At 40.0% G+C, this 144,179-nt stretch overlaps 3 protein-coding genes and 1 long non-coding RNA gene across 7 annotated transcripts; 3 read left to right on the top strand and 1 right to left on the bottom strand.

Annotated features, from left to right (window-relative positions):
- Positions 1-19,042: 19,042 nt before the first annotated feature.
- zic1 (zic family member 1 (odd-paired homolog, Drosophila)) lies at positions 19,043-22,616 on the bottom strand. 2 transcript variants are annotated; one of them, XM_037757041.1, is made up of 3 exons: positions 21,129-22,616; positions 20,552-20,715; positions 19,043-20,148 (listed from the first exon to the last, which is right to left on the bottom strand). In XM_037757041.1, the coding sequence occupies exons 1-3, from the start codon at positions 22,087-22,089 to the stop codon at positions 19,948-19,950; spliced, it is 1,326 nt and encodes a 441-aa protein (XP_037612969.1). In that variant the 5' UTR covers positions 22,090-22,616; the 3' UTR covers positions 19,043-19,947. The 2 variants fall into 2 exon arrangements, with proteins under 2 accessions (XP_037612969.1, XP_037612970.1); XM_037757042.1 differs by having other exon boundaries at positions 19,043-20,145; positions 21,129-22,599.
- Positions 22,617-23,723: 1,107 nt separating this feature from the next.
- On the top strand, positions 23,724-32,586 carry zic4 (zic family member 4). Of its 3 annotated transcripts, none has more exons than XM_037757039.1 (3): positions 23,724-23,858; positions 27,139-27,759; positions 31,092-32,586. In XM_037757039.1, the coding sequence occupies exons 1-3, from the start codon at positions 23,819-23,821 to the stop codon at positions 31,535-31,537; spliced, it is 1,107 nt and encodes a 368-aa protein (XP_037612967.1). In that variant the 5' UTR covers positions 23,724-23,818; the 3' UTR covers positions 31,538-32,586. The 3 variants fall into 3 exon arrangements, with proteins under 3 accessions (XP_037612967.1, XP_037612966.1, XP_037612965.1); XM_037757038.1 differs by lacking the exon at positions 23,724-23,858 and adding an exon at positions 26,530-27,006; XM_037757037.1 differs by lacking the exon at positions 23,724-23,858 and having other exon boundaries at positions 26,530-27,759.
- Positions 32,587-63,878: 31,292 nt separating this feature from the next.
- LOC119480836 lies at positions 63,879-121,444 on the top strand. Its single transcript, XR_005205015.1, has 3 exons — positions 63,879-63,958; positions 74,076-74,143; positions 121,092-121,444. It is a non-coding gene; the product is annotated as an uncharacterized LOC119480836 (long non-coding RNA).
- Positions 121,445-128,708: 7,264 nt separating this feature from the next.
- si:ch73-206p6.1 (phospholipid scramblase 2) lies at positions 128,709-134,222 on the top strand. The gene is made up of 7 exons (XM_037757443.1): positions 128,709-128,872; positions 129,497-129,593; positions 131,177-131,219; positions 132,143-132,363; positions 132,532-132,693; positions 133,206-133,367; positions 133,865-134,222. The coding sequence occupies exons 2-7, from the start codon at positions 129,525-129,527 to the stop codon at positions 133,892-133,894; spliced, it is 687 nt and encodes a 228-aa protein (XP_037613371.1). The 5' UTR covers positions 128,709-128,872; positions 129,497-129,524; the 3' UTR covers positions 133,895-134,222.
- Positions 134,223-144,179: the final 9,957 nt, after the last annotated feature.

The following is a 144,179-nucleotide window of genomic DNA, read 5'->3' as shown; positions in this document are numbered from 1 at the left end:
CCAATTTATAATACTGCAAAGATATAGATACTGCAATACTTTCATGAGTGGGCCATAGGCTCAATCACTACTGTGTTACCTCCTTCAGCGATAGATAGCGACTTAACAGACATTTATCTAAATTAGAATGAAAAATGAGATTGCCACTTTAAAAAGAGTATCCTAACATGTGCTAGCATATTAGGTTAAAAAAAGTTGTAGGAAATCAACAAAACAAAGACAGAAACTGGAAGAATACAACAGGAAATGGATACTTCCCTTTGCCTAATTGATAATAATAACTGTAAAATGCTAAAGGCAATCTAAGCTTTGTGCCAATGATGCTCAGGAGAAGTGAAAGACATTGAAGTGGGAACATCCCAACAATTCAAAGCACGCCAGATGTTGGGAACCCCTCAAGGAATAAACCGACACATTAAACATAATATCACCTCATACACTGGAGCGCAATCACTGCTTCTCTCTGGGGAGCTATTACACTATGTGTTGCGGCCACAGTTTAAATCTCAAGAACTAGAAACTAATGCGCCGCAGACGAGGTTGGCCCACGCAAAGAGTACACTTGGGAGCTCCGGCTGGCTCGGGAGCTCCGCGTAGAGAGCAGAAACTGTGTTTCTATTTGTATCAAGTTCAAAAAACAACTCAGAGTAGCTGTATCTGATATCATCGGGGAGATAAATATCAAATTACATTATGTAAGCTTGCAGCCATTAGTGCGGTAGACAGTAAATCTGCCCTTAGAAGTCTTTCCTCCCATTCCCCGCTGACTGTTCTTTCTTAAATCACACATCTCAGCTGTGACGAGGCCAAATTATTCATACAATATTAATAATAAGACAGTCGATGCATCATTTACGTACAAGACAGGTGCCAAAATGTTTTAAAGATGATAAAACGAATGACTTCATTATTATTAAAAAAAAGACAGATAATCATAATTAGTAAAAGTAGCTTCAAAACATCATAAATGACATTATCAAAACAAACAGATGTAATACATATTTATCACCTTAATGATGAGATCAAGTAAAATGCAGCTTGGTAGTTTTAGTCACTGAACGTTACAAGTTTTTGTTGACGGTGTTGGATTTGTGTGATGAGGCTGTTAAGCTGAAAATGAAGAACAAATTACAATAATGGCATCTTTGTCATGGATTGTAATTACTGCAATTATTATACTGTAATTATTGTAAATACTGAATGTTTAGTATTCATGTGTGTGGAGGTATGATAATGAACTGTGTTGTGAAGAAGTCAACTTTTATTATTAATAAATTCTCTCAGATTGTGAATTGATGAGTTTGTGTAGTTAGTGATTTGACCATTCTGCTAACAAAGTACTGTTAATGCTGAATGTGTAACATACTGTAGATTTATAAAAGGGGACTGGATGCTGTGTTTCAAGATTGCAACCAATTCATCCAATGAAGGTTGCTCACCAGGCTAATGCTGAAAGTTCTTCATGTTTCTGGGCTTTTTTTTAGGCTTTTTTAAAGATTTTATTGGACATAATGGCTCAAAATAAGATAACATAAAGAGTATATTATCAGAGTGTTTGTGACGCTCAGAAAAATTGTTAGCATTTTACAGTTTGTTTGTTTTTTTATTTATTTTTATATAATTGTATATGGGCCAGTGGGCGTCATGTGACCTGCAATTCCAACTGTGGCCACCTCGCCAAAATCACCTCACACAACATACCAAATTATACAAACTTGTACTTTCTGCCACACACCTCTGTGACAACAAAGAATTCACCAAAAGCCTTATTTCAAAATATCTTTCTTAATCTCCAATACTTAAAAAGTAGTAACGAATCACAGATAAGCTGCAACTGACGGTCGGCCGTCGGACAGTTTTGGGCTTGTCGATGAGCGTCCGTCGGCCTAGTTTTTTCTGTGTCCTGCACCGCTGGCTGTATACCGCCCATGTTGGACTTTTTTTGTCCGATTCAGCATGATGAATCGGCGGCGGCGCCCGAGAGAAGTCACCCTGATTGGCTGTTCAGCTTAAACGGATCAGTGCACGAGAAGAGAAGCGGAAGTGAGGAAAGCAAGAGGAGAAACACAGAAGGCTCTTCTCATTTTTCATCTTCATCTCATCTGATCATTCCAATACATGGATATTTTTTCACAACGCCACAGCCGTCTGGAATGAAGCTAAGTGGAGAGTGAGAGTGGTGTGAAAATGGTCGACAGACGCCACTTTATTATATGTACGTATCATAATAACGGCTTGTATATCCGCAGTCCACGGTCTTCCGGTTTCCCTTTTTGAATGACTAATACAGACTACCGGGACCTGCTGGTAGGGAGGGTTATTTCCACTCACACAAGTTCACGTACGTATGTCGTAGTCGGCCGTCGGCTGTAGTCCTTGCAGTGTGTTCGAGTGCAACTTTTAGTTCTTTAATGTTGGCTTGGTGTATCCCCAGCATAAGTAGGTACTTTCAATTGTTAGCTGCCTCATTGAAATCCCTATTTGCTTGAATATATGCAAGTGATGCTACTGTATCAACCTTTATTAGTCTTCCTGCTCTTTACAGTAAATGCATGTAGAGTGATGCCAAAGAGGGTGAAGGAGCATAAGCAAGAACAACCTCTTTGCAGCAAGTGAAAGTGAAGTCTGTCAGTAACACTTGGCTGGCAGTTAACACCAGTTTATTAGTATAACATTATTATTATTGTAATAATGATACACTGATCTGTTAAAAAATTGTCTCTTTTGAATCCGTACAAAAGAGATCAAAGATGTGCAGCATGCGACACTGATAGTGATCTGATTAGTTACATTTGTGAATAAAATGAAGAAACTTCTAAAGAGACCACAGACGAGGCTAACAGGGGGAATATAACTACCTGGAGATTTTTTACATGTAATTGCTTACTTTGAATTTTGTAGTTGGAAATTAGCATCAGCTTTCTTGGATCTTCTGCCGGATTCATTTGTTTTATGATGGCACTAATGGCCATTCAAGCTCCACAGCTAGACTCTGGGGGACGAAAGGGGTCAATTTATTCCAACTTAAAAGAAAATATTGGTGTTTCTGAGCTTTTTGCTCGTCTCTGTCATTGTTAGCTCAAAGCCACTTAGACTGTCCGTGTAGTGTGTCATTAGACGAGCAACTCAATACCGCATTTATCGTCTACTGTTCACATCCTGGTTCGCCAACAAGTATCCTCAAGGATCATCTTCAACAATCTGATGGGATGATTGATCAAAACAAGATTGATTTCTATAAATTATAGTAGCTTGCTGTCAGGTTAGAGGACGAGCTCCTTTCCTTATGTTATTGCATCTTCTTTAACGCCCGTGTGAGGCTCGAAAACATGGAGAAGATTCACAGGATGGTTGTTTTTTTTCCTGCAGTAGAAGAAGACAGACCCATTAAGCATTTAATTCAGCCTGGCCCAGGTGTGTCTCTCGGTCCAGCTAAGCAATACAACAGTTACACCATTTATGGACTGTCCAGTGTGCAGGTGGCAGAGAAACTTTTGGGGGCACACCTGCCAGCTGATTCAACCATTAGACGACGCACCACACTGTCTATAGCCCCGGTCCCCTGAGGACGTCCCTCACCTTGCAGGTGCAGAGACGAAGAAACCCTGATGGATTACTCCAGATTTGCTTCCTCGAAAAACCTCTTTCATCGTCTGTGAATGAGACAACTACATGCATATTTTCCGTGCATTAGTGGGGGACACGTGTTTTCATGCAACAATAAATGGTTCTAGGAATGTTTTCAACTAGAAAGCATGCCTCCGAGTCAAATGAGGTGATGTTTTTACACCGGTCTGAAGCATTATTTCATTTTGAATTATGACTCCGACTCTTTGACGTTGTAAAAATAGTTGGAACGTGTACTAAGCTTTGCCTCCAGTTCAAAAAAATGTGAGCATGTCAAAAGAAAAATGCAAACTCTTGACTCCTCTGTCAACTTTCTTTGAGCTCCAAAACATGTCTCCCTCTGAAAACATTCAGCGACCACGAAGCTGCCACATTGCTTATAGGGCTTCACCCAGCAACCATTACACACCTAACCATACTCTGACCGCATTGCTTTAACAGCCTGCCAGGTCCAACCCAAAATAACACTCCCATGAAGATTCATAGAAACAGAATATAAAAGTCTTCCTCCACTGCAATCCATAAAACTGAATACAATAAGTGGTTTAAATCTGAAAATCTGATTTTAATTATCATTTTATTTCAAAGCTTTCCATAATACTTCATCCATATGGGATACAAACTGCAAGGTGGCCATTTTCACAGAGAAAAGTGTGATAAATTATGGTATTTTTCTGCACTTGGCAAGATTAAAAATTAAATTAAAAAATGAATGATAATCTTTTTTGCAATGGAACAATACTAATTTGTCACGGCCGAAAATGAATACCATAAACTTCACATACAGCTTCATGAAGGATTATAAATAGAGGGTACTCTATTAATATTCTTAGAGGAATGCTTAGGTCTGGCGTTATCTTCCACAAGATTCATCAATGCTAGTAGTTATTGTCCAGACCCCCCATGGTTGTAATTCTTTATCCTTGCCATCTCTGTAAACTGCATTATTTAGTTAAGAAGATGTAATTCTATTCCCCTCACACAACCGGCGAGACTCCAGGCCCGACCCAAAGCAGCCGCACATAAGTGAGTTTGCACATATAACGGCTTAGTGTGTTTAAGTTAGAGATTCAAAATCCAGATGAAAGGACTCCCCTGATCTTACACAAGAAATTTGGTTGCCCCCAAGAGTCTGATATATTACTATTACTACATGTTAATTCCTTAGATGATTGGGTATTTATGTAAATCCTTTGTTTATCATGTAACCATATGGCCAACTACAAAGATAACACATGTGCATTGTTTCGATACCAAACCAGATGTTGACTTATCTGAAGTGAATTTCCTTTAAAAAAAAAAACATGAGCATCAAAACATAAATCGACACAAAAGAAAAAAAAAGGCTTTAAATACTAAACAAAACCATTTGCATTTGATTTGGTTCACATGTAAATGATTCATTTAGCACTTTGAGGCGCTAGTGCACACTGCTGTATTGTTTGGTGTTGTGCGGCTTGATTTCACGCTCATCATCTCAGCAATTCAGAGTGGTGTATTTATCCGAGCCTCGTAAACAAAATAATCATTAACCAGCAATGCAAGGAAAGCGTTTTGTCTTGGTAAAATATGATACCAGGTGAGGCTGCGTGTCTTGACAGGTCGCCATTTTCCAGCCACTAATTTGCTCTCTTTGTGGCAGTGGCAACTCCCAGCACAGCGGCAGGACAATTATATCCAGGTGCAAGGATTTGATTCAACAAATTCTAGGTGGATCCTTCCAGCTTGCTCCGGGCCCCCACCCCCGCCCCCCTTCACTCCCTGTTTGCCGCGTTGTCTCTCTTCTGGGCCAGCTTGGAACAGATGCCCTTGAAAAATCTACGGCCCTCACATGTGACTGAGGACCTTGACAAAAAGCTGAAGCACTTCCAGAAACTTGAAAGTCATGAACCATGTTGTATATTACAATAATTGGAGTGGCAGCAACTGGAAACATTCCCCTGAATATTCCAGAAGATAATGGGACATGCTAATGAGCATGGAATCAAGCCAATCAAAAAATTAGAGAAGAGAAAGAGAGAGGGGTGGAGATGGGAAGGTGCCCAACAAATAAATAAATAAGTCGAGCATGTTGGGTGGGTGGGCTGCATGTATATGTGATGTATGTGTCTTCTTGGAGCAGCAGCACTGTTGAGTGTAGAATAGCACTGTACAGCCCACCTGTCAAAACTGTTGATGCACATTTGGGGGAAGTATGATTTGGGAGCTCGCACCTGGCAGATTGAGGGATTTCAGGCCGCGATGCCAAAGCGCTCAAGCAATGCCATGCTAAACTCAGAGCTTAATTCTCTGGTCGCCACACACAAAACATGACGGAGGGCCTATAAATATACACACTTTTACTAGTGCGGTTGTATAAAAAAAAGGAACAGCTGAGGAAATGTTGTAAACTAGAAAGAGTTTGGTCTAATTTACTGATTTATATGAGTGTATTGAAATGAGCAGGCTGTTCTCATAGACTAGATATACATAGGAAAAGTAATGCACTGTAATTCGTATATACAGTAGCATATATCCCAAGAAATTGATTCGTATGGAATCAACGTAATTATGAACCAGGAAATATAAAGAGCGATAAACGCCATGTAAGGAGGAGGTCGAGGTTGATGGGTGGATCAAAACACTTTCCACCAGGAGACCGGTGCTCGTATCCCGTGTGAAACCAGAAGTCAACGTTGATTTATTTGTCACGTAACTTCCGTACTTAAGTTACGCCACTTCCAGTGTTATTTTAACCCATACCACAATCTTTTCCTAACCCTAACTGAAAAGTTTTTGTCACGTAACTTCCGTACTAAAGTTAGGTGTTATTTTAACCCAAACCACGATCTTTTCCTAAACCTATGTAGTTTTTGTCATATAACTTCCGTACTAAAGTTACGCCACTTCTGGAGTTATTTCAACCCTAACCATGACCTTTTCCTAAACTTAACTAAGTAGGTTTGTTGCCTAAATCTAACCATGTTGATCTTTTCCTAGACCTAAATAAGTACTTTTGTTGCCTAAACCTAACCTAGTTGTTTCCTGTGAAGACGGATTTTTATTTTCAAAAGTCTGGAGCGGATATTGACACATGCGTCATGTGTTGCTGGACATTCGTAAGAAAACACACAAACAATGAGCAATACATTTTCATAAGATATCATATGTACCATTGTGTGATACGTGCCAGGCAATGGTGATGGAACTTAGAATATGAATTTATACCCAACTGTGTGTCAGTTTTGTCCTAGGGGAGCACATTATGTAAAATTCAACTAAAAGTATGTAACTACTTGATAATTTCTCAATGTACATTAAGTCTTAAAGCGTAATTCCCTTTTAAATGATAATTACTACTTTAGGAGGAGCTTATAGTGCGGTGTCTTATTAAAAATGCTGGACTGCATCTTCCCCGTTCAGCGAACTCTGTCATCAGTGACACACTACATCTCAATCCTGCGGACAGCTGATTGGATTTACACAAAACTTGGGCTGGAGAAAGTCTCACGCTGGGAGTAAAATTGACTTAGGCCTGTATTCACAGAGAAAGATGAAGGGCATCCAGTCTTATCACTCTCCATCCCATGTCTCCCTGCAGCCCCAATACTTTCCATGTGTTACTCCAATGTGCGCTTGAGAATTTTCTACATGCGATGTCAACATCAAGCCAAGACCCACGGCCAAGGGAGGTACAAGGGGTTGAATCAGAAGTGCTGCCAAACATTTTACGGCTTTGGAATCCGTGGCGAGATTGTTCGGTGGATGTAAGATCACTATAAGAGATAGATGCCAGAAAGCTGGTGGAACGGTATAAATAGAGACGTAGCTTGATGTTTGTGTGACAAAGTGGGGTAAGATTGGCGAGATTTGGGGAAGCATCTTCTGCTGATAATATTCATGAAATATTAATAACCAGAACGATTCATTTGAAAAGCCCCAGTTTGCTCACCATAATAGTTTTATTTACAATTACACCAACTTAATATTAAACTGCAATGATTTCCTAAATGCATTAAGATTCAAATTCATAAAGCAACCTGGTTCAGACGTTTTATTGCATGTTACATATGAGTTTTATTTGATCAACCGTAACAACGTTTCTGTAAGAGTAATGTATAAAAATGCAGACAGTGTAACCAGGGGGCTGCGTATAATTTCATTCCCACTGCATCCTCACTGGGGTGCTGGTTCCCAGACTCCAGCCAGAACACAAGCCTTTATTTGATTTAGGGAACTCCCCCTCTCATGTGCCTCCTCTGCTCATGAAGTGTCCCAGTATGGAATGTCTGCATTATTACACCGCTGACAGAGATTGATGCGTCTCCAAACCATCTGCACATGCAACAATCCTCAACTTGAATGAACTTAATTGCACAAGACGCGAAGAAAAAAAAGCACTTTTAAGAGTTGGAAAACACAAAGAACAACAGTTTGGGTGTTGCTGTTTGAAACATATGTTTGGAAGAGGGGGAAAACAGTTTTGTTGTAATGGATGTTTGATATTTTAGTCAAACACCATCAGGAAAAGTGTCAGGAATGAGTGATTTATTGAAACGCCGCACGTGGCGATGAGGTTGGGTTGTGGCAGAAGCAGCTGAACGCCAGTGAGTGATGTAACTTTGAAATTATTTACAACATATCATCAGTCACACGCTCAAATCTAGGCCTCCCAAAATAGGCATTCAAATAATCCTAAAAGGTCCTCTGCAGCATTCATATATCTTATTCTACAATGTGTATGTCAAAGCATTACACATTACGATTTTTAGGGAGAAGTCAAAAACAGCATCCCTATATATTAATATAACTCACATAAGCAGGTGTGTGAGCCGTCTACTCTTAAAGGCTCAGAGAACAAAGGCTGCGGTGCACTTGTGCAGCGAGTCGACCTGTAACCCAGTGGGATAAAGTGTTCAAACCTTACACTACGCCACCATTTTGTTTAACAAGGCTAGGGATCAAAACACTAATCCCCCCACACTCCCTTTGGTTATAATTAACTCGCAGTGCTTGATGCTAATACTATTTTAAAAGATATGTTTCTATGGACTCTAATCCTGATTCAATCTCTCGTTCTGAGTAAAGCAAAAAAAAGAAGAGGGTGGCTTCTTGTGTTCACTCTCTCTTTACTTCACGTGTATTATTAAGTCCATAATATCACAGGGTGTTATGACTTGAATACATTTATGAAAACAGAGAGGGAGGTTCAGTTTATGAAGCTCAGGCCGATGAGATGGTGTGACTAGAAGCAGCAAATGTTTTATTTTATTTAACTTATTATTACTATAAAAAATGAAATGAAGACTTTTTGCAAGCTACAAAACATTTAAATTTGGCATTTTACTCTGATTTAACACCTCAGTTAATCCATTGTTTTTTTTTTTTTTTACATAAAATAATCACATAAATCAAAACATAAACAAAGCCAGTTGCTTCTTGTGTTCACTCTCTCTATTATAAGTCCAATACCTACCTAATATCGCAGGGTTTTATGACTTGAATGCATTTAAAACAGAGAGGAAGGTTCAGTTTATGAAGCTCAGGCTGATGTCGTTGTGTGACTATAACCAGCAAATGTTTTTATTTCACCTAAAACCCAAATAATTATTATTATAAAATCCTAAATGAAGACTTCGCGCAAGCTGCAAACACATTTAAATCGGATGTTTGACTCTGATTTAACACCTCACATAAATCAAAACATAAACAAAGCCAGTGGCAGCGTTTCGACAGTGAGACTCCATTACAGATTATGGTTTTAAAGCATACACCAATTATTTCATGAAAAGAAAAATACAAACAACTGGAGGATGGATTTTTTAAAAGATATATTAAAACAGACATGGCTGCTTTCAAACAATCATCCCACTCGCCATTAGGTAGCAACATGCCGCCATTTATCTGCTTGATGATGGCGGCTGCAGATTTGTGTGAAGCGATGACAGGCGGATACTTACGTCGCATAAGTTTGGAAACAACCTCTAGCGTTTAGAAGTTCAGCTGGATGCTCTTTTTAAGGACTTATCAACACTTGTCCATTAGACACAAGCCACTGCTGCGCGTGGCTTTATACCAGATAGCTGAGTGTGGATGCAGTGCAGGGGGCTGTCATAGCTTCTAAAAAAAAACAAGTGGTTGCATACAAGTCATGTGACACTTAAAACATTAGCCCTGCTATTTGCTATGCGTAAACAGACAGATTGGATTGAAACCATAATTATATAATAATATATGATAGTTATAATGGCAGCATTAAGATAGTATCTTGCTATAGAAGATCAATCTCGCAGTGAATGCGCAGTTTCAACATTCATTTTTAAGTTGATGACAAGTTCCCAGTAAGACGTAAACCACCAGCGCAACATTAGTAGTAAAACATGAACATTGATGTTCTTATGTGGGTTTGCGTTCAGTCGTAAGAAACTTTCATCAAGATTTCAAGTCTCCATTCCTACAATTTGTGCCGATTTTAGATGTTACTTGTGGGTTAAAGCCTCGCTGTTTTTAAGAACTTGATCTTCTAGAGACTTGACCTTTTATGAGTGCGAACATTTCATTTGCCCTTTTAGTGGAGTACAGTGGTTTTACGAGACCTCAGCAAAGCAGAACTCTACATATTCAAGCGCTACTATTAGAAAATAAAAAGCATCTTATACTGAGTTAGATTACCTTAGGCAACAAACAACAAATACTTTCTGGCTTGTGACACACATTGTAATAAAAAAGTCTTTATTAATGCGACAATATTCAAACACTTTCCACTCTGACAATGAAGCGTTTCCATATGCAGACATTAAATACCATGTCATATATCCCACACAGTGATCTAACCTCAACCATAATCCCTTGACATGGCAAGCATTGAAATCAGCTCTGGTCATTACTTTCAAAATCCTCATAAACTTGACTATAAATTCATGCTGTACAAGTAGAAATGACACAACAAATACAGGCACTGTCTACATTAGGACTGCAATAATGATTATTTTCATTGTCTATTAATCTGTGGACTATTTCCTTGATTAATCAATTAGTTATTTGGTCTATAAAATGTTAGAAAATGGTGAAAAATGTCGATCAGTGTTTCCCAAAGCCCAAGATGACGTCTTCAATTTTTTCCACAACTCAAAGATATTCAGTTTACCGTCATAGTGGAGTAAAGAAACCATAAAATATTCACATTTAAGAAGCTGGAATCAGAGCGTTTTTACTCCTTTTTCTTAAAAAAAACACTCAAACTGATTAATCGATTATCAATTAAATTAATAGTTGACAACTAATCAATTAACCATTGCTGCTCTAGTTTAAATGCAGTCATGAAAATGTATTTTAGTTATTGGTATTTTCTTTTTCATTAAGCAAACATTTAATTCTGGCATTTTAACTATAAATATTTTCATACATTTTCCACAAAAAAAAGGCAGTGTGAGGTTTTTGGCCACAGTTGTGGTATAATTTCCATTGCAGGTGGAAACACCAATTAGTGATTAATTGAAGGGGGTGGAAAAATAATAAACGGCAAACACCTGGACCAAGCAAATTTAGGCCAATCATTATCCATCAAACCGTGAGTGAGCAACGAGCAATAGGAATTAATGGGATGCATGCACCTTATAATGCATATAAAACGCATTTTATTTAGGAATTATTATCAGCAAACAAATAGTTGAAACTGTCAAACGGTTCAGTTAGAATTGATGGATTTCTTGTCTGCCAGGATGTTTACATGAAGTGCTGTCCATGCTGGAAAAATGTAACTGAGCTGCACTGTTACAAACTGGAAAATGGTGCTTATTTTCCAGATCCCTTGCACCTTGAGTCATCAAAATGTAAGCAAACATAGCCCAAGGATGGTAAAAATGACCTTTTAGCTTGGAGTGTTTTATGTTTGACATTTTACAGAATAGCCCTTTACTCAACCTCCTCCTCACTTATTAGTATGTTGGCATATTGTGTATTATTACCCTGCGTGTTTACATGAAACCGAGCATTACCTCCCAGCGTCTCACCTCTCTGCACTTTCAACTTTAAAGCGCCGTGGCCTGAAATAATTTCCCTGGTATGTATTTAATGTTGTTAGAGAGGTGCTTTCACACACTTTCTTCACATGCCTGTCAGAGGAGCACAGAGGTCACTGCAGCTTCTGGAAGGGATGTGACCCTGTTACATCACAGATTTTCATCTATTCTCACCTAAAACCACGTCGAGTCACTCAGTTAACTGTGACATCGAGGAGTCAAAGACATCAAATCGAACCGAGAAATACTTACAGGAGCAGCTGCTGCACACAGGACTGGACCGTGTGTTGAGTAGGATTTTGATACATCTCTCCATTATTAAGTAAAACGTAACATTTAATTTTGACAGTCTACTGCTCATGTACCAAGTGAAGTTTCATGTTTTTTCTGTAATGAGTCATATTCTTCACAGACTCCTAAATCTATCCTCTGGCAACATTAGGTATCTAATATTCTTTGAACACACACAGACAGACACACATTCAGCTTCCAGATCTTTCTTGGCTGCCGTCACCAGGCAAGTTGCATTTCCACTGGTGTCCTGCTGATGCAGCTGGTGAAAAATACTCCATGCCAAGCGCACTGTTATGATGATACCTTACATACCACGTATTGTTTGCCAAATTTGACTTTAAATCCCTCTCTTTCTGAGATACCAGTGTAATTATAATTTATTGGGTATGGTTGCATCAGTCGGTGCATTTCAACAATGTTGATATGTTAAAATGCAACGATGAGGCTCGTAGGTCTGCTAAGGTCAGTGAGAGACGACGTGTCAGAGAGGAGACATGTTTCTATCCATCGACACGCTTCCTTTGAGGCGTAACATTTTACTACAGGATTTAGGGGTTTGGCTCGGTGACACAGTTTTATTCCATTCTTCACGCTTCAATAATGAGGAATGGAAAAATATCTACAAATGCACACACTAGTATGACAAACAGCCTTAGCCTTGGACTCTGCTGATGGATAGACGGACTAATGGCGTTCCATTATCTGAATCTACGAGCCAAATCAATTACAAAGCAACACGTGTGCAGAAAAGAAAATGTGGATATTAACTTATAGGATTGGAAGTAGATGCAATTCTGCATGCACGAGCCAGCTAACCAAGGGAATTATGATTCCAGTTTGTTTCAGTGCACACGTGTTTTTTTTTTTTTTTTCTAAAATGATTTACTCGCGAGGAAAGAAAAAAAATGAAATCCATTTCAAGTTAAAATATATGCACTCAGAACACAAGGCAAGCAAAACAACCTGTATTTATTGCCTCTTGTCTCTGAAGGTTTTGGGCAGTAGCCAAACAGGAAACAACAATGAATTTCAGGCAAACCAAAGATAAAGTGGTTGAGCAGAGGCTAGTGAGTTTGTTACATTTGCTGACATGGTGTACAAATACTGCTGGATGTTAAAATATTCAACCGCTGAACTGGGTTTAAGAATTCAATTTTTTATGTTTTTGACCGTGACTGCCGTTTGTAACAGCAGTTGTTCTACATCAAGTATTTAAAGAGATGCACTGTAAACTGTCAACCCTAACCTAGCACGAAACCACCCTGCACAGACTCGAGAGTTAAAGAAAATAAAATATATTAAAATTAGATGAAAACTGATGCTACAGGTTGATTGGGGTTTATTTTAGAAAACCACGCTTCCCTGACAAAGTCCCAATCAGAAACTAGTGTTTGTTTTTGTAGAATTGGTGATGACCGGTGACGTACACTTCTAAGATGTCCCGATTGCAAGCGGTACGAAATAATCTGGGTCTGCTACCAATTTAAAACACCATATGCCATGTACACACAACACTAGTAAATGGGTTAATTGGGACTCATTGTTAAATTTGAGGGGATACAAAGCATGCAACAGGCCGGAACCCAAAGAGTTTGCATCAGGCTTAATGTCTCTATAAACGAGGAGTTCATATGGTCCCGGCCATGTTTCCCTCAGGGCCGCCTCATGATGCACATTGACAAAAACATTGCAGTGACGGAATGGATCAGTAGCAATCTGTCAGTCATTATCTTTGTCCGGTCATCCTCGTTGCGAAATAAGAAGAAGTCATTATCAGACTCATCAGATAAGCAGATGTCGACAAGCTGCTCTGTAAGCGAGAAGACCTCTCCATTGAACAGCGTATTAATGCACCATATGTATCTCTGTTTTAACACATGAAAGAAAAATGTGGTCATTCCGGCTGATTAATTTATTAAAAAATGCTCTGATTTATGACTTTATAACAAATTGGCTGCACAGGCATGGTCTAAAAGTAAACAAAAGGTTGTGGCTCTATTAGCAAAACAAGATTGGGAACCAGGGATGCACTGATACCGGATCGACACCAGCCCGATATTGACTCAAATAGCTGGATCGGGTATCGGTGACAATGGGGCCGATCTATTCATTACAATTCTATGTTTACATACTATATACATTATAAACTACAATTTTAATTAGGTTTAAACTTGAATTGTGATTCTTGTTAATTTTAAAGATTTTTTTACCAAGTCGCTGGTGCACAATTTATTATTTTAATAATAAATAATAATAATTAAAATACTAAAAATGCATGTCTATATATTTATTTGTTACATTTTGTTTTGTTTTACAAAGTTAGAATAGCAATTTTTAAGTCAAGCCTTGATGTTGCCTTACACAAAAAAGAATGATCCCATCTCTTCCGCACAGTGAGTCATACAGCTTATTAATGAATCATTATTAACGCTGGTATCGGTACTCGGTATCGCCCGATATCCAAAACCCAGGTATCTGTATCGGGACTGAAAACGTTGCATCAGTGCATCCCTAACTGTTGTCACTCTTAATTTCATTGACAGGTTTCAAAACACACAAACTAACAGCTAAGTTATTAATGATTTCTGATGTGTGTAAACACAAATAAAATATGTATTTTAAATTAAGAGAAACTGAAAATATTAATATTTTACCAATAAGTTAATTGGTGCAGTAGACTGTATGAATACAGCTGTGATTTTAAATATTAATGATTAAAAAAAATAAAAAATATGGATTGTCTCTTTAACAGATTGGGAAGCTGGTTGCAAAAGTGTTAAATGAGCTTTTGGAACCGGAAGCTCGTCGGTTGCTGGTTCCATTTCCTGGATTTAAGGCTCGCTCTACCCTCACTTTTAGCCACTACCCTTGAGCAAACGTTGCATCGGTGCATCCCTATTGGGAACTGTTGTCACTCTTAATTTCACTGACAGGTTTCATAACACACAAACTAACAGCTAAGTTATTAATGATTTCTAATGTGTGTAAACACAAATAAAATATTTCAAATTAAGAGAAACAGAAAATATTAATATTTCACCAATAAGTTAATTGGTGCAGTAGACTGTATGAATACACTTTTGATTTTAAATATTAATAATAAAAAAATAATACAGATTGTCTCTTTAACAGATTGGGAAAGATGGTTGCAAAAGGGTTAAATAAACCAGCTTTTGGAACCGGAAGCTCGTCGGTTGCTGGTTCCATTTCCTGTATTTTAGCCACTACCCTTGAGCAAGACATTTCACCACCAAAACTACACAATAACAGCTCAGAGGTGAGTCACGCAGAATCACAGTGACTGTTTTCCTGCAGAGGTGTGCAGCAGCAGCAGCAGCAGCAGCAGCAGCAGCACCCTGTCGTCGCACAGAGCTAATTGGAGTGGCCTCATTTAGCGACACGTCAAAGGGGGACGCGACAACACCGTGTCAGCGCCTCCACAAATCTCCTGCACGGTCTAAAACTTAATAGCATGTCAGAGACCACAACTGATGCAACGGGGGTCACCGTGAGCCGATGTTTCACTATAACGAGCCCTCTCCAAAACCCGGAGCTGGCAAAGAGGAGATTAATGTCCCAATCAGTGATGTGGTTAAGTCAGAAAGAGCTGTGAACTATACGACGAGCTCCAGACAGCATTATCATAAGGAAATCATAAATGGAAAAAAATATCTGTTCACAATTTTTATTTCTAAAGATGAATAAACCTTTTTTTTTTTTTTTTTTTTGGACTACACATGTGACCAACTCACACTCCTACATGTAAGAGCTGTGGTTTGAAAAATAATAAAGATTTAAAGAGAGTTTATATAGTGGAACATAATTCAGGATTAGTCAGAAATCGTTGCAATCAAATTTTTAGGATTTAATTTAAATGCAATCTTACATTTTATGGTGGAATTGCACATATTTAAATTAAATACTATAATAATACTAATATAACCAATTGCATGCATTTGTTGTCTTTATTGTTCTTGCAAAGGACAAAATAAAAAAATCACGTTTCCAAACTTCCAAAGAACAACCAGTCCAATCTCTTATTATAAGATTATAAATCATTTTGTGTAAAAAAATCAATGTGTGAATTATCTTAGTATGCAAACTTGGTCGTTCACTGTGGGATGGATTGCTCCATTACCCTGAGTCTGGCAATTAAATCCTGCCATGGCTGCAAATACGACAGGGTTTCTTTGGAGGCGTTTTGAAACGTCTGCATGCCAATAAACTAAAGTGGCCTTGACTTGGATTTGACCTTCTTGCATTGGGACTCTTCAGCTCAGCAGATGGAGGCTGTAGGATGCCATTTTTTTGCAAGATATTTCATGACTTGCAACTTGGGGCGTTTTTAAACTTTGGAGCTGTTAAAAATAGATATCACATGTCTCTCTCTCACACTAGAAAAGGCCTGTAGGATCATTTTGCCAGAAACCTAATAGTTAAACCCAACTGTTGCAAATGTTTAACTTATCGATTTAGTGCTCACTGAGTGACTGCAGCTGGGCATGTAGATCAGAGTGCTGGCACAGACATGGGCACCTCATCCATCAAGGGGCATGGATTAGGCTATAGCTTTCTTCAAATCTTGCATTATAATCCGCATGTCAGTGACTGTAAAAGGTTTCCAGAAAAGTTGCATTTATCTGCACATATAATGTTTAAAAGACAGGAACAATGTGTCTCTAAGAAAAATGCCAAATGAGATCCAAAATGTCATTAAAATGAACCAGAATTTACAAAATAGAGCCACTATTGCATTAAAAACAAGCCTGCTATTATTTAAATTTAAACTTTTGCCATTAGAATATAGCCTGCATTGATTTACTGAATGCTATGTGAGGAAAAAACAAGACAATTCTGACTTTTAAACGCGTAAAAACAAGAGAAACATGCCAAATGAGATCAAAAAATGTCATTAAAAGGAACCACAACTTACAAATGGGAGCCACTATTGCATTAAAAGCAAACCTGCTATTATTTAAATTAAAACTTTTGCCATTATGGTATAGCCTGCATGCCACTATTGCATTAAAAACAAGCCTGCTATTATTTAAATTTAAACTTTTGCCATTATAATATAGCCTGCATTGATTTACTGAATGCTATTTGAGGAAAAAACAAGACAATTCTGACTTTTAAACGCGTAAAAACAAGAGAAAAAATGCCAAATGAGATCCAAAACGTCATTAAAAGGAACCAAAAGCCACTATTGCATTAAAAACAAGCCTGCTATTATTTAAATTTCAACTTTTACCATTATGGCATAGCCTGCATTGATTTGCTGAATGCTATTTGAGGGAAAAAAACAGACAATTCTGACTTTTAAACGCGTAAAAAACAACATGAAGTGAAAGGTTGAGCCACCATTCTGTGTGATATTTGAGTGTCTACCTTGGTAACACAAACGTCAGGCTCGCTTTACTGGCCACAAGTGCTGGTGATAAATATTCATGATGCCGGCGCCTGCGCTTTCCACATATATCTCAGTGTGTCATTTTCCAGACTTGAGCGTAAATACATTTAAAGTGGATGTTTTTTCCTGCAGCTCCTATTTGATCGTGGAGCTTCTGTGGCAGCGTGATAGGAGACGCGCTGCAGCCTGTCGTCGACTCCTCTTTTTTTTTTTTTTTACGAGCATTTTATTTCTGATACCGTGTGCGAGTTCAGTGTAAAGTAATACGACAGGAGGAATGAAGTGGAAATTAAACGACACCACTAAGGTTCTTTGCTTGCTTTGCATTCAGTCGTTTTGGTTAAAGGAGCAGAAAAAAAAGGGTTTTCTCTTCAGTAAAAAACATGCGCATGCAGGGAAATAAAAACTCAAGTCCTATAATAAGGCAAAAAAAATAACCACCAATCCAAACAAGTATTTTTCCATCATTATCAGCCTTGGAATCTAAAAGCAGAATTTTTACATTTAAAGGGTTTTTCTGCAGCTCAAATGATGCATGAACTGGTTTTTAGGTGGATTTCATATCTCCATGTGTCAATCTTTATATTTAAATAAGGCGCATGTGTGGAATATCCCAGATACTTTTTAACACATCCACTCTAAACTATTTATATTTCCAGTAACATTTTTCTATAAAGTGACTTTCTAAAAAATCCAATCGGCGTCTTTTTTTTTCCTCAGTGCATCAGTGAAGCATCAGCACCAGATAGATAGACAGATAGATAGATAGATAGTGTTAAATAGAGTCGAAAAAGTCATTTTTTATTACCATCCTTCATTTATCTCCAAATCTAATAGTCCGTGAAAAAGAAAATATGAATACATTTCAATACATTTCCAGCAAATCATCTAAGATGGTGGATGTTTTTTTTTTTTTATTATTATTATTTTTGAGCTGATATAAAAAGAGGGGAAATCACGCGCGCGCACATGCACATGCACATTTTTGCTTTATTAAACTATTTTTTCGTGGTTGTGTGTGCATGTGCAGTTCTGCAGCAGCAGTCGTGACAAAAGCTGCAAGACTGACAGATCGTGGCTCCCTCCGTGCACACTGGCAGTGTTAACCATGATCACTGGCGGCTGCTGATGTGATCTCTGCCTAATGGGGCGGTCAAGCAAGCTGCAGCCAGAGAGGAACAATGAGGGGGCCACATTGACTCCTCAGCTCTACACCCTTTAAAATCTATGAAATCCTCGAGAAAAAAAAAAAAAGAAGAAAATAAATTAGATTTGAAAATTAGATTCCCGAACAATTAAGTAAACGCAAACTATCCCGGTTTACAACCGAGGAACAACCGGCGTGATTAATCGATTTAATTTGCACATTACTGGAGGGCAAAGTGTTGGATGTTAATTTTGGATAAACAGAAGATGCAGAAAAGGGGGGAGTGGATTTACTTCTCATTGACTGCCAGGGAAGTTTAAAACACAATAAATGAAATGCTCTCTCACACACACATTTGCAAAAAGCATGCACACACACTGCAAATTATTTGTGCATTTAAAAAATGCAATAACTCTTCTATGGAAACCGTGCTAAATGCATTATTATGGTGAAAAAAAGCTGCAGCTAATTAGGATATTTTTGATACATATAAAAGAATTAGTTTCACACAGCACCCATGTTGAGATCAACAACCAATGAAACCAATAACCTCATTTGCATTATTGTATTTTTTAATCCTTTAATATAGTACGAAAATGTATCCAAACATTTTTTTGTAAACTAAATTTTACATACGAGCGCATTTCTCCATAAATACCGATCATTTCTAACATGTTACCGGTCCTTTACATGCTGGATAAATATGGAAAATTGAGCTACTTACATGTAATAATAATACTTCCTTTCAGACAAAGCAATTGACAGAGATTTTTTATATTTATCACGTACATAAACAGATTGACACGGAATTTCAGGCTTTCACTACACGATTTATCGACATGACATTAAATAACAACAATGATACTGTGCTACTCAAACTGGACCTTGGACGAAAATGTTGCACTGAATAGGCTACAAAAGCACATTAATACTAAGAGTCGGTTAGGTCGACGTGTAGACTGTAGTAATACTGAATAATTCACATTTGGTTCACAACTATAACATTCTTTTCAATGAAGTCTATTCATCGCAAATATTCTTAAAACCATCTCATTTCTCCATATATCTAGGGACCAACATTTTTCACAAATTCCCTTAAAACTGTGATAGAACTATTTACAAAATAAAATATTACATTTTTTTTTCCAACTTGGGTGAAATCCTTATGTACAAAAATTCAGGCGTCTACCCGGAGATAGCATGCTTTTTTGAGATCTCTTTTTGAGCAAGTCTCTCAGTAAAAATAAAGAAATATTGAAGGGGGAAAAAAGTTTAACTGGGTGGCTCCTTTTTAGTCCATGCATTCCCTTTCACAATAAGACAGCCTTTAAATGATCGATTGGGCCTCCTGTGTGTTTTTCAGTCCATGTCTCACTGGCTGACTTAATAAAAGTCTTTGATTCCAAGCAAAGTTGTTTTTTTTAATTCTGCAGTCTTTTTCTTTCTTTCCTTTTTTTTTTCAAAAATATTTACACGTACCATTCATTGAAATTTGACGACAGCGTGCTGTGGCTGGTTGTGTGGTGTACTGCTGAGGCTGCTGGTGATATGGAGCTGCTGCTCTGGTTCTCTGTGGACGGTGATACTATAGTGGGAGGTGTGGACGACTCGTACCCTGAACTGGCCGCTGGAGATGGCTGCGGTGCTGGTTGGGTGGATTCGTGGACCTTCAACAATAAGAAAAATGTTATAAAAAAGCATACTGCTTAAAAATGGTTTTGTCCCTCGGTTTGTTTTTTGTGCAAATTCCAGACATAAGAAATGAATCAAAACAAATTAAAAACTACTAATTTGACTGTTTTGAACATCTGCGAAAAAAAATATTCTTATTAAGATTTTAATCTGATTTGTCGGTTGAAAGGAAAGGAAGAAAGAAAGTGTCAAAGCAAATTAACTTTCTCTATTTCTGTAAAAAAAAAAAAAAAAGAATAATAATAATAAAAGCTGTCTCATAATATTACACAAATATTTTATTTTATTCTCATTTGCAGGCAAAGCTGCAAAAAAAAACATTTTATAAATTATATTAAAACAACACTGAGAAACAAATATATATATAAAAATTGATTTTACCTTCATGTGTTTTCGGAGGGAGCTGGGATGTGTGTATGACTTGTCGCACATTTTGCAGAGATAGGGCTTGTCAGACGTGTGGACGTGCATGTGTTTCTTGCGGTCGCTGCTGTTTGCAAATCGCCTGTCGCAGCCTTCAAACTCACACTTAAAAGGCTTCTCACCTAAATAAAGAAAACAATAAACACAACGTTTAACACTTGATCCCAAAATTACACATTATACATTATTGTATTTAAGGATTTTTTAAGGTGAAGAATAAAAAAAGGCAGCCTCTTTTTTTACTTTTAAATTTGACAGACTACTTACTTATTGACTAGAATTTAATTTGATTTAAGCCACTTATGGATTAATTCATTTAATTAAATGTATCACAAGACTTTTAACATAAAAAATTGCAAGACTTTAAAATAAAACATGTGAAATATTTTCTGTTGACAACTGCACTGAATCACATGCCAGTTGAAGAAACTCCAGCTGCCCCTAATAAATAATAACCCCCCGGATCGCATGCATATTTTGGATAAGGATATGTGTCAACATGGATTTTGGAAGTATATAAAAAAAAATATCTTACCAGTGTGAGTCCTTTTGTGAATTTTTAGATTTTCCGATCGTGCAAATACTTTGCCACAGCCTGGGAACGGACACGGAAAGGGCTTCTCTCCGGTGTGTACTCTGATATGATTCACAAGTTTGTATTTGGCTTTGAATGGTTTCCCTTCTCTGGCGCACTCCTCCCAGAAGCAGATGTGGTTGGTCTGCTCGGGTCCTCCGACGTGCTCCACCGTCAGATGGGTCACCAACTCGTGCATGGTGCTAAAAGTTTTGTTGCACGACTTTTTCGGGTTCGTCAGCTGCTCGGGCTCGATCCACTTGCAGATGAGCTCTTGCTTGATCGGCTGCCTCATGTATCGAAAGAAGGCCCCAGCACCGTGATGCGCGGCCATATTCATGTTCATGGGGCCGTAGCCGTGCAGCTGGGTCGACGCATAGTGGTCGGACCTCGGGCTCGTAACGTGGCCGTACTGATCAGCCCGTCCGTACATGTCCCCAGAGAAGCCCAGGCGCATCTGGCTGTTGACCACGTTGGAAGACGCATGGCTCGCGGCTTGCTCGTGCAGCCCTGGGAAGAGCAGGTGCCCAGCAGCATCCGAGTGTCCATGTGGTCCTGCGAAACTTCCAGACGCGAATAAGCTGTGCTGAGCTCCAGTGGCGTCTCCGAAACCCCGATTTCTGAAGAGAAAGTCCCTGGTGGAGTTGAAAGCCGCCGTGGAGTAAGAGTGCGTCGGATGGTGGTGGTGGTGTCCGAGCGCGGCTGCTGCTGCGTAACCGGGCGCCTGGGAGGAAAACGCCGTTTGTCCGGAGCCGATGTCGTGGGATGTGTGGTTTATTTTGAAGGCGCCCATCCCATCCGCGAAGGGATTTATCCCCAACGCCACTTCTCTCTCTGTGACTTCGCCTGTTGAGTGATGCCGCGAGGAGCCGAAAGTAGTGACTCCTATGGTGGGATACTGCGGTCCTGCGTCCAAGAGCATCTTCAGTCTAGACTCGAAGCCGGAGACGACTGAGAGCAGAAATCAAAAAATCACGCGCAGATATTCTTCCTCCCACCTTCTTCTCTCTCTATCTCTTTACTCGACTGAGCAAAACTCTGAAATCCAACCTGTTTACTTTTTTTTAAGATGCAAGGAATCCCCCTCTATAGTAGTAGTAGTAGTGCGCATCCGATGCACACACTCAAAACCATGTATACATACATGCAATATTGTCTTTTTGCGGTTTATCTTCCTGTGGCGCAACTTTCACCTCCTCAGTCAGGCGGTGAGCTCTAGACTGATAGTCGCAATCATTCCTGCAGATAAATGAATTGAAAAGACAAACACAGTCCAGCCCTGATGAATGGGGAGAGGAGGGGAGGGGTGGTCACGTGAGCCCCAGAGACGCGCGCTCATTGGAGGAGGAGCCTTTTTCCCCCCAATAACATCCACTCCACCAAATAACAATCCGCGGTGCGGGGCCCACACTTCTATTGGACCTCTTTGCATCATCAATCCCAAGATATTGTGAGATTGCTGACTGTGGATTTGGTTAAAAGGGGCTGAATAACAAAAAAAAAAAAAAAAAAGTTGAGGAACACAACAAGGCCTTGTAGAAAGTCAGAGCACGTTCTGTAACAGTTTTAGAAAGCACATGTGTCACATTGTCTTTGTTAAACTGCATGGGGACATTAGATCACCAAGTCAAACCATTTGGTGGTGCAATTGGTAACGTTTTGGCACAATTACGCACGTATCTATCTATCTACCTATCTACCTATCTACCTATCCATCTATCTATCTATCCATATATATGCAAGAGAATAAATTACCACACTAATTTAATTTATTGCAACTTTCATGGACTGACAGGATGATAAACAAACCTTATTTGTTTTTGCACAATTACGCACCTATCTATCTATCTATCTATCTATCTATATGCAAGAAGGATCAATTACCACAATAATTTAATTTATTGTAACTATGATGGACTGACAGGATGATAAACAAACCTTATAGGTGGACCCTCATTACGTGCGTCAGGTACCAGGTATGGAGATATGAGTTTTTACGCCTATTCTCAGGAAAGCCCATTAGAAACCTTGAGGTTTGATATGAAGTCTGCCTACTGTCATCACTCCCTTTAAAGCTCTGTTATTATCAACTTATCCCTTTTACTACAAAGTGAATCCACATCCACGTTTTGTTGTGTGGTGTGTTTTCTTAGCTCTGTCTCTCCTGAACACAACGTTTTTTTGCAACCACTGGAGCTCAACACCAAGTGGAACATCTGTGCTTTCGATTTCCACATCATCATGCTCACCAGCACGTTCATAAAGGTTACCTTGAATATATTTAACTTGGATCCACTATTATACTCCTAATGTATCCATCACCAGTTTTGGCTGTGCTTGATGCAACTTTTATTCATTTTTTTTTTTTTGTGCATGCAGGCCAGTGATGCATAGCCTGTGTGTAAAACGTTGTGGGTTGTCGAAGTTATCAAGTGGGATTTGCGGCGCTCTCTGCAGGAACCTCCGGCTGCTAGAGTTCAAAGCCACATGCACAGACGTGCCATGCGAACCATTAAAATATCTTCTTGGCTACTAGGCTACTTTCTACAAGGCGTTTTCCAAGTCAGTCTTGGGAGACCAAGGAAAGAGGGGACGTTTTGGTTGTTCTCAGCTTAACAAGTACACCTTCAACTTGAGCCCTCTACTCTGCTATGCAAAAATTTGGAGGGATCTTTCAACAGGTGGAAAACGGTAAGAATGGCATATCATTGAAAAAAAGAAGGAGAGCCAAGACTGGAGGTCATATACTCGCAACAAGTGAGGCTAAATTGGAAATTGTGTGCCAAGAAAAAAGTTGTTGGAATTATACATAACTTTGCAAGTGCATTTAAAGTTGCAGTGCCACTTATGTGCCTACAAATTAAGATATATTTATCTCAGCCTTATGAGTAAAATATGCGCCATTAACTGTTTAGTGTCATGAATCCTAATATGCTGGAGTCAGAATTTAAAATGGCTACCTGGAGAGATTTAGGATTTACAGTGAAGGCAACTAAGCCAGCGTTTTTTTTTAGGAGACCTTTCTACAATATTCAACTTTTTTGTGTGTTTGGGATCTTATACAACACCCCCTGCTTTTACTTGTCTTCAAGAGTGAGTGCAGGCACAACTTGGACCATAAATAGCACTTCAAAGTTTTGCATTACGCTGGTGCTGTGGTGCCTCTGAAGGTTACAGCTGCGAGCCTCATGAAACCCCACGCGTAAAGGCCATTTAATAAACTTATTTTGGATCCGTCATGACTCAAAATATTGACTCAATTTCTGATGTGATGCTGTCAGCAAAGATTTTGACAAGTCAATTCAGAGAAAAAAATAAAACAAGAGGGATTTTTTTTTTAATTATTGTTCTCAAATTAAAAAATATTAGCCAATGAGTGTCCTATTATTCAGCATATTCAGTTAATTACTTTGGTTTACATCTGAAAACGACACCCTCCAAAAACACAATTCATATTATGTCCAGTTGATTTTCTCATCAAGGGGAAATTAAAAGTGTGAGGAGGTTGAGATACCGACGAGCGCCTGTCAAAATAAATTTAGGTTGTGCTCTTAAATCCTTCACAAATGACTTATGATCACAGCAGAAGTTAAATAACACATTTAACATTTGGCATCAAAGTGATCAACACTCTGTGTGAACTTCTTTAAGGTCGCTTCACGCAGTAATTTATTTTTGTCTGCAACTACAAAGACTAAGCGTTCAGTCCAAACATCCTCCCTCATTTGGTCGCAATACACACGATATAACTCACTTAAAACAATAAAGTCATGACTGTTAATTATAAGTTAATTATAAGAGTATTAATATGGTAATGCAAGACAAATATTAAACAAATTCCCCAGCTGTGATATTCAAGTAAATGTGTTACATTTTCGGCCATCTATGTTTGTCACAGACAACAAATGTACAGTAACATCCAAACATTACTCAACATTTTTTTAACTATACATTTGATTTATTAAAATAGTCATGTTTGTCGTCTGATGGTTTAAAAAGATAAAGTACATGGAAAAAAAAATAACCAACAGATAATTTATACTGCATGTTGTTATGATCCATAATATATCTTTCTTTTAAGCACTCACACCGGCAATATTGCACTATCTGTTTAAACATGTTTATAGCTTATTTTGTATATTGTATATTGGTAGATATTCAATTTTTTTTATTCTTATTTTATTCTAACGTTTTTATCTATTCTTTTGTTATTATATACTGTTTGACTTGCACCAACAAAACCAAAGCAAATTCCTGGTGTATACCTCTTACACCTGGCAATAAACACCATTCTGATTCTGATTCTGATTCTGATTCTGATTCTAATTCTAATTCTGATTCTGATTCAAACAAAAAGCAGAAAATAATCACTAAATATTACACTCGGTAGGATTATATTGTAGTAACCGATACTTACACACGTTTTATTTTGGACTTTAAGTCTGCAACGGCACCACCTCCTGTGACCCTCATCTGCTGCCGTCCTGGGTCTAAAGCAAAATTACCCCGGATCATAACAACAGGTCCCGTCCATTACATTTTTCCCCCCCTCGGGACAATGGCCGCAGCTCGCCTGATTCACACTCACTCCACACACGGATCCCACCGAGCAGAGCACCGAGTCAACGCTGTATAGTACGGCTGGATATGTAAATATGGGTATTTATCAAAGCGCATATTAATGGTATGTACTCCGGGACTATTTTAAAACTCCCACGTGGAGTTTTTCTTTTGACGCCGACCTTTTTTTACGTGCGTAAAAGTTGTGCGTAATTTGTGCGTAAAGTTGTCCTTTCACAAGTTGCGCATTGCAAAAATGAAGATATCACTGCATTATTTATGATCCTTTACAACTTTTTATACTGGGCAATATGCATGCACTTGCGAGGCGGTCTGTTTTGTAATTGCAGAATCAAATTGCTGTTTCATAGCCGCTGCAGCTTTTTGTGTCCGCTGCCACACAAAAAGAAAAGGCGACTGTATATCTGGATCAACTTTTTTTTTTAGGACTTTTATTGTACAATAACCTTTTGCATAACAACTATTTTTTTTCTGCCTCAGGGCACTGCGCATGCGCTGCTGGGCTGCTTTGCTGTCACTAAGACATTTTTCTTCACGTTGGAAAAACTGTCACTGGTGACGTCAATCACCGAGCTCTGACCAATTAGAGCGCAGGGTGATTGTTTAGCTCCACGGGCTGCAGCGCCTACCATGAATCTCTATTCAGTATCAAAGCGTCCTGCTGCTGCCTCTCTCAACCGAATGGGGATTCCATGTAGTCTGCAGATATAGACTTAACTTTATAACATTTTTTTTTTAAATTTTTTTTCATTGCGATTAAAAAAATATATTTGTCATCATCATTATTATTTTGCCTGCTGTCAAAAGTTATTCTAAAATTAGGAAAAAAAAGTAATGAGCGTGGATGCATTGGGAAGCCCCGTGATGGACCCTACGTTTTCCAAACGGAACACGGCGCTGAGATTAGTTGACTTGGCAGGGGCTCACCACCATCACCATCATCACCACCATACCCCTCAGAGCGTGACAGGCTTCCCGGGGTTCAGCAGCCATCCACACTCAATGGCTCACCAGCACCCTGGGGAGATTACTGCGGAACCCCGCCTGGGGCCGAGTCCATTCGGGCCAGAACACATGGGGCACTCCGCGGCCCTCAAAATCAGCCCAGCCCATCATTATCCCCACCACCATCACCACCATCATCACATGGCAGGCCACAGCGAAGTGGTCTCCAGTCAAACGGGAGCTTTTGGCCCGGTTCAGGCGACATCATCGGTCCCTTATTCCATGTCTCACACGGCCCAGGCTTTATCCGCAGGTAGGGATTTCCTCATCCGGAGAGATCTGACAGCTCAAGCCATGCCAGTGCTGCAGGACCAGACTGCTGGTGTTGGTGCTGGTGCTGGTGCTGGTTCAGCCTCTCACCACGGAATGTTTGTCTCAACAACAGGTAGCTATCCTGGACACTATGGTCATCACCACCACCCTGATGCGCATGGGAACCTCTTCTCCGGACTGCACCACGACCAGGCTTCTTCATCACCAGGTGGCCAAGCGTTGAATGGACAAATAAGGTTAGGACTACCTGGAGAAATGTACGTTAGGTCTGATCATCACTTGAGTCAAGTGGCAAGCTCCAGGGCTGATCCGTTCTCCGGCTACGGTGGTCTGAATCTGAACATGAATCTGAGCGCTCACCACCCTCATCACCACCACCACGGAGCCGGTGCCTTTTTCCGCTACATGAGGCAGCCGATAAAGCAAGAGTTGATCTGCAAGTGGCTGGAGCCGGAGCTGTCGCCGAAGAAACTTTGCTCCAAAACTTACAGCACCATGCACGAGTTGGTAACGCATGTGACGGTGGAGCACGTCGGAGGACCGGAGCAGGCGAACCATATCTGTTTTTGGGAAGAGTGTCCGAGAGAAGGCAAACCGTTTAAAGCCAAGTACAAACTTGTGAATCACATCCGAGTGCACACCGGGGAGAAACCATTTCCGTGCCCGTTCCCTGGCTGTGGGAAAGTGTTTGCAAGATCCGAGAACCTTAAGATTCACAAAAGGACGCACACAGGTCAGTGGCTATATATATTCATAATAGGGAAATGTTGAAAAAAAATGTTCTATAATATGAAAAATAAAATTGCAAAGCTGCAAATTAAAATAGAGACAAGGCAGCTTTATTTGTAGAGCACATTTCAGCAACAGGGCAATTCAAAGTGCTTTACATAAACATTCAAGAACATTGCGACAAAGTGCAAAAGAACATTAAGACATAATTAAAACAGTTATAAAAACATTAAAGATTAGAAAATAAAAACAAGGTAAAAATAAAAGCTAGATTAGAAGCTAAAATAGAGTATAACACACAAGAGTAAAAGCTCTAGTGCAGTATAAGATCATTATCTGGTTTAATAAAAGGCAGCAGCAAACAGGAAAGTTTTAAGCTTTGATTTAAAAGAGTTGGAGTTGGTCCTGCAGTTTTCTGGGAGCTTGTTCCAAATATTTGGTGCATAAAAACTGAACGCTGCTTCTTCTGCATGTTTAGTTCTGACTCTGGGGACACTAAGCAGTCCTGATCCAGATGACCTGAGAGGTCTGGATGGTTCATAACATAGCAGAAGATCTGAAATGTACTTTGACCCTAAACACATTTAGTGCTTTGTAAACCAGCAGGAGTATGTTGAAATCGAGGCATTGCAAGTGAAGTGATGTTTTGCATAATTTTCAGATATGATTTTTGATTCTATTTTCTTTAATTTCCTAAGCATTTAAAATATTCTCTGATGGGTAATTAATCAACCTGCTGCTGATACATCAGCAAGCAACAGCTATACATGCCCACCTGTTTGTTATATGAGGTGCATCAGTGCTTGCAAGTTTTTGCAAAAAAGGTTGAGCTTTGGGATTATGGTATACAGCTCACTCAGGCGTTTTGACGGTTCAACCTCTTGTTTACACCACAGCACAAAGAAGTGAGGCCCACGTCAGGTCTTGTCCATGTAGTTTAGTGCAATGGCACACATGACTGGCAGCAAGTTGGAAAGGTGTATATATTCACATTCAGTGATATGATGATGTTTTGCTTTTTTTATTTCAGCCACTTGTTGCTCTTATGCATGCTCCTTTATTCCAATCAATAATACAAATAATAGTTGGATTGCATTTTAAAGCTAGAAAGGAGGGGGTAGTTTTATTTTGCATATATGTGTTGGAGTATTTGAAGCCTTACATTAGCTGTATTCTCCAGAGTGATATGACATGTATGCATGGTGAAATAATACTCTTGGAATGATCAGCTCTTGATAGCCTTTAGCCAAAGCAACAAGTTGACAAGTGCAGACGGCTGAAATAATTCACCAACAGGTTGGCAGAGCTGACTGCATCTGACTTGTGTGTGTGCAACGCAGCTCGAAGCAGCAGCAGCAGCAGCTCTGATTCAACTTTAAAAACATATAACATGGCTGCTTGCCTCTGTGGAGCCAGTGAGGAGGAGAAAAAGGGGCCTCGAAATGTTGAGTCAGACTTGAATACAATGACTTACATTCCTATTTCTCGGTGGCTGCATGGCACTCTCCCCCCTCTGCTCCATTTCTGCACCCCTATGTATTATTCATATAATTTGCTCACATTACCTAAGTACAAATCTGTTAAATTATTTCTGTGTGTTGACTCCCAAGGGGCCTGGTCTTTGGTATCATGTTTAAAACCTATCCGAAAGTGTGGTTATGACTGGGGCTGCCCCTGGGGTCTGTTCCTCGACGGTTTCTTGTACTACACTAATATCCTTGATTGGCTCTCTCAACCCAACAGCTGAAGGTCAAATTGATATTCAACCCGCAAGTGTAATTAGACAGAGGCAATTACATATTCTCAAAAGCTTTAATCGGAGGAGAAAAATCAGCAGTGGATGATTTCCGTGTAATTTATTCAGACTGTCTTTTTTTTTTTGCCCTGTCATAATCAGGTAGAAATACTTGTTATTATTAAGACGCAAGAATTAGAGCCAGTCCAGAAGCAGGATTTCAAATAGCAAGACAGGCTTGCTTTAAGCACACACAGTGGGTGAAGCCTGGCTGTGGCTATACTTTCATTTATCATTATTTTTCAGTTGGTTTTGGGCCTGCTATGTCTGTGCTCATAGCTTGTCTGTTTTGACGTATGCCTTGATGCATGTAGACGCCAGGTATAGACCCAGGACAGTGGGGGTTCAGCCCTCCTGTTTACACCAGACTGAGACTCATGTCTGTCCAAGTAGGCACACTTTTTTAAAGTGTAGGGGGGAAAAGGGTATTTACACAATGCATAATATATAAAATTATATTTGAAAAATTAAAAAATAAATAATTAAAGTGGCTGTAATTATACCAGCTTTTATTGTTTTTTATTAATATTATTTTATTTTAATTTGTATTATTATTTTTGGGCTGGGTCATAGATAGTTGGATGCTTCTTGCTTAATGTTAAGCTCATGTATGCTCATAAAGTGGGGTTACCCACATTGTTTAAACATTAGAGATTTGTCTCAAGTACTGTTAGAAGTTGTAAGTTGCTAATTGTTTGTTATCACTATTATGTAATATATTATTTCATTAAATTAATCGTGTCTCTAGGTGGAGGCTTCAGATAAACCCAGTGGGTTTTTTGCCTCTTCCTGCACTGTAAATTATTCATTTATTTTTTTGTTATGTTATATAGTCTTAAATTGTGTAAAACAAATAAACAATAAACAAGTTGGAAAAATATTCTCATAAAATAAATATTTAAATAAATATCATGATGCCTTATAGGGTGAACGTTATTTATCAAGTTTTTTAAAATGTGAAATTTATTTATTTATATTTTAACGTTATTTTTGTATTATTATTATTTTATTTTATTTTTTATTATTATTTTTGGGCTGGGTCACAGATATGTTGGATACTTCTTGCTTAGGTTATTATAAGCTCATGTATGCTCATAAAGTGGAGTTACCTTCATTGTTTAAACATTAGAGATTTGTCTCAAGTACTTTTAGAAGTTGGAAAAATATTCTCATAAAATAAATAGTTGAATAAATATCATGATGCTTCATAGGGTGAACGTTATTTATCAAGTTTTTAAAATGTGAATTTTATTGATTTAATTTTATTTTTTGTTATTATTTTTGGGTTGGGTCACAGATAGTTGGATGCTTCTTGCTTAACTTATTTTAAGCCCATATGCCCATAAAGTGGAATTACCTTCATTGTTTAAACATTAGATATTTGTCTCAAGTACTGTTAGAAGTTGGAATTTTTTAAAATAAATAAATAGTTAAATAAATATCATGATGCTTTATAGGGTGATTGTTATTTATCAAGTTTTTAAAATGTGAAATTTATTGTTTTATTTCTATTTCTAACGTGTCACCATCGCTGTTAACAGGTGAGAAGCCCTTCAAATGTGAGTTTGACGGCTGCGACAGACGCTTCGCCAACAGCAGCGACCGGAAAAAGCACTCCCACGTCCACACCAGCGATAAGCCCTACAACTGCAAAGTGCGAGGCTGCGATAAGTCCTACACGCACCCCAGCTCCCTGAGGAAACACATGAAGGTGCACTGCAAGTCTCCACCTCCCAGCTCAGGGTACGAGTCCTCCACCCCGTCCCTGGTGTCCCCCTCCTCAGACCTGGGCCGAGAGCCAGGAGGCACCGGTTCCTCGGTGCTGTCGGAGCCGGTTGGAGCCTCCCAGCCTGCGAATCTAAGTGAATGGTACGTGTGCCACAGTTCAGGTGCCAGTGGTGCCCAGACACCACCCAGTGGGCCATCCACACCAGACCCCACAGATGAGCCACCTTACAGAAACCAAGAACCGAGGGACGCGTTTTAATCCAACAGAAGTCAGAAAGTGACACATTTCAAGAGCCTATAACTATTAAAAATGGTTTGGTGCCTATATATGTGCCTGTGAGAGGCCCACTTCTGGATGAGCCCACCAAACAAGACACCCAGAGCCAAGAGACGCGTCAAAACCACATTGCAAAACGTGCAAAACTTTAAAGACGTGCTAATTTCCAGGCAAAATAAAAAAAAAAGAATATATTTTCAAACCTCAAGCTATTGAAAATGGTTTGGCTTGGGTGCCTCTATATGTGCCATGTGAAAGGCCCACTGGTCCACTTCTGGATGAGCCCACCAAACAAGACACCCAGAGCCAAGAGACGCGTCAAAAACCACATTGCAAAACGTGCAAAACTTGCAAAACGTGCACAACTTTAAAGACGTGCTAATTTCCAGGCAAAATAAAATATATTTTCAAACCTCAAGCTATTGAAAATGGTTGGCTCAGTGCCTACACTATACGGCCCACTTGTGGAGAGAGAGAGTGTCGTGTAAATCCGTTAGACTATGTGGTACTTTATTGTAGGCTTATAGGCATGTTGGTGTAAAATTATTTTGTAAATTCGAGTTTTTGACTTCAATATGTTTTTAATTTATTTTTCAATCTGATATTTTTTGTATTATCGAACCAAAGTGCATGTTTTCAATTATTAGGACAAACAGTGTACATTTGTAAATTTTGTAAGTTTTTCGATGTGTTGATGTTGATAGTTTTTGTAAGGATCTGTGTCCAAGAGCAGTTTCTTACTGCAGTTATTTGTACATTTTATGTTTACAGCATTGTTTTTTTTTTCATTTGTGCAGAGGGTCAGTTGTTTCATAAAGCCTGCAGTATTTGATATACGACCGTGAAATTATAAATGTTTTATCAAAGTGGGGCATTTTGTGATTTTGTATCTTTGTCGTCGATATTTTTTTTTTTTTCTTTATTTTTTTTTTTTTGAATATCTGAAATCGAGCGGCACTCAAAATGCGTAACCGAATTGCCTTGTAATTTGTGAGTATTTTGAATAAATCTTGTATGACTAAAGTGGAAAACTCTTGCTGAGCCATTCGGAGTCTATTTAGTCATCTTAAAAAAGTTTTTCTGGGAAAAAAATATGTCTTGTTTATGTCTTTAAATATAATATTTCCATACAAATGTTGCCTCTTTTTACGCACAGCTTTGTAGGAAAAAAAACACATCCACGCCTACTTATCTAATTCAAGGAGAACTCAAAGCAATAAAATGTAATGAAAGGTCCTTAACGATACATTTAAATATGTTATTTTAAGTGTGCAAGTCTTACTTTCTGAGCTGAGCTGATGTGGTTGACGCAGACATACAGAGTCTCTGATGAAGGGCTACAATATTCTGATCCAGACTTCAAAGACTATTTTGTACAAAAGAGCCATTTTTTTTGCACGACGGTGAATCCTCATGGTGAATTAAGATTTCTATAGCAATAGCCGAGTCAAACTCAAATGATATGGGGGCCAAGTCCGCAGACTGAAAAGCCCTGCTCTAAAGAATGTAATATTTGCTTCCCATGGGGTAGGAAACGGTAATCTATGTCCTTTATATTGCAGACGAGGGCAGTATAAAGAAGAAAAATATATTCTTTTGCTCCAGGCCTACTTTACGACAATCAAAGGAGAAGCCGCTAAAACGCAGTTGTCCCACACCATAATAGACTTGCACTGCAAAGTTGAATGGGTAAATTTAACCATAATCATATTCTAGGCTCTGCTGTACATGCACCATAAAAAGCTTGGCTGCCTATAATGTTAACTACAAAGTTAACTTTTAAATTCATTATTTTTTTTTTCTCAATAGTTTAAAATAAAAATGTGCTTGAAGAGGAGTGAAAACATGCATACACTGTAAACTGTTAATTTACAGCAGGATTTCAACAGTATTAACCTGTTATTGCTAAAAACAGTGCTTTACTGTTAATACAAAAGAAAACCTGTTAAATTATAGGCTGTTTTTTAACTGAACTATAATGCATTCTTAAAAAACATCACTTTACTGCTGATCAACTGTCTAAAGTATCATCAGTAACAGTGTCATGCAGTATTTTTTTTAATTCTGGGACCTGATCTGCTCATGTGAGGCTTGTACATTGTACATGATTGTAAAATCAGTGAATTAGCTTTATTGTTCTTCACTCACATGTTGTTATGGTTTGCATTCTGTGCTTGTAGCCAGCTATAGACAGACATTTTGGGAAAAGTGTCAACAAGTCTATTATAGCCTTTTTCCTAACAAAGTGCCTTTAATTGTATTTAGTGTGACTATGTCTGTAACCTGCTAAGTCTATTCATCTAGGCAAAAAAATAATGTTTATCAAAATGTATGTAAAAAATAAATAGTGCATTAAAACAAATCAGTAAGATAATGTAAAAGAAAGGTGAAAAACAGCTATATAATGTATCTTTAAACAGTAAATTAACTGTAAAATACTGTGAAATTAATAAAAAAAACAACACTATTTTTCATTAACAGTACAAAGCTGTAAATTTCAGCGACATTATTATAATGTTAATTTTACAGTAACATAAAGGCAACCCTGCTGCCAGTTCTTTACTGCTATTTTACTGGGAAATTCTTAACAGTGCAGGAAGCTGAGCAGCTCTGTTGTGCTGGGAAAACTTTTTGGCTGAGGCGCACATTTTTTACTCTCGGCCTCGACTTCCTAACGCATGGAGAAGTGGGTGGAAACAAACACAGCTACAACTCTCTGATACGTTTATAGAGTTTAGTTAAGTGCATGACAGTTTGAGGCCCAAAGCTCAAAAGAAAAGAATAAAACCAACCAAACAGAAGAAGATGATGATGCCTCTTTTGGCACCAGCTCTTGTGCGTAAAAAGAAAAAGGAAAAGGAGGAGGAGGGGGGAAAAAACAACAAGATAGTTGGATCTCAATTGAAAGTGGGAGTCTTTGAAGTGGAAGTTGATATCAGAGGGATTCTTCTAGGTCGTCTGAACGACGTTGATGACACGGAAAGCCTTTTGTCACCGATTTGTTGGGCTCCTCTCTATTGGGCTCCTCTCTATTGGGCCCGTCTAAAGCTTTTAGTTCCAGTCGTCAAAACGGACAAGAACTAACTGAGTCGCGTAAAAACATTTTCCATTCAGCGCTCAAAGTGAAGGATAGGCTGCAGTTTAAAGAGTTGTTTCGTTAGAAAAAAAAAAAAGAAGAGAGGGAGTTAAAACACGAGTCATTTTTTTTTTTTTTTTTTTTTAAAGCCAATCTGAATTTGATCTTTTACTGCAAAGCACAGATCAAAGAAGAACAAAAAAAGGACCTTGAATTCATTTCACAAAGAGGAATAAAATCACGCACCAGTGCAGCAGGACTGCTCTGCAACAGTTTAGTGACCTTTAAGGCTAATAATTTATGACTTTTACCCAAATATAAACACCCTGTCTTCAATTTAGAAAACGAAGCTGCATGGCACAAGTAGAAGGTTTTGAGTTTGTTGGCGTGCTTGTAACCACAGAGGGAGATAACATGTGACGACTGTTTTGCTTTTATTGTAAAAGACACTGGATACCACCAGGCAGTTTGGAAGTGTAAGAGAGGATCTTTAACAACTGATCCTGTTGGGTTCACTCATGTTTTTTTCCCCACCTTCAGCTGAGCGACAACCTCTGATCTGATAGCAGCTCTGGGGTCAAGAATCAAGAACAGGTGTGTGTGTGTGTGTGTGAGCGAAAGAGAGAGAGAGAGAGAGAGCTTCCACTTGAACAGGAAACCGAAAAAAAACTTTGCAGTTTCACAGGAAATATACACATTAATTATAGAATAAATTGTGAAAAAAATAAATAAATAGGGGTGAGGTTTTGAACTTCCAAAGTGCAACAAAAAAAAAGAAAATGAATCCATTTCACTCCTTGCACGATGCCCTCTCACCACCTCTGCTGCATCCTCATTTGTTGCAGTTTCACAGGAAATATACACATTAATTATAGAATAAATTGTGGAAAAATAAATAAATAAGGGGAGGTTTTTGAACTTCCAAAGTGCAACAAAAAAAATCCATTTCACTCCTTGCACAAGGCCCTCTCTCTCACCACCTCTGCTGCGTCCTAAGGCTCATTTGAGTGTGAAATATCATTTCTTTGTAAAATAATGGAGGCGGTAATCCTACTTCCGGAAACTGTCCGGCATTATTGAACAAAACCCTTTTAATAGGGGGATTAGCAGTCTAGGAGTAAAAGCCTCACCCCTCCTCTCCACACCACCCTCATCACTCCCTCCCTTTCCTCCACGCCCACCCCATGCTCCAACACCACCACCACCACCAGCACCTCCAACACCAACCCAGGTCATAATTATCAGGGATGAAGTGGCCGAAATTGGCACGGGATATAAAGAGAAAGGCAGAGGGACAGGTGCAATAGACCCACCAGAAACAGACCGGAAAAACAGGATAGAGATGTTATAATAGAGATGGAATAAGATGCATTGATTTTTCTATTTATTATAGTCAGGACAGAGATGTTATAATAGAGCTGGAATAAGATGCATTGATTTTTCTATTTATTATAGTCAGAACAGATATGTTATAATAGAGCTGGAATAAGATGCATTGATTTTTTTTATTTATTATAGTCAGGACAGAGATGTTATAATAGAGATGGAATAAGATGCATTGATTTTTTTCTATTTATTATAGTCAGAACAGATATGTTATAATAGAGATGGAATAAGATGCATTGATTTTTTTCTATTTATTATAGTCAGAACAGATATGTTATAATAGAGATGGAATAAGATGCATTGATTTTTTTCTATTTATTATAGTCAGAACAGATATGTTATAATAGAGATGGAATAAGATGCATTGATTTTTCTATTTATTATAGTCAGAACAGATATGTTATAATAGAGCTGGAATAAGATGCATTGATTTTTTTTATTTATTATAGTCAGGACAGAGATGTTATAATAGAGATGGAATAAGATGCATTGATTTTTTTCTATTTATTATAGTCAGAACAGATATGTTATAATAGAGATGGAATAAGATGCATTGATTTTTTTCTATTTATTATAGTCAGAACAGATATGTTATAATAGAGATGGAATAAGATGCATTGATTTTTTTCTATTTATTATAGTCAGAACAGATATGTTATAATAGAGATGGAATAAGATGCATTGATTTTTTTCTATTTATTATAGTCAGAACAGAGATGTTATAATAGAGATGGAATAAGATGCATTGATTTTTTTCTATTTATTATAGTCAGAACAGATATGTTATAATAGAGATGGAATAAGATGCATTGATTTTTTTCTATTTATTATAGTCAGGACAGAGATGTTACAATAGAGTTGGAATAAGATGCATTGATTTTTTTCAATTTTGTTATAGTCAATAAATAGAGTTTTGACGTATTAAATAGGGCGATGTATTGGTGAGAATCTGGCGATATGATACTTATCGTGATACAAGGGTTACGATTCAATATATTGTGATAATTGCGATTTTTTTTTTTTAAATCTAATTTTAGAAAAACTGTCCTATGAAAAACATGCCACCATATGCTTAAAATCTGAATTTAAAAAAAAAGTTTATTTTTTTATGCAATCAGATCTGCATTTGCATTTATCACCCAACATCGTAGCACTACTTTGAGAGGACACATACACTGAGTGGATGCATCTCTTTGCACATACAATAAAGTATTAAATGAGTTAATCTTTGCATGTAAACTATTAATTAAAAATTGATAGTGTTTGGTACAGTATCACAAAACATAATTTTGCAATACTCGATTTTTTTTATATTTTCTTACACCCCTAGTATTAAATAAAGCTATACAAATCTCCCCTAGTTACAGTTTTCATCATCTACATTATTGCAGGATTATTTCTTCTTAAAGGAGCATTACACTTAATTTCTCAGACTTTGATCGAGTGTGCATGTGTGAGGTCAAACTAAGCCAACCCACAAGTTAAGTATAGCCATAAAGCTTGTCATGAATATTGAATATTTTATTCTGATAACGTCCATGGTTATAGTTTCCGAGGGGGGATTTACATGGATCCACGTGGCTGTGATGTATAGGCTACCTCGAGCTTCCGTCATAAAAGATTTATGACAACCTTTAAAGCTAAATTAACTGTATTCCGCTTATAAAAAAGGTGAGCAAGCAGAGTTGAGGCAGGTTTAAAGCTACACCCCTGCGGTAGCTTTTGTATATGGCAGGCAAACCTCACATAAGTCACTATCTAGTGCCAGTAATACCTCATACAACCTCCCAAGGCTTTAGGATTACCATCATCCACAGATTTCAGGAAGTTATTTTACTTCCATAGATGCGAATCAGACCCCTAGCAGCCCTTATATAGGCCCAAACATGGATTTCTAACAACCTCCACATTATATGGCAGAATGTGCCACATACTTCACACCTGCACTCTGAATAGCAGCTCCCTTTCACTGTATGATACGCCTGTTGGCCTTGCTCTCAATGCAGCTGCATGAATGAATCAGCAACCCGCTTTATTTGGGCTCTTTTGATCCTCCAGATCTCCTGCTCTCATTTGATCTCGCAGTCTATCTAGTTAGCAAAGAGCTATGATGACTTCCTTCATTAATGCAAAAAAGGTTGCACGTGTGCAGAAAGAACTTGTTGCTGCAAACTGGAGCAAAACATATACATCTAAATATTGTTGGAATCTATTCAGACATGTGCAAGAGCAAGGAAATTATGGGGAATTAAAAAAAAAAAAGCACAGTAAACAGTAATCTGATGGTGCACTTCTTTCTGCACATTTGTAGTAATTTTAAAACATATATTTCTCATTATTTTGCATGATAACACACTAAAGAATCTAATATTTCAAAATATTAGGCTCATGTATATATAGGCAAGCTGCAGGTTCCTCTTCCTTCATTAATGCAAAAGGGTTGCATGTATGCAGAAGAACTTGTTGCTGCAAAATGGAGCAAAACATATACATCTAAATATTGTTGGGATGTATTCAGACATGTGCAAGAGCAAGGAAATTATGGAGAATTAAAAAAAAAAAAGCACAGTAAACAGTAATCTGATGGTGCACTTCTTCCTGCACATTTGTAGTAATTTAAAAAAATAATATATTCTCATTATTTTGCATGATAACACACAAAAGAATCTAAGATTTAAAAATATTAGGCTCCTGTATATATAGGCAAGCTTCAGGTTCCTAAAAGTGGGCCATGCATCACGCAGAATAAATGATTGTGGATTTGAGGACTTGCCCTTTGGCGATTAAGTACAGTAATTTATCATAACTTGAATTCATCATCTTCTGGCTGCTGACCTCTGTGTGATCTGACAGAGAGAGTATCTGACAAAAGCAGTGAACAGGTGTGCTTCGTGGAGATCCAACAAAAATATTAAATTCTGCAAAAGACAGAAAATGTTCCAGAGGCCTCATGCTTCAAGTTTCAGCACTACCACTACTTGAGAAGTTGAGATGTGCTGCTGAAATAAAAAATAAAATATGATCTGGAAGTGGTTCACAAACAAGGAAATGAACCGTTTTAGGACACACACAAAAAAAAACCCTCCTACTGATTTAGCCCATGCCATAATGGCACAAGTGCGTTTATACACTCGATAAAAAGCGACAGTATATCATCATATATCAAAATAACACATATTAGGAGATGCAAATGCTGCCAGCATTATGAATCATTGGTTTATCTGCACTATTTCACCCGTCAGATGGGAAATATGTTGCAGAACAGAAAAGCAAACGCACAGTTTGAGCATGAACATAATGCACGTGATCAGTGTAGCAGTATCGGAGACTTTGGGTCATTTCGCCATCTCCCGCAGGAAACACATTATGCCCCCTCATATTTACATACTCTTTCATATTTGTCAAACATTCATAAATTACAAACTAATGAAATGTTCGACGGTCCTTGGAGATGGAGCTAATGAAGACGTAGACTTTTTTTTTTTTTTTTTTGCTTTTGACACATCTTTGTTAGGTTTTAATACCATTCTCTCTATCACGCTCTATTAACTATTATTATACTTATGTCAGGCCACCGCTGACACGTTACGACATCAGGATCACCTGCTGGAGGTGGGCACGCCATGGGATATAAATGGCCTTCATCTATAACGCCAGTAGCCTGTGTAAAAAAAGTATTAAATGTAAAAAAAAAAAAAAAAAAGTGTAATTTTTTTTTCATGAATTACACTGCGTAAAAAAAATGAAATAATCTAAATAAAATAATAAAAATCACAAAAAAAAACCAAAATAGTATTTATTAAAAAAAAGAAATAAACGAAATATTTTTTTTGGCGCAAGTTTGAAGTGTTTTTAAATTAACCCACTTGGATATTTTCCCACTTCCTGTAAGAAAAATTAAATAATGAATGATTTTAAAAAAAAAATTATATTATTTTTGCAGTGCATGCAGCTTGTGTGACCACTACAACATTCAAGAGGCAGTTTAAGGACTGAACCTGAAGAAAGAGAGAAAGAGGAAGAGGAGGAGGGAGATATTAATTATTAAAATGTCTGGACCAAGCATTTATTTATTCATTCGTTCTTATTATTTTTTCTTTGAAAACTCTAATCAAGTCCTCCACTGTCATTTTTTTTGGCAACAACTCGGTACCAATACTACCATCACCACCAGATATGCGAAGTAGAAATACTGCTTCTGCACAACATGAGGCCAAAATAAACTGGGCTTCAAACTGGACAACATTTAAACACTTTGGAGCTGTGGTTTAACATAAATAAGTAAATGCATGTTTTCATCCTTATAGGCATGTGCATATCAAATGAATTAGTATTAAAGAGATGATGCCTGACTTTAGCTGGAAATGTGAGAACATGTTGTACGAAACATACAGTGGAACGCTTTTTGGACAACATGCAGTACATATTAAACCAAAAATTGACTTTTACTCATACACTAAATGATCAAAAAAAATATATATATATATACGAACTTGAATTTTTTTTTTTGAAATTCAATGAATGGGAGGTATTGTCATCGCGCAACAATATAGATCCTCGTGAGACGTGTTTATTTGACAGAGCAAATCCCCAGCGTGTCAAGGTTGTCATATTCCCCCTCAATGTCCAATGCAAATGCCTCGGCATAATCAGATGCAGCAGCATGACGCGTTTATTACTTTGTCAATCATTTTGATACGACAGTATTGAAACAAAGCGAGCCCACGTCCGGTAATAGAATTAAAGAAAAAAAAAAACCTTTCAGCTGCTGGCAATTTCATTTTGACGTGTAAACCATATGTAGGCTAAAGTCCCTCTCAGAGAGGTCAGTGGGTCTTTATCTGTCCAGGACAACTTTATTATAGGCACCATAATAAACTTTTTACGCATTAATTCTGTGTAAAAATATATTTTACTTTGGAAGAGTCTTTTAAAAAACAGAATTAAAGGCACTTGATTCTGTCCAAAAGAAACACAAAGCAGGACTTTTTCTTTTAAATTATTCCTACTTCAGCGCAGAAGGCGGCTTATCCTCCTTGTCCATGAGTTAATTCATCAAAAGGGAAAGTTTCAATAAGATTTTTTTCTTGCTTCCCAATAATAAGTCGACCACTGCGACATTCTTTGAGCTCAGGCTATCTTCATAATACTGATTTGTGTGTAGCCTAGGAAACTACTCAGACCAAGCTGCAGAACCAAGCCCAAAGGATTTATTCCTCACCATTAAAAAAGGCTGGATAAAACTGGTAGAGCAACATTTTTTTTTATTCTAAAGGAAATGCTAACATAAGCAGTGCATGGAGCAGACAAGGTAAGAGTTTTCCCCTCACACATTATTGCACATATAGTATAAAAAAAACGCATGAATGATATGTTAGAGGAGCGTTAAGAGCTGTCAGGAAATCAAACCTCTAAGTCCTCACACGACGCTAAGGCTGTCTAATTTCTAGGCATAATTAACTTTATGCTCAAAATCAATTGTTTCCTGTACACAGCCAGGGTCCAGGACGGCAAGCAGTGAGAGGCCTATTTGAGCATGTGAGAAAGCAGGAAGCAGCCCTACCTGCCACTCATTAAGCCCACAAAAACTCAATACAAAGAGGGGGGAAGAGGGATTAGACCTGCTCGTTATACCTGCCGCGCAATTAACACTACTTATTCTTCTAATCCCTCTGTTCTAGAAATAATTGAACTTGCAATAATAATACAAAAAAAACAAAAAACATGCAAGGCCCAATGCTTAAATTGTAGAAAATGCATCTTTTTTTTAGCATGATAATTAGAATAATGATAATAATAATAATATGTTTATTATAGCAGGAATTCTCTTTCTGTGTGTTGGTGTGGTGTGAGGAGGTGAGGAGGAGAGGAGGGAGGGATGTGGGAGTCCTGCTGCTGATTTGTGGAGAGAATACTCTTCCTCTTAATTTCATCTGAATCAGGTTGAGCATCTTCCTCCTCCTCCTCCTCCTCCTCCTCTTCCTGCAGCCATAAAGCTGGTAATCACATCCCCTTTAGAAAACGGAGGTAGCTGCAACTCTTTGTCCCTGTTGTGTTGTAGGTGAATCGGAGCACACTTGAACTGAAAGAGGACTTGACCTTTGCCTTTATGTTTTCCCCCCAATGTTTGTCTAAATCACAATTGTCTTTTGTGAGGGGACATGCGCTGCAGTGACACGTCCTCTATTGAGCGGATGGATGTTCTGCAGACAGACTGGGCTGCAGAGAGAGAGAGAGGGTAGTCATATAGGTGTTTGTAAACTTTTTTTTGGGGAGATCTGCTTATAGGATGAAATGAAAAGATGTCACAGAGAAACTCTTACAGAAATTGTTTAAAAAACTGCCAAAATTGTGCTGCAAGTGTCAGAAAAGGCCACATAGGTGATTAATTCCTCGCTTCTGTGTGCTGTAAACACGTTTAAATAGGATGAAATGAAAAGATAGCACAGAGAAAATCTTGCAGAATTTGTTTAAAAAACTGGCAAAATGTGCTGCAAGTGTCAGAAACAGGCCACATAGGTGATTCCTCGCTTCTGTGTGCTGTAAACATGTTTAAATAGGATGAAATGAAAAGATGGCACAGAGAAAATCTTGCAGAAATTGTTTAAAAAACTGCCAAAATGTGCTGCAAGTGTCAGAACAGGCCACACAGGTGATTCCTCGCTTCTGTGTGCTATAAACACGTTTAAATAGGATGAAATGAAAAGATGGCACAGAGAAAATCTTGCAGAAATTGTTTAAAAAACTGCCAAAATGTGCTGCAAGTGTCAGAACAGGCCACATAGGTGATTCCTCGCTTCTGTGTGCTATAAACACGTTTAAATAGGATGAAATGAAAAGATTGCACAGAGAAAATGTTGCAGAAATTGTTTAAAAACTGCAAAAATGTGCTGTAAGTGTCAGAAACAGGCCACATAGGTGATTAATTCCTCGCTTCTGTGTGCTGTAAACACGTTTAAATAGGATGAAATGAAAAGATAGCACAGAGAAAATCTTGCAGAATTTGTTTAAAAAACTGGCAAAATGTGCTGCAAGTGTCAGAAACAGGCCACATAGGTGATTCCTCGCTTCTGTGTGCTATAAACACGTTTAAATAGGATGAAATGAAAAGATTGCACAGAGAAAATGTTGCAGAAATTGTTTAAAAACTGCAAAAATGTGCTGTAAGTGTCAGAAACAGGCCACATAGGTGATTAATTCCTCGCTTCTGTGTGCTGTAAACACGTTTAAAACACACTGAAGGGCCCCCGTGAAGCTGCTACACGCACATGCTTCATATTGCAGGAGGGATAAACTTGTTACCATTCATGGCACCGCATAGGTCTACCTACATCTCTGCTGGATGGACACACGGGTCAGTGGAGCTCTCGGAGGTGGGATTCCTCCAGGTTTTCTGTCATTCTTCCCTCGAGTCGACTGTAAACAAACACTGTATGGCCTATATTACATGCATAATGATGTGGTGGCTGAACTACACAGTCATTACAAGGCAATGGAAATTAAATAAATACAAATTCTGAAAACAATATATATTTGTTGTATATTTTATAAGTTTTTAATTAAAATAATCTTCTATAAAAGTTAGTGGGCAAGCCCTAAAATAATAATAATAATAATAATAATAATAACAATAATAATAAATAACATAACCTTCAACAAATCAATACATTTGGCTTTTTAGCATCCTTCTGAATTAAGATTTTTTTTTAAAAGTACACCATTTTGTTAAAATTCACTTTAAAGGTGCAGTCAGTAATTTTCAACTACTTCCCTAAATTAACTTTAATACAGTGTATTAATAAAGATTATAACAAGTTTGTATTTTTTCTGTTTTAATTATTTAGAAATGCAAAGAAAAAGTAATCTAAAAATGCAACGTAAAATCAGAAAACATCAATAACTTTGATTTATTTAGTCCATGCAAGACTTGTCAATCATCCCAATACCAAATCTATGAATATGTTTTGAATTTTAGCGCATAGATTTAACACTATAATACGCTTAAAACCTTGCAAGAAATATGCATGTCGATATCTGAAATATAATAAATCCGCCTACAAGAGAAATCCATGCAGGCAGATATGTGCAGCATCACTAGATGAGTTATTTTGATGCAGGCAACAACAGCATAGTGGGCCTGACCCTCCTTCCAACAGGCTTTTGACACTCTGTCAGTTTTCACAGTATCTGTATTTCTAGGTTGCACTTACTCTCAGCACTCACTCAGCAAACTGCAGGAAAGTTGCTTGGGAGCGATAGAAATACTAACGGAGGCAGTAAACGACTGCTGTTTATGACAGGGGGGACATGATGGCGTTACTCGCAGCCTATAGGGGAGCAGGAATGTGTTCATTTATCACGAGTGGCAGCGTGTGAGATGACATAGAAGACAGAGACAGCAGAACCCCCTCTTTTCTTCATCATAAAGCTTCATCAAATGGCTCTATATGATGATAATTACACTGCTGGGTGTTGGCGTTTTTTTGACATTTTGCTCATACATGCATAGATTTACATAATATAAATGATTGTCATGGTGAAGAACATGTGATGTTCATTTTATCTTTGAGATTCTACTGTAAATGTACTACAACACAAGAGTGAGGCTCATCCAAAACAAAATTGCTAGACTGATAAAGGTTGATGATAAGTCCCAGATGCATACAAATTAGGGTTGGGACGATACACCAATCTCCTGATTCGATAGTAGGGTGCCGATTCGATATATGTTGCGATTTTTAAGTATTGTGATTCGACATTACGATTTATTGCAATTTTTGTTAACTTTTTTAACACTAGACCATGGTGAAAAAGTTGAATCATAGACTTCTAGGCACTTAACTTAACACCCATAATACAAATACATGCTTTCTTAATTCATTTGGCTTTCTACAAATTTACACCGACCAGTCTCCTTCTTAAAGTTTCATTATTAAAGGCCTTATAATCTTGAATTAAGCAGAAATAAAATCCCTGATCCACAGAATAAATATGTAAACTAACCCAAATAAAACATGTCTATAAACACTCACACACATCAAAACATGTAACTACTAATTTTCCAACTTTAAAGTGACAATCTCGAAGATTTTCATTTAAATAAATATCTGTTAAGTCTCTATCTATAGCCAAATGAGGGGACACAATGGTGATTAAGCACCAAGCACAATTCTATTGTTTTCACTCAAATAGAAATTTTTCATCAACCAGGAGTGAAATCTTAAAGATTGTCACATTAAAGGCATGTATTGCCATTTACCACTTAGTCAGTTTTGTCAACTTTTGGTCTAACTTTTAACCCATGACCCCAGAGGACTTAAACAGACTTCTAAGGATGTGATATGCCACTTCAAATCCCATTGATAGTGCCCTTCAAAAGGTGAATTTGGAATATTTTGGCACCAATAGACTGTCACTAATGCACACACACTACTTTAGCTCTGCAACATCAGCCTCCCCGACACATTTCAGGGGTACGAGTGTTACCCCAAAGAGGAGCTCTTGCACCCTTTAAAGTGCTCACTCACGTCTTCTTACAGAGTTTGGCTCAGAGGTGAAGCTCAGAGGGTGAAAACGCAGACTGTGTCAAATGTAAAAGCTCCCGCGAGACTTGAGAGGAATATCATAATTAATGTTTAAGGCAGATTTGAAACGTAGACTCTGACAGCCTTAAGGGCACTTTCTCAGTAATATTCCCCCTCTTAACACAATCTAATTACAGACTTATTAGTCTTATTATACTTCCTTAAGAAGATGAGGGTGTGGAAACAGTAGATGAAGTTCTAAGAATCTCTGCTGTTGCACTCAATAGTGAGTTTACAAGAGCTATTTCTTTTATCATACAGTAGCTGTATGATGTTTAAATATTTTAATGAATTTAATATGTAGGCTGTCTTTTAAAAATGATTGTAGTTAATTTGCATATGTATGTCATTATGCATTTTGCAGAGATGACAGTGGAGGGAGTCCTTGCAAATGTTGCATTTATCCTTTAATCAATTTCTGTCTTTCTGCTTTTTCAAACTGGGACTGAGGGGTAGGGGGGGGAGACTAAAATCCTCCTCTATCATCTCCTCCTCTCCATAACTTTGTTCCTTTCGGTCTGCAGATCAAAGGCCTCTGAAATTGGTGTCCCGAAGATGTACATTGTTGAGATGACAGGGCGACAATACAGAGAGAAAAGCGTGGTCTATCAGACATGTCAGCCCGCAGAAAGGAGAGGGAGGAGAGGGCTGAGAAAGGCCTGGGTGTCGATTTAATACCCACACTGGAGGAATTTGAAGCTTTTTTAGCCGTGGCCAAGTCTCCTCAGTTAGCATCTGTGATCCATGTCTGGAGGGGGAATATTTGCTAAACATGGGCGACAACATGGGTGCTAATGTATCTTAGAATAAGTGAGTCCAAATTGTAGATTTTATTATTTTTTGCAGAGAGGAAAGATCCAGCAGATTTGGAAGTGATAGAGAAATATTAAAGGTCCCATATTATGCTCATTTTCAGGATCATACTTGTATTTTGTGTTTCTACTAGAACATGTTCGCATGCTGTTATGTTCAAAAAAGCCTTTATTTTCCTCATAATGTCAGCCTGAATATGCCTGTATTTACCCGTCTGTCTTAAACGCTTCGTTTTAGCGCATTTCGACGGAATTGCGACAAAATTGCAACAAAATTGCAACAAAATTGCAACAGAATTGCGTTGCTAAGCAACAGCCTGGGTCCATGTGTACTTCCTGTCAGTTGATGTCATTAACATACACTGCAACCAGGAAATAAACTGGAATTAGAATGTTTACGTTTAAATCTGTGTAAATCTGTCTAAATATTGTATATTTGTGACATCACAAATGGACAGAAATCCTGACAGCTTGTTTCAAAGGCTCAGTTTCTGAATATGGGCTGTGTGTGTTTCCCTGTTGATTGAGTGTTTCGATACTCTCACAGTATTTATATAGGACTTAAGCCTGCTTTAAAATAAAAAAAACATGAAAATCTGACTTTTTTGTAATATGGGACCTTTAAGGATCAATATTTTCTCCAAACTGTGCGCGTTTTGCAAGACATTTGGTGACTTATTAATACATGCATAAACTTTTTCCATGAAGTGAGGTGCTGTAAAGCCAAATAAAAAAAAAGTCACTTGTCTCTGCGTCCTCACATTGGAGCGTCTTGGACGCTGCAACCTGCTGCTGCGACAAAAAGACTTAAAGAGTTTGAAAAGCATCCGAAGTGACTGGAGCGCCAGACATTCACAGAATAAATATTTGTATTCATTTGAGAAATGAGGATTTGAACAACGGAGACAAAACCCCGACAAAAGGCACCAAAAAAAAAAAACAAGCATGAATGCAAGTATTGTCCCCTCCGGGCTTTGAAATTGTGATTCACCATATCATAACCCCTGCGAGGAAAAAAACATCAATATCCCCGCGGAAAGGACACGTTTCTATGGGAAACTAAAGAATTTTTAGCGCATAACAGATCTGGCGTAAAGGAGAAAGGGGTGAAATGAAAGGGATCAAAGGCTCAGCTCAAGGAGGCTTTTTACGCAGGAGGAAAGATGGACGATGTTGACTTTTAAGGGAGATTTTGGAGAACCGTTTTCTGCAAAAAAGTGTCTTTTAAAGCACTTTGCAACAAAGTTTCTTCATTGTTAAATTATCATCATTTTAGCATGAATAAACCTTGACCAACTATAGCTTTTGCAGAATGATTAAAGCTTTAAAGTGGACAGATTTACGCGTTTTTCGATCAACCAAAGAAACATAAAAGAACATTTTGAGACAAATACACCCAAAACCACTGAAGATTTACACACTAAAATAGTTATATATAATCGCATGTTATTGGATCAAGAGTCAAACATCGATGACTGGATTGTTATTTGAAATAATTGATTATAATTATTGATTCATCACTTTAATGTTGCAGCTGGTAAAGGTGGAGCTCATTTAAATTACTTTATATACAGCTGGGTAGTTTGATCTATAATAATAGATTATTTATTCGTTGATTATATTTTGTATTAATGATCTGAATCTGTAAAGTAACTTTAAGTTATTAAATCAATGTAGTGGAGTAAAAAGTCTAATATTTCCCTCTGAGATGTAGTGGAGTAGAAGTAGAAAGTATCAGAACATTGAAAGTACAAGTACCTCAAAATTGTACTTAAGTACAGTACTTGTACTTAGTTACTTTCCACCACTGAGTACATGTTATACTGTTGTGTTTTTCTAAGCATTCTTTACTGCTCCTGTTGGAATAAAATAATTGTTGATTATTTAACTGAAAAGTAGTAATGTGTTTTTGATACCTTTTGCATTAAATCATACCGGGATGTTTGCTGAAATTGATTGTATGTGGCACAGCCCTACCTAGAAAAATTTCCACCAGCCACCACTGTTTTTTTCATATAACTACAAAAAAATGACCTTTTTTCCTTTTATATTCTCTAACTATGTGGTTTGAAAATAGCCTGAGCACACCTGGAATAGAAATGAAGTCATGAAGTAGTATTTTTTCGGCCTATAATAAACCCGACAGGGCCGGAGGAAGCTGGTGGCTGAAACGTCTCAATTGTAAGGCCCACGCACATTTTTATCCATCCGCCCTTTCAGGTAGCCTGACACGCAGGCGGCATAGAAACAACACTAAAGTAAACAGGCCTAACAGGAGACTAGTCCCTTTGTTGTGCCAAAGGCAGCTGCCCAGCCCTCCATTATCCCGGAGCAGACTGACCGCATCCTTCCCGCTGCCCCCTCACCAACCCACTGCACAAAAAGAGAGGGATGTTCTGCTTGCATGGGTAACACTGTCGTTCCAGCCCTTAGCAGTCCTCTTACTCGCTATTGAAAGGAGTGGGAGTAGTGGACACAGCCTGATCTGCGGAGCACAAAAGGGGCTCTCCGTAGAGTCCCATTGGAGTGAAAGGAATGAAGGGGCTGGAGATTTTGTGAAAGAGGGTCGGAAGATTTAGAGAAAGAACGGAAGTTTTGTTGTTGTGCTTGATTTCCCTTCCTAACTAGGGATGGAGTGGGCTGGATAAACCCACTTAAACTCAGTTTACTCACCTTTTAATAAGCAGAAAAAAGAGTTTGCTCACCTGTTTGGCCTGGCATAGATACACAGGGGCTTTAATTCATGATGCATATTAAACTGTGTTAATTATTACTACTAATACCTCATAAAAAAAGTAGGGGTGTAAGAAAATATCAATACAGGAGTATTGTGATATTATGTTGTGTGATATTGATTCTCCAAAACACTATTGATTTTAAATCAACCTATTAAACATCTCACCATCAGGCCCGGAGGTTGTAGCGGGGTCAGATTTAAAGCTAGAGTGAAGATCCTGGCATCATATGAAACTAGAAAAAATTGGTACCAATCATGCATAAATAACGCTCCAAAGTTACGCTGAATTTTGTCGAGGAAAAACTGGCATGGCGATTATCACAGGGGTTCTTTGACCTCTGACCTCAAGATGCTAATGAAAATGGGTTCTATGGGTACCCACGAGTCTCCCCTTTACAGACAGCTTGGGGCAGTTTTCCTAACATTAAATAAAAAAAACAAATCGCAATATATCGCCTTGGTTACAGTGTCGCAATATATCACAATATATTGAATTGTTACCACAGTATCATGATATATATTGTATTGCCAGATTTTTCCACTGTTTGCCATATGGTCATATGTATCACTGGAACTAAGACAACAGTTTAGGAACACATGGTTTCTGTATGTTATATGTATATAAGCTGTTTTAATTATGGCGTTTAAGGCCCCCTTAGATAGAAAACTGAATATTTTTTCCTTTATTTGTTCCCCATAGCTCAGATTTCTGTATATAAATAATCTAATAATAAAAAAAAACAATTCCTCAAAGTTAAGCATAAATTTGTTGGAAGGCCAAACATTTTAATTAGCAGTAATGAGGGATTATTTGACACAATTAGAAGAATTAGATATTAAATTGTTGCCTGGCAGTCATAGATGGGAACGGGAGGCCGGCGTGTGCCCTCGGGGGAGTCCCATGCTGGCAGGGTTTATGTGGACACACACACACTTTCAACAAGGTTTGAATATAACCCTGTTGTTTCAAAACGGCCTCCTGATTTATATCCATCAAGGTTTAAAGGGCTCGTCATGTCTGCTGAAATAGAGGTGTTGACAGCCACACTTGACAGCTTCTCCCTCATACTGTTTTAATGTTGCCGTTATGGCGTTGCTGTCTCATGTGCTTTATACTCGCCAAGCATGTCCAGGCATTTTGTGCTGAGGGATAATACAGATTTGACTTCCTGTCTGTGCCTGCAACTGTGTGAACATTTTGCAAACAAATAAAATGCTACTTTTCAGGCCTCGGCTTCCGTGAATGGTGACTGAGTGGAGTAACTTTGGATTCGTGCACCTTGCTCCTTGTGCAAAGAAAGGCAATGAGAATCATCAGGTATGACATTTCATATTGCACTATCCATGTCACAGCTATGCTATAAATTGCAGGGTACGCCCAAGTGAATAAACGCTGGTTTAACACGGTGCCATGGGAGCTGAAATCCTCTGAGAAATTCACGCAGCCCGAGAATCCCCTTTGAAGGCACATTCCATAGGTCACAGTGCAGACACCGCACAGTCGTGCCGCTTCATCCTCATCAACATTTGTGTGGGCCGCACAGCCGCCCTGAGGCCAAAAAGAAACGCGCTCGGGATTTCTCAGTCTATAGTTAGCAAAAGGCCAGCTCCTCTGGCTCCACTGAGCAGGGACAGGACTGACATCAGCACTCTCTGATTGGTGCAGACTGAAGAGGAAAAAATCAGAAAGCTGCCCGATTATGTTTCAACTTATCCTATGTGCACTATTTACTCTGTAATCGAGATTCATTGTTGGTGTACTTACACTATGCACAGCAGGTCTGGCACGCATTGTGTAAATAAAAGGGGACCCTATGTTTTGCTACCAGGTTATTCCAGACTGTGCTATTTTAACTCCGTGTGCATACTGTGACGGTTCACGCACTTATAAAGCCTCTCGTGTTATAATTACATCATCTGGAGCCCTGTCATTCAGACACTAGCATGTGAAGCATGTAAACCCCATGGCTGGCTATATATCAGCCTGCTTTTGTTTGACATTTATACACAACCACGGTGTTGTGTAATTATGAGCTTACTGTTCTGTCAAATATTTAACGCCTTGTAAAACAGCCAGCTTTTTGTACAGTGAATGGTGCGATGCTGTTTGTGAGAGAGGAAGAGGGTAGAAATATAATCCCTCGACATGTGCACAGTAAACATGATTACAGTTGGAACTTGTGTACGTGTTTAAGATGCCAGCACACATCAATAACTCATCTCACTTAACTTAAAAAAAAACAACACCCGTATATTATGGATCACAGTGGAACTGAGCATGCTGCATTTTGCAGAAGTTAAGAATACAAATGTACATACTTTATATGCATTTGTAGCCTGGTGCCCTGAAAATGATACACATGGTGGTGGGGGAAGAGGTTAGATCCTTTCATTAAGAAAAGGCGGCAATGCAACAATGTAAAAATACTCAATTACAAGTAAAAGTCTTGCGCACAAACCTTTACTTAAATTAAAGAACAGAAGTATTAGCAGCATTGTTTACATGAAGTTGTAAAAGTAAAGATAGACCCTTCAGAGCTTTATATGATTGTTTCATATTAGGGCAGGACGATATCACTAAAATCTTCTATCAAAATAGAGGTCATTTCATATCTCGATAACGATATATATCACGATATAGCATATTTTCTGTTAGTTCAATAAATAAATAATCTAAATAACCACATGGTAAAGCCTATTTGTGTATACTTCTGTGTGTATTAAATACTTGACAAATGAAAACTGCAGAGTAGTTTCTCATTTAATTAAGAATTTTAGTGCAAAATGAACAAAACATGAATTTTTCCGGCTATACACTAAAGTGACTGAATACAAATACAGAGTAATCAGATTAAGACGATAGTGTAATTTAACTTAGTTTTATCTGATTTTTGGAGAAATCTGAGCTAGTGTGTGCTTGTTATCAATTTAGACAATGCAATTGTGTATCATATCTCGATATGCGATTTCACCATGGTACGATTCCATTGAAAGACGATAAATTTATCATATTGAATTATCGCCCAGACCTAGTTCAATGTATGTGTAAGGATTATTTAGATATTGTGTCTGATCCTGGAGAAGCAACTGCAACTTTATACACTTTAGTTAAAAGCAATGTGTTCATGAGCTTATCATATGTTTTAATGTACATGAAATCTGTAAAGTAACTGGTAGCTTCCTGTGCAGATGTCAAGTTAAAAGTACAATATCTTACCTTGAAATGAGTAATGTAGAACTACACATTTGTACATAATGAAAAGATTTAAAGCACAAGTACATGATTATTGTAGATGGCATTTTTATTTTTTACATTTTGTGACACAATGCCAATCAAGACGTGGTTTCCAGTATTGATACCACAACTTCCATACTTCTTCCTAATGGATTTAATTAGCTTCACCTCAACCAACTACAAAAGTAAAACACTATTTACATATTAATACATTATCAATAATAATGTATTGACAGTAATATTCAAATACTTTTCCTTCAATTGTATTTTCAGCAGGGCTTTTACTTTCAACAGAGTATTTTTATAATGTGGAATCTGAAAACTTCCTCCAGTTTTGTTGGCTAAACCTAACCAAGTGGTTTTGTTTTGTTTTGTTTCATTGTCGTAGTCATTTTAAGCCAAACCATGATGTTTTTCACTAAACCTAACCAAATAGTTTTGTTGGCTAAACCAAACTAAGCAGTTTTGTTGTGTTTTTTGTTTAGTTTTGTTTCAATGTGTTTAAAATTGCGGCTGTAATGTGGGAGAAAATGTTTCCCTTGAAACGTAATTGGGAATGCAGTTGTTGTATGGGAGCGTAATTTTGTCAGACATAGGGTTGACTGGATGTACCGACTACTATCAATTAAAAAGCAGCAAAGAGGCTAAAATAGGCTTTTTACTGTATGATACGTTCAAAGAAACCCATACTTCCAGATTGCATTTTATGGTGTTTATTAAATGAAAAAATGTGCAAACAATAACTGTACTGGATTAACTAAAGTAGACGAAGTGAAGTGACGGTGTCTAAAAATCCTGCGGTCCAAGTGAACAGGTAAAATAAAGTGAAACCACATCACTGTGCCAATTACCAGAAGTGATACCAACCAAAAGAACATGTGCAGCCTAAACAAATAATAATGGTAAATGACATAGACCAAATACTTTGGCTCCTTCATTGGATAAACTTTTAAATAAGCAGCTGTAAAATTTGCCAAACTGTGATTTAGAACAGTCAATATCCAATTGGAGAATATGTTAAGAAGATTACGAACCAGGGATACCTACTTTCAGTACATGACCACTTTCAATACTTAGTGCTACAGACACATATTGGTCAGTACCAAATAAGTATAGGCCTCCTTAAGTAAATAAATCTTGTTATTTTTCACCTCTGAATATCCAGTATATTGTTAAAGACTGCTGAATCTATCCACATCTAACAAAGACTGTGGCTTAGTGGTCAGTGCGAGGGCACAGATGAAGTGGTTGAAGTAATGTTGAACACATGGTGGCTGAACATGTCAGCTCAAAGCAGTGTCCGGCTCGACTCATGTCAGCTTCCCACCACGGGGAACTTGACGTGTGGGAATAGAGGCTCCATGCATGGCTGCCATGCATTGGCCCTTACGTTTCGCACATGTAGGTAAACAATCCCGCCTTGTCTACTGAGAGGCCTGCGTTTATACATGGGTGCAGAACATGTGTTGCGGCCGAAGTCGCATCAAAGGTCACTAAGCTATGCTTTGAACACTTCAAAGACGGGGGATGAGACTGTAGCTTTTAAGTTTTATGGCAGGTGTAAGCAGGGGTTGCTGACCAGCCCAGGGTGGTCTGCTCCCTGGTCTGCAAGGGGCTGCTGGTGGTTAGCATGGTCGAGGTGGTGGTGTGTAGAGGGCCAAGGCGTCGGGGGCAGGGACATACCCGACCGACCAGCCTGTGTCCAAAACGTCTCCATGCAGAAGGCCACATTTGGAGTCCTTGGATGTGAAAGGGTTTCTGGGAGCAGACTGGACACAGGCAGACGTCCACTTCAAGGGTCTCTGGTTTCAGAGGACCTCAGCAGGGTACGTCTAAGGCCCGCGTCAGTCCCATTTGGAAACGGATACATTGGCAGAGAGGAGCGGCGGGGCCAAAGCCTGATGACCATACCACGTAGTGACCACAACGCTGCACCCTCCCCTGACAGACCAGAAACAGACCCTGTAAGCAAGTTCAAAGGATCCAAAGGGGTCTTGCCAAAGTTCATTCGCTGGAGTTCATTCATCTCAGCACCTGATGTGGTTCACTGCTTCTGGTTTTCGTGAGGCGTTTCAGTTTAAAGTGTGAGACTTCAAAGCTGCCGACGTTATTAGGACTTCTTTATTCAAAATGAGTCTGCATGCTGTTACTGCATCGCCTCTGTAACGTTTACAATTTGCTGTTAATAATGAACAAAAATCTATTATCCGATAGTACTTTTCTGTCTTATCAATGGGTTTATGTGATGAGGAGAAGGATTTGAATATTGTGACAATTTTGGATGGCGGCAGGGAAAGAGATTTTGTTGATTTTGGTCTCAAACGAAATGGGTATTGTTCAAAATGACTCCACTAACAAACATCCTGCCTCAAGCGGTACAGGTCCACGTTCCGCAACAGAGCTCCAAATTCACGCAGTCGGGTGTGCTTTAACACGCCACATTACGAACATTGAAATCAACACAAAGTGGCTTAATAACTCCTCTGGTGACAGAGCCTGCTAAATTGATCATTTCGAACGCTTTACAATATCCATAATTATGCGAGTGGAATACAAGGTGCTGTGCGTCTGGTTGATGATCCTGGAATGACAGGTCTATAACAGCCCCCTTCTCTCCTTGAGATAGTCGGAGACCCACATGCACATTGAGAAAAGCCATTACAAGCCCAGGGTGGAGCAGGTGTGTTTGCGGCACTCCACAGATGGCTGGGAGCGTTGTTAATGAGAGAATAGTAAACACCAGAAAACTTTTATCTTTGATGGGAGATTGTTTTACCAAGTGTGGAAGCAGTGGAGGTCAATTCACACATATGATTCGATTGACCCCGGCTAATAAGGTCCCTATACTTTAGCACACTGTTTATGGACTCGCTGACACACGCCTTACGGGAGGTATTTGCAGTCTTTAGACAAGCTTTTTAGCTGCATAACAAATGTCACAAGAGTAGTCCAACGATGGCAGACCTCTTACCGATTAATTATTTATCGTGTCTTATTAAAACGGAACATTTTGCAACACCCAGAGAAACATTATTATCCTTCCAGAGTGTGAGACTTCTCTCCATTTCACCGTGCAGAAGTGAGATGATTAAAAGTGCATTACCTGGGCCTGGTGATTCCCTGAATGAGCTATGCTAAATTGGTTGTTTTCTGTGTCGTGATTAATTGGACTTCCCGAGCCACATTTCAACACGCTTTGTTTTTCTGTCCCCAGTCATCACCTATTATTAAAGACAAATTTTCAATATCTCTCTGGGAGTCCAATTAAGGATTTACATTGTGACAGTATTTTTCACTTTAATTACTGTACGTGGCGCACGCGTTGACGTATTTCCTTATTTATCAAACAACACAGTGGAATAGTATTCATCAAGTAAACGGATAGTTGGATTCTGTAATTGCGGCTTCTTTTTTGGCTGGAAAAAAAAGAAGCAGAGATCCAAAATCTGATGAACAATTGAATAATTTATCAACTGGAAAATGACTACACAGCATAAAACAATATTGTAGCTGAAAGAATATATATCTGCATGTGACTGTAATAGCAAATAGATGAAATGAAAAGAATGGGATTTAAATATTATTATAACCCTCAAATACGGTAACTCAACAATCGCTGTAATATCACACCACAGGTTTCTGAATCACAATAGCTTGTGGGACTTAGCGCAAAATGTATGGTCAGTGCTATTAATTTCATTTGACCTCATATTGGGCAAACAGTTGGACTCCATTTGTAAGTAGTGTTGTAAAACATCAGTGCCAGCGTTCACACTGATGCCTCGTGGCCACCGCACTTGACTTGGTATACAGCGTTTGACACTGGCATTCTGGGATTCACTCTTAAATACTTTAAAACCTAAATGCCTCATTGTTGGAGACGACTGCAATAGCGCTGAAGTTAAGTGGCTTCAAATTGAAATTTCCTGTGGGTTTGTAGCCTGCATATGGAGCCAATAAAAGTCCTGTGGCCCTGGATAAATGTTAATTTTTCTTTTTGTGGGTCTGCAGGGTAAGAGAGATGATGACGGTTTCTCCACTAAACATGCAGATATTCTGTGAATAATCATCTCATTTCCTGAAAGGAATTTAATATATTAAAAAAATGGTAGGGCAATCCTCTTACAGTGATGGTTCCCTAGAAGCAAGGCCTGCAGTAGTTTGAGGCTACCCATGGCATCCTGCTTAATGCCCAATTTTCATTCAGTATCTATACCACCTCCTTTGTGTGACCCTGCAAATATCCTCTGGGCCTCTTCATTAGTCTACGGGGCCTGTGTGCAAAGGCTCTCCAGTTAATTTGCCCCGACAGGACTGTTTCCTCTACTGGAGATCAGCTAGAAAAAAACGCCTCAGTCACTCAAAGATTCACATATAACTGGTTTCTCCATCCTTCACATGTTCTCTTCATCCGTTTTAAGTGCTTCAGCAAATCTCTCACACCACTCATTGGCTTGTTTATGGCCGGCTTTCTGCTCTGATCTTGTCATGCGCCGGTGATACGAGCGCGGTGCTGGATCATGGCTATAACGTTTTTTTTTTCTGCATTGTTTGGCCGACCACTTGCTGCTACAATTGACCTGCGAGTGGAGCTGATGACCAAGATGACTAACCCCCGGGGAGCCCGAGTCAGGGAAATCATGCGAGAGATGGAGAGAGACAGAGAGAGGGGAGAGCAAGAGACCAAGACCAACTTGCACAACACGGGCACGCAGTCACACACTGTGCTGTATGTGTGGCTGAGCTCAGTGTATTTCGGTTGAAGTGTTTGCGGCGAGGAGAGATGACACATTTATGCAGCACAAGGCCGTCATTTTCTTTTGGGTTCGTGGGGCTCCTGGTGAGATGCTGGCATGATGCGCCTGGCTCTGACAGGTGCTGCCACCCCGACAGCGCGGCTCGGCCACCGACCAGACAAGAGTTGTCTGCTCGAGCCGCAGAAGACCCAGGACCGTGCTGGGAGCGTGATCCCAACTTGGCAGTGACCACAGCACCAATCACTGGAGCTGATTTAATTGTGTCACTCTTGGGGGATAAAGAAGAAGTTGGGGAAAGGCATGGTTGCTCTATGAACACAACATTTATTGTTAGTTTACTCTAAAATCTCTCCAGTAGGGACTGTTTTTCTCAAATTGTAAAAGCAGGGTGTGTACTCGAATAGGTGTAATGTTTGCTATCAGACCAAGATGGGGAAAGTGAAGGAGCCGCTTTGATAGGAGACAAACTCTCACCGTGAAACATTTGGAAACATGTCTTTCTCCGCTGCAGGGTTGTGAGGTTGCACATGGAAAACATTACGCTCTTTACGGATTGAATAAGGATGGGCCAATAAATGTCAGGAATTTAGAAAAAAAAAAAAGCAGGACCAAATCAAACAGGGTGGGGACTCCATCACTTGCCTCCAATCCGGTGTCGCATTCATTACGAGAGCGAGCATTCCTCACCACATCCCACCTTGCAGTTTGCTGTCTGCTCTGTAATTAGCTCAGGCAAGCTATTGTTTCCATGACAGCAAGAGCAAGCAAGAGGCAGACAAAACACAGACATAGGGAAATAAAAGAGAGGATGAGGAAAATACAGACCAGGTGGAAATTTCGGACACATCTGTAAAACAGTAATGAGACATTCACAGTTCACCTTGCAGATTCCCAGTGCCACTCCTCTCTAGACTGAATGGAGAGCAGTGGGGTTAAAAGAGAGGAAAAAAAGCTATAAAAGAGATGAGATTAACAAAATCTCGTGGCGCTGCAAAGAGATCAGGTAACAGTGTGAGAAAGACACATTAAAAAAATACCATGTTGACGAGATTGAATGTGTCAGCTTTAATTTGGGGGGACTTTGGCTTAGCTCGGGCTGCAGACGATCTGGTCGATACTTTTTGCTGGACGGCGTCCAAATCTGTCTCTTTGGAAGAGTCACGCCATGGGACTTTGTCCAGACACCCCAAGGAATGAAGCACTATGCCACAGTGCTTCAGATGGGCTCAATTTGGATTGGTTGCAAGGCTTTTTTGTATAATCAAATGTTTAATATCTGCATGGAATTTGTCTTTTTTTTTTTATCATTAGATGTAAAAGTTGGCCGGCTGCTCTGGTTCTTGATCAGCCTGGACAATCTTTTGATCTTGACATCAGACTGTACATTTTTGTTCTTTTTATGATTTTTTTCAGTTATTTCGAAGAGTGCTTTCTGTTTCTGATGTTTTTAAACTTGGAGATTTGCGAGTTATACTTATTTAAGTTGATGTATATGAATGTTATTTTGACTTTCCTCAAGTTTCAATTAAGCATCTCGTTGAAGATCCTCCTCCTGCTTCCTGTTCTATCTGCCCATTCAGATGAGTGATAACTCACTTAAAGTTTACTTCTTGTTGTTTAACTTTGAACAGTTTAGATTATAAAGTTGTGCTTATCAAGTGACCATTTTTCTGCTCATCCTTCTGCTCAGAGATTTACAGGGGGTCGAATCGTCAGAGTGAAATCATAGGTCTACAGATGTTTTCAAGATGTTTTTCCTGTCAGTTGCAGATTATCCCCTGTAGCAAAATCTCATTAAAGTGCAATTTACAGAGCTGCACTGATGTTGCCATCAACCAAAATTAAAGGCATTAATTTTTCACAGAAGTTCACCGAAGTCCTCACAATAAATGATGTAGCACTTTGCAAGAATGATTTGCCAAAGTATTATTTTGGAGAAAGAAATTAACTCACGCATTAACGGAGCGAGGGGATTGGACATAGGCTGCAAAAAAGATGTGCAAATGTGGTCATTTAGTCAGAGCGTGTCGGTACGGAGACATGCATATTAAGGCTACCATGCTGGGACAGATGAGGGAAGAGGGAAATATGAAACCCTGATGGAGGTTATGACACAGACTCATAGAGAGACGTGTACACTGGAGGGCTAAGGCGCCCACTCTTCTGTTCTCACTGGTGTTGTGTGCAGGAGGACTTAAAACAGCCAAAATGTACATGTAGTTTGGTTGAAGAAAAGCTTATCCTTGTACTCTCAACTGTTAGAAAATGTAAAGGTCAGAATGCAATAATAAATGTTTATCTGTGATTTAAAATTGATGTCATATTGGTGACATCTTTCAAAATCTACTCTCTATTTTTTAAGTGATTTATACATCAAAATTAAATTTTTAATTATTACAAAAACTAAATAGAATAAATTAAATGATACAATTTCACACAGTAGACTTTAGGCATAAATATACAGTGTTTCTTACAATATAACCCCACATATAGTGCTTTTAAAAAGTTAAAAGCAGGCTGCATATCTTTGTTTTTCTGTTCCTATTAATGTGAGGAATATTTTGGTTTTATTAAGTATTAATAAATGATGACCCCAAAATTAATTTTAAAAGATTTAAATACTACTTGAATCACATTTGAAGCACATATCATTTTAGAAATGCCAGTTAATCAAAAATATTTGGAATTCAACTAATTTATTTGAAATTTTTAAGATGTCAAACTCTTTTCTGCAAAATGTTGAGATTCCCCACGAAATGTTTTACCATCACAGTCAGTGTCTACACACGTTAACACTTGTTCAATATTTTGACTGCTTGTCAAAGGCTTGCATATTAAATAAATTGGACCAGTAATTCTTAAGATTAAAGCTTAAATAATATTTCTGAAATGGGAATTTTATTTTACAGTGTAATAATAATAACAATAATAATAACAATGAGAATAATTATTATAATTATAATTCACATTTTATTACAGTTCTAACAAACCTCTGCCATCATTTATTTCAACGACTTATCACAGAAATTACAATTACCCAGGCCGGATTTTAATATACCGTGATGCACATTATAAGTCATGATTGATTATTAAATGGACATTGAACATGACAAGTACAGCTCCATCTTTTATGTACATTAAAATTAATACCATGAAACGGTCTCTAAGCTGTGGAAAGTGTGCGGGCACTGCTCGGTCCCTGCAACAGTCCTTGAAGCTGCAGGGATGTGATTTATAGTGATGAGGATGTACTCCTGCAGACCACGTAGGGGACATAAAAAGTAGAGCATAATATTGTATAGTCCGGTGATTTATGTTAGTATTTATGATTCGGAAACGGTGCAATTAACATTCATAGACTCGTGGTCTGAATAAATGCAGCCTTGCATAAAGCCTATAGGCCTGTGCAGCTCAGCAAAATGACTTTAATTAAGTTAGTTAAAATAATTTATTATTATTATTATTATTATTATTATTATTATTATTATTATTATTATTTTACTACTACTACAATTTTTTGCTTTTTCCCTGGAAAATTAAAAAACTTTTTTTCCCTGAAAGGCAGTCACAGACTATGACAGACCTTTATTGCAAAGTTAAAGGTCTGTCTGGGCAAAACAATGTAAGGCGGATATACGTTTAATTAAGTTAACTCATGAAAAAGATGTCACAGCATGCAGCAACCAGCCGGCCCGCTGCACATAATGTAGGCGAAAGAGCAAATGCAGGGCTTTCTTAAGGCTGACTGTCTCTCAGCCACTTGTTTTTGTCCTCAGCTCACACCGTCGGGGCGTCATGCCAAAGCCTATCAACTAAATATCAAAGATACAGAGTGTCGGATCTTTCCACTCTGCATTTTTACCTTATTTCATCCAATCCCACCTGCTGTCTTAGGTTAAGTTATTTAAATGCAGCTTCTATTGGGAGGCTGCACACGCATGCATGCTCAAAAAATGCCATTGTCTTTTTTTTTTCCCCTTTCATCCTCAAATACGGAAATCATTTGCAAGGAAATTATAGGCCTCGCGAGGGCAGGTCTTTTGCATACTAATTTTGTTAGACTTACCTCCCGTGGTCAATGTTCGATGTGACCATTAGCGAGAGCACTAGAATTTATTTTATTCGATTGAAAAGACAGTGTTTAGAGTAATGTGGCGGAGGCACCTTATGCCAGCTTTAAGATAAATGGTCGAGAACTCTCTTTGTCTGCTCCTGGACTCGGGCCTGCTGCAGATATGCCTCAGGAGTGTTTGAGTGGCGACTTAAAGAGATTTAAGGAAAACACGTGGCCTTTGTGGAGGCACAATGGCCTCCTCTTCAGGTGCCTCCTCAACGTGAGAGAGCCCCCTTTTCTTATGGAATAATTGCATAACTTGAAACAGGATATCCTCCACCGTCGCTGACCATTTGTCTATGTGCTGACCTTCATATCTCCGACCCCACCCTGTCTACACCCGTCTCTCTCTGCATGATAGAATTACACAGGCCCATATTTCTACTCAAATTATGTGGACAGGTTTTTAAAAGGTGAAAGGAAATATTTTTTACAGGCTAAAAAATAAACACGTATCCAGCTTTGGGATTTGTAAAAAAAAAAAAAAAAAAAAAAGGCTGGGGAGTGAAGCTGAGGAAGGGGAGATTTTACTGTTGGTTTCTTTGGGGGGTTGGTGAGTTTGAATGGCAGAAAAGGGGAGGGGGAGAAGGCTTCAAAAGCTGCTTACCAGCAGGTGGCGGCAGCAGAACGTTTGAGCAGCCCCACCCCTTCAGCTCCTGGGTTGTGGACTCTCTGGTAATATTGACAGGTGTTTTATCCTCCAGCTCAGGAGAAATTAAAACTGTCAACATGTCAGCAAATATGATATTATTGATCACCGGTGAGTGAAATTCAAAGCTGTCCTGACATGTTTGTCAGCTGATTATTAAAAAAATATTTGGTCAGTAATGATCACATCTGAATTGCAGACCTTTTTGCACTCGCATGTCTAGTTTGACAATAATACATTGTTTTGCTTATTGTTGAACAAATCATAACAAAGTCTCAGCATCGCTGGCTGACACCTGGACAGACGTGATAGCCGTCAAGGTCCTTTGTGATGACTTTCCCCCAGTGGTCAGGTCCCTTATGTGGTGGGGAGTCATTCAGAAGATGAATCACATGATGCATTTTTAATTTCCCTGCCGTGGCCCCAGTCCAGAACTCCGTGGGTCTCATGGAAATGAGCGCCGGACAGGCCAGCGACATCAGCCGACCAGGGCTGCAGCACTTAAGACATGATGTACGACGGTCATTACCAGAGGCAGGTCAGGAGGGACTCCGGGTCATTCTCGCCACCAAAGAGAAACAGCAGAGGAGGCAGAAAGTGTCTGGCCAGTTTAGAAAATGGCACATTTCCTCAGACGTTCTCCAGGAACGCACGCCGGGGCCCCTGATGGGTGAACGGTCCCTCAAGACAGCGAGGGATTATTACCCATCCTCACCTCTTGCTCTTTGTTCTCGTACAGTATACGGCTGCAGCACTCGGTGTGCTCTTCCTCTCAGAGTTGCATCACAAATAATGGTTTGACATATGTGCCACTTATCAACACGTCTGCAGACAAGTTGACAAGTCACACATCTATTTCAGTTTGAGGTCGGCTGATTAGTGGTGCAGATACGGGATTGAGCATATGTGTCACTTTCACTCTTCCCGTTGGCATGGTGCAACTCCAGCACAGTAGAAGCTCCGGCTAATTACCGAACGTCTGACGGCCTTTTCCTTTCACTACCTTCGACTGAAAGCTTGACCTTTGCCTCCTGAGCCGTGTTGTGAAACGGCTCTTCTTTGTGAACGCGGCTTCTGGGTGGCGCAGCAGAGCGGCGGGCCGCGATGCTGGGGCCTCGGTGTTGTGTCTGGTGTCACAATATTTGGGGTATCGGAGAGAGCAAATAGATTAGAGCAAAGCAAGGTGTGAACGTCAATGAATATCGCCGCATGTATCTCTGCTATGAGATTTCATAGCTTCCTTATTATGAGCAAAGGGTTATTCAAAATTAAACAAAAGTGCCTGACAAGTGGACAGTTAATTGCATTCAAAGCCAGTTCAAACCTCGCCTTCCCAACGCAAAGAGAGGACGGCATGTCAAGGAGATTAAGAAGTGAATCAAGCAAAAGGAGAGAAAAAGGGGAGGCAAAAAATGAAAGGATATAACCAAAATGAAATAATGTGCTGGACCACCTCGAGAGCGAGTACAAGCGTGGCATCTGTGTCAGATGTTGTTAATTAATGTCAGTATGTTCCTCGCTGGCACTTGGCTTCCTGTCCTTCGTTCAGGGCAGATCCTGGAGTAGGAGTGCTTGTGGGGAACAAATGTGTGTGCGTGTGTGTTGAGGTGTGTATAGGGGGGCTGAGGGGTTAGAAACAGCAGTGGTAGGGGGTGTTAATCCCACTCATTATAATTCCAGTCTGTGGCCTGTCTTGGGAAAGGGACTACAGGGGCCTACCGCCGCATCTTATCAATATGTATTTCCCTTTTTCACCTCTCCAAGTGGCCCCTGACTGCACCGTGGCTTACAAGCCTCTCTCACCGTCTCTCTCTCTCTTTGTCTCTTTGTCAGCATACAACCCAACTCATCATTGCAAGAAACATGACGCTAACCTGTGACAAAAGATGTGCTGATGCAGAGTTGAGAGGTGTCAAACACACAACTCTTAAATATCTTATGTGTTTTGTGATGTGTATTTTTTTTTCACATGCAGGTCACTGTGTGATGGAGTATGGAGGGCTACACTACTGTGATGCCGTAGTCAAGAGCAACATAATGGCACATTACTAAGGTAGGATTTGACCCTGCCTACTACACACTGTATGCATGGGGAGAACACGTGCTTTGACCATATGTGATGATGGAATACATGTAACTAACAGCAGGTGAAGACAGCATAGGTAGAATTATTAAATGGAAGTAGAAAGCAGCAGGTTGAAAATTGTATGATTCTTTTAAAATGTGCATAATAAAAAAACACTATATGTGATTGCATGCTATCTAGATAAAAGCGTATGCACTATTTTGACTCGATTGCACCCATTGAAAACTTGCGTAACGCCACATGCAGTATTAAATTCGAGTACATAACTAGTATTTTAAGTTTCCTCTCCAGTGTTTTCCTTTAGTTTGTTTTTTCTGCAGCGCGATAAACCCTACATCAAGTTGTTGTACATTTTGTCATGTCTTTGGGGAAATCAAAGACTTTAAAGACACTAAATTATTTTTAATGCTTGCACAAAAATAATAGGCCATTTTCTAAATGATGTGCCATGCTGGTGCCTAGGATCATCAGGATGCCAGTTTTGCCTCCCTGTTGATCGGCTAATTTGAGACCGAGCGCACCTGGTGTGTCTTATTGCGTGCCGAGAAATGGCACTCCGTCTACTGGCTTTGGTTATTTCCATGCAGAGAAGAGGTACTGACGATGTTAGCATTAACGGGCCATTAAAATGAAGAAGGATGAAGTCATTGCCGCGAAAAAAGTTGCTGCGCCTTGCTAAATGAGAGTCGGGGTGAGATAAAGAGGAAGTGGAGCTTTCAACATGGCCACCATGTCCTGTAATGACCAGCTTTTATAAGCCTTCCACTGAGCAGGGCCTCAGATTAATGTAGACAGGAGCGTGACAGCAGTGGTCTGAATGCACTGCTGTAGGGACCCCGTTGGGGCTTGTTTCAGACGGTCCATGCCTGATGGTAAAAGTGAAATGGCTGCAACATGCAGATGTTAGAAGGATCTAGAACTGTCCAAGAAAAGCTTTAAAACCTTTAAAAGCACTACACTGGGTGATGGTTATGGTCGTGACTATTGGAGTATATCTGCGGTTTATCACTTTCACCTGCCTCGCTTGGAGTGGCGGAGCGTCTAGCCGGCAGGGGAGCGTCAGGAGCTTATCTTTTCAACAGGTTTTTGGGTTGTTGTGGACAGCAAATCAGGGCAGGCTTAGCGAAGGAGTGGAGCGCAGTTTGGGGTGGCGCCACACCTCGGCACTAATTTCAGGGTTAGCAGAACGCCCGACAGGAGGACAGCATTGCCATGGCAACAGTTAACAGCTAAAAAGCAGTGTCTACAATCTGATAGGGGCCCCAGATAATCAGTCATCACGACACACAGACGATTACAGCAGCCTTTTTTCAACACGGTGACCGTTAAATCTGTTTTTCACCTGTTAAACGTTTCATTTTATTTATACAACACTATAAATGCAGTTCTGCATGTAATGCCCCAAGAGTCGTTTAATCCCTTTTTGTTCAAGCTTAGTCTTGTTTTCATTTCCAGATCTTGTACAAAAGCTCCTATTATTTAGCATCCACTCTCACAAAGTAATAACACAAACACAATAGCTTCATCCATTTGTCTTTTCTCATTTATTTTCTTAGCAGACGCACTCTGTAATAAAAACATGTGCTTTCCAAAACCAACCAAGCAAATTTACTCTCTCCACGTCTGTGCTCGATATTGAAATGATTCCTTTTTTTTTTTTTTCCCAGCGTACAAGTGATATAAAAAGCGAATGAAGAACGTGAGAGTAGATGGCAAATCGGAGAGAGAGAGGGAGTGATAGTCAGTCAGGGGCAACCGCAATACACTTTCCATCAGGATCTAGTCAATTTATCAGAGGGGAGATGTTATTAGCTTCCAGATAGCAAACGCATGTAGGTATTTTCCTCCCCATCAGTCTCCTTTATATTTTTAGATGCTTTTTATGTGAGTACAATGGCCTCAATATCAAACATTTTAAATGATGCTTGAAATACCAGTCACTTGACTTTGATGTCACAGGCAATTAAATCCAACCTTACCCCTTTCCACCGTTAATAACAGCAATCTCGCCCGGCCTAGTGCCTAATTAATATGTGCTATTTGTCACTTTGCCTTGACACATGTATATCAAAGTGGGGGTGGGGAGAGCGGCTGGAGGGGTGAGGAGGTGGTTTCGGAGGGAGGGGAGCGGAGGCGGGGAGTGGGAGGTGGAGGGCAGTGGTGGAAGAGTGGTATGCTGGGCGGCAAGGTAGAGCTCCTCCTCTCTCCGTCTCCATGCTGCTAAGTGAACGGCAGGTGTGGTGTCATTTGATTTCATAAGGAAGCAAGATATTTAGCCTTTGGGAAGGTGTTACAGAAAACCCAGACAGGGATGGTACTGATGTAGATGCTGGACTGAATGTCAACCATGATATTAGGATTCTGCCCAAAAGAAATAATGATTAAAATACATGATATGCTTCTGATGGTGATTATTTTTGCACGCGATGACACATTTTCACACGGTGGATGCTTCATTTTGGCTTGAAAATCTTCACATTGTCTACTTGTCCGTGATTCTGCGCCCCTTTTTTCAGAAATCATCATCCTTCACTGGAGTTTGACTGTGGCAAAGCGGTGCTTATAATTAGCCGTGTGTTTGTTTGCGTGTGTGTGTGTGTGTGTGTGCATGCATGTGTATTGTGCATCTGAGCACATGCCTCGTCATTGCCAGTTTCCACTATGGCTCGGCGGGTGGCGGGGCAGCGCTGCAACATTGCAATGAAATCAATGATCCATGGTTCTTTAGATGTGACCAACAAACTAAGTTGTCATCTCGTTCTGAAACAAAAGGGGTGACGGGGGGAAAACTGAAAAGCACAGTGCACCGAAGCTACGACGATTACATCGCAAATGTGCAGGGTTTCGTGCCAGTGCGGGTTCTCAGTGGGGTCAGTAGACAAACACCAAACATTCATACATATACATCCACACTGTACGTCTCTCTCTAAGCGCCCCCCACCCTCCACCCTCCACCCCTTCCATCCTCTCCTCACTTTCCGCCTGAAACCTTCTGCCAAATGCTGCCAGACTCTCACATCTGTGCCGAAAATGAATTGTATCCCAGAGCCCTCTGAGTCAAGGATTCACTTGTAAAGAATGCAGTTTTATTGGATGAACAGACTAATGTACCATGCAATGTAGTTGCACTAGCATTTTATGCCACATTGAAAGAGTCAATTAATTTGCATAATTCAAACGAGCATGTACTGCCACTTTGAAGGCATGGCTAGGCATCTTGGCTAGTCACGTCAGCTCCTCCATTTCTGATATATTAATCATTCTTGCCATACAATTAATTACATTTATGACAATTTGAACCTTTGTCCCACCCACCGGCCCGGCAATTTTACAGCCAGGCTGCAATATCAGAGCATCCTGATGAAATCCTGGTGATTTAGTGAACACCTTAACAGAGAGCCCATGCCTAGGGCTGAATAAAATTAATATTTTGTTTCCCATCTGGTGGAATCAGCAGAATTAATGAGGGAAGGAGGCCCGTAGCTACGCAGAATCCAGGGATCAATCTGCCTCTCTCCGCTGGTTGCTACTCTTTGCTGGAGGTGTGTGTGAAGCTGGGGGGGTGGGAGGAAGAGAGGCGAGCGAGATAGTAGGCTGTACACTTCTATACGGCGTGGGCATCTGTCACCCACAATGCACTATGGTGATCACTACTGTAAATGAGTGATTACAGCAGTGCCAGTCACTCCTCGCAGCCCTGACAGACAGCACAGTTTCTTACCCACCACCACCCTACTGATTAATTTTCAGTCGAGGCTGCCCGTCTGTCTGTCTTTGCCTTTGTCACATGTTTACAGCCTCTAATTGAATTGCAGCGGGGCAAATGTCTCCGAGCTCGCTGGCGTGGAGCGACTGGCGGCGCGGCGACGATGTGCTGTGGCAGAGCGAGGCTAGTTTTGTGCGAATAGCTCAGCATCTGGGCTGCATGCGGTCCTCGTCGCCATGGGGATGGCTTTGGGTCAGAGGGGTTTTTTATGCTGTCAAAACAGGAAGAGGGGAATTTGCAAACTCCCTCATTGTTCAGATTGTTCAATGTTGTAGATTTTTCTACATTTTTCTGGGTCACTGTTTTTTTTCTTTCTTATATGATACGAGGGTTTTTTGCTTCAAGTGTGAAAACATACTCATTGTTCAGGATTTATGACATTACATTTATTTTTTCTGGACCTTTGTGGGTCAATGTATTTTTATTATATACTATTTGTTTTGATATGGTTGACGCAAGAAGAAGGGTATTCACACACACTCACTCAATGTCGTCTAGTGTTTTGATGTTGGAAATTGGAAGACAGATTTTGCAAAATCACTCATTGCTTTGTGGATTTTTCTGGGTCAGTGGGGTATAAATAGTCAAAGCATTTTATACTACATATTTTTTTGTATTTTCATATATTTTAAGATAATTTTGGATCACAACAGCAGTAATGATGAATGAATGCATCACATCAGTGACCTATGTGACCCCATTTGTCAGTGGAAACATATAGTCATGAATAATGATAAATGGTTGTGTGACTACTGTAAAGGAAACATTAAATATATGCAAAATAATACATTTTTAGATTTTGACCCCATTAACACCTTTTCCAGACACTGGCGTCACACTCACGTATGCATAATGACTCAATCTTATCATGTAGGTGAGGGCATATTGCCCATAAAAAAACCTCATTCAAAACTTTTGTACTTGATGATCCCCTTTTTTCCAAATACTTTCAGTTTGTTGCATCATGACTTTGGCTGCACACGCGCAACGTTGCACGCGCCTGTGAGAAGAAATAGCGAAGGCATCACATGTTCATTTCATTTATTCATTTGTGGCTGAGATGCAATTTGGCATTTTAGCCATTTACCAGAGAGGGGAGAGAAAGAGAGACAGAGAAAAGCACTTGTATGACAGAATAGGCACTCCCACAGTGTCATCCAATCTGGGCACCCCATTACCTCCTTCTCTTGCCCCATGTGTGTGTATGTGTGTGTGTGTGAGGGTCTGTCTGTGTCTATGCGTGTGTGTGAACTGGCCCCCCTCCTGTCTGTCTTGCTTGCTCCATGCAGCGCTTTGCCGCCTAGAGAAGGTGGTAGTCGTCTCTTTGAAGTATCACTTCAATTACGGGGTTTAACCCCACAGGTCAGCCCTTGATTATTTACACAAAGCTGGTGTAATTCTGCTGGAAAGCCTCGCCTTTGCCATGAATACAAAGCCGGGCTTCACTCTAATGGAGTGAATTTCACATCAACACTCGTCCTGTTTTGACCTGCGTCTGATAGGGTTACATCATGTTTGGAAAAGTTGCACCTGACAGAACTTACGTAGTGTCTACAGATACACGTGTGTAACGGGGTGATAAGACTGTGATGCATGCAGCCGTGCATGCAAAAAAAGTAAGAGCTAATATCTTCTTGCACTTTGGAAATGGTAGAAAACATTCCTGATGGGCATTAAGTAGTTCTATTTGAGTGTTTCTGATGACGGTTACAAGCGACGTGTCACCATCAAAGATGCCTCAATGATTTTTTTTACCACATTGAAAGCTTGTTTATGCGTTTTTCTCTGCTTGGCTTGCCTGATAAATTGGGGCCATGTAAAAACTGATCCTGCCAAAAATGGCATTGAATAATAGATTGTTTTGTTGATCAGGTTGCTGTTTACTTACCCTTTTAAATCCCTATTCTGTCTCCTCTCAGCTGGTGGCCTTCTATTGACTTGTTGTTATTTTTTCATGAAGTGAAGTGGGGGCAACACCAAGTGCTGCTATCACTCCTTCTTAAATAATATAAACAAGAGAACAACAAAAAAAGAGGTAAGGTCTAAGTCATCTTCCCTGTTAGTTCAGTTCATTTCAGCCTAGATGGCCCTCGTTCGCTGGAGCATGATGCGTGCAATGAAAATACGAGGGTCCTCTTCTCTCCGCGGCCCTGTGTGCACACCACCCCCATAAAAGTTGCAACTGCCAGCTCAGGTGGAAAAATGTTGCAGAGTAAAAGATGTATTCAATAAATAGAGAGGGACAGCATGGGGCCTGGGGAAAGTGCGCATGAGACGGAGGTTTGGAGAGTGGAATAATGGAAGAGAAGGTAGATGGGGCATGAGTGTACATTAAACAGTGGTGCTTGACGCTTGTGAGAGGAAGCATGCCGCTGGGAATATAACTCTTAACTAGCATTGTCTCCTTTCAATTTAAAGGAGGAACCAGGGCTGTCATCTATATAATACTTTCTTTTTAAAGGAGGATATCACTGAATTTCAGCATTCAAATGTGTTGTTTGGTACCCCGACAATGTGAGCATGTATTACTGTCCCTTACAGCCAGACATGACCTAGACAATAATAAACAAACTATCAGCAAAGACTTGTTAGGAGAAGGAAATATCACATATTGGCATAAGATGCACATCGTCAGAGATTATAAAACATTTTTGTTTACGAACACTGATTAAACTGCCGTCGGTATGATATAAAACGATTGAGCTGAACTGAAAAACTAGTTGGTCAAGCGAGCCGAGAAGTCTAAACAGTTAGCTAAAAGTAATGGCTGAAATAGTTACCTGAAAGATATCAATATATGGTTGAACTTGTTATCTAAAAGGAATGGATAAATGGTTGGAACCACTACAAGTGAATGGTAAATAATGAATCAATGGTTAAAATAGCTAAAAGTAATGGATGAATTAAATGGAGAAATTAATATATGGTTAAAATAGTTTGCTAAAATACATGTATATATGGTTAAGATAGTTTGCTAAAAGTAATGGTAATGGCTCTATGGTTTAAATAGTTATCTAAAAGAAATGGATATATGGTTAAAATAATTAGTTGAAATGGATAAATGGTCAAAATAGTTAGGTAAAAGTAAAGGATTAAAATGGTTAAAATAGTTAAAAGTACTAGATAAATGGTTAAAATAGTTAGCTAAAAATAGTGAATAAATGGTTAAAATAGCTAAAAGTATGGATAAATGACTGAAATAGTCAGCGAAAAGAAAAGAAAAAATTATATATGTTTAAAATAGTTAGATAAAAGAAATGGATATATGGTTTCCGAACACATAAGAAAACCGACTGCGCCTTCATGTCTCACAATGAGGATGATTACAGAGGATATTTGGGTCTTGATGAAAGAATTTCTGTAATGCCAATCTATCACGCTGATGCATGCCTGTCAAGAAAATGAACAGAGATGTGCCATTGTAGTCATGTGGTCGTCACAAGACGTGACGCGGCTCGTGAGGGGGCTATGAGTGACAGCTGGTCCCTTGATTGTCAGCTCAGAACTTCATGACCTCCCATGAGTCTGTTTGTACGCCACGCATACAGTAACATGGTCTCCTACCCGTGAAAGATTTCACATAAAAGACAAACGATTCAGTCGATATGTGGAGATGACAGCGTGAATACAGAAGAAAATGACAATCATTTTAGTCTTTTGTCCGAGTTTCAGCAGCATAAAGACAAATTCATGCAGTGTCATGGAAAATACTTTTCAATGTAGTCTGATTGACTAGAATAACATAAAGAGCGGTTTTAGAAATGGATGCTCTCGTCCAAACTATTATCCCCCACGACAGCGCTACCCCTCTAAATTTGAATAACATAAACAGCTGGCCCTCTGTGCTTTAAAAAACAAACCAGTCAGAATGCTCCGGAGCTGAGACCCCACAATGTCCTGGTGGCATGTCTTTGTGTCACCAAAGCACATTCATTACACCTCCTTCTGTCTATTTCAGACAAGGCATCAATTTGAAGATGTGAGGTATCACAGTGCAGAAAATGTCACATTTCCCCTGTCAACTGTGCCAATGTTTGTCTTTCCGAGGCCCAGATAAAAGGAGTGGCCTCGGCATGCATCTCTGCCATCTTTCCATTCCCCACGGAGATATTTGAGTGCGAGATGAGTCTCCCCTCCATGCTGAGTACACAGAGAGAGAAGAGAATTGGTGCTGGGCGCGTTCATACTAAGGAAGAATAGCAAGTTTTTTTCCTCACCAATGGAAACAGAGCAAAAGTATTCAATTTGCAACAGCTGCTTCACTTCAATAATTCATTGCATGTTTGAATGTTTTATAAGTAAACTGTGTTATCTGTTGAAGGAAGGATGGTGGCATTGTAGTGGGAGCTGTTGTCTTTCATAAACACGGATGGGATGATGATGTATTTGTCCACACTGTTAACCCTTTCCGGCTTGACCTCTAACCCCTATTATATTTTTTTTTACAGATATTTTATATGTTATTTTTAACTGGATGATTTGGCTTTAGATGCTGAGTATTGCTCTGTATAGTTTAGAATTGACTGATTTTGAAATCTATTTAATTAAGTAATCATTAAGTCAGTGTAGTTGCATATGTTTGTTTGAGATCAACATACATTGTTAGTTTTTTAGACAACGTATCCTCATACAACGGTTTGTAGTAAGTTAGTTATTCCTCATTTTTCATGCGTTTTCCTACACATGTCCTGCAACACGTGATGCATGTGTCAATTTCTGCTCCAGTCTTTTCAAAATAAACTTCCGTCTTCAACAAAACTACTATAGGTTTAGGAAAAGATCGACTTGACCTCTAACCCCTATTATATTATTTTTTTCACAGATATTGTAAATGTTATTTTTAACTTATCACCAGATGATTTGGCTTTAGATGCCGAGTATTGCTCTGTATACTTTAGAATTGACTGATTTTGGCTTTGACGAAACTGAATTATGACAATTCCTCTGCACATTATAGTCGTTGTCATTACCGCCCCGGAAGACAATAGCCCTAATAGGATCAAAAATGAGGCAACAGTGATTTCAGCCATGCGGCCCAGCTTTATTAACATCCCTTTATCTCTGATATCATCAAAAGGCTATCATCAACTAAAAGTTAACAGCACAAACCCTGAGCTCCTCTATCTCCTGAATGCGACGCACCATCATTTGCTGTGTTTTTTCTGCCCCCGTGACTGATTATCATTACCTTTTCTTGCAAATACCATGCTCATTACGTTAGTGTACAGCCAAAACATTAGTAGAGGGAGCCTATCTCTCTCCCATGAAGGGAGCGGGGAGGAGAAGAGCTATGGAGGCAGATTTTCCCCTAGCCTCAGCAGCCAGCCCTGGCGCGCTTGGCTATTAACCACAATGAACATGGGCTTTGTTATTAACATCTGTTCATCAGGGATCGGGCCCAGGCCTAATCACCCCTCACACCTTCTGTTTCTGCACAAGAAGAGAGGCAATCAAGGGCATCATTTGGCAGCTGGCTGGAACTACTAATGCTTTTCTCCTGCTCTACTCTGCCCCCCCCTCCCTCCCTTCATCGCCTTTTCTCTCTTCACTGCCATCATTTTTTCCTCTCTTTTCTCCCCTTATCCTCAAAAAATGTCTCTCCCACCCTCTTATGGGATTATGTTATTTGAGAAGAAAACACACACACACATACAGACACAGAAAAACATGAACACACACACACGTATAAACGGACACAGAGGCAGAGAGTGAACCTTTGATAGCAGCGAGATGGTAGATTTACTGATGGCCGTAACAGTCCGGCGCCATGGGTGGTTCACATGAACTCAACCTCATCTCAGTCTCTCTCTCGTCTGTTCCTCCCACTGTATCGCAGGCAGATGTTCACAGGTTCATATCAGCCCCCCAAAACAACGTTCAGACAGGGTGTGAGAGGGAAAAAAGACAGACACAGGAAGAGATGGAGAGAAAGATGTGAGATCCAACAATGGTGAGAAAGCAAGAGATAATAGCGAGATTGACAGATTACCAGTGGGAGATACTATATGTCAATAAAAAACTGCTGCAGATTCATTCCCAGAGCTCAAGGAATAGGTTTTTTGAAGGTAAAATATGTGGCACTCGTATTTCTAGGAGAGCAAACTATTGAGTTACTCCTTTTTTAAATGGTTTCTTTCATGATTTTTTTGTTTCTGGCTCTCAGTGCATGCATGTCTGTGTCAGTGCTGTTGCGACCATATGATATGTATTTTTCTGCTTCGACTTATGCCAGAGATTGCAGCATTTGTTGTCGTCGGATTAATCCCTTTGTCAGCTCCGGCCTCTTGAACACATTGTGTCTCCTTCTGTTACCCACAGGAAGGAAGGACTGGGGCATCTGTGTTTGGGTTGGCTATGTCTAAATCAGCACTCCTTGTCCTATCACAGTAAGGCTGCACACACACATATGCACACACTCTCTTTCTCTCTTCCAGTCTCTCTGAATGTCTGTTTCTAACTGAGAACAACATGTCCTCTTCTGTCTCAGTAGAGGGGCTTCACAACACAAAGCCCTTTCATGTGTGGATGTGGGTCTGTGATGGCTGTCACATTCTGGCTAAGTTCTCCGGGGCTGTCAGCTTGAGATGATGTTTACCAGGATGCTGCTGTCAATCAGAAAAAGTTGCTATTACTGATATTGCTTTGCAATATTTCTTTGCTGTTAAAGGTTCGGTTCAGCCAAATCACTAAAAGAAAAGGTTTTAGAGGTGGGTATCAACACCTGGACACATAAAACTAAAAGTGTGCATGACTGATATTACCAAACTTACTTTACTTACTATAAAATCTTTGTGTCTACTTAATGAAATTATCAATAACTCAGTTGCATATGTTTGTTTAGACAACGTATCCTCATACAATGGTTTGATATCTTACAAAAAGTTATTCCTCATTTCTCATGCGATTTCCTATGAATAATCAGCAACACGTGACGCACGTGTCAATTTTCGTTCCGGTCTTTTCAAAATAAACACCCGTCTTCGCAAAACTACTTAGTTAGGTTTAGGCAACAAAAAAAACTTAATTTGGTTAAGGAAAAGATCATGGTTCGGGTTAAAATCACACCGGAAGTGGCGTACGTATGGAAGATATGTTACAAAAACTACTTAGTTAGGTTTAGGAAAACATTGGTGTACAAACACCGGTCTCCTGGGCAAAAGTCCAGTGTTTTTTGACTCCCCCATTCACCCCGACCTATATATACGAATTATAATGCATATACAACCGTAGGATGGAATACTGGTACATTTTCCTTTATAAGGAGCTGATCACACCGAGACGCACCGCTACAGGCGCGGTCGCTTCACAAACACCTTGGCAAAGTGTGTCGGGCCAAACAGTGTGATACGTCTGTGGATCGGGGCTGCAATCAAGTGTGATTAACGGAAAAAATGTGGTCTCTCTCTCTCAAAGACAGTAGCTTACATGAAACTATCACGACATGAGATATGAATTCCCCCTTCCACATCTACCGGCATCATAACAGGAAGGAAGTGGTAAAGAAGTAAAGCCTGCCTCTTGATTGATTTGATTGGCTGCCTGCTTGGGCCAGGTGTGACATTGACAAGCCGTGCAAATCCTCGTGGCACAAGAAAGGAGTGCACGGCAGGCTTTAGGAAAACAATGATTTGGTGGTGACATGTTTCTAGTGAGAAGTCTTGGTGTGATCAGCCTATAAGGCCATATTACACAAATTGCTCCCTTGTTTATGTTCTCAACTGACTCCTAAAGCTATCAGTATCTGCAACCTTTGGACAAATTATGAACGTCATTCTTTGAACCTGCACTGTCTGGTGAAAGTGCTTTTAAAGTTTTTGCACCCTCATCTTGGTGTCAGCTACAGAGTCACTTTAAACTAGACTATTTTATAAGCACGGACGAATATAAAAACAGGATTAAGGACTATCTGACCTATTTCATTGTTTGATGTAAGTTGCCGTTTGTTTCAAGCCTGTTGTTTGTTTCTTTTATGTGAAACTTTTTATGCTGCCGACTTGGCTAGGACTCCATTGCAAAAGAGATTCTGAATCTCAACAGGCATGTTCCTTGTGAAATAAAGGTGAAAGAAAACTAAATAAAAATGTAAAATTGACACTGACTAAAGTGACATCACTTGAGGCAATTTATTAGACTTCCCACAGCTCGTGGAGTCACAAAAGCTTTATACAACTTTTTTTTTTTCTTCACATCAGCAGTCCTCAACACCTGTAAACCAAATTTGATGTGTAAACTTCACAAGTTTTACATTAGAATAATTAAATTGAATCAAACTATTTGGTAACTTTTGACATAACTATTTTTAAGAAAAAACTTTTTAAGGTTAAACAGCTGAATTACAGATTTTCGATGTACCATGTCATGTCATGTCACATCGAAAGATACTCAATTTCCACTTTAATCCTTCCCTCATATGGAGTTGCTGTTCTGTGTTAGGTCATCATCCATCCATATCCAAAACTTAATGCATCCATATGTTCATGTGGATGTGTTAGCGTGCTAATTCAATCTATCTCTGTATCAGTTTGCCCTCCTGTTACATAGACCTAATTGACTTCAGATATCCGGCTAAAACAAGCTTTCTTACAACATTTAACATACACACAAACACGATACAATCGCTCGCACCCCCCACCACGTGTACTACTGCTAAGTGTGAGCAAGATTTGTCTAATTAGCCTGTTTGCAGGCTTGGAGCATCACTTTTAATGAGGTATCAGGTCCTCAAGGTCATTTCCGTTTTTTCCAGCTTGTGTGTACGTCTTTGTGTGCGTGCGAGTGTGTGTTTTCTCTTCCCCTCTGTTTGTTTGTGTTCTCTTTTTTAATTGAAAAATGTTGACTCAGGTTGTCTCCATCTGTTAAGTGAGGAGCAGCATGACCGCAAATAATTATGACCTTTGCAGTCTGTCTTCTCCCAGAATGCAGTTCTGTCATGGAGAGCGCTGCTTGTGAAGAAAAAAAAAAAAAAAAAGTGTTGTTGCACTTTCTTTATGAATACAAATACATTACCTGAGGATATTTGCTACTGTGCGATCATTTAGAGAATTGACTCTGAATGTGTAAAGACTCATTTCTTCTCCTTCCATCGTCATCCTACCACATGTCTATCTGTAATTCATATTTGCTTCACTCTCTTTTTCCATTTCTAGCCGCAGGGGTCAAAGATAACGCACTCGGTTGACGTTAGTCAACAATAGCTTTTTGGTCATGGCTCACGACGTCCACACTTTACCTCTACAGACAAGGGTCGTCAATTTTATTGTTTAAAAGTCATTCTGCCTAACATTTATTGACTCCATTTTCTTTCATTTCTTGACCTAACTACCCGTTCAGTTCTCGTCTCCTTCGCACTCGATGGCTTCAGTGCATATGTATTCACCACGCAAGACCTCTCTCATTTCCAGCACTCCCTTCATTGGCGTCTCATTCTTCACGGACAGTTCTATTTCTGTAATGGTGCATGGTCAACCATTATCTCTCTATCACACATTTGTCTGTGTAAGGCATTTGCTCATATACAGATGGAGCTTTTCACCTTGGTGTCACCTAGACGTGCATTGTCCAGAGCATTTTTACCTGTCTGAAACCCCAAACCAGAGACGGTTCAGACAGGAGACGGCGCACTGAAGGAGACTATTCGCATTGTCCTGAGTCTATTACCTCCAATGGGAGCAGTGAGCGTGAACACAGATTATGACTGATTCTTTCCGGCCATAGTCACAAAAGACATAAATGGCATTTTTCAGAAGGTCAAATCAGGAGAAATTTAAACTTTGTGTCCAAGACCTTTCTCTGTCTCAGCAACACACTCTCACGAGATCTAGCAACTAACGTTCCCGAACACCCTAGCTAACTAATTCTCATAATGCTAAATATGGTTAGCTGTGTAAATATCTGATGTTACCAAAAAAGAAATATATAAATTAGGGCTGTCAAAGGTAATGCCATAATAACAAATTTGTTTTAACGCCACTAATATATTTAATGCATTTACGCAACTTGCGATTTTTAGGTTGTAGCCAGAGGGAAGATACTGGCATCATATGAAACTCGAAAACCTAAGGAATCTATTGGTAATGTTGCTCCAAATTTACGCAAAATTTGGGCGAGGAAAAAACTGGCATGGCCATTTTCAAAGGCGTCCCTTGAAGAAGGAGTGTCCCCTTTACAGACATGCCCACTTTATGATAATCACATGCAGTTTGGGGCAAGTCATAGTCAAGTCAGCACACTGACACACTGACACTTGATAAATCTCCCTTTAAAGTACATTTTGAAGAGATAAAAAATGATTTGCGATCAATCGTGATTAACTATGGACAATCATGTGATTAATCACAATTAAATATTTTAGGGGAGGCCAACACGCCATTACCACGCCCACTTAGGAGACAGGAAGTGTACTTCAGACCATTGGCGGAGCTTGTAATGCATCATCTTTGTTATAGAGCATCAAGGATTGGCTTATAGAGCTAGCACAGCTAGCCAAGCTAAACCGCCACCCACATAAATAGCTGTGATTCAACGGGGAGGAAGCGTGCCCACAGTGGAAATGATAACAGTGGAACTGGTCTAGGCCTATATAGCCAGGGGAGTGCTAGTGTCCCTCCTCTGTCAAAGTAAAAACAGTGAGGTGCTAAACACCTTCCATCCCAGCAGTGGCGGGGGGCTCGCAATGCCATTAGAAAAAGTGTGGAGAAACACTTGGAGTGTCAATTCCTCAGGCTGGTTATACTGCAGGTCTCTGTGTGTCCGGGGATGCCATCGTCACACCAGTAGGACAGAGAGACAGGGGGGTGGGTGTTCTAAGAGTTATATATTGAGGATCAAGGAGAGACGGGGGGATGTGAGGGATGTACTCTGCTACCGTATATGTGGTCTGACCCCAGCTATTTAACTACTTACCGGCAGGCGCGGTGTCGGGAAGAGCCCACCAACACAAACAGGAGAGGCTGGAACATGGTGCTAATGACTGTGCATGCATTAACATACTCACAGACGCTTGTGCACGCAATGACAGCAACATACACTACTGCAGCCAGAGTCGCACGTGATAGCAAAGAAAAGTAGACCGGGCCTTGATGGGTTAAATGGCCTTGTCCCCCCTGTGTTGAGGGGGAATGTGCTCCTGTGCTGTGAGCGATCGCTTCCTCTCTCTGGGGCTCCAGCATGGGGCCAGACTGGTGGCTGTTAGCTGGAGATGGATGACTTCTCATCCTGCCTCTTCCGACAAGTAGAGAGCACGGGCAGAAAACAACACGGTAAACCTGAACATGCAGCTAGGAGTAGCACCTTTGTTTATACAGTGGACAGTGCACTCTGCTGTAGGATTTTTGTGGAGGAAAAAAATTGAAAAATGACAAGTGAATAAGCTTCAAGATAGATACTGTATTACCTAAGATAACATATGGCATTGCTTTATTACAATCTCATCACATGGAGGACAACCGGGGTTGTTTTTATTTCCGTGTATTAGTAAAGGTGGGAGATATAGGTCACATTTTCTATCAAGGTATATGTAATTTGGTACTCTGATATCAATATATTGATGTTGTTACAAGGTAAATTTGTGAAATTAGATTAAATAACCAGATGAGAATGTCTGTTTGTTAATGCATTGAATAAAATACCTGATAAGTTACTTCATCATTTTGATGCAAGAATCCTGATTATTGATTTGCAAAAATGCAAACAATGGCCTAACACGTCCTCAGGCTGTCACTTTTCATTCAAAATTCAAACTACCGTAGAGAAAGTAACGTGGCAGAACTATTTGATCTGTAATCATCTGTTCCAAATTAAAATCCTGAGTGTTTAAGGGCAACAGGCCTAGTAGCCTGACGCTATTGTTGTTTTCTTTTCTGAGAAAACTATCGAGTCATGTTGAAATCGTGACACGAAACCATTCGAGAAGTAATGTGAGGAAGCATTTTGGATTTGATACCACAGATGGAAACAATTGTGCATAAACGTAAGGGTGTTTGCTGACTTAAAAAGTGCATCAGCCTTTCAGTAACATTGGCTCGTCAATGGTGAGGCAGCGGGGGGACGTGAATGAACATAATCAGAATCAGGCTACGGGGGTTATGTTCAAAGTCAACATATGGATGTTACATTATCATAAATGTAATAGTCGATACTAATACCAGTAAAATTCCACGATTCTCGATACCCAATTGGATACCACCGTAAAAAAACAAAAACAAAACAATAAATCCCATGTACTTGAACATACACTCCTTTATTACCGTTTGCATATTGTTTTCTGCGAATTTATTATTAATACCTGATGATCCGCCTTAAGTTCCCCGCCAAAACAAAATTTTACAAGATTATATTTGAACACATCACGAGAATGTTTTTTACATTTTTACTGAATAGAGCTTGAATGCACCATAATGTAACTCAATGCAACCTCGGTACGTTAACTCTTAGCTCATCTGTTTAGTCAAGCAGGACTGTCCTACCTACCTGACCATCTACCTCGTTGTAAACCTGCAAAATCTCTTGACGGTTGACAAATTTCCATTGTGTATGTATTGTGATATGCCGCATTTATTATGTTGACTGTACAGTAGCCCATTGACTGATTACAACCTAAGAAATAAAGCTCAAACACAGTCCAGGACTACCGGAGGCCAAGCAACCGAACCCGTTCCGAACAGGCACGTTTTGAACGGGACGCTGCAGCCCAAAAATTTAAAAAAGAAGGAAAAACTTTCTGCTCGGTCCATGTGTGTGACCACATGAGTTACTGCACTTCATCTTCACTCTACATGGTCCAAGAATGGAGGTCACCCTCAAAGCCCAGTACAAAGAGCGGACTGATCCTGCGGTGTTGACTTTAACATAATGTCCCGCCTCCCCTCCGCAGTGTTCAGAGAAGCCTGAACAATGTATCTAAAGTGAAGTTCTCCCAGCAGGTGGAGGTTCAAACGGGTCCCAGACCAGAGGCACCTCGGGAGGGATCGGATGGCTGCTGCCTTAAGGCCTGGCCAAAGTTTGACCCGCACTAAAAAACAGGCCTGTTCCAGACCATTGCTGCTCTCCCCCTGCTAAAACAACACCAGGGAAAGTGTGCGTCAATACGGGTATGGGTTCGGGTGTAAATGATGTGTGTGTGAGCGGCTGTGAGTGGTGAAAGAAGGGCATGTAAAGGTGTATATGCACCTGAAAACACTGACCCAGACTTAAACACACAAATGACCACCTCATGGGTTTCCTGCTTTGAACTCGTGTGACGTGCAGCTGAATGTGTCAGTGCACGAACATATGACCCGTGTGTGTGTGAAGCTTTCTTCATGGGAGGTCAAATATGTTATAGATCCACGTGAAAGCATGATGTTAAAGTTGTCTTATACCGAGTACTCTTAAAGTTGATCATACTGAAATCGATACACAAGTTATGTAAACTTCCATGAGAACTTTATAAGTTTAGTTTAGGATGCACATCTTTATGCTTTTATTCTTACATTTAGGCTTAACAAAAAGAACTATAAAGATCTGCAAATAGGTCAGATATGCGATAGGGCTGGGACTACTGAACATCTGAACGGCCGTTGATGGCCACCAGCTGCTAGGCCCCGCCCTTTGGTCAGTGACTGATGGGCCAAACTTGACCTTCTCTCTGAGCTGCAAGGGGTACGGGGCCGGGGGAGTGAAAACATCCTCTCGGAGTGATGGCTGTTTCAGGGGCTGGAGACATGAGAAACATGGCCTGCCAGTCACGCACTCTCTGTGCTATCAAAAAGGAGCCAGCAGTGGCATGCCAGACATGTCACCCATGCGCCAGGCAGGCTTCGCAGGCCAAGCTGAGCCAGCAGGACACCGCTGGTCAACTAACTTTACCAGATATAGAGGGGTTATGTTTACAAAGAGCGAGGTAGTGTGCAATGTAAGGTTTTAAAAATTCAGAATTAAAAATTGCAATACTACACACAGTACGTATGCACTGTAGCTGAGCAGGCTGCAGAAATTGAGACTGCTCTACTGCGGATTCTGCTTTTTGGATTTTATCCAAGATTCAGCAAGACATCTGCTCTATTGACAGAAATGCCTGGCGACTGACAAAAAGAGAAAACATGCATACTGTACGTCTATGTGCATGTAGTTTGTAGACACAGGAATGGTCCTAAGATCATATCATTAGCACATTATAACTATATGAGATATGACTTTCAGTACATGTAAATACATTTTTGATAGTGTGATTAAGCAATTGTCTAGAAAGCAAATAAAAAGGATTATATGTGTTTTAGTTCTTAGTAGAAAAAGCAAAAAACAACCTAATGTGCTCACAAAGGAGATCAGTGGCTGACCAGTCTTTACTATGGAGCTAGTAATGACACACAAATACAAAAAAAAACACCCTTACACATTAAATAACGACAAATTTAACTAAAAATATTGTTCTCAATGCATGGATTTCTACTGACAATCCAATGTCTACAATATTCTGTGATTTTAGGAAACACGTGAAAAAAGAAAGGCAGAGGGAAAGGGGGAGACAACAGTGAAAGTGCCTTTGATTGTAATTGACAAAAAGCCCATTTCAGGGATATGGGGGTGGGTTATACGTGGGTTGGATGTTTGATTTGCTGTTGATTTGTCCCGCAATTTAAATCAGCAACATGAACCCTAAAAAGGCATCTAGAGGTGATTTTGTATTTTTCTTTTTGTGAGCCTGAGACAGAACGAACAGATCTAAAACTGTTTTTTTTTGTCTGCAATTCTAACTTTATATTTAGTTATAGCGATTTATAGCACGATTGCATGTACAATGCATGGGATCCAATGATGATTACAGGGAGTTATGCAGTCTAAGCCCAGTCCAACAAGTCTTAAGGCGCTCAGTTGATCAAATTACAACTGTGGTTGCAGGAAAAGTGACATGTGTAAATGTCTCAGAGCTCTGGAGAGATTCCTCTCACTGTAGAAGCAGGTATGACGGAGCGAGCTGTGCGGCCCCACACTGAATGAAAGCAGCTATATGCGACTTGGGGATTGGGTTGAGTTAGCCACATATAATGTTAAAGGGGACATCTCCTGATAGTCATGCTTGAGAAACGGCATGAGAAAATGATGTGCACCCAGGTGGTCAAATGCTCTTTTTGTCTCTCAGCAGACAACCAGTGCTGCTTTTATTGCTGTTCATCACTTTAAAGGAGGACCCATGGCGGGTGTTTACGGTTCCTCGCTTCCCCCTCGGTTCTGCATGCTTCCATGCTCCCCTCGCCAAACGAGCGGGGGCTTTTGTTGTAGGAGGGGAAGTGAAAACTTGTAAGGGCTTATAGTATATGGTGTGAATATATGGTGTGTGAGTAATAAACCATACATCTATTCACGTCAAGCTACTTGGAGTCCACACATGCCTCTCGTGAGGATTCCATATGGGCACCCGATTTAATTTATTCAATGACTAAAAAGAACAATTTATTTTATGCCATATTATATGTATATAATAGTGGTCATATTGGACACACAGGCTGAGACATATTGTTGCCAGTCATTAGGCCCAGATTAATACTTGTATAGATATACATAAAGCTCAACAGAATGGTATTCCTCCGAGTTGGCATCCATAAATTGTGGAGATATAGTGTCGCCAGATAGAAGGCATATGGCCATGGTAGGACACTGCTCCTTGTAATTGAGGAGCAGAGCAAGCAGTCCATAAAGATGCCAAGACATAGTTAAATATTTATGTAGATGAATGGAGTAATAAATAAATGGTTAAATGAATAACGGCTCGACTAACGTGATCGCAATAGATAAGTCATGTTTTATTCAGGACCTTGAAACCCGTTCGGAGAGCAGAAGAGGACGTTCTTCTAATGAGTCGTTTGTTTAAATTCCCTCTGAGTGAGACGGTATTTTAACAAACGTGCATTTTCAATTAGCAGTTTAATAATCTTACACCCTCAATAAAGTTATACAGGGCTGCTGATTTCAGGTAATATTTTTCGATGGTCTAAATCATCATATAGTTTCTTTAAAAAAAAAAATCCACTGCTAAATGTTGTAAAATCTGAGTTAATCAGCATAGCTTTGAGCTTCATATTGTAATATTAGTGTCCCTCTATCTAACAAAACCATTTCCTCCCTTTATAGACAGATGAAAGTCGCCCTGTGCTTTTCTTCTGTGGGGATATTGTATGTCTCTGGACTCCCCACTGAGCTTGACCAGATTGCTGTTTAGGCATGCCCTCTACAGGCCAAAAGTGGAACTGAGAGTCCACAGGCGGAGTGGGAAACTGTCCTCTAAGATCATCTTTACACAAATGACTATGAAGGGATATGAACAGAGGAACTATTAATAAAACAAAAAAACATTTGGCTATTCAGTCTTCAAATTGACAATTAATATTATTCAAACTTCTTTATTTGCAAATGCATTCAACATAATCAGAAAATTTGCCAGTGTTGTTAGTTGGAAATTAACTTTTTTGTCCATCTGCCACTGTGGCTGGTGGATTCTAAAATCTAACAGCCACTCACTAGATTACCATTGTTTTTTTGGCTGGTGAGTGAAGCAAATTTAGCAGGAGCTTGCATATTTTACCAGCATTTGGCTGGTGGCTGGTGCTAATTTCCAACCATGTGTTACTGCATCACGCTCAGAACCTCAGACATACTTCCCCGAGTGGACACGAGGGAAAAAACTGTCAGCAGCAGAGACACGAGTCCCACTGTGAAGTCAGGACCACAGCAGACATGAAGCTGTCCACAGCATGCCATCGGGATTTCACTCTTTGTCCTTCAGATTCTTCCCTCTTCTACCCCCCAAAAAAATGCATTGGACTATTTCACAATCACTAATACAGTTTATCATAATCTAGTTGTCAAGAAATCCCAAAGAGATCCATGTGAGTCACGGTAAAGGAAATATTTTTATGAATTTATTCTTGATTTTTCATCATCATTTTCATCATTTGACATAAAAAAGATGTGTCATTCGTATTTCCAGTGAATTCAAGTTATTTGTCATTTTGCTGGTGACCCTCTTGATCTCCCTGGGGCCCTGGGGGTCCATAGACAGCCCACATTTTAACACCCCACTTTAAGAACTACTTTAAATGTATAAAAAAATATTAGCACAGATGCAAACATAGACTAACATATTTGCAAAGAGGCGGTATGACCTTCAAAAATCAGGAGGACAAATTAGGCGAAAGAAGGCGGAAGAAGAAAAGGAAGAAACTCAGCACGATTTCATGATTTGTCTGTAAAAACTGCGTGATATTTTGGTGGAAGAAATCATTTTCAGGGGGCATTGTTGTTTGTGCTCATGTGCTTGTTTGCCTGTGTGTTTATGAATGTGTGTATTTGGCTGAGTGTGTATTTGTCTAGCCTTTGAAGGCTCTGCCTTCCCTAGTGTGTCTTTATTGTGGGGGGCAGCTGAGGCCCTGCCTGTAGCTCTGTCCAGCACCGAGACTCAGACACCAGCTGCATTCACCGTCACAGACCTCCGTCGCCTTTTGATGTCCGAACTGCTGCCCAGCCCCTGACCACGGAGACACCGTGTATCCACCAACCATCTCCAGTAAAAAAAAAAAAAAAGACAGAAACAACTCACTCCTATTTATATGTTTTTATTAACTAACGGGAGAGGAGAATTTGTTTGATATCTGCGGACAAAAAACAAGCTGTTCGGGTCTGGGCACTCTGGGGTGTCTGACTGATTGACTGCATGGGCAAAGTTCCCAGGGTCCGTCTTTGTGTCCAACTGCTTTTCAAACAGCCCCAGGCTTGAGAGAGTTTTGCCTCAGGCAGAAAAATGATAAATTAGAATTACATTTTACCAAATCAGAGTGTCTAGGTTTGGACTAGAAAGGTGCAAGAATGAAATGAGATAGCCTTTTATCACGTGGAATCAAAGGGACAACGGTGTTGACGTGGATGTATCTGTCCTTTGGAAGAGTAACCATATGAATATGCAAAATAAAAATAACAGGGCTTCCTGCTGCTGTGTTGATGCAATTGATAGGACACTTTTGAATTTGATTTGGTTTGTACTTTACATTTTTGCACATTAGCATTGAGACGCACAACCTAAGACACTGAATTCTAGTTGCTCTTGATCATGTGCAGTTTGCCTAATGGGTGAAATTACCATTAATAATATTGCACATTTAATTTTCACGTTATACACTTAAGCACAAAAGGAATTATATTCATACAGGAAACTCAAAATATTAGTCTGGACTGCAATTGCTCTCCACACACTTTTGTCATTGCAGTGCATTTTTCCAAGTTACTGTGCATTCCAATATCCATACTACCGTACTACTTAGTATGCCAGAAAAAAGTATGTCCCAATACATAGTATGTCAAATGCAGTATGCCAAAAAATACCAGGATGTCCTACTACATCCGGTCGCATTTTGCAGTATGCAAGCCAGCATGCTTTTCTGGTTATTCTGACCCACAATCCTCTGTGCAGCAGATATACGAGCAAGAGGGTCAAAGTTCAAGGTGCAATGTTACGACAAAGTAGTATGTCCCAATTGTATGCATACTGCATGCAACAGTACGTACTTTGTAAGGGCAGCTGCAATATGTAGTAAAAGTAAAAAGAAAAAGTATGCGATTTGGAACATAAATAGCCTGAAAGTCAGAGAAGTGCTCAAATTTCTTGGGCATACTTGCTTCCAACTTTCTCTCCAGTACTTAGCTACTTAGAGTATAGACTGTCCTTCAAGACAGCAAGGTGAGTACAGAGCTGTCCAGCCTGTGATGAGTGGAGCAGAGGGGCCTGCATCGAGGATACGGCCTCTTAAGAGAAAGAGTAAAAGAAGGAAAAAAGAAAGTGAAAAAACATCATGCACTGATCCTGTTATCCTTTGTGCTTCCATAACAGAGGTTTCAGAGACAACGTTTGCATCATAACCTCTCAGAAATCCACCAGGCATAATGACATTTCCCTCACAATGCCGCGTCGCATCGCAGACAGATGACACAGACGTCCATGTAAACCCCCGGATAGCGGCTCGCTTCACGATCGTTGTTAGCCTTAAAGCCCTTGCGCAAGCAACTCACAAATGCCTAATGGTCTTTATCATAAATATCAGCGCTGCAAAGGTTATAGTTAGATAGATATGTCCCCGTGCCCCATTTAGTTGCATAGCAGACACATCTGACTGATGCTGCTTCCACATAGGTGGAAGCACATTGATAGAGGAGGCTTAGAGCTAAATAACAAGTGGGTTACTCTCATGGTAATCTTAATGCAGGTGAAATATCTGCTCTTGTGTAAAGGTTATCTCAATACATTGTTCTCTCAAATCTCAGCTACCTCCTCAGTTAAACTAATGGAAGACCTTGCCATTTTACAATAGCATGACTTAGAGGCGAACTTAGAAAAAGAGTCTGCATCAACATATAACCCTCACAAAGACTTTTCTCTTTTTAGCTGGAGGACTGCAGACAGACTAGAAAGACTATTTAAGTTTTGACTAATGGTTCACTCCACTGAATTATAATCACATGATAATATCTATTGACTATCATTGATTTGCTATTAGAGGACTAGTTTAACCTTGATTTATAGCAGCAGACCTGTCAATTCCAAGGCCATAAAGGGATCATTGACAAGCAGCAATAGCCCTTCTTAACATGCCCCTAAGGTCCCCTTCAGCACCGGATCAATAGCTGACCTCTATAGCCATTATTTACTGGCAATAGCATTTCACCTTTTTCTGAAAATGATGTACAGTACGTGTCAGAGTGGAAAAGGGAGGCATTGTTCTGAGCTAATAGGCTTAAATAATCTGGAAAGGGGGCTGAAAGGCAGGTTTAAAAATTGGATATATTTCCTATTTATCTTTGACTACATTTATAGGGCTGCAACTAATGATTATTTTCATTTTCTTGATTGATCGTTTTGTCAATAAAATATCAGAAAGTTCAGTCTGGTGGTTAAGACGCAGACTGTACTGTAATCGCAATGTCCCCAGGTTCGATTCTGTCCTTTGTTTCATGTCATCTCTCTCCCCTTGTTTCCCATCATCTCTCTACTGTCTGCATTTCAATAAAGGTAAAAAAATGTCCAAAAATATACTTGAAAAGTAAATAATGAATAAAAAGGTTTCATAAAATTGCAAAAAACAAAAAATGCCCATCACAATTTTCCAGTGCTGTCCCAGAGACGTTTTTAGATTGCTAATTTTGTTTTACCAACAGTCCAAAATCCAGAGATATTACATTTACAAAGATATAAACAGAGAAAAGCAAAAATCTTCATAATCGTATAGTAAAAATCTAATATTGTGACAGCCCTAGCTACATTATATTGTGGGTTTATAATCTACGCTGCAAACAACAGAATACACTTTTTTCCCCTCAATATTATAAGCAAATTTTAAGTAGGGATGTTGACAATAAACTTATTAAATGTTTCTTCTGTGCAAGGAATAATATCTTTTATTGTCATCATTATTTTTGTAGAAATATATTGTGCAAAGTACAAAAGTTAGTAGTGGATTGAATGTTGAATTAAAAAAAAAAAAAAATCTATATGGTGTTAGTTAATAATGAAGGCGTCTGTGCAGTAGTTTACACACATGCTAGAGTATCTAAGTCAGTTGACTGCACTTGGTTATAAAAGCTGCAGTGGCTGCCCATTAAGGAGGACCTGGGGGGACAGAGTATCTCTCACCGAGTGACCTTTATTATGAAAAGAGCCTGTGGGTCATTGTATGTGACACATATGTATTAGGCTGATTAGGGCTGCGGCCCTGACCGAGGTCCGCAGGTGTCCAGCAGCGTGACACCAGCCTCTCTCTCTGTCCGAATTAAGAGTAAATGACGGAGGCATGCATGTAACCTTTTAGTTAGAGGAGAAAACGACTTCACTTCACATCCAGTGTGAGGAAAGGCACATTATTTGGGTAGAGCACTGTTTTCTTTAAGACAGGAATGTCTGTTTTTTCATTGTTTTTTACAAAGAACGCTGCTTAGATTGCACTTAACGGTAATGTTGATTTGATAATAATGCACGCTTCCAACTTTCCTAAAAAGTTGCACATACACATGACCGTGCACGAGCCCATGTCTGCATGCGGTGTGTGTCTGTCGGTCAAAAGAATCCACTCAGACAGGTGATGTGGGTGAGTAATCCATTAGAAGGATACAGAATCCCTTCCTCAGCAGTGCACAGTTTGAATGCACTCAGCAAGACCTTGACGGGCCCCAGAGCCAGCGGCCTGTCAAGCCAGGAGGCAGAGTGATGGAGAGCCCCCACCATGGTGCACTGGACCCTGGCTCTCACCCACGCACCGCCACTGAGGCCGCACACTCAGGGGCCTACGGTCACTGCAACACAATCCAGATGTACGCCGCTGTGCGTGTGGATGTGTGCAGGTATGCAATGCGCCGGGCGCACATGCACATGTTCTTCTCACTAAGGGTATGGGACTGTGCCAACAAAGGGTCAATGCAGATTAAGATATTTCCTGCCAGTCTCCTGTCTGTTTGTCTCAGGGGCTTAGGATATTTCCATTATTGCAGGAAAATTCACTCAAATCCCTAAACCTTGTCAGCCAATGACATGCAGTCCCAGAGGACATCGGGCTTTAACTCTGAGGGACATTAATGAAAAGGCAACCAGCTCCCTGAAGACACACCGCCAGCGCTGCACCAGATAATGGCCGAGAGAGACTGAGAGCAGGGCTGCTTCTTACACGGGAAGTTGGAAATACCATCATTACTGGTGATCTGACATAGGCAAGCATGAAAATTTCACAATGATAAACAATTTGTCTATGTGGACAGATTTCCTGACAGAAAACCAATGCCCTTCCTGTAGCGATTGGCAAAAACGATCACTAACGATTAAACATACAAGTTTGACCCAGCAAGATGTATCTGTATTTGTGCGATTTCCTGCCCCTTGTGCACATACAGTTACCTGCAACACCGCCTGTGTGTACATACCCGTGATATGTGATATACCTCCTGAATGTTCAGTAATACAGTCAATGATTTCAAATTAGCAATAAGCCATCGCCCCGGTGAACACAACGCTGTTCTTATTATAAATCAGATCTCACAGGACTTATTAAAGCAGAAGGAGGAAGCTCCAACTTCACTAATTGGCGCAATGATTTTTTTTTAAATAAGTGTGTGTGATTCCTTCTTCGCCGATTGCAGTGAATAAAGACACTCTGGGTTGTTAGAAACTGAATCAATAATGTAGAGCACTGCTGTGTCTTTATTGCATATCTGGGGAGCTACCGATTCATAAAAAACAACACATTACATTATGGGGTTTGCTTGCCCAGGGGTTTGGGTTATTGAAATAAAAAAAAAAAATGTCTAACATCAAAAGGCTTTTGTAAATATGTCTGTTAATTTGTTGATGCGTGCTTCAACAAAAATGATTAACTGAAGATGTGAAGTTATTAAGATGTGATTCTTAGTTGCTGACATGTTAATCACAGCAGTGTCTGTCTGTAGGAGCACTTGAGCTAAAATTGCATCAAATATTTAAAATGGAATAATTATCAAAGCTATACTGTAGACCCTGGGATAAGCAAATATAATGACAACAGTTAATTAAAAAATATAATACATTAACAAAATAACATCCTATTAGAGCTGCAACTAACGGTTATTTTTATTGTTGATTAATTTGTTAATTATTTTCTTGATTAATCAATTAGTTGTTTGGTCTATAAAGTGTCAGAAAAACTGTCGATCAGTGTTTCCCAAAGCCCAAGATGACGTCCTCAAATGTCTTGTTTTGTCCACAACTTAAAGATATTCAGTTTACTGTCATAGAGGAGTAAAGAAACCAGAAAATATTCACATTCAAGAAGCTGGAATCAGAGAATTTTGACCTTTTTTCTTCTTAAAAAATGACTCAAACAGATTAATCGATTATGAAAATAGTTAATTTCATAGTTGAAATCGAATTGATTAATCGTTGCAGCTATTTATCCTATCAATGTGTCATGATATCGCTAGGTTTTTAAATGTGTGTGTATGTGTGTATGTGTGTGTGCGTGTGTGTGAGAACCCTGCCGGCCTGAAAATCAGTTTGGGCTGTGAAATCCCTGTCAGTGCCCAGGGCTTAGACATTCTGATCTGCTTGGGAAAGCTGCTACACTAATAACTGGCATTCAACCGGAACGGTCACATTGTCTCACTGTAAATGTTCTATTCATTTTTCATACTGTCTCGCTCCCTCCCGTATCTTCTCCGACTGAAATCAACAGCGAGAAGATCATCACATCAGCTGCATAATCCCTCGTCTTCCCAATAGCAAATGGCTGCCAAAGAGGGTTGCTATTGAAAGAGCAGTCAGACATTTTGGCGAACACTTATGTTTTGCTGTCAAACCAATAGATGAGAAAAAGGAAGTGTTTATCCCAGATAGCAAAAAGACTGGAAGCTACAGTTCGCTTAGTTGTGGAAAAAGTAAAAAGAAAAAACTTCCAAAAATGCCAGCACTGTCTTATTCATTTTAGCTTGATATTTAAAAGATAATTATTTTAGTATTTTTGTAGTTGTGACCATTTTTTCTACAAATCAAATGAGTCAAATGAGGCAATAAACACAAACAAACCCCTAATTTAACCAAAATATGGAACAGAAAGCAAAGACAAGCGGTAGAATTATTACTTAAACTGTTGCATTAAAGACCTACTAACCTGGCTAAACTGTAGAGGAGGGGGAAAAAAATAAATACAGCATAGTATGCAATATTTTATGTGGCAATATTGTATTGATACACAAATGTCAAATATCAATCTTTTATAATATAAACTATTAACCTCTTAACAATTTGCCGGCCCGCTGACAGGCCCAGTCGCTTTTCTGTCTGTCAGACGCTGTAGCGGGCTCAGTCTTAAAGCTAGAGTGAAGGTGCTGGTATCACATGAAACTAGAAAACCTAAGGGGTCAATTGTTACAAACCGTAATCACAATAAGATCCTATCATGACTTAAATATTGTGATAATATCGTATCATGGGACCTCTGGTGATTCCCACCCCTTATGAACTGTTGGTTTGTTTACAACCAGTCTGATTGTCTGTCCACTGTTTCTTGCCCTGTCGATATGTTTTCAGATAACAGCCTGGTGAAGTTATTACAACTCAGAGAAAAGATGGCCAACGCCACGAAGATAAATAATAAACTGGAATCATCCTTTAACATGTGTAAAAATAAAAATGTCAAAGTCAGATATTGTGTGTTTTTTAGAAAATGCATAACAAGTATCAGGCACATTTACCACACACAAAATGCTGTCTCATTATGGTTGTTAGGTTTGTTAGTTGTTGTACCTCTACCCTATCATGAACAAAGCCACGTTAATAGTGAACATATTGGGGGTTAGCTGCTAGCAAACACAATAGAAAATGGAAATAGTTCTCTTATTTACTTGCTTTGGAGTTGTTTAAAGGTATATTTTCCTCATTTTTGATGGAGCAAGGTTAACAGTTTCTTTATGATTCTTAGTCTTCACACGTCATTCTCTTTAGACGTTGGGTCTGATCGCAAATATTCCAAAAACATTGGACTGTTCCTTTAAACCCTTTAGGCTATGAACCCACACATTTTGAAGATTTCACCATCAAATATTTGTACAGCTGTATACTGACAGATGCATAAGTTAACCAGCTACCATCAAAATATCATTAACAATAATTGAAACTCTCTGTGGATCTGTGCCCTCTAGGTGTTGGGGCCGTCAGAGTCAGTTATGTAAAGGAGGACATGATGACAGTGGATGATGCGTGCGTGCGTGCGTGCGTGTGTGATAGTGTGTGTGAGAAAGGTGAGCGTGGTCGGTAGCTTGGACAGTTCGCGACCCAGCGGGGACATTGGCGCTCCGGCTGGGTAGGTAATGATATCAGATGCCACACTCCACAACAACAGGTGCCTTGGCACTGCCACCTTCTACCTCCACGCTGTGTCAATGACATCAACACCGACCCACCGGTTAATTATAGATCACCAATCCCTCGCTCTTCACTGTTCAGCCATGAGAGGATCAGGAGGCTATGGGGGAGATGTTCTGTCGAAGCAGGTTGACAGGTTTGGTAAAGAACATGACACCACAAGTTGGCTTTTCTTTTTTTCCTACGTGAGCTTTTTTTTGTGATCATGTCAAAATGTCGTGCACCCACGAACGCTGTCATCTCAGTATCACAAGGACGATTTCCAACCATCCAACTATGTAATGCAAAGCTATTTATTGGACTGCTAACAAACAGAAAAAAATAGATGATATCCTAATCATAGCTTCTAATTTTGATGCCATAGGTGCTATAATACGATCCAAGGTGTCTTGATATGTATAGAAAACAATCACTTGGCTTTGTTTCGTGGTGTTATTTTCCATATCAATTCATCCAGTTTATTATCTCTTACAAAAAAAACAAAGTAACACTAAAATGCAGTGGAAATAAACTCTGAAACTCGTCCCCATCGCATCCTCACAGTCTGTGCATTGGAGATCATTTGCCATGAAGACAGTGGAGTTGCAAGAAATGTGAGTGATATGTTTACATGTTGATGTCTGCTAATAAACTCCTGTTTTTCAGTCACTATTGCACCACTTTCCACCCCTCCCTTTTTTCCATGAAGGACATATGATTTTTGTTGTCTTGTACCTCATATGCTCAGAAGCCTTGTGACTAATTCAGTAGAAGTGCTCAGCTCCGGGGTGGAGATTGGGAGCAGATTTAGGTGCAGCATTTGGATGACCATATGGAACTCTTTGTGGCGCCAAGAGACCATGCAGCTTGGAAACCTGATCACCATCTCCCTGGTGACAGCTGGAGCCTTTACACCATCAGAACATTTGTAGACTTCTAATTTGTCATAACCACCTCCTGTGGCAAAGAAATATGCTGCAGAAATTAGGTAAGCAAAGTTTGGAATTTCTGGGCCGGAGCGAGATTTCGGGAGCGGGGCCAAGGGAGATAGCGAGGAGAGGGTTGGGACTCGGGGTGGGCGGTGAATCGAATATACTCAGTGTATTTTGACTTGTTCCACGTGGGATGTAGTAGATGACTCTATCGCGAACATGGAGAACAAATATTAATTGTCATGTCATTTTTCTTTAAGCCGCCGGCACCAGATTCGCTTTGGCGTTTTGCTTCTCCCTCTCACAGACACTCGCTCCTGGGCGAGTGCGTGTAGCGTATGAGCATGGGTGTGCGTATGGGGCCTGAGTTTTTGTATCTGGTGGGAAACAGGGAACAGAAAAAGAGCCTGGAGACAGAGAGAGAAGTGAAGCGCCAAAGCGAATTGTGAGTATGTGTTAAGGTCGGAAACGGTGATGGAAGATGCCAGCCTCCACTTCGAAAAAGACGGTCAAACTACCCCCCACGTTGTTTTGTGGTACATGTACTAAGTGGTAAGAGCGCTGACTTCAAAATAAAAGTGACTTTCCGGTGAATAGGCAGTTTCACATTCATTCAATAAGTCATTCAGTCTGTCAATAATAAATAAATAAAACAAAATGAATAAATATTAAATAATAAATTAAATGGATGTTGTTGTTTTTTTAATTACCGTCTGCAAACTATTTAATTTTTTATTTTATTTTTTTTATTGTTGAAGTAATGTGACAAAATAAAATACACAACGACATATGTACATAGAAGACAGACCTTATGAACAGACATACAGAGAATATCATAACACAGTTATGATGATGTATGTAGAAATATGATACGAGTCTTGGAGATTAGATTGGATTAAGTAGGGTATGTGTGGGCATGTGTGTGCATGTTTGGATGTTTGTGTGAGAGGCAGTGATATGTATCCGTGTTTAGTGATCCTGGACAGTTTGGTATGTGGAGTAAGGAGAAGGTACATAGTAGTAATGTTATAGTGGTAGTAAATATATGATGTAACAGCAATGCAAACTAATTTCAATTGTGTGAATAATTGGTCAAATTTAATAATAAAGAATACATTTTTTTGAAGACCAATCTGACTTCAAAATGACAGTACGCCACCTCAGTGTTCAGATTAGTTTCCTAGAATGATCATGCTTGTATGATAATATGCATCAAAGGGTTAAATCAAACAGTTCTGGTATTTAAGAGAAAATATAAAAATATCAAGATTAAGGCTGTCAAACGATAAGAATATTTAATAGGGATTAATCGCATGATTGTCCATAGTTAGTCACGATTAATCGCACATTAATCGCACATTTTTTTATCTGTTCAAAATGTACCTTAAAGGGAGATTTGTCAAGTATTTAACACTTTTATCAACATGTGAGTGGGCAAATATGCTTGCTTTATGCAAATGTATGTATTTATAACTGTAAATCAATTAACAACACAAAACAATGACAAATATTGTCCAGAAACCCTCACAGGTACTGCATTTAGCAGAAAAAATATGCTCAAATCATAACATGGCAAACTGTAGTCCAACAGGCAACAACAGCTGTCAGTGTGTCAGTGTGCTGACTTGACTATGACATGCCCCAAATTACATGGGATTATCATAAAGTGAAAATAACCATGCCAGTTTTCCCTCTCCCAAATTTTGCATAAGTTTGGAGCGCTAGTATGACATGGTTGGTACCAGTGGATTCCTTTGGTTTTATAGTATCATATGATGCCAGTATCTTCACTCTAGCTTGGCCGCTACAACCTAAAAATCACAAGTTGCGTTAAAGAAATTAGTGGCGTTAAAACTAATTTGCATAGTCTTATCTTATGCTTACATAATTCCCTCTTCCTATCTGATGAAGCGGTGATCTTGGTTCAAATTAAGGGGCTTTTTTTCACTGCACAGGACAAGAAAAAAATATTGTGAAGAGCATGCTGTATATGTGCAACTACACGTTGGCATTTTTGTCATGTCTCTGGCATGCAGACAGAGACTGCTCTCAGCGTCCTCTGGAGGTATGAGAGGGGCCGTCCTTGCTCCTGTCCAGTCATAATTTCGTGCGTGCATGAGTGTGTTTCTGTGTCTGTGTGTGCAGGTCATGTTCATGTACCGCTGCACCTAGTGGTTGTCAGTCAAGCACAAGCTCTCACTCCCTGAAGTCCCTGAAGAGAGCTGCTGGTTATAGTAGCTTGTCAGTAAATATATCCCATTAATATTTCATGGAACTGTTTTTTTTTGTTGCGGCTTTCTCTCGGCGCACCTTGTTGTTTCTCCCCATTTGTCTGAATGGACCATGTACCTTATGCTCATCAACCAGAAAATACCCCACCCTCCCTCCCGTCATCCTCCATCTCCAGTGTGTAAAGTGTTTTCTGCCTGAAGGCACAATTCTCTTGTCATTGTTGTACACTCAGAGCCTTGTTGTGGTGTGATGTAATTGTTTTGCTCGGAGACCTTTCACGTTGCTCGCCGAAAACAAAAGGAGGGATTCGTGGTCTTTACAACTCTAAACCTTTTTAAACTCACAGTTAGAGAGCTTAAACCCATGATTGTTTAGCTAACAAATTAATGAGTCTCTAACAAAAGGCTCACAGCAACAGAACAGTAATTACTTGAATACAACTCGCGGTCATCAGCGGTCAAATTGGTGTTGTGGGCCTGTAACGCCGGGAATTAAAAAGAGATTCAAATTTTCACTGTACTTACAAGAGCTCTGGGAAAGGCTTGTAGGCTAGCATTTTCAAGTGAGAAAGTGTTTTTTGTTGCACGGTGGTAATGCTCTCTAATGCTGATGGTTGACTCTCTGCAGGCAGCCTTACAATTCTCAGGTGGGCCTTGCTAAAGCATGAGCTCAATTAAGTGGATGTGGCTTCGAGATTTTTAAAGTGCGTCACAGCATACAGGCCGCTGGTCTACCGTGACATTACTTGGTTGTTAAGTGTTCTTTAGCGGATTACAGCAGGCTTTGGCATGTTTCTGACAAAGCAGAATGGGGCCATCAAACCCAGTTGGCCTGATAGTGGACGGAGAAGTGATAGATTCTGTTTCTGTTAATTTGGTTCAAGCTGGCTCCTCTGGGAGAACAGCAGCAGACAGAGAAATGTCCAAGTGGGCATCAGGGATGGTTTTAAAAGACAATAGATGGGAAGCCAGGCGTTAGGAAGCATTAAAAAGGAAGCTGTGGGGTTGTGTTTGGTCCACAGTGGGTGTGACAGAAACTGTTCCACATATAAAGCCTCAAGGCCCATTACTGTACATCTGTAAGGCACATTTTGCCAAAGAGAGAGACAGCTGTGTTCATGTGAGAAAATGTCTTTTTCTACATCAATGAAAATAATGAGGATGCACTGATCTGGATCAGTATCTGTGCAAATGCTGACCTTATAAAGAGGTAACCAATTCACATAAAATACAATTTCTTTGTCAGAATCATTACACAAATGAAGTGTTTCTGCTATGAGTTAAATTCATTCAGTTCTGTGGCTGCCAACTCAGTTTTTAGTGCCACAGCTATCACTGGTCTCATGATACCTTGCATAATCCACACAGTGAGGTTTAGATTTTAAAAGGGATAGTTTGAAGTGGGGATGTATGAGGTGATATCATAGTCAGTGTGTTACCTACAGTAGATGATGGTCAGCACGTCCCCAGCTTGGAGAAACAGACATGAGTACCGGCACAGAACCAAAGCAATGTACTGCTGTGGACGGGGCCAGCATTAAAACATATTTTAGCCTAAAAAGGCCTACCTAAAAAAAAAAAATATCAATTTATGTATATGCTATATTTAGAATTTTTTCGCCGGTTTATCTTGCCGTCAGACAGCCCTTTCCGATGGGGAACTGAAGTTGTTGTATCCATCTATGCTCTCGCAAAAGCCACTAGACTCCATTGAAAAAACAATTTGATTTTAACTCGCAGAACACGGAGGATAGTTTGTTTGTGCGATTGTGTGACTTTGGTGAATCCGAACTAACCAAAGTCACACAATAACACAAACAAACTAACCGATAGCGGAAGCGGTAGACCAGCAACTCCTGTGTTCTGTGAGGTAAAATTACTGATTTTTTCAATGGAGTCTGGTAGCTTTGGCGTGAGCATAAATAACGGCTTCAGTTCCACGTTCGAAACATAGACTGTGTAGCTAAATAGCTAAATATAGTGTACACTTAAATTGAACTATCCCTTTAAATTTGGGAAGAAGAAAGTACTGGTGTCAGATTGGTACTCATATCGGCAAATATTCTGACTTGAGATATCGGAAGAGAAAAAATTGGTTTGGTGCATCCCTACAAAAAAGCTGATTTTGGTTTTTTTATTCTAATGGGTTTTTTTTCTGCATTTGTTGGATGGTCATTGAAACAGGCAGTAAGCTGCAGCTGTGATTGTTACTTGTTTTATTTGTTCTCTGGTTTCTGAATAGAACCTGTCAAACAACCAACAACCTTCAACCATTTCCTGACAAGAAAAAAGAAATCTTGTTCCATGTTAGCAGTCAGGCACAAAAGTCAGGGTGAGAGCAAAGAAGAGAATAAAAGGGAAAGAAAAGGGCCGGCTTTAGAAACGCTCAGCTTCAGTGGCAAGCTAGCTGGACTGTAACTTAGATATGTAGTTTGGAGAGTAAGAGAGAGAGAGAGAGGGAGAGGGCTATGGATTTTAATCCGTCAGTCGATAAAGGTCAGTGCTCGAAAGGGCTTTATTCCTCAGCTCCACATCAAAGTGTAAATCCGCTGATTGCAGGCCCTGAATGGGAAGACAACAAGGCTCCATTTGTGGTCTGTTTCTATGGCTCAGTGTGTGTAAGACCCCGCGTGCGCGGACCCATAATACAGGGGGTTTCTATCAGGGGCCCCCTAGATCAATGGGCCGCATGACCTTTGCATTGTGCTGCCAGCTTGGCCCGTGATGTCATGCCATCTATCCGGTGCTCCACTTAAAGGGGCGAAAGAAAAGCAAGGCAAAGTCCCACACCTTCCTCCCACTGAGCCACAGAAAAGACAAGCATGAAAGGCATCATCTGCAAATGTATCCACCTGAAACAGGATTTATTCCCCTCAAAACACACCTTCACAGATTAGGGGAGCTCTTTGAGAAGTGTGTAGGTGTTATAAATGAGATGCCCGCTGGTTTAAATGCTCCATGTTACAACTGAATGTTATTGCTGAATCACTATTTGAATGCACGTTTTGCTGACGTTAACAAAAGTTGGCTGATTCAGATGAGCCCTGCCACTTCTGGAGTGTTGTTCTGCATTGATCTACGGCTATTGAAATTAAACATGGCGCGGCAGAGACTCCGGGCCGAGAGACAAGAGAAGCCCTCTCATTGTTCCCAAGTGAAAGGTCCTCTTTATAGTGAGGAGAGACGATGGCAGCTGGTAGGTTCTTCCCTCTATAGAAGATAGAGCACTTTCACAGAGTTGTGGAGTGCATTTGAATGGAAATCTAAAGAGGTAGGCGTGAACCATTTGTTTTGCTATGTTTGTGTTTGCTGTCAACATGTCTGTCTGTGTTGTGGGGCGGCCCCTTTTTACTGCACAAAGTGGCTAACCCCCCACCCCCCCGCAACCCAACCCACACGACCCCACCAACTCTGCATCTCCCCCCAAAAACCCCAGACATAATCGCAGGGGAGGAAGAGTTGCCCCAAAAGAGAGAGTGCCGGAGCCATCTTTGTCATGGCGACAGATGTTGTAATTGCCAACTGATGGATCGCTTGTCAAGGACGTCATTAGGATTTTGGTGGCCGGGGCCCATTGGAAGAAGAGAAGGGGTTAAAAAGAAGGACTGGGAAAGGATGGAGCTGGCTGAGGCGGGAATGGATGGCAGACCAGGTCACATCTATCAGCCTTTTGACTGCAGCCATGGAGGTTAATAATGTGATTGGCCACGCGTTAGAGGAGACACCACCGAGGATAAAAGAGCCTCTGCTTCTGCCTCCTTGTGATGGCATGAAAAGTTTAAAGGATGGGGGGCGTTTAAACAAAACACGCCTTTTATGTTTTCATTGTGCTGCAAGCAACGGATTTTGGATCAAAAAATAGAAAATATTAAAACTCTATGTCTCCAAAACTAGAGTTGCTTTCAATTGTGAGTGTGGTCTGAATGTATAAGATAGTGGGGCCCCTTCAGAGAGCAGGACGAGGCGTCTGAGGGGCCCCGATCCTTGAGAGAGGCTCTATTCTCTGGTGGTGCATTCAAGGTCATTTAAGCAAGTGTCCCCACGTCCTACAAAGTGTCACACTACACCAAAGTAAATTGTCAGTTTGTTTATACGTGCCATTTGATTGTGTAAGGCACCCTCCAACGCACACACACACACATACACCCACGCACACACACACACACACCAAGAGCTCCCCAGAGGTCAATTAGTACAGACAAGGGGCTTTCAAACAAAGGGTGCTAGTGGCCCAGAGCAGCCAAGGGAACCACATAATTAACAGTTATAAAGTACTTTACTCTGTTAATTTAATTAGTTAATCCTTTTATCAGTGATTCTTTGTTGAGGGGAGTCATTACAGGGCTCCTCTTCCAGTGTTAGGGCAGCGCGGCTGGTAATGGAGCTTCAGAAGTGATCTGATCCGCGATGGCTACAAAGACACTCAGTGCGCTGGGAGAATTACATCTGATGTTTGTGGACTCGCATGATAATGACATCAAATGTTTTCCTCATTAACCCAGAGTCCTAGCCTCGGTAAAGTGTAGGGATGCTATGGCCAATCTGACGGTTTCACTTTTGATTGTACAACCACTCAACAAGAAAAGAGACAGACATGTGCAGATCAAATGCATCTGAGCACATGAAATCACACGTTTCTGGTGTCTGATTAAATGGGGAATGTTTGAAGTCAAACGATCATTTTCATGTGCTGCCAAGTCTCATCCCTTTGTCCCGTTCTGGAAACACCACCCCCTCTCTGCCCCAAAACCCCATATCTGCCTTCGCACTCCGGAAATTATTCAAATGAGGCCGAGCTTCGCCATGACATTTATTTTACAGCACCACTTGAAGCGTTAAGAATAATGTGCATGTAATCCTATGTGATGTAGCCGCACACGGTGTCACCTCTTTTTCAGGTGTGGCACCTTTTGAACATCAAATCTTTTTTTTTTGTTGTTGAAAATGTTTTAATAATTAGCTCCGCCGCACCCCTGTCGGGTGGTGAACCCGGCACCCCCCGGGTTCAAGGGGGAGCTACTAGACAGACGCCCTCCGGCCCTCGCCTCGCTGTACTTACACGAGCATTTAACTCACACCTAAAGATAGAAAAACACAATCTCAGATCACTCAGAAATATGCACGGGAAAAAAAAAAAATCATCAACAGGCTCTGTGTGTGCCCGCCGTCACCCCCCATTCCATATTAAAGTGGTACACAAGGTCCTGCTGATTGCTACAAGCCTTACAGTCACAGCATAACACCATTACAGATGAATGTGCTGGGCTGAAGATAGATTTCATAGCTGCTCCATGTAAATATTCTGGCACACAGTTTGGAACACCGTCATATTTGCTATGGTACGTTTTATTGACAAAACACAAGCGGTGAATGAGTGTTGTAATGTGCGGTAGGATGATTCACTTATTTCTATTGCGTTTGTTTCTGTATCGAGGCTGTAATTGCTCTGGGATGTTTGGAGCGCAGCAGGTCAGTGCCAAGAAATCGAGTATAGAGTTTGCAATCAAACAAAAACTCCTCATCTGACCAGATGGCTGATTGTTTACTTCTGTGTGGAAAAAAAAACAACATATCTCTGATTGCAATCACTCTCAGCCATCGCCGGTTCATTAGGCAGAGTTGGGAAATCATGACGGTGTAGATGCAGAAACACCTGTTAGTTACTGTAAATGTTAATCTGGACCATGTGCATAATCTTCCCCGGCATGTCAAGATGAAGTCTGGAGACACGTCATTCTAACACGGGAGAATTAGCCCCTGGTTAATTAAATGCACCTGCTGAAGCATCCCTCAGCGTCCTCCAGCACTTTAGCCTCGCTTTAACAAAATATACGAACGTCTCAGAAGAACCCCAAGAATCTTCTGTTTTCCTTCAGCTACTCTCCCCTTTCACCAGGATTCTCTGTAAATAATACACAATGACACAAACATAACTACTCACTGTTGGTACAAGACAGAGGTCTGAATTTTTAATAAGGCCGTGCCCACCTGAATGACACGAACCTTTAAAACCTGAATGTTTCATGTTCACTTTGTGGGAAAAGAAGGTTCAGGTCTTAAGAGTGGTGGAACGTAACTAATAGTGTTGTCACGATACTGGAATCTCTAACGTCGATACAACACCTGGAAAAATATTGATATTCGATACCATTTTTGATACCACAAAATAAAAAATTGACACAACTTTAAGGACATACATTTTTTTAATTTCATTAAAAGATAAATAGCAGTATGTATGTGTGTCAACTTGCTGTCGGAGAGAAGAGAAGCGCAGCTGGTACCCGTGTATCGATACTGCAGAAAATGAGTATTGAAACCTTTTCAAATATTCTGTATCGATATGTATCGATACTTTAACACCAGTAGCTAAAGTACTCAAGTACTGCACATTAAGTACATTTTAGATTACTTCATACTTTACTACATTTCAGAAGGAATTATTCTACTTTTTTATTCATTTTACAGCGATAGTTACTGGTTACCTTGCTGAATATTATTTTACACACAATATGACAGTGTTAACTACCCAACAGTATATAATGTAGTTAAAATTGGCTCTGGTTCAACCATCTACCACAGTGAAATGCCATCTCCACAATGCATCAATAATGCATCAACACTAATATACTAAACAGTAATATAACGATCAATGGGTCATATGTCTGGATAAGAAATACTTTTACTTTTGATACTTTGCGTGCATTTTCCTGATAATACTTCAGTAGTTTTACTTAATTAATCGTAATGGGGAATTTTTACTGCAGCTGCAATGATTAATCAATTAGTTGTCAACTATTAAATTAATCGCCAACTATTTGGATAATGGATTAATCAGTTAGAGTCATTTTTAAAGAAGAAAAAAAATCGAAAAAATCTCTTATTCCAGCTTCTTAAATGTGAATATTTTCTGGTTTCTTGACTGCTCTATGACAGTAAACTTCTTTGAGTTGTGGAAAAAACAAGACATTTGTGGATGTGATTTTGGGCTTTGGGAAACACTGATCTAATCATCTAATCGACACATTAATTGACAATGAAAATAATCTTAAATTGGAGCCTTTATTTTTACACTACTGTATTAAAAAAGATTTGAATATTTTTTTCATCATTGGATCTTAATGTATATTAAATCTAATATATGTAAACAATTAATTATAATTGGTAATCCTACCCAAACTGAAAATGTCCAAGACAATGTAATGCAAACTATAAGCAACATGACTTCAGGCTATAGGATCAAGTTTACAAACTCCCCCAACCATGAAAAAATGGCTCCCCTATAATTTCTGGCAGTCTTTGATGGGGATTTGTGCCCAAATGAAAATGCATCCGAAATGAGCAGCCCTCTGCGGCCCCCACAGTGTGCAAAGATGGCATACAGCAATAATCTTAAAAAATGTAATTAAACACAGATAAGATTAATACAATCAGGGAGAGATGATTGAAAGATGCTGTTGTTGTGTAGGAGGGTGGCGAGGCCCCCGGGCCCCTGGGCCCCCAAAACGAGGCGGCTAGCTGTGGGGAAGGGGGCCCTTCGCACTGGGATTAGCTCAGCCAGGTGGGGGAGCTTCGTGGTTGGAGCATTTAAATTAGCGGTGAGATGACAACCCCCATTAGGAGGGATTAAAGGCCTGCTGGCAGGCAGAAATGCACTGGCACTGGCAGGGGCATCCGTCACACAAAACCCAAGGCGATGTGGCACAAGTCAGTCACTTGACAGGCGTTGACGTTCTCCTCATCACAACCACATATGATGGTGTAATGAAATTTCATAAAATGTATATTAACTTTGTATTTTAATGTAGTTAAATCCATGTTCTTATAGCATTATATTCAACGCACAAGCACTTTTGGGTTAATGAGCACAAGGTAAACTTTTAAACTTTGTCTTTTTTACTGTTCAGAAGAATACAGGTGGTTGAACTGAAGCAGTTTATCATAGAAGTTATATCAAAGTTATGTTCTGACTGGTAGCAACTTTGCCTTGTGAATTTGCCCCATAGTTTGGTCCTGAAAAAAAAAGCAGTTTTATGGAGTTTTTTTTTTCACAGTTGCCCTTTTCATGGCTCCGCTTCAAATGGGAGAGATATAGTAGCCCAACTATGCAGCCTCTCTTAAAGTTAATTCAAAAGGACAGCGCCCAGGTTCAGGGGTGACATTGCACAGAAGCCCAATCACCGTGGAGGTCCCCGCAGAGAGTCTGTCTGTCGGTGGGATTGTGCAAACGTCAAAAAGCTGCGAGAGGAATTACTGGCTTACTGCCACCTGACAATGGCACTTTTTGTTCCTGATGCAACTCCCGACTTCTGAAGGCAGAGCGAAACAAAACAAAAACCAACAATCCGATTAAAACAATCTCCTTGTGTCCTGATTTACATACATTTACATGAGAATGGCCCTCTGTGATTAAACAGTGGTAGGTGAGTCCGGCGCCCTATGTGGTGTTATGGCCAGAAGGAAGCCCACAATGCACTGCACCGCGCCGCACGCCACGAGCGGGGAATCTTCCCCCTGCCTGTTTGGCCTGCGCTGCTCGTCGTAAATGTGTCAGTTCTCTCACGGCAGCTTACAAACAAGAACTTTTAAAGCCCACCACCTGCTGGAATAAGAACTGGGATCAGTATGGGATGAGAGGATCGTATCTCTACGCAAACTAACCGATGACAAGTTCCAGATAGACACTCGTGTCAGGGACCCTCCCTCTAAAACATGCACTTTAAGAGCTAAGATTTATGATTTAGCATTTCATGGTCTCAGCGATTTCCTTGTTCGATAAACATACAGACATCTTGTGTCTTTACCTTATTAGTGAGGTGAGGGCTGCGAAACAAACAATGACAGGCACTGCGAGGGTGTCAGTAACAGCTTGAGATGGCGGAGGGGTAAAAAAAAAATGGAGATGACAAAAAAAGGAACTGTAGACAGACAACGTCAGATGTCACTGTTTGGTATTTCTACAAAGCTCCAGAGAGGGAGGCTAGCCCGGAGCCATCTCAGTGTTTGCGACAAATGAAGTGAGAGTGTGCGAGGCTCCTGTGCCAACCTGGGCCCTCTCTCTTCCCCCTACAGTACACCGTCGTGCTCTCCAGCGGCAACAGGAAATCAAACAATTAGCAGGAGGGAAATAAAAGGTCCTTTTTCGCCCTCTGGCACTTGTAAACATGGTAACAGTGTTTGGAAAATGCTGCCGTCATCATGCAAAGTTCTGCTTCCTGCTGTATCTGGCAGCCACATCAAACAACACATCTTGACAAAAAAAAAAACAGTACTGCGATTAAAACAAAAAGGAATTTATACATTGCAAGTGTGTAAACTGGATATTATTTATGCATATTTGAGGTAAAGGTGCATGATCCCTAATATAAAATTCCAAAATGTATAGAGACATATCCCAATTTGCTTATTTATAAGTGCTGCACTAACTAGAATTTGCATATTCAATATGAACACAATTCCCATGTAAGAATATGTGACGACGCAGAATTTAAAGACGTGAATGCACAGATTAGAAAGCACCTCTCGCTGTTATTTTAATGATTTTCTATAACTAGAGTTAAATATTGATTATGTCTTATTACAAAACAGTTAAATCAACAGGCTTCTAATGAAGAAAGACATATGTTCATTTGCATGGATTCAATAGAGGTTCCGATATAATACAAATTCACAAATGAAAAAAAAAACAAGTTTGTGACTTAAGCTGAATTGTTTGTTGTACTTATACTCAGCCAACTGGGCATTGAGGCTACATTTAGAGCTACATGAAGTGGCTTTAAAGCGTGGAGCAAGAACATGAATCTCCCCGTATCGCGGCCGAGTTCAACGTGCTCTCTAAGTGGAATTCTTAACTATGGGACCCCTTCACAGCGAGGAGTTTCTGTTTACATAAAAGAGCCGGCCAAGGTCTGGGACATTGCACTCGGGACCGGGGCATCCCAGTTCTCTGTCTAAATGGAACGGAGAAAACATGGACATTAATGTGAGAGCAGAAAACAAGGAACATGTGTTTTCTTCCTGAGATGAAAGTTTCCAGGCTGGTTTGTTTTAAGTGAATTGAGAGGTACTTAAATGTAGGACAATGTGCCGGACCTGGTGTTTTTCATTTTTCTTTTAACATACATCTCTCTTAATTGCTTACTTTCAAGTAGTTATGGTCGTTCTAATTGTATTCAATCATGCTTATTTTTTTTTCCTTTTAAAAATGTGCTATTAATTAATTTATTACCTAATTACAGTAAGTGAAGGGGGTGAATAATTTAACAGTATACCTAATGAATATGTAACCTTTAAAATCTTGGGTCTTATAGATTAAAATAAAAAAATATATATTAAAAATCAAACTATATAAGAGATGTAGTGTATATAATATTGGTGCAAACATAATTTATATTTAATTTTGCATAAATAAATTGTACATCATTGAAATAAATGCCTCTTATTGAAGTAAATATTCATAAATTGCCTTTTCTTTATACTATAAAACGTCACTGTGTTGTTTTACACAGAAATGTCAGTAATAATAAACCTTTAAAATGACTTTGGACTTTTTGAAGAAGTGTCAGAAATGTATATTTAATTTGTCTTAATACATTTGCAACAGCTATAAGATTTAAAATAAAAAATGACTTTCAATCTGGAAGTATAAGTATTCACATAACGGTGTGTCTGTAAAGTATTAAATGGGGTTTAAGGCTGGTTTTAAATTAAGGTAGATTACCGGCCAAATGCATATGAGGGGATTTGAATAATTCATGTGACGGTGAAGCTGATGGATATTGGCACGATATCCTTACAGTATTGAACTGATATTGAAAAAGGGATTAGACGGTGTACAGTATGTCCGGGGTAAAAAATGGTAGACGTACCTCTGACTTTTTCTTTTTCTAAAAGGCTTTTAAATGAAAGTGACTGCTCCTGGCTGAATAGTGCTGACCTTAGACGTCCTTCTGCAGAACTGACGGGGAGCTATTTGTTCAAAGGACAAAGAGAATATCTTTATGATTGTTTAAAATCTGGGAGTTAGCATATAATCTTGAAATTTAATCATGTTTTCAAATGCTTCATAATTTGCAATTTCATGTGCAGAACTCTATTTTGATGACCATACTCAATATTATATGAGGATATTACACTTTAGGCATATGAGCCACTGGCTGAATGCAAATGTTATGTAAATGAGTAATTTCATAGCAGCATTAATTGCTACTATTTTCTTTACTTTTTGTTTAATGGCCTCTAATATACACTTTTATTTGTGTATGATTTCCCCCCTTTCCACATACTTGTTTCTTCATATAGAGCTGTGAGCGTACATACTTCACAGAGTCCACAGAGAGCCACTGGAGTCCAATGTTGGCCTGACCTGTCCACATTTCCCCCAGCCTGTCTCTGTGCTCCCAACATCCCTCTAAGTAGTGCTTTACACTCGGGCACCCTCTGGGGCTACGGGGGCCACTTTGATGGAGATGGATGCGCTGGTGCTCTACTGCCCTCCAATGGCAGCTGCCACACACACACACACACACACTCACACACACACACTCAGCACCGCTCCACTCCACTCTGCTTGCCAGACAGTGCTGGGCAGTTAGCGCTCAGCAGCACTGAGAGGACGAACCGGAGACCAGGAGACTGACCAAAGCGCGGGGCCGCAGGAGAAAAGGCCTCCACGCAGGAAAACTAGTTCAAGCAGATGATGCCATGCAGGAGAGGCGTGTAGTGGAAGGGTGTGAACAGGTGTAGAGGAGCGTGCTTGTGTGATGGATGCTAAAGGCCTGCTCCTGCTTCCTCCTGCATATGGTGTAGAAAGCAGTATGCCTTATTAATTTTACTTTCATCTCATTTGCACTTATATGCAAGAAAGCACACAAATATACACACACAAGAAAGAATGCCCACAATATAGTTCATAGAGATAAATGTAGACAGTGTGCTGAGGCCCAGATGGCTCAGTCACAATGGCGGTGCAGGGCAGCCTTTGATGGGTGTGAGTGATTGATTTCAGGCTTGACTGGCTCTGATAGAGTCACCTCAGGAGGCGCCTGGCAACCGCGGGCCCACGCCAGAGCCTTTCGGCGAGAAACAAGATGGAGCTGAAATTTGCTGGATGCCCAGCAGCTTCGTTCGCGTCCCCATAGAAGTCCAATACATTCTGGGTACTTACAACCACTGGAATTGGATAGATTTTGCCACTAGCTCCAGCTTTCAATGGCAAAGCGGTTTACAGTGGAGTAATGGTCACTCAATATCTCACAGCGTGTTACTCCCAACACAAAACACGTCTATTTTCATTTTTTTGGAACTTTTTTCTGCCCCCCTTTATTCTTTGTAAAGTGTAAATGCAACTCTAAAATCATGATTAACTATCAAATCCACAAATAAAGAGAGTTATGAAGTCCTCACAGAATAATTCCAGTTTATTTTATATCCATATGGCTTTTCCTTTGTTGCTTTATGCTCCGTTGAAACGCTATAATTTGCCCCGCGTGAAGATATTGAGCGATAGCTGTAATGGAATATGACTGTCATCTTGGGGTGACATTTTCAGCACTGCCACTGTGCTGCGGCTGACTCCGCTGAGCTGGCTGGGCGGGAGGGCACCGTGTTCACGAGGACATATTTGCCCCGGAGTCATCTCAGTTACCCTCTACACTATGACATGATTTGACAATCAATTAACCGTCCCCCTCGCTAAACAAGACTCGTCGATTCCAAATCCCTCGATACCGAAAAGCCCATGATGTCAACATCAGGCTAACCTCCGCTGTCAGACATGTCAGGGTGAAAAAGTATGGTTGTATTTAAAAAATAATAAGTGTTCCTACAGTACTAAACACTATTGGTTTTCAACTGCCGAGATGATTGCTTCAACGTTCTGTTTTGTTCTTCATTTATTTCCTCGAGTCTAAACGCTTTTCTTTCACAATAACAATCTAAAGAAATGCGAGCGCAAATGTGATGTTTTTTAATTGAACTATTTAAATGAACGCCATGAACGGCGGGGACCGCGGAGGGTCGTGTCAAAGGTTGCCGAGAGGAATGCGCACTAAAAAATGAAAACGGCCAATAAAAGTGAGGAATCTGTTTAAATTTGCATTTATGTTTGTATTTCTAATCACACCGCCTAATTGCTTTAACTGAATAAATCACACTCTGATTCACCATGGCAATAGCATTACCATGGTAATAATTACTACTGTGATGACATTGACATCAGGCAGGTACACTTTGCCTCATTAGAATAATTAACATCTTAAGAGCCACTGCTCTTTCTCTTTTCCCTGTTTTTTTTTTTTTCCTCTATCATCCTCCGTTTCTGCGTCTAATTGTGATTTTATTAAGGAAGGGATTGATGAGGCCTATGCATAATTTACCAATTAGTTATACGCATTTATAAAATTGCATCCTCAAATAACACGTGTCACATTTATTTAAGATTAAAGTTTAATGTGTCTTGTTGCTTGTGACTGAGAAATTAATTTGTCTAAGAATATCCCTCCAGCTATTGTAGAGCCGCTTCGAAATAAATCATAGTTGGTTTATGGTGAAATGTAAAAGAGGAAAGACAAATTCACATATATTAGATACGTTATAAAGAACAATTTAGAAATATAAAGACATGGGTACTGTTGATGATACATTTTCTTTAATAAAGAGATACATAAATAAACATTTTTTGAAAAAGTAATAAAACTATTACCATTAACATAAGTTGCACAGCCTATAGGTGCTTTGTCACAATAAAATCACTCATTCAATGATCTGTTTCATGTTTATGCTGTTAATGTAAAACAACATTTTGAGGAATGCTTTTCAAAAGCAAACACTCCATATCCAAACCTTATTTCAGCTGAGACCAAACTGTCTTAACCCAGACATGTAAGAGAAGAGAAGAGGAGCCCTGGCCCCAAACACACATATATCTAACTGGAGACAGAGGGGCGGGCAGAGAGGTGAGAGAGAGGGCAGGGCAGCTCTGCCCGCCTGGGGAGTTTGGCATGTGCCCTCCCTGGGCCTCCCGTGGACCTGGGGTCAAAGTAAATAAAGGGGCGATGTGCACCGCCTCCAGCAGCCCCCTTACCAACCCCTTTTTCCGCCCTTCGTCCCACAGCCCGGCAACAGGAATCGGCCTCTTTATCCCCTGACCACGCCCTCCCGTAGCCATCCATACCTCCACTGCCACATGCCGCCTTTTCTACATTCTGCAGCTCCATGTCCAGACATGAGGCCAAGGCCCCCTCTCCACAGTTTGTAACAGTCTGACACTGAAACACAGTCGGGTAGCTGCAGTATACGAGCTCTGGTGGTGGTAGTGCAAACTGTGCAAATATGCATAAATGCAAAACACAATGCTCTAGAAACATGCACATGTATGTTACAACTGTAAACATGCATGTGTGTAGCAACAAGTGCACACACACATGTATTTGCACACCTTAAATTAAGGTTTTCAAGTGTGCTCTATCTTGCCCCCACGAATGCATAAACACACACACACACAAACATGTGGGCGCACACAAAACTCGCCGCTAATGAAATCCAGAGGTGCGTTTCATTGGAACATGGGTGGAGAAAGTACGGAAACTGACTCTGAATTGAGGTGATGGTGGACAAAGAGTTCCCCATAGATTTAGAGAGTGGAAAAATGCTTGACACGTAATAAAAAACAATAGGTAGCCATAGAGCTTGCTGAGCTCATAGCAGGAAACACCGGATTTGCAGAGTGAGCAGGGTCTAAGAGAGCTTAGCAGCTTTATAACGCCATGTTAAATGTCTATTAGACTCTAAGTTAACACTCTCACACATTGTTCCCCGTAACAAGTACAATGTACCGCTATATAATGCACCTAACTTCCATCTGTGTGACATGTTTTTTGGCAACCTCCCTCTTATTCAGCTACTAACTTTCATACGTCTTAAATTATTTAACCCTTTTCAACAAGATACCATGTCTAACAAAAGGACAATATGTCAACATCCCAAGTTAATGTGAGGGCGACGCAAACACATGGAGTCCGACTCTTTTCCTCCTCCTCCTCCTCCTCTTCTACCCCTCCATCTCCACCATCCCTCCTGCTGGAGGAATTCCCAACCCTCTCTGCAGGTAGCCAGCCAGCCAAGACCAGCAGAACATGTGTTTTCCTCCCCTGGTCGGGTCAAAGTGAGGTCGTTCATTCATTCCCGGTGATATAGCGGCCCAGCTCGCCCGCTCGCATGCTTATCATGTGCCGCGCCCTCGCAACAGATGATGAATTCCACTCAGCCGATAGATAGATAGAGGAAGAGGGAGGGATGGGAGAGTAAGAGAAAGATGGAGAGAGACCCCCCTCCGACGCCTCCAGACGCATCTCGCCCCAGCCAGTTTGCAACTCAATCAGTGACATGTGCGATTTTAAGAGGGGAATTGAATGTTATGGCACTTTTTTTTCTTTTCTTTTCAGATGTTCGAGCCGGGTATGTTTTTGAACTTTGACCGCAAAGTTATGAATTTTCTTTTAAGGCTCAGAGGAACTTAAGGAAAATATTTTCGGGACAATGTACACAGGATATTCATGTTTCAAAGCAAGTTTAGGTTTCAATAACGTTGGGAAGTCTGGCTTTTAAACCATGCTGTTTTCTCAGGTTTGTTTTGTTCATTCTTTTAGAACATTCATAATATTGATGCAAGGAATTTAGACAACCCAAATACAATATTGTTACATGATCATGGGACGCTGACCAGCCCATTTACTGAGGGAGAACTTATACTTGAAGATACAATAGAATGATTTTAAAATTGTTTTTTTTAATGCCAGAATCGATATATTTGCTTCATTTGAGTCTATGCGGAGGTAGAAGGAAATTAACGCTTTTATTATTGTAGTCTGAGTAACGTGACGTCATATCCGTTCCGTATCCGTCAACCAAAACAAACCGCAGTTAGCCGAAACGACAAAGTAGAAAACGGCGAAGGTTCCACGTTGATACGACCTGCACCCTCACATTTTAAATCCAAAGTGGTAAACACTACACATACAGTAAAGTATGGAAACACTTTGGGTTTCACACATTGCCAGGAAAAGCAGAGCTAGACATCATGGCTAACGCTGCAGGCTAACTCTGTCATGGACAGGAAACGTTACCAAATTGCGGTAATGTGCGGTCAAGCCAGCCGTCACTCTCATCTCTGTGGTCAAATCGGCCGACGTTACAACTATAGAGCACCCATATACTGACATTTAATTTTGAATGCATTCAAACGGCCCCGATGGAGCTGACCATGGATGTATAAAGAGAACGGAGCTGACGGGAGAGCTAGCGACAGACTTGGAAAAGTTAGCGGAAGTATACACGTGTGACTACATCCGGTTTTCAAAATAAGGTGTTATATGTTATATTCACCAGAGTATAAAACATGTTACTTGTCTCTTATAAATAAAAAAGAAAACACCACTAATTTGTAAGGGGAAAGTCTTTAGTCTTTGATTTTTGGGTTGCTGGAAAAAAATTATAAATAATGCCTGGCAATGACTGATATATTTGACTTCCGGACATCTCTGACTATAAACATGCTGAAACTCTAACATTTTTACTGTATCAATTTAGATATTTTCCAAAGTAAAAGTCCCTAGAAGTGTATGATTCAACTTTTTCCCATGATCTAGTGTTAAAAAAGTTAACAAAAATTGCAATAAATTGTAATATATCGAATTGCACTACTTTAAAATCGCAATACATATCGAATCGGCACCCAAGTATTGTGATAATCTTGAATCGGGAGATAGGTGTATTGTCCCAGTATTACTTTTTGTGCAACTTTATTATGCCAGGAGAAAAAACAGTGGAATTAGAGGCTTGCAAATTGCTCTTATTATTGATCAGATAGTCTTTGCTGTACACAGCAGCCTCACCACATCCCCATGGCCTGTGATCATGCCAGAGGCAGCCGCTCAGGGGGTGAAATACATGCCAGTAGGACCAAAGATGCTGGAGGGTATTTTGTATATAGTACAAGTCCAGGTGCCTGACGCGCAGAGCAGAAGTTATCTGGATAATTTGGCTAATTAAATCCCAGAGCCCATTGAAACCTGGAACCTGAGCTTAAGTCAGTTACTTTACATTCTCTGCATGGTCCAGATCTTAAAGACATGCACACCCCTGTTATCGCTCCCTTATCTTAACTGCAGACAAGCTGAGCTGACTGTAAAACACTAAGGGGACATAAACTAAATAAACAACAATAATAACACTTAGGTATCACAGCCTGTACTTAATGTTTATCAGGTGTCGTGGCGGCCATGACACCGTGCTGAGTAAGATTCTCTACAGGAGGCATCCTCTTGGCCCCGTCACCAGCATGTGGGCACCGACTGGAGCTGAAAAGGCGAGACAAGAGATTAAGGAGGCAAGCTTTGTCTGCGCACCCTCCCTGTCTCCAACACAACAACCTCTCCCTCCGCCCCGCAACACACACACACATACACTCCGCTCCCATTTTTTCTTATTACCGTAAGCACGAAAGGGAAAAAAGGACAAAATAGTACTTACTAATGGACTAAAAATGTCCCCAAATCCCTACCCTTTCACACCCCCAACAGCCAGAAAAACCACTCACCAAATCTGTTCGCGGTCTCACCGTAGAGGACGACGTTTAGTCAATCATACAGTGCCCTGTAAGGAATGGGTTTTCGGGACATCTTGTGAGACTGGGTGAAATGTGAGTTAATGGGAAGAGAGTCAGTGGTTGAGTGAAGAAGCCAGGCAGAGTAGGTAGTTAAAGAGCAGAACAGTGCCTTAGGGGTACTCAGTGTATCCGGACTCACACTGGGAAAAGTGTATTTATCAACTTAATAGCAGGTGTCTGATTGAACATGACTATGATTACAGTAAGTTGTTCCTTCTTTTGGCTCCTTTCCTCCTCCTCCTCCTCTTCATCCTCATCATAACCCCCCCCCCAACCCCACCTCCTAACCGCTCCCTCCTGTTTTCCACCTTCGCCATCCTCCACCTTCTTTTTCAAAGCTACAGGAAGATGGTATGGTGGGTATTAGCATTGTCAACACTGACTGATTTAATTACATTGCAACAGCATAATATATTAAAGGCAGCAGATCATTTATAATTCAGTTTACGAGGCATGTCAACAACCTGTATGTGCAGCAGAACTTCCTCACCGCTGCTGTCTTTTTTTCTATGTTTCTAATGATAACTTTTACTATGTGCTGATATTTGATAGGGACGGGCAGTTCAAGTAGTCCAGATCTGGAGGAAAAAGCTGGACTATCACAGGCAGGAATGGTATTGTGAGAGAGAAACGAGTGCATAAACAAGAAGAGGAATCCGACTTGTGGAAGATGTGGCGCGGGAGCCATTTAGCTGATAAGGCAGGGAAGGCCCTTCAGGTGTCTCCTGCTCCACTGCTGTGTAAATGAGCTCCAATTAAACAGGCGGCCCCTAGCTCCGGGTCTCCCCGCAGCCCTCCCCAGCCTCCTCCATCCCCTTAGCCTCCCCCAGCCCCTCGCTGCTCGCCGTAAGGCCCAACCCACCCCATGGCTCCTGCAGCTGCTCGCTCAACTCCCACTCTCTGTTTTTCACTCACACTGCGTGACCCAAAGGCCTGCTTAACTTGTGTGTGTGTGTGTGTGCGTGCGCTCAGTTGTCTGTTGCTTCTCTATGTATGTCTGTGTGTGTTTGTTAGCCCCGCAGCATTTCAGCTTATTGTCAACTCTCGATAAGTGACAGCATGGTGGAAATGCTGCGTCCCAGTGTCTGGTTGATTTGTGTATATTGCAGTAATTGCTCTGAAAGTGGAAACTTATTCTCAATGTGGAAATTCAAACATTAAATGGATAAAATTAGATTTTTTTTTTTACACTGATCCTAACTTTTTTTCCCCCCACAGCCTTTATAACCTGTGTGTTCCCAACGGTTCAAAGTGTCTCCGCACACTGACCAAACACAACATTAACAGTTTGCAAACATTGTCTGATTCCTCAGAAGGCCTTTGCCACGCAGCAACGGGGGTCTGAGAGCAGCGGGTGATTTGGCCAATTAGATGAGGCGGTGATTTAGGTGGCCAGATTGGGAGAGTCACTGTTGGCTGCTGGCCAGGACTCTGGGGTTGCCACCCCTGAAACCTCGAGAAACCATGCCATGAGTTCCTAAATGACCACAGCGAGGGGAGAGGAGGGAATGAACATTTTGATGACAAGACCTGCATTAATTTCTGCTAAATATTAGCTTCATGGTCACAATAAAGCCTAAGGAGGCTCACATTTACATTTCGGAAAAATCTGTTGATTACATAAAGGAGCACTGTGTAGGATCTGGAGCGAGGTTGCAGATTGCAGCGAACTGAAACTTCTTCAGCGTGCCGTGTAGAACAACTATGGTGGCTTACGCAAAAATGTGAATGGCCCTCTCTAGAGCCAGTTGCTGTAAGAGGAGCATAGGTCATTTGGAGCAGAGGTTGGAAGTGAGTGGTGAAGCAAGAGAAAGAGAGCGGCGGCGATCAACAGACCAACAGTCAAAAACTCAAAGATATTCAATTTACAATATCAAACACAAAAATGCTGCAAATTCTACACTTTAAAGGATGATGTTTGTTTTGCTTGATAAATGCCTTCAACAATTAAATGATTATCAAAACTGTTGGGAGATAGATCCCCTGGCTAACAACTAATCATTTCAGCACTACTGTACATTTTGTAAAAAGAGTGCGTCATACAGTATGTTATTTATCGTATTTTATCGTAGTGAGGAAAATCCAGTCTGAGTTTTGTCTGAAAAGTGTCGTTGTTTACGACGGATGCGTCAGAGCTCCAAGTCAGACTCCAGCTTGTGTGTAACAGATCGCTCCCTACCTCCTACCGCACGAGGAAAGCACAATTACCTGTTCTTGTCGAGGCATACAGGCCCTGTCAACAGCGCCTCGTGCATAATACATACCTGACATTCTGCTAACGTTACCTGCCACATGTAACCAGTCACACTGTAAAAGGTGTTTGTCTGCTCCCCCGCCACTCCAAATGCTAGATATTTAAAATTAATGGCTGTGATTAAGATACTTTAAAACCCGCAAATGGTATATTTAAATATTAAGTCACATGTAATTAAGCAGGGAGAAATATTCATTCCCGTTGTTAGGGCAATTATAACAATTTCCATCAAGGGATTTCTCAGCTTGACTTTTGTTCTGTGCAATAGTGATTAACATTATGGTTAATTGAAGTCATTTTCCAAGACTTGGGGTATTTCTTATTCCCTGGCCTTTGAAAAAAGGACGCTGGCTGGACAGAGCGGCCTGGTGTGGAGTATTAACGACATGATTTTCTCCACTGTGGTTCCTTCCTGTGAGCATATTTAACTGAGCGTAGGGGGGTCGTCCCCTGGCGGCTGAGGAGGTCAGTCTCCCCTGTGGGAGCGGTGACTCAGCGGCCAGTCGGAGATGAGGGCTCAGTGGGGAAACGCCACTCAGGTTAGCATCGATTTCCTTATATCACTCAGAAAAAAACAAGTTGATGGTGTGATGTCCAGCTTGTTGGGCAATAACAGCCATATAGTAACCCACCATTTAATGTTTTTCCTCATCAGACAAGCCCATTTAAACTATCAGTAATCAAGCTATTAAGTGCGTGGTAGGTACAACTTGATAATTTAAATATAGTAGAACGGTTCTAAACACTTAAAGTTGCCCCACAATCAAAAATATGTAGGGATGCACTGATATTGGGCCGATACTGACTCAAATAGCTGTATCGGGTATAGGTGACAATGGGGCCAATCTATTCAATTCAATTCTATGTTTATATATTATATACATTATATACTGGAATTTAAGTTTTAACCAATTTGTTGCTGCATTAAAAAGGTTTACACTTGTAATTCCTGTTGATTTTTAAGGTTTTTTACCAAGTTGCTGGTGTACAATTTATTATTCTAATCATAAATAACAATTCAGTACATTTATATCTATGTATTTTTTTGTTACATTTTGTTTTAAAAAGTTATGAAAGCAATGTTTAAGTCAAGCCTGATGCTGCCAAACACATAAAAGAATGATCCCATTCACTTCCACACAGTGATGTACACAGATTATTAACTAAACACGGGTATGGGATCAGTATTGGGTATAGAGCCAGTACCTAAAACCTAGGTATCACAGCCCCTGCTCGTTCCTAGAGCGTCAAATACCGACGCTTTGTCACCACCGTTGGCGTTAGATACCGATGCTTAAGGCACCCTTTGGCAAAGGTATGAGATGCACCGGGCTTTCCATAAACTAAAATGTAAACCCAACCGGGTCAACATTAAACACTCAGGAAAAGTGTGAGTGGTGACCTAGCTTTAAGAGCGAAAAGAGACACACTGGTCGGGCGGAGGGGGAGATGGATGAGTCCAACAAACACAAGGCTTTCATCCAGGAGACCGCTGATCATGTCCCGTGCGTCACGTTACAATCATCTGTTCGTTCATGTCTCGTGTTCACAACGTTAATGTAATTTTCACTGTACAAACGTAGTAGTTTTAAGCTTAACCATGTTGTTATTTCCTAAACCTAACTTTAGTGGTTTTATTGCCTGATTTTGAGACATCACTACTAGTTTGGCAGCCAATCATGCTCCAGTGTTCAACTTAAGCAAGAGTGATGTGGAAACTTAAAACCTCCTAGTCACTGAGAATGGAAGTGAAGTAGGAAACATTTTGTGTCTCATAGTTAAACTTTGAAATTGACAATATTTGCATATTTGTTAATGAGGGAGAAGGAGAAGACGCTTTTAAAGAATTTTCAGAAATTTTAACCTTTGGAAAAAAAACATATCAGACACTAATTATAATTCCAAGCACAATATTTTTTATATACTCTTTTAAAAAACAATGTCAAGAGGTTGTTTTTAATATGACCAGGACTGCTTCAGCCCATATAGTTCCTGCATCATGGAGATGCTGCCAAGATAATCTCACAAGAACGTTGCCTCAAGTGGTATTAATAACTGCCAGTGCTGCTGAGATTAAGTTTTAATGGCGATGTGGTTGAGTGAATTATATAATGTGAAACAAAAGTAACCAACGCTGACATTTGTCAGTCAAACTGACAAACTGTTAGATTGTCATCTGTTTATGCAACAACTTCTTTATTTTTTGTCATTTGCCAAAGTTGACATTTCATTACTCTAAATCTGTTTATATCATCATGTGATGATGATGCCTCGATTTCAGCTAATTGCTCTTGTACAGAGAGCGTGCAGTCAAACGGTGGCCCCTCTGTTAAGATGCTCAAATCAAGACATAATTGTCCCCCGGCATTCACGCCAGACAGTACAACTCCATTTCCAAATCTGTCTTAGTGTAAGTAATACGCCTGCATACTGTCATGAGTGACACGGGCCTCTTCTCTGCGGCGCCATGACCCGTTTTAAAGATCATCGCCAGCCCATGAGCATGCACCCAGCAGTTGTCCTCCCTCTGAATGTTATTACAGAGGGAAGCAAGGTCAGATTGCAGAGATGATGATACATGGGAAGCACTTTTGAAATAAGAAAGTCCTCTTTTTTTTTTTCGCCGCTGCGTCGCATATTGACCTTGGCATTTCTGACAATAGCATCCATCACACACACATGAAACCTTTCCAACAGGCAACGCCGGTCTGCTGAGCAGCCAAGTGAATCAGATTAAGGAATAACACTAGTAGATGGATGCCTGACGTCAAAGCGGCAGAGGGATCAACCTCCCTGTTCCTCGTGCATTCCACTTCCTCTGCACGCCCCCTGCGCTGCCTGGCTGGGTTATGTTTCTCCCATTTTGACACGAATGATTAACGGCCACGGGATCGCTGTGTTTTTGATCGATACTACAGCATTATGGCGGTAATTAATTCAGTGGAGCATTGAGAGGTTGTCGATTGAATCATCTGCCGACCGCGGCCCATCGGTTTAGAAAAAGTTAAAGTTCTGTGAGAATAAAGTCTATTACTCATGTATAATTCAACCACTCCCTCCATACTTTGTTTGTTTTTGGTTCAACATTATTTCTATATTGCAAGTTATTATAATTTACTATAATTTAAAAAGCCTGCCTTGTAATAAAGTGAAACTCAGTACCTTTATGGTCTTTCCAGCTAATCACTGCATGACATCCCTTATAGGACTAATGAAGTACCCATTCACTGCGAAAGCTTGTTTTTGAGTATCTTGCATGTCTGGTTTCAATTTTCCACAACCATTAATGGTTGCATTATTGTGAAATAAATATAAAAAAGGATCTCACAAAGAAATTACTCATTTCATCGGGTTCACAAAGTAGGACGCCAGGCTGAAAGTTGCTTTGCTCTGGGGTTTGAAAGCAGCCACAGTTTGATCTCGCTAGTTGAGACATCCTGCAACAACTGAGGAACAATAACACCGGACTTAGAGAATAACTTGATCACTTTATGCTTTTGTTTAGGTTAAGAACACTGAGACTAAAATGTCCTCAATAAAATCAAACCACGAACAGAAAACAGAAACAGTTTCAGTTTTAATGAGAATTTGTTTAAAGGGATACTATTAAAACATTTTACTATCAAGGCTGTTGTTCTTAATAACAGTCAGCGCTCCCTCAGGTGCTTTCATGAAACAATTTTTACTGATTATATAATGAATGAGAAAAACATTTCAGTTAATGCTCGAGTTTCGGAGAGAAACTCAGACTACAACACCGCCAGAGTGTGCAGGGTGCCAGCATGGAAAAAGACATTAACACAGTGCACGTGTGGCTGTGTGTGTGCATGTAGGTGTGTGTGCATGTATGTGTGTGTTGCAGAGAAAGGCTGCACTGAAGTACTCAGCTGGGAGCATCCAGTCAGTGACCCCTGTCTTTCCAACTGTGTGGAGAGAACTCTTCAGTGTGCATGCATGTGTGTGTGTGTGTGTGTGTGTGTGTAGGACAGAAAGAGAGAGACAAAGAGAGAGCGAGATAGAAGTACAGCACAAAGAACAGAGGAGCATTGTGCGGCGCCGAGGCTCCGAGCACGTCGCGCACACGCTGCAGCTCACGTAGCACGGCCCGAGGAGAAGTCCTGAACCGCACTGGCCTTTGCACTTTGCACCGACACCGACTCACACAGGGCGAGGTGGCCGCCTCGCTGTATCTGTCTGGTCAAGCCAGGTTCAACACACTTTGTAAGCCGTGGAGAAACAGCACACTCACTGTACGCAATCTGCAGTTGTTTCTCATTTAACATTCAATACTGGCGCACATTTATCCTCAGAAGCATCTTTTTCAGCACAGATTTCGGAAAATGAAAACTATATAAATTTAAATTTGAAACTGATAATGTGGAGTGTTGAAAATGTATTGCAGTAAAATTTGTAAATAAAAAATAAAACATGTAAAAAAAAAATTTAATTTTACACTAAACATTAAATTGAAAATTTAAAAAATAATCTTTTTATTTTATGTTCAAATTGTGCTGCTTTTGCAGATGCAGACCACAGGATAGATGTCAAATGTTATTAGTTAGAACATGTCCAAGCATCTGTGGTCCTTGGCATGTAACATTTTCCTTTCAAAATAAAACCACTTTTGATTTATCTAGACAATAACTTAGACATAATTTAAACCCCACAGTGAATATTCTCATATTCTCTATAGCTAGAAATTGAGTAAATTTATGTTTATATTGCAATACTGTTGCAGACACAATCACTTACTTTTACATACAATCCTCATTTTCATATGCATATAGTACTATATTTTTATACTATTTATGTCATCACTTTTTCTCTTACAACTTATTATCACTTTATGGTATCATTAATCTTTCTATCTTATTAATGTTTTTAGCGCTTATTATTGTCATTTTATTTGTATATTTTATTGTTGAGCTGACCTGTTCTCTCATCCTATACATTTCATTGTAACGCTGACCCTGAGTTAACCTACATATGACAAATAAAACTGAAACTGAACTGAACTAGAATATAGAGATTTAGGCAAAGTTAAAGAAGAGGTGAATTGGTGGAAAGTAAAAAAAAATATATAGATATAATACATGTTTTATCTGCTAAAAATCATAACTGCCCGTCACCGAAATTTTTTAGAAACCATATGTCCATACTGTAAGATCATGTGCTGGTGCAACTGAGTTAAGTTTTGGTAACTGCCATTCAAAATGAAATGCACTGTAACAAACATTTGTCATAAATCTACAATGGTTTTGGATATAAACGTAAAAATAAAAATGTTATTTAAAGAACAATTTCTTTCCTCCTCTGCGGTTACAACCAAAATTTGGAGGAAAAAAAACATACATTTTTTTTTTTCCTTTTATCAGTCTCAGCGTGATGGTGTTTTCCACAATCAAGTTTTACGGTGTGCCAGCAGGACACCGTGTCCACGGGGACTCTCCGGAGAAAGAGGTGAGTACCAGGTGCTGCATGCGGACCCTCTCATGCTATTACCACCAGACTGTCATGGCTTTCTGTCCCATTTTACCTTTCCTACACCCTCCCCCAACCCCGCAAGACAACAGGATGGCACCACAACAGCTGCATGTTCTGCAGCTTTGTCCATTTACAGCATATTTCATAGTCTTCGTGGAATTTTTTTTTTTCCTCCTTAGTTTCGTGAAATGGAGACCGCCGTGTAGCACAAAACATGGAGGACTCATTTTGTGTAGGCAACTTGCAAGCATAGAGGCTCAAAACTAAAATGGAGAGGGTGATTTTCATTTTTTTTTGGAGGGGGAAGAGAAGGCGGTAGTGTAGAGTTGCAATGCACCCGAATGACATTCTCCTCAAACGTGGACTTGGAGCACCCTCTACCCATCACAAGTCAAAATGCAGGCCCACTCCAGAGTCCTCCCATTACTACGTCTGTAATTGTCTGGGAGCCAGGCCTTGCTCCTGCTCTCCAGAATTTTAACAGAAACCATGAGAGGGGAGGCTTCTTTAAAGGCTTCATCAACTGTGACCAACCGCCGTCAGCAGTAACCCATGTTATACAGGCCGCAGTTATGACACCCTCAAAGGGCTGCCCCCGAGGAGGCAGGCGACAGGGAGGGGGGTACAAGGGGAACAGGGCCTCAGAAGTTTCCCACCTTCCCTTGAACCGCAGCCGCGAACCCTCGGCAGGAGGTGGACAGGGCCAGCTTTGAAAAATAACACCTTTGTGATCCCCAGTGTTTGGGGATGGATCGTGGTCTGCAGATGGCTCCGGATACTCTCTCTATGGATGGATGGGACAGACAGAGAGACGGAAAAAGAGAGCAGACTATACGCTCTGTTTCATCCAAGTTTCCAATTAACATGATTTCTAAATATTATCTCTAAGTTATTTTATTATTCTAATAATGCAGTTTCAGGAAAAGATTGTATGCTTCATCAGAAGGTTGCAAGGACAACAGTCCATGCTCAATAACGCTGACAACACGTGCAATTACAATACTGAAGTAACTAAATGCAAACTAAGATGTTCAACAGTAAGCAGTTTTACAACAGGGCCTCCTCTAACACAGTCGTGATGATGAATATGAGCTGCAATTAAGTTATACAGAAACGCCGCCATCATTCTGGAAGTTCACACGTGTCCTGCATGTGGCTAGCTAATGGGCGTGAGCGCAGAACTGAGAAGCAGACGTAGAAACCGGGAGCCAACAGAGTTTTAAACAGGGGGGAATAAATTATTACGGGCCCGGCAACGGTGACAGCGTTTTTCCCCCCAGTCTGGGGGGAAGAAAACAGCGCGCTGAACTTCTAACCCCGGATTCTGAAATCATTTTTAGCCGCAGTTGACAGTCAGTAACCGGCACTTGACAGCGAGCTCACGGAGGGCTGGTGACACTTTCCTGCGTCTCAGCGGGGTCCTCCAAGGATCCAGCCCTCTGTAAAGGTGATCGGCTGTTGTGCTGTTTTTCTTTCCCTCCTCTTGGCTCGCACTATGGAATAGAGCAGGTTTGATCTCCTTCCCACCTCATTTACATCTTTCTCTCTCCTTGTTCGGTTGCTAGCATCATGGGAAGATCAAATAACTCAAAGGCAGATGTCACAGTGTGAACATCCTCTTTTAAGCGACCAATAATACATATCAGTGACACAAAATGATGGATTTTATTCAAGTGAAATAGCCAGACTCATTTTGGTAATATTGGTCTTCTTTTAAACTTTTTTTTTACCACACATCTTGGAAGGTTTTCCACCCACAAATTTAATGTGATGATTGTGTTACAGTATTCATATAACAACTCAGCTCACAAAGTCAGCGTGAGTGCCAGTCTGGGAGCTCGGTGCAGAAGACGGTGCCTCGTGAAGGCTTGTGTTGCCTCCAAACAGCTGTGGTGCCTCTTTTGTGTTATTTGGAGGGCCTGTTGCCCCTGCTCTATTCAGGGCTTTCACACCAGTCTCACTCACTTCTCACTCCCTGGGTTCCTCCTCACAGGTCATAAATTAAGCAGAGGGAGGGGAGGCTTCCAGATCAGAGAAAAAAGATCAGTCAGAACCTCATTTCAGTTTTTTATCACACATTCTGCGATATGACAGCGCCGAAAGAGTCAAAGTTTCATAAGCAACAGTAAGAAGCGAACCTGCTGCTCGGAGGGCAATTCTCTGATGTAAAGACAAGTCTGTGGATTAAGTTAAGACAGAGGGTTTTTGGGGATTTATCCACTTGGGGCCACACTGCTGTTGACACTATATGTTATTTTAATGAGTGTTGCGGCGTTGTGGTTAATGTGGCCACAGCTCATGGCTCAGAGGTGCTGCTAGGCTGTGCATGTGTGTGTGCATGAGAGAGTTGGTGGGGGGTGGCGGGGGGGTCACAATATGGTTATGGTGACAAGCACTGGGATAACTCATACCGCCTCTCCTGTCAAAACAAAGACTGGCCTACTTGAAGTGAATGAGGCTGGCAGCGGCGTACTTTACGGTAACTGGAGAACGCTTTTGATGCCGCAGACTTTTATTTTCCTCCATTTGTTCAGACGGACTCCTCTCTCATTTTCACTATTCAGATTTTTTTTTTTTTTTTTTTTAAATGCATCATGATGGACATATTGTATTCAGTAGGGTCGACATACTCAACCCAGTAGTGCATACTGTGACAATGACTTAATGACATGAATAGGGGAAATATTGCACAGTTCAGTAGCTTGTATTGCGTGCCATTATCCCTTTGTGAAACAGAAAGATCAAAATTATGAAATATCATGCGACACATGTGGGATCTATTCAGCGGTATCACAAAACTCCCATTGAAAAACGGTTAAATGGCTTCGCATGAGGCTGTGTACAGAACCATATGGACGCCTCCACATCTCCTCATTTCATACATGTTTCTTTTGACATCAATAATGCCTCGGTATCCAGTGGCGCTTGGAACGCATCCAAAACAATTATAAAGTTGCCGTGGAAACTGAGGTCCTGTGCCAGGGTGAGGCACACTGTCTGCGCTCAGATAACCGCATGGAAAGTCACAGCAAACAAAGCGCTTGACAGGGGTGCAGAAATGGGAGAAATAAAAAAAAAAAAGAGGGAGGGAGGTGAGGGATGGGCAGAGGTGAAGAGACAGAGACGGAATAACAAAAGCGGCAAATGTGGACATCCAGAGATGATGAAATCATGCACAATAGATTTGCATTTTTGTGTGTGTGAATTACACACATATTGTGATAGGGACATTTATAAAACCTACTCTCCAAACAACACTAGAAAAAGTCAGATTTAGTCTGAGATTCAGTGTTGAGGTTCACTTAAAGGTTAGGCAGGTATAGCAGCACTATGTGCATGTTTGTGTGCACATGAATGAATATTATCATGGCAAACTAACACACAACCCCTCGGTGACATGTGCAATTTTGTGTGCGGGAACATTGGGACCGGTGTAATGTATTGTAACCTTATGCTAACCTAATGAACAAGAGGATGAAAGCGGTGTAATGGAGGCGTTTTTACATTCATCTTTAGGCTCCTCATTATGCGCCGAATATGACAACCTCGTTAGGAGTGCACGAAAGATTACCCATGCGGGTAAAGAGCACCACCTTAACGCCAAAAAAACAAAAAAAACACACAAACACACAGAAAAATTGTAAAACAGGTAGGAATGTAGAGAGCAGAGACTGTACACACACACACACACACACACACATAAACCCCTGGTGGGAGTAACTGGGCTCTTGGAGTCAGAAAGACAATCTGACTGGCTTTCAAAGACCCCTGACTGTCCGGTCTGTTTATTCAGATGGGAGCACAGACCGCCACCATTTCAGAGTCATTGCATTACTTTGTTTTGATCTCACTGATGAAGAACATAAGTTTCGGGGTTGTGGTTGGACAGTCGGGGTGATAAAAAGGGCCCTAGACGCAAACAAACAGTTTTATTTTACAAGTGATGCAGTGTGTTTGAAGCTTAAATACCTAAAAAAGTTAAAAATGTAAAAAAAATACAATACATTTGTTTATTTGTACAGCACAAAACACACCACTTATTATATATGCAGTGTTTTCTAGGCTATGTTAGGTCACTGTAAGCAATTACAGTAACATGAATCAATTAAAACATGTTTTTAGCTGTCTGTGCCTGAAGTGTCAGCAGATCTGCGTGCGAGTCATCATTTGTTCTCATTAGTGTTTCTTGGAGAAATCAGTAGCGCTTGAGGAAATCAGGTAATTTGTATTCGCAAATAAGGATACTCGGCCCAACAACGTCATGTCATTTGTAACGGGGTAGTAAGTGTGTTTGTGTACTGTGTGTAGATCAGTGTGTGTCTGTTTGGGACTATTTTGAAAAAGGCAATTTCTGCATTAGTCTTAGTAATGGCCACGAGGCCGAGCATCATTAGCTCAACACTGCTCTCCAGTGGATATAAAGTATAATAACCCACACGTGTGGACATTAGATGGGTGTAAAGATTCTTCTCTTTAACATGTTAGTTACCGCCTTAAGGTTTGTAGAAGTTTGCCTTATTTTAACTATTATAAGCCACCAATGTCTTTCAGATATTAGGCTATGTGATGCAGAGTAAGATTGGAAAAATGAACTTTTATAATTAGATTACTTCTTGTTTTTGACTTGTTTGCTCATCTACTTACTATATGCAAAATGTAAATAAGGTTATGATGTTCCTTGACATGTCTTTTATAAGGGATTAGATTTGTCTTTCTCTTAACATTGAATTTATCAGATCAGAATAGTGAGCCTGCAGCTATAACTGCAGACCTTCATGTCTGTATTGCTTGTGTGTGCAGCTGAGTGACATGGAGTATAGCCTTGTGGTTTCAGCTGTCAACAGTTCTTCCCCCACTGCATTGTAGGGACAACAAAATATAGTGTATCTCATAACATGCAATTTTCTAGAAGACAGTAGATGTAACACAACCACTGCTTGACATCTGATAGTATACTGTAAATTTAACCTTAACAGAAGAGCAATGCTATTCCTGAAGGATCACATTCATTCAGTCTTTATGTATTGTGTCTACACATATTCCACATTTACATTGTTATTATTTACAAATGTATGTTTTATTGTGATGTTTATGTGTTGTTGTTAATGCCATGTGTCCTAATAATAGACTAATATTCAAACTGTTAGGATGGGTTATAGGGATATCTACAGGGACATTAAGACTAAGACATTCGAGTCTTATTACACTCTATTACACTTCAGCTGAGAGTTTCCTACACTGGTGAGTTATGCAGTGCTTTAACACCATGTCCATTGAGTTACATCACCCTGGATACAAATATCTTATGGCCACATAGTCTTACATGCAAACATGCAATGTATTAATGTATGCATGTTTTTGACATTTAAAAATTTGAATGTCTCATTCGAAGACCTCATCATTTCTAAACTCTAAAACCATTACTATATATTTTTTTTCATCTGGCAAGGTCCAACATTATTGGAAGGGGTAAAAAAGGCCTTACTGTAGACTGGAGAACACATATAAAAAAAAAAATGAAAGTACCATCTCAGAAATAACAGTAATGTTTGGAAAGACACAACAAAAAATCCTCTCGTAGGTTAATCACAGCTTTTAAAAACTATTCTCATGACTGTCAACAACTGTTGTTTTTTTCCACTACTGCCTTCTTATTTAGATGGGTAATTTGAGCATAGTGCGTGCATGAGTGTGCATGTGTGTGAGTGAATTTCTGGTTATGTGTGGTGGGGCAGCCAGGTACAGGGATCTTCAGTTTGGATTCCATGTTATACAGCATATTCTTTAGTAGAGAAAGAAGAATGTCACTTTATTTTTATTGAATTATATGCATTTTTAAAGATAAAAAATAATTCACAAGAATAGGCATACAGCAAAATTATCTGAAATTAAATTTAGTATATGATTTACTATAGATGACATACGTTTGATTTTGTAAAACCTTTGGTAAAAACATTCCATTGTGCTGTGCATGTAATGTCAGATAATATCATAATACATGTTACGCTTGCTTGTGTTATTGGTGACATCTAGAGGATGAACAATTAAAATATATTAATTTATCATCACTATAAAATAAATATATCTGAAACCTCTTAAGCTTCTAGCATGTGCCTATTAATCAGAAATTACAGAAAAAAAATAATTAGGTGCTGTAAAAATGAACAAACCAATGCATTGTTTATTATTTCTGTACAGCAGGCTGTTTAATACTGCAATATAGCATTTAGTGATAGTCTGATGCAGGGGTCAGCAACCTTTACTTTCAAAAGAGCCATTTTAGGCAAAAAAATAAATAAAATCTGTCCAGAGCCGCAAAACATGTGAGCATTGTGATGAAGGTAACACAGTTTATAGTCTAAGTATATAGTATATAAGTCTAACGCAGTGAGGGCCAAAGTGCAAATGTACTACAGAGTATTAGGGCACCAATGAGGGAAAAAACATCTGAGATTACAAGAATAAAGTCATAATATTACAAGAAAAAAGTCGTAACTTTACGAGAAAAAAGTTGTAATATTACGAAAATAAAGTCATAACTTTACGAGAAAAAAATCATAATATTACGAGAATAAAGTCATAACTCTACGAGAAAAAAAAGTCGTAATACTATGAGAATAAAGTCATAACTTTACGGGAAAAAAGTCATAATATTACGAGAATAAAGTCATAACTTTACGAGAAAAAAAGTTGTAATATTATGAGATTAAAGTCATAACTTTACGAGAAAAAAAGTCGTAATATTACGAGAATAAAGTCATAAGTTTACGGGGAAAAAAAGTCGTAATATTACGGGAATAAAGTCATAAATTTACGAAAAAAAAGTCGTAATATTACGAGAATAAAGTCATAACTTTACGAGAAAAAAAGTCGTAATATTACGGGAATAAAGTCATAACTTTACGAGAAAAAAAAGTCGTAATACTATGAGAATAAAGTCATAACTTTACGAGAAAAAAGTCGTAACATCACAAGAATAAAGTCATAACTTTACGGGAAAAAAGTCATAATATTACAAGAATAAAGTCATTACTTTACGAGAAAAAAAGTTGTAATATTACGAGAATAAAGTCATTACTTTACAAGAAAAGTCATAATATTACGGGAATAAAGTCATAAATTTACGAAAAAAAAGTCGTAATATTACGAGAATAAAGTCATAACTTTAGGAGAAAAAAAGTCTTAATATTAAGAGAATAAAGTCATAACTTTACAGGAAAAAAGAAAATAACACGTATAATTAGTACTTTATAATATTAGGACTTAATTCTCGTAATATTAGGACTTTATTCTCAAAATCTCATATTTATTTTTTTCCTCAAGGTGGCCCTAATACTCCGTCGTACCATAGACCTACAACAATGAGAAATAAAAATGAAAATGTAAACAAAAAACAGTTCTTAATTTCCATTTTTATAAATCCAGAGGGAGCCACTGGAGAGGAGCTAAAGAGCCGCAGGTTGCTACTACACCCCTGATCTGATGTGTTCTATTACATGTTGTTCTAGTATATTCTACTCTGTTCTGTTGACTTCTCTTCTACACTGCCGTCTTGTCATTGGCGCATGGGAATGGGAAGTACGATGACGTCGACCAATGAGATTATAGGTTTATTCCATGGGCTTGGTTCCGGGCTGGCCTGTTATTATTTTAACTAGCAGGTGAAATCTCGGTGAGTAAATCCTGATTCAGACAAAAAACAGCTGTGTGTTGTATGATATAAACGGTACAGGCTGCAATTTAAGTCGCCTATTGAGTCGCTCTTAACAACTCGCACGTCTCCTTAGAATGAAAAAAGTGCGCTCTCTTTACCAGCAGCAAACACTCATCAGGCTGTAGTCATCACACTCTTATTCTCATAATCAGTCACTGAGATCTGCACTGGGATGGCCTACATTGTGGGGATGAGCAGTGTAGCTTGTGTTGGCTTTAGGCCTGTTGTTTACGCGTAAACAATCGGAGTAATAGGATTTCTCATGGTGGTGTTTTCCCGTCAGACGCACCACCGTCACTTCCAGATACAAACCCAGATTATCTGTGCCGCCCACCGTGTCTGTGCGCAGCTGCTGGACGAGCTGCTTCACTACTTGTTTACACACTAGGACATGAATATTATATATAGTAGAGAGGACAAGGGTGCTCCATGCTGTCCTGTTAACCTTAACAATACAGAAACACATACAGCGAAACATATGAACCCGCTGCAGCGACTCCATGTGTTTATTATGAGTGACACCTAAATAGGCAGCAGATGGCGCTGTGTCTCAGATTTAACTTCTCAATCATTTATCAACAGGTTTCCCTCCAGTCTGGAAAAAAAAAAAATGGAAATGTATGCTGCACCCGACGAGGAAATACCAGGCTGTCCACCAGGATTAGAATACCTGACTACGGTAAGAAATAAAAAAGATGTTTTCCTTACAAATGTTAGTGCCACTTAGTCCAGTGCCTTATTGTCTACATAGAGTCTGTTCATGTTTTCATCCAGGGCAGAGGAAATGAGCAAGTGTCACTGACTCTTTCATCAATATTTAACACCATGATCATCAAGCTTAGGATACAATATCACCAAATAGTCCAGTGATAGTAGAAACTGAAGAAGTAGGTATTTTAATTTTTTTTTATTTTTATTTATTTGCACACATATAAAACTGCTTATACAAAGGACCTCCTCCCAACCCCAGGAGAGAAAAAAAACAATAACAAAAAAAGGAAGAAAGATCTGAACTAACATCATTTTAAAAATACAACAAAAGTTAAACAACAACAAGAAGTACACAAAATGTGCAGAAAAACCAAACCAAACAGTGGAAAACAATCCAATAAAAACAATGAAATACATACAAAAAAAAAGAAATGTATCTAAACATATCAAAAGATAATTAGACATCATGAATTTAATGTGATGATAATTTCCTTTTAACCCTGTAGCCTATACTACCCCCCATTCAACAAACTAAGTAGTTTTAAAATATATTTCACACCCGAAATGTGAAGATATTATAATGCACTGATGCTACAAAAGAAAGGCCTTTTTCATGAAAGATATTTTGACACGTCACACATGGTGCCTTCAAATGAAACTCGTGAGCTTGTGTTTACAACATGGGAAGTCGTGTACACAATATGCTTGACGTTGAAGTAGTCAAGTCATGAGAACACCGCTGCTAAGCAACGGCAATATTAACGTTACTGTCGGCGTCTAGAAGCTACAGAGGCTAACAATTTAAGCAAGCGGGTAACATAATGCAGGAAAGGCATAATGACAGAGGAAAAAGATGAGGTTGGGATATCCAAATTTCCTCAGACATGTGAAATTACGAAGAAAAACAAAATACAACTAAAATATATTCACTTATTATGCACCGAAAAATTAACTTCCAAGGCCTCCGCCATTTCTGACATCAACAAACACGTCACAACTCGTGAACTCGGAGCTTTCAGAAACCTTCTACTTACGAGGTCGTGAATACGACATGAGGGGGGCGTTCATATGGACTCTTCTCGTGACCACGGTAAACACGACCCCATTTGAAGGCACCAATAGTCACAGTAGGAAAAGCACAGGTGTAAATAATTAAAGTAACGATGGCTGAAGCTGCTCCAGTTTCAGGGCTCGGCTATTGTTCACGCTGACTCACTGTCAAGGCTCACTGAGGAGCTTAAATAGAACAGAGGCCACTGTTACTGTTATCAATAACAGCTGTGCTTTTGCTTCAATGACAAGTCAAATTGTCTGCTGCAAAAAGGATCGGTTAGGGATGCAGTTCTCTACCATCCTTCACTTCTGCAGACTGAAAGCCCAGAAACTGTTGGAGCGTTTATACACACCAGTGGTGCTTGAGAAGTACATTACAGTGTCCACAGTAAAACAATATACAGGTCCCCCTCCCCCAACAATACTGAACTGCTGCATTTACCAGACAAAAATGATGCATATATTGAATCCAGTGTATGTGATTATCTTGTTTACTAGGTGGATCAGCTACTCATCAAACAGAAAGTTGAGCTTGTTGAAGGTAAAGTATATAAACATGCATCGACTTCTGAGAAAATCTATCATGTATGCTGCTAGTAAAGGTGCTAAATTCAGAGCATATCTATGATTGAAGGATTGCCATCACACAGCTCTCGACATGGCGTCGGCTGACGGTGCTAACAGCATGAACAGTGCAAACAACAGCAACAGTGCAGACAGAGCCAACAGTGTTTATCCAGGGGGGAACAAGAGGGTGGGCGTTACGCTTCCGTTTGGACGGGACGGGGTTATCAGCTGTAACTGCCGTATGAGCGTAGTGCAGAGTGGCGGTGATTAGATGCATGCGCGACCAGACCGTTCATACCCCATGTGAAACAAGTCAATGTTGATTTATTTTTTAACTTAACTTACACACTTAAGTTACGCCACTCCCAGTGTTATTTTAACCCAAACCATGATCTTTTCCTAAACCTAACAAAGTAGTTTTTGCCACGTAACTTCCATACATAAGTTACGCCACTTCCTGTGTTATTTTAAGTGAAACCACGACCTTTTCCTAAACCTATCTTAGTTTTTGTCACGAAACTTCCGTACTTAAATCACACCATTTAACTAACGCCATTTAACCAACTTAATTACTTAACTTACATAGTTTTGTTGCCTTAACCAAACTAAGTTGTTTCCTGTGAAGATGGAAGTTTATTTTGAAAAGACTGGAGCGTAAATTGATACGTACGTCACGTGTTGCTGGACATTCGTGAAAACTAACTTAACTAACTTAACTTTTTGTAAAATATCATATGAACCGTTGTATGAGGATACGTTTCTCCACTATATCTTTACATAGCAAATAGTTGTTTGCTGCTATATTAATGCTCAGGATTTCAAATTTAGCACCTTTAAGTACAGATCTCAGCGTCTGTAGAGCAATGACATCTTCATACGTATTGTTCGTCCATGCAGCCCTCGTTGGTTTTGAAAGCAACAACAAGTATGAAGTCCGCAACAGCATGGGCCAGAACGTGTTCTATGCTGTCGAGGAGAACGACTGTCTGAGTCGACAGTGTTGCGGTCCGATGCGCTCCTTCACCATCCACGTCCTTGACAATTTTGGACAAGAGGTCATCACCGTCACCAGGCCACTTAAGTGCATGTCTTGCTGCTACCCTTGTTGTCTACAAGAGGTGAGTGAAACCACTTTTAGACACGCTCACATTGTGTCCATGAAATTACAGTGTTCAGGGTGTTTTTTGTTCACCACATCCATGATTGTTTACATTCAATGACGTCTAGTTTTCTTGTGAGAATATGGCTACAAATCACACTCTGTTCTCCCACAATCCCTCACTCAGCTGGAGGTGCAGTCACCCCCCGGTAACACAGTGGGGTATGTTAAACAACAGTGGCACCCGTTCTCCCCCAAATTCATCGTTTCGAACGAACACGACGAGCCTGTGCTGAAGATCCACGGGCCCTTCTGTGGATGGAGCTGCCTACCAGATGTTGACTTTGAGGTGGGTTTATCTAAACACAGAAATCCATTAAATTTGTGAAAACATAACACGACACGGTATCGCCCTCTGGATATTTTTTTGTAAGGGATCCTCCTCGTGCTCTGAGGCAGGAAATATGTTTCCAATCAGAGCGGGGCTGTAGCTTGGACGAAGCATTGCACAGGGCATGCTCTTGTGTGGTACACTGTGGCCATTGTTCCACGGCTCAGCTGGTTTTATTAGATTGAGCTGTGAAGGGGATTTGGGTCAGTGATAGAGACCTTTTACCAGACCCAGAGGAGGGGTAACTGAAGCATGATATTACCATCCCGGTTCTTCTCTCGCTGCTTTGAAGTCATTACTGGGATAGAAAATTCAACATACTGTGGCAGCGGGCAAAATGATGAAATTGGATGGGGATTATGAATCGTTCCATGATCTCCCTCCAACAAAACCAAACAAGATTAGGGATTGATCTTCATCCTAATGCAACACATGTCAACATGTTGTCCTCTCTGTAAATCTCTCTGCAGATTGTGACGATGGATGAAGTGAGTAAGATCGGGAAAATCAGTAAGCAGTGGACAGGACTGCTTCGGGAAGTGTTCACAGATTCAGACAACTTTGGTATCCAGTTCCCCATGGATCTGGATGTGAGGATGAAGGCTGTAATGATCGGCGCGTGTTTTCTCATTGTAAGTAATAAGCATTTTTACGGTCTCAACGTCCAAAATTACACAATTCCTTGTAAAGTCAAATTTCTTTTTTTAGGATTTCCTCATAGCAAAGTAAGAGTAGCTATTGCCAAAATGTGGCTGATACATATGCAGTAGCCTCATATGACCCAGTTTTCATGGGGAATGTCTTTCAGATCACTGGTAGTCGGAAACTTTGTGTACCTACCATTTAATGCACCACTTAGCCTACATTTTGTGGGAAATGTGACCTGAAACCACCCCAATCACCACAAATGCAAAACAGCTTGTGCGAGCTACTTTCTGCAGTAGCACAAGCTTCAATGCTTCAATGCTAAAATCTCAGGAGGTTTTCACAGCCAATTTGGCAGCTGCGTATCAGTGAATAAATTCTACCCCTAGGCTATATTTTAACCTCAATTAGACATTCTGTGTCAATTTACTGCGTTTGCTTTGCCATTAACACTTTCTTTTTGGTGTTTTTTCTTTCTATACAGGATTTCATGTTCTTTGAGACCCCTAACTAGGAGCCAAACAGGATATCCATGTAAACATACAAACATTCCTGGAAGAACAAAGGTCACCAAGCCATGATGATCAGTCCCAAAAATGCCCTAACATAGAACAACCTTCAAACAGGTAGTTTAAAGGAAGTACCAAAAGGTACCTATATGTTACAATATGCATGAACAATGAAATAGAAGGTTTGTTTTAGTCATAGCTGCTCAGGTTGGTTGTTTAAACACGTCGCTGGGCCGTGAGTGCACAGTGCAGTGTTTTAAGACAAAAAGTTTTCATTTGTGTTTACATTATGGTCGCTAAGCCCATCTGGGCTCAGAACCATTCCTTACTACTTAAAAAAAAACTTGAAGAGTAGGATAACATCCATATAAAAGTTAATGAAAAGGGAACACCATTGCAGGCAAGTGCTGTTACACAGTTTGTGAAAGAAAGACTGGTGTCATTATGGTTAGTATGTTAAGGGAGTCAGCCAAATAGCACTTGTGTAATTTGGTCATATTAATAGCCGAGATGCTAATTTATATATAGAATACTATGCTTGTAGCCATATTGTGTGAGAAATGAAGGACTCATGTAATGTAGTAGTTTGTAGTTCAGATATTCAAAGCCCATATTTATTGATTTTTTTAATTTTTGGCCTGTTAAACAATTTGTCAATATAGAGTAATGTGTGTGTGTGCACCGCTTTGTGTGTGTGTCTGTGTGCTATGAGCGTACTTGTTGTGTGTTTTACCTGAAACATAATATCAAAAGGATTACAATAATATCTTCAATGCCATAATAATAATAGATTGTGATTCTCTGTAGAGGTTGATTATTTGGGAACGGGTGGGTTATGGCTTGATGTGTCCCAGTTTTGTCCACAAGAGGGAGCTAGCTTTTCATTTAAGAATAACCCAACACAGCCCAAATGGACAAACTCAATACCCGTTTATGCCATAGGTTTTTATTGAAATATTAGTTTCTGATAATATTGTATATTTTTGGACAAACTCAGGTTGAAATGCATGCTACTGTTCTATAGTGATGGTTTCTGCTTACTCCAGGAATTACACACCTGCACCTGATACTATGAATATAAACAAGAGTAATCTTTTGGAGGAGATTTTGTACATTCAGTCATCTAAATATCCATATTTCGCATACATTTCCTGGTATATCAACATGAATTTTGATCTTTATCACTGTTGCATATCGCATGGTGTGACAGCTGTACATGTGTCAAAAATGCAAGAGTTAAATAAAACCTCAATTTCCATCAAATGGTCATTGGCACTGCTGTGCACCATGCTCTATTGTAAAATGTAAATATGATTTAATGACTATGGCCATCGGTCTGATTATTGATGGTTTACTGTATATTGTAGCAAAGCACATTACCTGTGTGCTACATCAACATTAAGGCCATAGAGTGCTCTAGGGATGACGTATTTATGTAGGCCAACCAGGAAGTTAGCATCGCACTGGTTCCCTCAACAAAAAGCCAATGGGACTTTTCCATTGGGTTTTGGATTATTGCAGAAAATAAATTCTGTAGCAAACAAACGGTTATTATACTTACACGTTTTGTTCCGCAAGATAATCTTAACAAATGAACACCACTTTTATGATTTCTGAAGTGTAAATGCAATCGGCAGAAGTAAAAAGCTAACGTTAGGCTATACATGGACCACACCACGGTCGCATGAGCGTGAGTATACACAATGAGGCTGTAACGGCGGACGAGATGGCGTGATGACGTTTAGTCGTCGCATTTAGCCGCTTGTTAGCAACCCGCCTTTTTTAAGACACGCAAAACCTTCAAAACTCACGAGTGGGATATTTACTGACGTATTTTATGTTGTAGAACAAAACGTTTAAATCTCTTAAGCTTGTGTTAACCACAGATTTTATTTCAGGCATCGAACTAAAATCCCAACTGGAACTGGAAGTGCTAAAATGTTAACTCATTTCTGGGTTTTAGGACTCATTCCTGTAGCACTCTATTAGGAGCTCTTTTGTATAATATCATGATAATAACATGTAGGTGATCTGTGGTTTTGGAAAACTGGAAAAACACCCATCTTAAGTCATTTTCTAACAGATAGTAAGTGTTAAAAGCGTTTAAGGCTTTTATTTTTTTAAAGGGTATTATAAACTGCCAGTTGGAAAAGCTAATCTTTCCAGTTTACTGTAGACTTACATTTTCTTGTGTCAACAGTGTTTGATTGTACCTTTAATGTATTGACTGTTGTTTGTAGAGTTACCGCGAGGGGATTTATCTCACCCTTTATGCGCAGTATTTTTTCAAAACATAAATGATTAAGTACAAAAGATGGGTGTTTTTTGCAGTGTACTGTTTCATGGCTTAAGTTGTTGAGAAACACCAAGTAAATTTGAATTATGTTCTTGCCATTAAGATTACCCTGATCATTTGGTTGAATTGATTAATAGTATAAGATGCTGGTGCTACAGTATGTCCTCTGAAGGCTGTTTGATTGTGTTTAAAAGCCAAAAATTTAAGTCATAATGTGATACAAAGGGAGTTAAGTTATCCCCACTCAGCTATGTATTTTAAAAAATATATATGTATTCTTCTACTTTTGCACTAATACTTTGAACTAATTTGAGTCATGCAATGAATGCAAACTAACTCTGTGAGCTAAGCTTAAATTGTGCAAATAGTCCATGGAAACACTGAAATAAAAAAATATATTGTGATGTGTGCAGTTCTTTTGGTTTTTGTTTCTTTAATCAATAAATCCATTCGAGATTAAAAACCGCTGACCCTCAAAAAAAACGATTTTTTTTTTTACATTAGTACTACTTACTATCAGAGACCTTCTGAGCTACAGTCCTTTTAATACAGTTTGTAACTGTGGGTGTTACAAAGGTCAGACCTTGTAAATGGTCGTGTAAAACCACTCAGCCTTGCTTGTTAATTAGTTCAGTTCACCGGCTGCTGTGATTGCCACCTTCACCTTTTTTAAGCAGCATTCTTAAATGCTCTCATGAAATGTGAATGTAATTTTTTTTTTCTGCTGCAAAAGTCCAGCCTGCAGAGTAATTCAGTGAACCGATTACGTCAAACACAGATGTCCTTGAAGGAAAACATGAGAAGGAAAATGAGAACATTTAATTTTCTCTCTTTTCAAGTAAGCTATTAACCTGAAGCTGCCTTGGGTGCAACCTGGAGAACTCATTTTATAACGGCCTTTTTTAAGCTTTTCTTAATCACACCACAATGAAAGGGGCTACTTTGGGGCTGACCAAAGAGCAAGGCTTGAAGAAAGGGTTAAATTCTTATCGTTTCTGGTGCAGTTTGGAACAGGTCATACAGTTGTTGTTTTTTTTTACAAACTGTTACATCTGCAGAACAATATCACCTTTTCATCTGACATTTGATTAATGGAAGATTTTTAAAAATCACTATTGTTGAAATATTCATTAACGTTTTGTTGAAGCAGATGTCAGTGTGTTCATGGATGTAGTCATTACTCCACTGAGTGATCATTCTTATAATGCATACAGAGAGAATAAAGAGTACAATCTAGACCTGCTCTTTATGAAGTGGCATAAGATAACGTCTGTTGTAATTTGACTCAATGACTTAACTACAAATTATTTGATGCCGCAGGTCCCTTATATTTAAAGTTTCACATGAATACACTGCACTACACTCTCAGACTTCCACAAATTTCTATGAGTCATAGCAAAGCCCCCCCTTTGTAGATAATGATAGTTTTTACACATTGCTTGGCATGACTTTATGGAATATATGAGGCGGCACTGGTCTGAGTGTTATAGCTGATTAAGCGGTGGTTGGAAAACAATGAGAACTGTGGAGGCATGTACATGGAGGGGCCAAGGAGGACCTGGATAGGGATGATTTCTTATTCCATTTTCTGTTGATCATGGGAACATTTTTAGTGCTGATACTGGCGTGGCTCTTGCAATAGCAAAGTCGGCCTGTCAGTTGGTCTGTCTTTCAGTTGGTCCACCACTTTGGTCCTCTCAGCAACTATTGGTGGACTGTCATGACATTTGGTACAGATATCCATGGTGTCCAGAGGATGAATCCTACTGACTTTTCTCTAGCGCAACCAGCAGGTCAAAGTAAGTTACTTATCCTGAGATATATTTCAACATCTACTAGATGGATTGGCACAACATTTAGTACAGTCATGGTTCCCAGAGGGCAGAATATTAGCATTGTCATTGTGAGTGTGCATGCTGATATTAGCATTTAGTTCAAAGCTCTACTGTGCCAAGTATAGCACAGCTCACTGAGGCATGGCTGTAGACTCTAAGTCCTGTTTAATCATATACTGTATGTATATATCACCAGATAAGAGTTTCTCATTTTGTGATCAGTTTTTTGTTCCCGATTACAACATTTTGAAATAACGAGAAATCAGAAGCTGTTTCCTGAGGAAAGATGGATTGAAATAAGGTAGTTTAAATTGAGATGAAAAAAATATATGTGAGCATTGTGCAGCTTTTTCCTGCATCTAGATCCAGGTTTACATGCATTAAAATACACATTATGACAGACGATCATGGCAGATGTGCTTGATTGTCATTCAAGTGACTACAGTAATTCATGAGAATATGGCAGAAAGGTCCAATCACATTGTGTTAAAAAATTCCTGGATCTACAGTATAAAGGAATCTCTTGTTCACTGCCCCCAAGTTACCAAACAAACAAACAAAGCCAGGAGTAAATCTGGAGTACTGTCCCGCCTTACTATTCAACTATCTACATTCGCTTAACACATAAATCTTTTAGACACTGTTTCTTGTTTCTTCTGCATGTTGACCACCATTTCTATGGGTGCCGTAGTCTGACCTCAATTGCGGTTGTCATTGTGTTGCTTGTTTGGTACCATAAAGTGTTTACTCTCACCTTTGAACTTCTAGTGACCCCACATTTCAATTAACTTCACTGAGAACTTTCCCCAACTAAAAGTCAGTACAGAAACAGCTGTGGTCGGCAAACAGCAGTGTTTAACTCCTCTGTGTTTTCCTCCTTCTTGGATAGACAGTGGAGAGAAATCCCCCTCTCTGGGGGTATTCTGTAACAGGATGTACATTTCTGGATTTGTACTGTCAAATATTCCTGAGAAATTCTCCCTGTTTGGTATGAATGAAAACACCCAGACCACACAAGTGATGTCACTGATGTCATTCCAGCAGTGATTTGTTGGCTTAGACGTCCCAGACTGGGAAAAACACAGATGTTTTCTCCAGCTACACTATGTGGGGTTCTGTTTTGTGCAACACCCCATTTGATAGACTTCCTTTATAATTAAACACATATTAAAGCTTTGCAGCCCTGTACACATCTTTGAAAATGCCAAATTGGTTGCACAAGTGAGCTTGACGCCTGGGTGTCAGGAGATACAACCAAACAACAATACAAACAACTTTAACATGCTTTGCATCTGTGGTTGATGAAGTTGGGGCATCTAGCCAGCCTCTTGGCGTAAAGTCTTTACAACACTCGATTCAGGAGCTGTGGGCTGAGGTTCTTCTGTTGTTTGTTTCATTGAACTGCTAGGTTGAATTACTGCACACATTGTGGGTATTGAACTAAAAACTAATTTTAAATGGCATGGTGAGGGCCGATTGGGACTATTTTCAATAAGTCCTGTTAGGGTTCCGATAACAAATTAGGGAAACCAGAGTCTTTATGGAAACTATGTTTCTAGCCAATATGGCAGAACAAATATACTCCTCTGATTACTTTTGGAGCCCAACACACATCGAGAAATAAACAGAGTGTAGTTTGCTCGCGACAGACAGCATACAGGATCTGGAATTCCTGGTGCTGTAAACCCACTGTGATAAACAAATGGCTGAGGCAACATATGTGCAAACGTAACCCAGGAAAACACCATATACACACAACTGTGGAAAGAGAGCAGATGTAAAATATAAACTGGGGGATGGTTACTTACTTTGACACTAGCATTCCTGAGAACAAATCCAAGAGTGAAGACAATTGGACCTCAACTGCACTGTCTCCTAAATGTGATTCTTATACACAACTGTTTAGATTATGTTTATTATCAACAGACTGTAATAGAATGCTGCAGGGATGACGTATTTTTGTAGGCCAACCAAGAAGTTAGCATCGCACTGGTTCCTTCGACAAAAAGCCAATGGGATTTTTCCATTGGGTTTTGGGATTATTGCGGGAAATAAGCTCTGTCGCAAACACATGTTTATGATACTTGCACGCTTTGTTCAGCAAGACAATCTCCACAAATTAACACAATTCTTATGAATTTTGAAGCGTGGATGCAATCGCCAGAAGTAAAAAGCTAACATTAGGCTATAAGCAAACTACACCACGGTCGCATGAGCGCAAGTACACACAAGGCTGTAAAGGTGGATGAGTCAGCGTGATGACGTTTAGTAGTCTCATTTGGCAATTTCCAATCTGAGGCTATGGCGTCAAAGTTCTGAGCTCTGTACATCTAAGCACCCACACCGACCTCCTCCCTGTGATTTTTGGGCAATATAAAGATGGATTGGAAAAATCTTTGTCCAGGCAACAATTATGTTTACTCCAAACTGTATTTGGCAGATCAAGTTAGTAATGTAGACTATAAACATATTTTTTAGGATGCTAAAGGTGGCACTGGAAGGACAGGATAAATGCAAGTTTGAATCCTCTTCCCCTCAAGCCTTTGAGTTCTTCTGGTATATTTTAGGAAACCTTGTATTTTCAACATGGCCACCTAATGATGACATTCAAATGAAAGGCCAGCCAAAGAGCTCATTATGTGTAATTTTCAAGGAACACTGCCCCCAAAACCCAAGTCTTCGGAGTAAAAATGTAAATTTCTAGGACTGAAAATTACGCAGGTTTGAAAATTGCAAACATCTTCCACTGTGGATTTAATATAATTTGCCGCTCAAATCTTTATGGTAAACTCAGGCTTGTAGTCTCAAACAATAGAAGGCAGACCTCCCACGATCAAAGTGAATTAATCCATGTCTAACCTCATTTCCCTTCTGTGGCCAGACTCTGGGGTGATATTAAAATGTACTAGCTGTGCTTGTTAAAGGTCTTTAAATGCAGTGTTGATGAAACCCCTTCCTAGCAACCCTTAGACCACACCCTGGGCCAATGGATGCCCCGTGGCCTCATAAATGGTACCAACGCAGACAGAACTGAGCCCGGGATGACGCAAAGATAAACTCTCAGGAAGATGGGCTGGGTGGGGGAAAGGAGTGCTGCCCTTTCCATCGATCTGGACTAGTAATTTAACTCTCTGCTGAGTGATCAAAGCATTTTAGGATAAAAATAAAACCCATTCTTTAACAATCATGGTGCAATTGTGGGTTCCTAAGCAAAGTTTAGGGGACCAACTGTCTAGGATATGTGACTCACCAGGGCAATTGCAAAACCATCCGGTTGCACCACCAAAAGAGGGTTACGTCAAAAATAGAGTAGACAGTAGAAATAAATCCAAGGTGTGTCCCAACCACTGACCGTTATGTAATTTTGGCTTAGATATCGCCTGAAGCATTACGCTGACATAAATGAAAGGGACAATCCGTTCATTAGATCATATGCCGGATATTATTGATGGTAGTCATAAGGAAAAATAAGTGAATGAATGGAGGAACAATTTCAGCTTTATATTCCCAGGTACCCCTTTTCTCATGATTTCTCTTTTTCCTCATAGGATTTTCTAGTTTTATGTTCAATATTGGGCATCTCCTTTACAGTCTGTCTCCCTAATGAATCATCTGTTTCTTCTTTTGGCTTGATTAAATGTAAACAGTGCCTGTATAGTAAACCCACTGTCTCGACAACAGTGCTGAAAATAGAGGATCGTCTCCTGTCATCAGGAGGCAGCAACACTGTTTAGTCTTTTGCTAATGCAAGGACAGTGGAGGCTGGAGGCTTGTGTGTTTTATTTGGCACGGAAATAAGCCAGAATTAAAAAGCAGGCTCCAGAGCGCACCACCTGTGCTGTAAGAAGGTTCCAAACAGTCTGTGCGTCCTTTTAAGGCTTGATAAACGTCTCTATTTAGCTGCAACTCCATGTGTGCTGTAGTCCAAAAAGTCTGCTACCTTCTACTGATACCCAGGCAGATATAAAGAGTGGGGATAATTATGTGCAGGTGTCCTGATGAGCTCCCGGCTTTCTACTCCGTCCTCACCCCACTTACCACAGCAGCCTCCCAGTCTATGCAGTCTGTATGCGCCAATTTGTGTGTAATTAAATGTAATTTTCTCACCCACGCCACATGCATCCCAAATTAAAATGTGTCATCAGTGCCACTGCTACCACCACGAGGACTTTAAACGTGTCACATCTTTGCAAACCCTGACTTGGAGAAAGGTAAAAGACTACGACTTCCTTGTGTTTCTTACAGTTTCTACAGTATTTTACGTCTCCAAGTTCAAGCCTCTGATGGGATATTAAACACCTCATCTAACCTCTGGACATTTTGTCAGGGTGTAATCAAATCCAGAGGACTTTTCACTGGCCTTTCCAAATGTTTGGTGGGTGTTCAGACTTGTGCCAGTCAATTGAAGCAAGACATAGCTTATTCTCTGTCGCATGCTGCCAAGATGCAGCATGAGGTTCTGTACCACAAACGCTTATACTTTCCAGCTGCAGAGAGTTCCCTCACAAACCCACGGGCCAAAAATCCCCGTTAGATATTTGTCACTGAGTCCTTAAATTACACATTCTTTAAGGCTCATTTTGATTGCAAATATTATATTGATACCTTTACAGATCTGGGTTAACACTGTGTTGTTTTAACTCAGCGTGTGTTTGTTTGAGCTTCACAGTGGGGAGGAATGCCTTTTTTTGTTTGAAGTTAGACAGCCAGATTCAAAGTGGTAATTTTCTCATGACACCCTAATTTCCATAAGTGCGCCTGCCCAGCGCTCACTTTAGTGTCAGTTGCATGCCGAGTAACATAAAAAAAGAATAGCTGAAGTCCAAGTCGAGTACTCTATGTTGTGTTCTCTGGCATGGCTATACATATTCGGGGGTTTATCAGGGCCTCAGTGGAAAGAAGTCATTTATCTCGTAAAAAAACTTTGGCTTCCACTCCCTCTGCATTCAAAACCATGAACCCGGTGATGTCATTAAGTAAAACAATCTGGGCACTGGCAGTCATCATAACTGTGTGAAGTGTTTGCCAGACAGGAATGGTCTGCGCCGGGGGGGTAAGTCTGTTACTCCTAATAAGGAATGGGAGACACAAATGAGATAAAGTGTTGGTTTGAAGGTCAGCTGACATACTGGGAGACACAAATACAATCCAACAGTTGATGGAAGCTGGATTTGGTTTGGTTTCTGTTTTCCTCTTCAATTCCCTCGACTGTGTGTGTGTGTACACTGCTGCAGGCAAGCAGGACCAACATCTAACATCTGCAGCATCAGTTGACGGTTCCATATAATGTCATCGGTTAGGCAATGGCATCGACTGTGCTAGAGAAATGGTGGAAAGTAGAGCTGAAATGATCATATTTAAAGGTGCTAAGTGCAAGATTGGGAGCATTTCTATTTCATCCGCACAGCTCTCAACATGGCGACGGCTCTTGGCTAACGATGCTAACAGCACTAACAGTGAAAATTACAGCAACACTGCTGACAGAGCTAACGGAGGGTGGGTGCTACGCTTCCGCGGCGTCGATTGGGATGGCGTTGTCAGCTGTAACCGCTGTATGAGAGCAGTGCAGAGCTGCGGCCGTGAGCTGGGGCTCGCTTTCACTAAGATGCAAAGAAAGCATGCACGCACGCACGGCCCGGCGATGTCAACGAAGCACAGAGAAGCTGGGATTACATTCTCTGCTCAGGTAGACATTACTCCATTATATCTTTACATAGCAAATACTTGTTTGCTGCTATAAAAATATGATGTATTGATACTTGAACTACTTAACATAATATGAGCAACTTTATTTTTAGCTCCACCTCAACTGTCTATAAAACATTAAAAATTAATCTATCAAGAATATTAATCTAACAGTATTATATACACATAGTAGCTACTTCTGGCTTACACTGACTTCCTGTATGCTTCAGAGTTCAGTTGAAGATCCTCCTGATCGCATTAAAAGCCCTCCATGGCATGGCACCCTCTTGTATTTCTGAACTCATAACTCAATACTCTTCACCAAGATTACTCAGATCTTCTGACCAATTGCTATTAAATATCCCACGGTACAGGCTAAAAACAAAGGGGCACCGTGCTTTCACCATTTTAGCTCCAACACTTGGGAACTGCCTCCGCCTCACAGCTGTCAGGTCAGTCTGTACCACATTTTTA

This window comes from Sebastes umbrosus, chromosome 21 (assembly GCF_015220745.1).
Source record: "Sebastes umbrosus isolate fSebUmb1 chromosome 21, fSebUmb1.pri, whole genome shotgun sequence".
Classification (NCBI taxonomy): Eukaryota; Metazoa; Chordata; class Actinopteri; order Perciformes; family Sebastidae; genus Sebastes; species Sebastes umbrosus.
The sequence above is the reverse complement of the archived record's forward strand: the minus strand, read 5'-3'. Positions and strand labels throughout refer to the sequence as shown.

Excerpts from the sequence above, each read along its gene's own strand:
- si:ch73-206p6.1 (XM_037757443.1), top strand. The coding sequence starts at position 129,525 with ATGGAAATGTATGCTGCACCCGACGAGGAAATACCAGGCTGTCCACCA. Across the intron at positions 129,594-131,176 it reads GATTAGAATACCTGACTACG|GTGGATCAGCTACTCATCAA; the intron begins GTAAGAAATAAA and ends CTTGTTTACTAG. Across the intron at positions 132,694-133,205 it reads TACCAGATGTTGACTTTGAG|ATTGTGACGATGGATGAAGT; the intron begins GTGGGTTTATCT and ends ATCTCTCTGCAG.
- zic1 (XM_037757041.1), bottom strand. The coding sequence starts at position 22,089 with ATGCTCTTGGACGCAGGACCGCAGTATCCCACCATAGGAGTCACTACT. Across the intron at positions 20,716-21,128 it reads TCACAAAAGGACTCACACTG|GTGAGAAGCCTTTTAAGTGT; the intron begins GTAAGATATTTT and ends TTCTTTATTTAG. Across the intron at positions 20,149-20,551 it reads CCCTCCGAAAACACATGAAG|AAGGTCCACGAATCCACCCA; the intron begins GTAAAATCAATT and ends TTCTTATTGTTG.
- zic4 (XM_037757037.1), top strand. The coding sequence starts at position 26,583 with ATGAGCGTGGATGCATTGGGAAGCCCCGTGATGGACCCTACGTTTTCC. Across the intron at positions 27,760-31,091 it reads TCACAAAAGGACGCACACAG|GTGAGAAGCCCTTCAAATGT; the intron begins GTCAGTGGCTAT and ends CGCTGTTAACAG.